This window comes from Solanum dulcamara, chromosome 8, assembly GCF_947179165.1.
Source record: "Solanum dulcamara chromosome 8, daSolDulc1.2, whole genome shotgun sequence".
NCBI lineage: Eukaryota > Viridiplantae > Streptophyta > Magnoliopsida > Solanales > Solanaceae > Solanum > Solanum dulcamara.
The window spans coordinates 76,481,553-76,594,694 of NC_077244.1; the positions used below are offsets into that span (position 1 = coordinate 76,481,553).

The window sequence follows — 113,142 nt, forward strand, 5'->3', positions numbered from 1 at the left end:
TAGATCAGTAATTGATATAAAGAGCCAATCTTTTATCCATAAATAGCTGATGTGCATTAACTATTCTATAGCTAAAGTTATGTATCAGATACATAAATTATGTATCAGCAAAAGTGAAAAAATAATTGAAATCAAATTCGGTATGAATTGATGCTCTGTTTTTTCCATTCGAGACGACGCTATGTTTTTTGGCTTGAATCTTCATGGACATAACAATTAATTTTTTTAACAATTGATGTATCAGATACATAACTTATGTATCACCAAAACTGAAAAAAAATTGAAATCGAAGTTGGTTTGAATTTATGCTCTGTTTTTTTGGCTTGAATCTTCAACTTCACAACCGTTATTTTTTAACCAAATTAATCCCATTAATTAGATTAGTAATTGATTTAAAGAACCAATCATCCCTTATATTAAGATATTATCCATAAATAGATGATCTTCATTAATTACTCATTAGATAATTGATGTATCAGATACAAAACTAATGTATCAGAAAAGTTGAAAAAAAGGGGATATCGGGTAATTTTGATACAATGAGGGATGTATAGTAATTAGACTTTTCCATTATGGGATTTAGGTAAAGTTTACTTTTAATTAATGGAAATCAAGTTAAAAGTTACTTAACACTGTTAGTGTAATATTTATTTATTTTGATATTGTTATAGATAGTCCAAATGATAACTACAAGTAAATAGGTATAAAATTAAATACCATGAGATTTGTGATATAAGAAATAAGATCGTTACAATAGGTAAATAATAATATAACCTGATGGTGATGTAAAACTTACTTGCACAGTTGTTGATATAACTTAAACTCAATGTAAATTATAATGTGCAAAAGACATACTCAACAAAGAGATCACGGCTAAAACATCACTATTTTTTTCCACTGAAAATTGGCTAGAAAAACATAAAATAATTAGTGTTTTTACATTCAAAAATTAAAAAGCTTCCTAGTATTTCATTCTCACCATGCATTTTCCAGAATAGTGGTTGCATTATATCATTATCATTAGGTGAACTAAACTCGATATACTTTAGGGACAACATAGATTAATGTTGTCAAACATGGGAAAGATATGGAATAATCATGTTAGAACATGATTAAGAGGTTAATTACATAGTAGAGTAATAAATTAAGATGTATACGTACATCACAAAAATGGTAATTGATCATGTTGTGGTGGTGATTTTGTTGATGAGATCTGCAAGTAGAGCTGGAGGAAAGAGTAATTCAACTTCATCATTGTAAACATCAAAAAACATTTTTCTCTTTCTATTTGTAATAACAGAACTAGCTGAAAATAGTACTGATGATGACTTGGCCTTCCTCGGAGTTTTCGGACATTTCATTGGAATTTTGTGTTCCTTTGATGTTGGAGTTCTCCATCCATCTTGTTGTTGTGTTTGTGTTGCTGCAATTTGGCAAGCATTTTGGGAATCCTCAACCATGACTGAATATGAGTTAAATTTTGAGAGTGAAATGAGATCTAGGAATAAATATAAAAACAAACATAACACTTGGAGAAAGGAAGAAAAAAGAAAAGAGAAAAGAAGAACCAACAACCTAGAAAGATCAAAGATATGCCGGCGCGATTACTAAAAGAAGAATAGAGAGCATAAATTGGGATCGAGAAAGAAAGAGAGACCATTATATATAATTATATAGTTTAACTTATGATTTGATATAGAAGTTTAAATTGGTACGTAGATAGGGTATACATTATTATTAGTGGTATAATTATATATGACGATGAGAGATAAACTCAGAACCTTTGCTATTGTTTCGTTACAATATTGAAAAAATGTAATCATCTTCTTTAAAAATTTAAATTATTAAGAAAATTAAATAATTTTAATTTTAACACTATCAATATTTTAATATACTAATTAATTATAATAGATAACTGTCTTATTTTTGCAGATGACTAATCTTACTTTTAGGTGATGATCTATATAATTTTATAAAGGAAGAGACATTAGAGAGTTAACTTTTAGTGTATTTAAGGCGAAATGGTATGATGGATTCTTATACTCGTAAGAATTAGTATTTTGAATCGAACCTCTGAACTTATTGAAATTTAGTATTTTAAACCTTTTTTTTGACCTATGATCCTATGTGACATTTTTGTCCAAAATGTGTGTGATACACATATTTCATGCGCTTGGGGCCTTAAAAAAAGTCAACAATGTCAATTTTTGACCTAATTAAGAATCATCTTCTTCCCCATTTAGTTGTTCACCATTGTTGAACAAAAAGAAGCTATTTTGGGGACTTTTCTACTCTTCAAATTTAATTTTGAAACACTGAAAAAACAAAATGAAGAGGAAAATGAAATAAACATCCACCGGAGTCTTTTCTTTCAGTATGAAAAATTAAAAACATAGAAATCTAATTAGATTAGGAATAGGACTCAGAAGTCACTGCTCATAATCTTGCATTTTCGATTATCTCGTAGAAATTTAATTTAACGTTGCCTTTGTTTCCTAAGTTTTAAAATTACTCATTAAATTCTTAAATAAGGTAGACTTCATTTTAAAACAAATTTACCAAAATGAGAATCAATTAAGGTACAAATATTGTTAAAACGAACACAAAACTTATTTTCAACGACAAATATTGTTAAGAACAAAACGCACAGGCAACGCTAAAGGGGATATGAACAATGACAAATATTTTCAACAACAATCAAAATATCTCATCCGGACCATTTCGCCCTCAAAAAATGCTCCCATTTATTTTCGCAATTTTTTTTCAATTTCTTCTAATAAAGTGATGTCTTCTAAACGTTCTTCAGATTTGCAGATTTAAATGTAGCCTTTTTTTTATGTGTGAAAAAAAATGAAGAAGAAAAGAATAAGAATGAGATGGTGATGGTGGGTTGGGGGAGGTGAGAGAAATAATAATTTTAATTTATTTTATTTTTTTAAAATAGAAAACTTATTATATATGCTTTTTAAAAGAACATTTTTGGTTAATAATTAAAAAATATTTGTGAAGATATTATGACATGACATTAATATATGTGACGTGAATATAACATGTCATTTATATAAGAGAAAGTAAATTATACATATTATTAAAAGAGTTTAAAAATCTCATTTTAATTGAATTTAAGAATTCAATTGACAAAATATTAAATAAAAAAATCTAAAATACAAACTCTCATATAGTACAATGGTATCATTTCTCTAAATGTATGTGAGAGAGAAGGTGAAGGTTGCTTGTTTGATAATACTAGTTCTCCTTCGGCGAAAGATCCAATGCAGAATAAAATAAGCATAGACTGACGTACACATGTGGGAGGACTTCCAAAATTTGAAATTAAGTTATTTTTCTATTCAATTTTATAACTTAAAAATGTCGTACTACAACTCTCTTTTGTGATTCCATCAACTTTGATGAATCTTTGCACGTGCTTACTTTAGGTGAAGCCATCTCATGATCATGTCAACTTATTAATTATATAACCTCCTTCCGTTATTGTCATTTTAGATCTACTTTGTTACTTTTTACATTTTAATTAACTGTTTTCTAATTGTATACCATTCTGTTATACTATTTCTAAAATTCATTTCACCTAAAAACTTGTTTAGGGTCTTTCGGATTTTCTTTTTTTATCTCTACAAGATAGTAATAAGATTTGTATACGTTTTATATTTTTCAAATTCCATTTCATGAAATTTTACTGAATATGATATTATTATTGTAGAAAATTGTGCAGCTAGAAAATTTCTCATTATTTTTGTGAATTCGGCGGAAACACCTAAAAGGATAAAAACATAGCTAGAATTGAACTCACATCATGTTGAGCTGCTTCAATAAGAACCCCTTAAATTGAATTATTTCGATTTTTGAGCTGCTTCAATAGTTATCAAAAATTTGATTTACATGGTAAAAATCTTGAAGATTTTCTCTGCCAAACATCGAGTGCACAGGTTTTTGTTTTTGGCGCGGAAGAGGAATTAGCGGAATTAATTCTGTGTTGATGGGGGAAAATGTTATCTTATAAATTAAAAAATTATTTTAAAATATGGAATTAATTATGTAAATTATGATTAGAATCTTGATTTAAAATCTTACCCATTAATTTTAAACAATGATATATATGTCCTCAATCCAAACAAGAATTTGAGGGAAATGAAGAAAACACAAATAAAGAAGAGCAGGACTTAAGAGGATGCTATGATGCAGGAGTAATAATGTTTATCATTGACTTTGATTATTACCTTTTTAATATAGAAACTATAAAAGTACAGATTTAGTAATCTTTGTTTAGTTTTCATATATGCCCCTTAATTAATTAATGGATCAGTCATCAGCGTGTGTTATACTAATGTTTCCTTTTTCTACAATATTGAAAGCTAGTATGTAAGTCAATTGGTCAAATAGTTGCTCCTTGACAGGTTTCGATGTGATTTGTTAATTAAGATGGGAATAGGTCAAATAACTTCTTCTCTTAGGCACTTCTTGTTTACGCTGAAAAAACGTTCTATGCATTTAACGAAAAATAATCGTAGATCCATAGAATTATATATATATATATATATATTAGAATTTCACGCTCACAATTCAACTCGTAATATCTAAATTCTGACAATCTCCCGCCTCATCGAGAACATGCACAAGGGGCTGGTTGATGCTGGTCGTTTTCCCATTAAGTAGAGAGGCAATTTGGGAACACAGGACTAGGAACTTTCTTTGGCACGGTCTGATAAACTCGCCTAATAATGTCCAACTTGACAAGTACATGGATAAGTCAACAAGAAATCGGAAAGCAATTTACAGAAGAAAAAAAAAAGTTGCTCCGTAGGTTCAATTTGTCTGATTTTGACTCTCACGGAGTTTTTTTAAAAAAAGTTAAAGAAGATTCTTGAATTTTGTGATCTTAAACTATAGATATGTAGGATGTATCACAATGTTCTTTAATCTTATACTATTAAACATGTCATATGGAATTAAAGTTGAAATTAAAGAATTGTCAAAACGGACGAAAAAAAAAGTAATTTTATCTTTACTCTTTTATACCTAAAAGAGAAATGGCGTTCTAATTTTGCAAGTAATTGAAGCACTCACACCGTCACTACAGTTGCAATGAGATATTGACAGAATATAGGGTCATTGAAGTGTCTCTGCTATGTGATCTGTCGTTAATTAATCTGAAAATGATTTTTCCTCAAAAGGCCTCTGTCGTTGATCCATATCTCCACATTTATCCAGCATGTCAATACATTATATAAATGACTTAGTGAACTTACCGCGCTTTGCGCAATTATAGAAAACGTTAGTGTATTTATCCAAGAGGGAGTAGTGATCACTTAAAGTTAAACCAAAAAGAGATCAGAACCATTTGGTTTTTCCTCCTCTTGGAACTCTGTTAGAAATTAGAATCTTGAAATTGAATAACATTTACCATTAAAGGATATGTACGGACAGTGTACAGTGGTTTGGACAGCACCTTCCATAACTAGAGATCTTTGGTTTCGACCATGGGTATGAAAAACTCTTGGTAGATAGCGCTGCCTCCAAATGGACCCTACCCAACGCGAATTCAAATTAGTCAAGCTCCAATACAGAATTTGAAAACCAAAAAATAAGAAAATAGGATAACGTTTCAAATTAAATTTAGCCGTTAGTTTCAGTAATTGGCAATCTTGAAACTTACTGCAGCTCTACTTCAATCAAATTTGATTCAATAAAATTACCCAACTCCAAATTAAGCTTCAAAATTCGAGCAGCATAGAGCCAATCACATGACCAGAAATTTTAATTTTATACAAATCTCCAACAGATTACAATTTGTGACATGGCCTCAGTACTCCATGCAGTAATATAAAGAACAACAAATGCATTTTATAGAAATACATAGGGTATATTAACAGTTTTAGATCTAACCACGGGTTCACTGGTTCTGTAGAAACCCGTGACTCGTGATCAAACTCCTATGTATATAATGAAAAAACAATTGTATATCAATAGAATTGCATATACATTTTAGAATTCACATTCACAACACAATGTGTATGTATACATCAAAAGTAAACAAATGTAAGGTAAGTAAAGAGAGCCATAGCTATAGATGATATGCACAAGGGGGTGGATGATGATGAGTTGTTGCTGGCGGGAGCATCAGCACGGGCTACTGGGGTCCATGTGGTGGTTGAAGTCCTTCCACTGCCGCGAATAACTCTCCCCTTAGCAACAGTAGGTGTTATGATGATAGATAGCACAAGCACAACTATCATAACGACATTCTTCATCTTTTGTCTGGCTAATTGAATTTAACTTGTACGAACAATCAATCTCTTTCTTTCTTTCTTTTCTTTTCTAAGTGGGTCTCTCTTTTAGGTGCAAGAGAATATTAGTTTGAATGTGGAGAAACAATAAGCTTATCTATTTATATTGGAATTGGGCACTTGCCACTGGTTGTTTTCTCATTAAGAAACGCAATTTGGTTAGAGTACTAGGAGCTTTCTTTGACGTGGTCTGAAAAATTCAACTTGACAACTAGGTTGAAAAGTCAACAGGAAGTTGGAAAACAAATTGGAGGAAACGAAAACAATAATAAATTAATCCTCTGTCTCTTTATCTTATTTTCTTTTTTTTAGTTGTCTCGGAGATTATTTTTTTTTATAATTCTTTAATTTTAACTTAGAACATAAGATTAAATCACATTTTGCAATATTCTATACATATTAAATTTAAAATTCCAAGATTTTAAAATCTTCTTTATAATATGGTATCAAGTTATAATCAGGAAATTGAAACGGGAGCATAGTTTGCTTCCTTTCTTTATTAGATTTCAAAAAGAAAATGAAGACGCGTAAAACTGATCCATGAACGCTTCTTCTTTTTTTATCGATAGATAATGTGTTCAGTGACTTTTTATTTAATAGTAATAAAATAAAATTTCTCAATAGGAATAAGTACAAGCAGGGGTGGAAGAGGGGAGGGGTTATGTCACCCTTACCAATCCTAATGAGATAACAAAAATAAAAACTAATTAACAAATATGAAGAAAAAAAAGGCAGGGAGCACTAGGTATTCTATTATCATAATGAGGATGCTTAAGTAATGCAAAATTATAAAAGCGAAGAAGTAAGTTGATCAGTTATCAACGTCAATTTTTTTTTTTTTACATATGTATGAACTAAAAGAAAGATAAATTATCCTTCTAAAGTTGTCTGAAGTATATTCCTCTTGTCGTATTCTTCTTCAAATTTGTCCAACAACACTTGATAGTTTATCAATTCTTCTTGGATTTATTGGATCTTGTTAAATTTATTGAAACTATCATATGATACTGCTCAACCAGTCGCATAGGTAGCTTTGAACAAAATTCCAAAATTTTAAATGATCAGGATTTGAAATTGTTAGTAAACTGTATTGTAAATATTAAAATAGTAACAATAACTACTGAAAGTAATAAAAGACAGAATCTGGACTGAAACTGAAAATAATAACAGTATCTAAAAAATTAATGTCAAAACAAAAATCGAGCCCACTGAATACACAGTGTGTCCTTATGGAAATTATTCCCCTCAACGTACCCGAGGTTTTGGAATTTTTCCTCCCAGGATAAAATGATTTACTCACCAAAATAGAGGTACTGCAAATTCTGGTGTCTGCGAACCACTCGAAGGCAGTATATCACACGAGTTTTTTTTAAGAAGTGTAGAAAAGAAGAAGAAGAAGAAGATGTCTATCAGAATTTTCGTATGGAGCATTCTGAGGATTAACAGATATATATAGCCTGTTTGCACCTTTTAAGAAAAAGCACCTGTTAGGAAAAGGCTTGTCTGTTGAGAAAAAATTTGCAACTTTTCCGACAAGGTTGCAACCTTTCAAAAAATCCATTGAAAAAATGGAGGAAAATAATTTTCAAATTAATCCGGAAAAGGAACGGGTCGGGTCACGGGTCAAGATTTTCCACTTAATTAATTAATTAAATAAATAATATTAATTAATTAATTAAAATTAAAGGAAATTTGGTTCAAAAAGATTATCAATCATATCAATTGACCGAAGCCGAGCGAGCGACGACGACGACGACGGCGCGAGGGGAGACCCTCTTCTTGACCCTTTAGCAACATGAAGGAGTGTTTCTACTTTTAAGTAGGAGACTTTTTCTTTCCACCAAGCAAGAGAGAACAAATCATTTTTCCCTCCACTTCTTTTCCCTCCATTTTCATTCAACCTATCAATTAAACCGAACAGAAATAACTTAAAAACTCGTTCAATTATATTAGAAAGAAAGTGTTGTCTTCCAAAATCCGAATAAATGTATCCTCTTTAATTCATTGTTGCTGATTATGTTTAATATGGCGTTCTAATTTTGCAAGTTGGAGCACCCGCCATCACTACATGCAGTTGTTATCACATATTGACAGAATATTAGGTCATTGAAGGGTCTCTGTTATGTGATCTGAAAATGAATTTTCCTGAAAAGGCCTCTGTTGTTGATCCACATCTCTCACTAATCCGGGATGTCAATTCAATATATAAATGACTAGTGCATTTATCGCGCTTCGGCAATTATAGAAAACGTTAGGGTATTTATCCAGAGAGGGGGCTGTGATCTTTTGAGGGCATCTTCAAGGTTTACTAGAAGACGAGAGATCAGAATTCAGCATTCAAGTCGTTATGGAAAAATATTTGGTAGAGAGCGTTATTTTTAATGGATCATACCCGACATAAATTTGAATTAGTCAGTATGGGGAAAACAATAAAATAGAATAGTTTCAAACTAAACTTAGCCGTTAATTCCACTATTCCAGTAAGTGGCAGTCTTGAAGCTACATGTTCTGATCCCATGTTGCTCTTAATAAACTGCAGCACTGCTTCAATCAAATTTGATTCAATAAATTTTCCCAACCCCAAATTAAGCTTCAAAATTCCAGCAGCATAAATAGTCAATCACATGACGAGAAATTTTAATTACAAAATCAGATTTTATACAAAACTCCAACAGATTACATTATGATAATTTGACAAGGCCTCAGTATTCCATGCAATAAATAATATAAAGAACAACAAATGCATTTTATAGAAATATATTAACAGTTTCAGATCTAACCACAAACTCGTTGGTTCTGTAGCGGTCAAACTCCTATGTATATAACGAAAAACAATTGTAAATCATAGAATTACATATACATTTTAAAATTCACACTCACACTTCAGCCCGTAAAATCTAAATTCTGAACGCCGCGGCCCAACGTGTAAACATAAATCAAAAGTAAACAAATGAAAGGTAAGCAAAAAGAGCCATAACTATAGAGGACATGCACAAGGGGGTGGATGATGATGATGATGAGTTGTTGTGGGGACGAGCACCAGCACGGACTGCTGGTGTCAATCTGGTGGTTGAAGTCCTTCCACTGCGACCACTCACACCCCCCTTAGCAATGGTAGGTGTTAAGAGAACACACATGATGATAGAAAGCACGAGTACAATCTTCATAACGTTCTTCATCTTTTTTTTTTCTTTGATATTGCTTGTTATATTAGCTAATTGAATTTAACACGGAAAACCTTTCTTCCTCTTGTAAGTGTCTCTCTTTTAGGTTTGTTTTAGGTGTAAGAGAAAAGTTTGGATATGTAGAAATTAAACAACAAGCTTGTCTATTTATATTGAAAGTTTGCACGTTTTCTCATTGAGTAGAGAGGACCCCGAACTTTCTTTGACACGGTCTGCATACGTTGAAAAGTCAACAAGAAATTGGACAACATAAAAAAACTACTTCCTCGGTTGTTTTTGGAATTTTCAGGTTCAAACAAGTGTTTTTCGATGCTAATTTCTTGAATGGGAAATAAGAATTGGAAAATGTGGGGAACCAAATAAAGAGAAAATGAATTTTTATTTGATAGAAGAAAGGAAGTGGGAGAGAAGGGATGTCACAATTGGGATTTTGAATAAAATGACCTTTTGATTTTTTATTTTTTTAATTCTTAAAGGGTTAAGTAGAGGTGTTCCTCGCGCCGTCCTCGCTTGCTCGCCTTCGATAAATGATTGATTGATAATTTTTTAGACTAAATTTATTTATTAATCTTATTAATTGATTTCTTTTTTTTGAGTATTAATTAACTAATTAATTCACCAATGAAATTAATTTAAATTTCACAGAAATATTTCGAAAAGGACTTGTTTGTTCCGAAAAGACATTTCTTTTTCAAAAGACACCATGTTTGTTCTAAACAGATAAGACTGTTCTAAACAGGTAAATTCAAACCTTTTGTTGTCTATAAATAGAAAGGCTTCTTCTCTGTTTTGGATATTTAATTTCTCCCTCGAAATTCAAAAGATGTAACATAAATTGAGACTGAGGAAATAATTACTCCATACATAGTTAGCCTCATTTTTAAAATTATAATAATTAAATTTCAAAAAAAATAATTTTGACATGTATAGAAAAGAGTTGATAGTCAAATACATACTAAATAACTAAAATATCCTGATTTTTCGATTTAAATTATCACCTCAACTAAATACCTGAAGACAGAGGAACCGATCTTTGAACAAATTTCAGTTTTGACAAGTGTGTTACGACAAAAGATTTGAAGGGATGATGTAACAGGAATTAGTATAACACAAAATATTTAAAAACTGTGGTGAGAAATTTTAAATGATATATCAGGATTTGAATAATTTGAAAACACGTTCAATTATTAGAAAAAAGAAAAGTTGTCTACCAACTACTTCAAAACTTCTGAAATTCAAATAAGTAGTTCCTCTTTATTTATTGTTACAAGGGAAAAAGGTCTCAACTTTGCAAAAATGTTTAGATATACTCTTTGTTTATAGTTTAGCTCACTTATATTCTTGCCGTCTACATTTTAGCATATATATATCTCTTTCAGCTTTAGTTACTTTGTTGGAAAATAACTAGCTTTTTTTTTATATTACATTTAGAATTGACAAATTCTCATTTAATTTACATATGACATTTATATTAAATAATAAATTCAACCATTTTAATATTTTAAAATATTTGACCCATCATCGTAAATCCGATCCAAAAAATTCCTTTTAACCCATTATCATCAAAAGTCCTAAATTGGGTATAATACTAACATTTATGCTCACCTTCTATATTGTATTGGAAAAAATGGACTAACACAAAAATATATGTAGTCAAAAATAGTAAAAATAAAGTGGAAAATAATGACACCAAGAATTTTAAGTGAAAATCCAAAAAAATTATGGGTCAAGAGGTGCAGTTGATATCACTATTTTATATTGGATAGTACCGAATATAATATTCAAAAATGACTATCATACACTCAAAAGAAATAATACTCTTTTGATTTCACACCTAACTAAAAATATCGTTCACACTCTATTTTTCTTCATAAACTATTTTCTTATAATCTATGAAATACCTTATAGCTTAAATATTTCTCTGTCTACGTGTGAATTGAATATTTATTCGTTGTTCACCGTTTTTCAACAAAATGGTGCTATTGGCCACTTGATTTTTGCAACAATTGAGCAGCAATTAGCAATTGTTGACAAAAAAAAAAAGTTGATGGATGGACCCCACATATTGAAAGTCATAGTGGGACGGTGTTAATCCACTTTTACAAATTGGAGGTACCCATCAAAATGAATTTTCTTGAAAACAGACGTTAGTATATTTAGAGAACGTTTCTTCTAAATTCAGATAGAAACAACAAACTTTTTTCACGTATATCCATAAAATAATTAATAATCTAATTACGTAGTTTGCTTCGTTTTTTTAAAGAAAATTAGATTTCTAAAAGAAATGATCTTGACATGTAACAAAAAAAATGAAGACGCATGAAACCGATCTTTATATTAGATTAATATTTAATAATTACATGTGCCATGCGTGTTACAGGAAAAGATTTGAAGGGATGATCGAAAAAGAACTAGTATCACACAAAATATATAAAAATTAAGTGGTAAGAAATTTTAAATGATCTGGATTTGTAATAGTTTGAAAACTCCTTCAGTTAATAGAAATGAAATTGTTGTCGACCTACTACTTTTAAAGGTCTGAAAGTCGAATAAATGTTTCCTCTTAATAGTGTTTCTAATAATAATGTTTTGAATAACGCTGTGTATTGAAAGTCAAAATGTAGTGAGATTTTACAAGTTGGAGGCACCTACCAATTCATTACGATAGTGATCAAAAGATCTTAATTTCTGACTCTCAGATATTGATAGGACATTGGGTCATTTAAGTATTTTGTGATCTCGTTGTTCACTAGCGTAGTCATATATAACGTTTTATATAGTTTATCTTTTATAGAAGTAATTTCATATTGTTAAAAAAATAATTACAGGTTGAGTATATACAAGTTAAATTCACCCTGTAATGTATATTTTTATTAAATTATTATAAGTTAATGAAAAAATTAATTATTATAAGTTAGCAGTTATGAATGTATGAGGCCGGATTAGTCAGAGGAAAACTAGAGGATAGGCAAGATCCTAGACAGCAAAAAATGCGGTTAATTTCAACCAATGATTTTGCAATTATAACCAATTTTTGCTTTAAAAGTTTCAGTTTTAGCTCCCTATTCTTCCTCAGTTTTTTTCCTTTTTCTTCTTCTGTTTATTGAAATTCTAGCCTACTATTCCAGGACCTCCCCCACCCAAAAAAAAAATTAAAGTAATTCTCTCTTTTCCATTCTTCATCTCATTGTCTTTATGTTTTAATTTTGTTCAGTTTCTGATTTTAGGATTTCAATTTTGTTGATAGGTATTTTATTTTTAAAAAAAATGGCAGATGGTGAGGATATTCAGCCACTTGTCTGTGATAATGGGACTGGAATGGTTAAGGTACGAAATACTTAAACACATTTCTAAATTTTCCAAACATTTATTACAATTTAATTCTACTAAGTAATTCAAATTGATATAATATCATTAAAGAGATAGCTCGGAGCACTAAACTTTCGCTATATATGAAATTGGGAGAAGTACTAAATCTTATTGACTTAACACGAATTTACGTTGGGTATCCTCTGGAACGACACCCATTTGTTTATTGGTCATTTCAACATTAACGTGTTGCTGAAATTTCTACCTGACAAATTTACGATGACTAGCCAGAATTAGTAGAATTTGGTGGCCAATTTCTGATGATCGTCATGATATATGACAAGGCAACCTAATGAATTTATGGCAATCCGCTAAAATCACCAAAGTTTGGTTGCCAATTTCTGGCATTCATCACTATTTGTGATAACACAATCTAACGAATTTTATGGCAATCCATCAAAACAATTTCTGGAGATTTTTTGCCACAAATGTAATTTTGTAATCTGAGATATTATCTCAGGCATGAAAGAACCTATTGGCGCAAATCACCTTTGATTTTATTGTATACTACCTTATTTTGTATTTCTACAAGACCCTAATACCACGACTTAAATATGTGATCACATAGTGACAATTCTTACCATTGCACCAACGTTCCCCTTCAATAGATAAAATGCCATTGATTTACCAATTATATGTTCTTCTTTTGATTGGTGTAATTGTCATTTATAGGCAGGATTTGCTGGAGATGATGCTCCAAGAGCAGTATTTCCTAGCATTGTTGGTCGCCCCCGTCATACAGGAGTAATGGTAGGAATGGGGCAAAAAGATGCATATGTAGGTGATGAAGCTCAATCCAAACGTGGTATTCTCACATTGAAATACCCAATAGAGCATGGTATTGTTAGCAACTGGGACGATATGGAGAAAATTTGGCATCATACTTTTTATAACGAGCTTCGTGTGGCACCAGAGGAACACCCTGTATTGCTCACTGAAGCACCTCTTAACCCGAAGGCTAATCGTGAGAAGATGACACAAATCATGTTCGAGACATTCAATACTCCGGCTATGTATGTTGCCATTCAAGCTGTTCTATCCCTTTATGCTAGTGGTCGTACAACAGGTGAACAATTTCTCGTATTTTCATCATTTTTAGTCCTCTGTATTTGGTGATTGAGATTGAAGTGCAGTTGTTGCATTCCATTCTAATTTTTCACTTGGCACGAAGAAAGTAAACAAGATAAGATGAAATTTCATTTTGCACAACTTAACTGTTCTAAGAAAGAATGGAGGACCGAGTTCTATGTCAAAAAATGGATTCACTTCTTATCCTTCCTCTATATGGCGATTCTGCTATAACATTGAATTTCATATGTAGGTATTGTCCTGGACTCTGGTGATGGTGTCAGTCACACTGTCCCAATCTATGAGGGATATGCTCTACCACATGCTATTTTACGTCTTGATTTGGCTGGTCGTGACCTTACTGATCACTTAATGAAAATCTTAACGGAGCGTGGTTACTCATTCACCACTTCAGCAGAAAGGGAAATTGTGAGGGATGTAAAGGAAAAACTCTCATACATTGCTCTTGATTTTGAGCAAGAGTTGGATACATCAAAGACTAGTTCTTCTGTTGAGAAGAGCTATGAGTTGCCTGATGGTCAGGTTATTACAATTGGTGCTGAGCGTTTCCGATGCCCAGAAGTACTTTTCCAGCCTTCAATGATTGGAATGGAAGCTGCTGGCATTCATGAAACGACATACAATTCGATCATGAAGTGTGATGTGGATATCAGGAAGGATCTTTATGGAAACATTGTACTTAGTGGCGGTTCGACTATGTTCACTGGAATTGCTGATAGAATGAGCAAGGAAATTACTGCGTTGGCTCCAAGCAGCATGAAAATTAAGGTTGTTGCTCCACCTGAAAGGAAGTATAGTGTTTGGATTGGAGGCTCTATTTTGGCTTCTCTAAGTACCTTCCAACAGGTTAGTAAAAACTTCGAAATTGGCATAATTCAATAATGTTTATTGTCATCAGTACATATAGTTTGCTTGTTTTTAACATCTTTTGCCATATAGTTCCTAAAGTATGTCAACTTTGGCTAAAAGAACAGGACTGCTACATGTTCTAACAGTATATTATTTTCTTGTGAAACTGTTTCTTTATGTTCATTTTCCTGATGAAGCGCTCGCTATACATTTATTTGTTTTCACTTTGAAATGCAGATGTGGATTGCAAAGGCAGAGTACGATGAATCTGGTCCTTCCATCGTCCACAGGAAATGCTTCTAATTGTATAGACATGTAACTATAAGTTACTTTGTTACTATAACCAAGGCAAAGAATTTTTCCAGAATATACAGATTTTCATGTTGTGAACCTTTGCCCTTTAATTGTAACTCTAAATGCTTCTGATGATATCTGTATATTACGTGCAGAAATATAGATATGACATCCTGTTCCATTTTACCACACCAACAATCTTGCTCAAATTTATAGGCAATTATAGTTTCCTACTTGTGATAAGTTTTTTTTTCTTTAATTGGGGATTGGGAAAGGGAAATAGGAGAGGAGACCAATAAGGAGAGCCAATCAATTGAGATACTAAGATTTTCCAAGTTATGGATTCATATCTACTATTTGTTATAATTTTTGTGAATTTTTACATATAAATTTATGATCAATATCAAAAGTAGTGAATTCAAATGAATCCGTATCGACATGCCACATCCGCCGCTGATTGAAGTCATAGCTTGTATAACTTTAGCTACTCTATTTGTTCCATGATCAATAGGAACTTTCAAAAATAGCAAAGATTTGAAACATAACTAGGTTCCTTAACTATAGTTTGCCTAATTACGTTTCATAACTATAGTTCCAGTTGCTATGTCAATTTTCATTGTATATCTGGTTGCATTATATAAATTGGTTTTTCCGTTTGTATATATCTCGCTACATTATACAAATTGGACTTTTAAAGAGATTGTATATACAAATACAAATTTTGCTTTAGAGATTGGTATATGAGTCCCTGAATTCGCTTTGTATTACAAATACAAACCTTAAGAGATTTGTGTACGAGCCCCCACAAATTTGTATATGAGCCCCGAAATATACAAATACAAAAGAAAATACAAATGTACTTTAGAGATTTTTCTATGAGCTCCTAAATTTCCTTCAATTTGTATATGAGAACCATATTTGTATAATAGCAATTTCATTAAAATGTAGTCACGATTCATAATTATGTGAAACTATTGCTATTTTAAATAATATACTAGTAATATTTGCCAATTCGCGTAATTTTTTCTATAATGTATTTGCAATGCCCAAATATTAGGCCTAATACCGAATTAGGCTTCTACACCTTTGATCCAAACTCTCTTTAAATATGATAACACACATAAACAACAACAACCACCCAGTGGAATTCCACTAAGTGGGCCTGTAGAGGGTAGAGTGTACGCTGACCTTACCACTACCTCGAGAAGGTAAAGAGGTTGTTTATGAAAGACCCTCGGCTCAAGTGACTCAAACCCAAGTAACAGAATAATAAACAATAAATACAACATTGCAATTAATAGGAAAGTCTATAATGAAGAAACAACTCACAACAAAAAAAGTGATAATAAGACGCACTACACACACAAAACGCTGATCCTCTACTAATTCCCTCCCCCTACTAACCTTCTACCCTAATACGTGTCCTTCACTCCTTCCTATATAGGGTCAAGTACTCGGTAATATGGAGTTGTGTCAAATCTTGTTTAATCACTTCTCCCCAATACTTATTCGGCGTACCTCTACCCCTCCGATTCCCCCTATAACTATCCTCCTGCACCTGCTCACTGGAGCGTCAACGCACCTCCTTCGCATATGTCCAAACCATCTCAGTCTCGCTTCCCTCATCTTGTTTACCATAGGGGTCACTCCTACCTTCTCTCGAATAACCTCATTCTTAATTCTGTCGCTCCTAATATGACCACATATCCATCTCAACTTCCTCATCTCTGTAATATTAATCTTCCGAATATGAGAGTTCTTGACTGGCCAGCATTCCGTCGATGCTACCCTAATGCGGTGTGTGATATCACTATTGAAGTCCCTACTACCCTGGATTACGGACCCAAGATACTTAAAGTTTTCTATCTTGGGAATAGGATGTGTGGCAAGCCTCACTTATGCGTCTACTTCATCTACCACACCACCGAATTTGCACTCCAAATACTCTGTTTTGGTTCTACTCGACCTAAATCCTTTGGATTCCAGAGTCTGTCTCTAAACCTCCAACCTAGCATTAACTTTGTCCCGCGTCTTATCAACCAATACTATACCGTCTGCAAATAACATACACCAAGGAATCTCCTCCTAAATAGATCGCGTCAACTCATCCATCACTGAGGCAAATAGGAAAGGACTAAGGACTGATCCCTGGTGTAGCCCCATCTCTACTGGAAAGTTTTCCAAGTCTCCTCTCACCATTCGCACCCGAGTCTTAGCTCAATCGTACATGTCCTTTATCGCCCTAATATACACCATCGGGACACCCTTAGCCTCCAAACACCTCCAGAGAACGTCCCTCGGGATTTTGTCATACGCCTTTTCAAGGTCAATGGACACCATATGAAGATCCCTCTTCTTTTCCCTATACTTCTCCATCAATATTCGTCTTAGCATTCGTGATCGCTACCTTAGCTTTTATCTTCGTCGTCTTAGATACCTCCTTAAACATCTGTTTCTCTTTCTCGTCCACGCACTCCACTAACTTAGTATAAGCAACCTTCTTTGCTTTTACTTTGCTTTAGACTTCTCCATTCCACCACCAATCTCCTTGATGACCACTGAACTTTCCCCTCGATATCACTAGCACCTCTGTAGCTGCTTTCCTAATGCACTTAGCTATCATATCCCACATGTTGCTCAGATCCCCACTACTAGTTCAGGTCCCCGTACCAATCAACTTCTCCCCATCTCGCGAGCAAGGACTGCGGTCAAACCACCCCACCTAATCCTCGATCGGTCATATAAGGTCTTCTTTCTCCTATCCCACTTATTCTCCAAGTCCATAACCAAAAGCTTGTGTTGGGTAGTAAGATTCCCACTCGGAATGACTTTGCAATCTTTACAAAGGCCTTTGTCACCCTTCCTGAGGAGTAAGTAATCTAACTGCGTCTTGGCTACCGTGCTACTAAAGGTAATCAAGTGGTTCGAAAAGCACGAGTTAGCTACCACCAACTCAAAAGCTCTAGAAAAATCCCAAAGCGAAGCTCTGCCTCCATTTTTCTCCCCAAGACTAAAGCCTTCATGTACATCATCAAAGTCACTAGGAGTTGCCCTGATATGGCCATTAAAATCCCCACCAATTAAAATCTTCTTAGAGTTCGGTATACCTTTCACTGCCTCATCCAACTCCTCCCAAAAGAGTTTTTTGACTTCCTTGTTCAGACCCACGTGGGGAGCATAAGCACTGATAATATTCACATTCAACCCGCCAATGACTAGCTTAATTGTCATCATCGTATCATTGATCCTCCTAACCTCCACCACTTGCTCTCTAAGGTCTCCGTCTACTAAAACACCCATTCCATTTCTATCTCTCGAGCCTCCTGAGTATCATAACTTAAACCCATCCACATCTCGAGCCTTGGTACATACCCATCTGGTCTCCTGGACACAAGTTATATTAATCCTCCTCTTCTTGAGAATCTTCACTAGCTGTGTAGACTTTCCTATCAGTGACCTTATATTCCATGACCCTATTTTTAGTTTCACATACTCTATGACCCGCTTACCATTACTCCCCCTCGACCCCGTTCTCAACCGAAGACAAGACCCTAGTCCACCATCATTACTCAAAGCCACTAGACAAAAGTAGATCTATACAACAAGTACGAGACAAAGATTCTACTCAAATTCTAAATCAAGCAAAGAGTCTATAACACACTAGTAAATCCAAATAAAGCAAGGACCAGTACAAGAGATGAAAGATACTATCCAATCAACAATTAGGTAAAGACAATAACTAAGAGTTGCATATAATAATGAACAAGACGAAAACAATAATATAACACACGTATTATATATAAATTTTATACGTATATAACCGCCGATTATGTTTAGATTAAGCAATTGGGTAGATGATTATTTAGATTAATTCTCAAGCTTTTAGCTAAAATCCGTTGTCAAAAATATTTTTCAAATATAAACCATTTTCTAAGAATACACTTTTTAGAAACATATCCCCACATACCAAACACACAGCATATAATTATCCTTTAATCGTCCAATTCCATTTTTTTTTTTAAAGAGACGACTAATGCAATAAATTATGCACATACTTATTATCGTCCACGTACAACGTTTTTTTTTTAATCAATTGTGCCCAGCTTCATGATTCTGTGAATTTGGAGATAGTTTTTATAATTCAATAATCATTTTGACCATTTCTTTTTTTTTAAAAGTGGTTCCTACAATTGCTAGAATTAAATTAATCGTTATCTACATATGCTTCCAGTATTTCTGAATTGTTATTTTCTTTAGACAAATGTTGACTAGAGGATTTCAAAAAAAAACATTATCTGCCATAAGTTCCCCCAAAAAAAATCAAAGGGGATTTCAGTTGAATTTATTTAATGTGAAGAACTAAATTTTGAAAATTAACTTGTGTCATAAATTTCAAGTTAGCAAATACCTGAAATGTTGGCCCCAAAATTTATGACAAAATGACAGGTTTTCTTATTTATTGTTTTACGAATTTGATATTCCTAACTTCTTCTTCTACTACTCAACTATTTGCATTTACTACCCAAATTTAAAAGATTGGTTAGCAGTTAGCAATAAGGGATGATTTCATAACCCAGCATAGCTCTGACTTAAATTTTTGCCACTCCTGCTTCATGCAGCAGGCTTGGTGGTTATACATGCTCAGGAAGTCATAAATACATACCTAACGGGTATAAACTTTGGAGATCAGGGTTTAAATTCTAATAGAGAAAAAAAATGTTAAATGATTTTTCTTATATGTAGAAGGTTAGTAGGTAGCTAAAGAAGAATCTTAGTAGCTCAGTTAATTGGCTACCTGAACTTTCACCTTGTTAGGGAGAGCTCGATTTCTCTCCAATACAATCAAATTACACCTCCTTAAAGAAGTATAAAGCGGTTGCTGTCAAATATAGAACCAACCAGGTTGGGGTCGAATCCCACGGAAAATAAGGCGAGAAATAAGTTGTATGCTGTTATTTACTGTTAGCTACTTATTTTCAAAACAAAATGAGAAATATGAGAAATTTTGGGATTTAGTTTTAAAACCAATTTGTAAAAAGTAACAATCAACAATATCGCTTAATTGAGAATTAATAGAAAGAATTAACCAGGATTGTATTCACCAAGACCGTTTGACTATTTTCGGGTTAATACATATTTTCATCTTGAGTTGTTAGTAGATCGGTTTATCAAACCAATGTTACATATAATTGTTTCTCAACCAAATTAAATGCACATCACTTTCTTCTGTCGAACTAAAAGTGTCCCAATCATTTCAACAGATAATTTACCCAAGTTGGTTAATCTTGCTACAACATTAACCATTAGACGAGTCCAAATTCTCAAATTCTTGTTATTAAGTCTTTTTCCAAGTTTTAGCCTTTTTTACTTAAACAAGTTAAACTTAAGGCGAATTCTAATGTTAGAAGTCAATGAATATGAAAGAGCTAATAAGATATACAAGCACAGCACTCTGCATTCTTTCAATAAGAAATTACATATAAAAGTAGAAGCAATCAACCACTTTGATTTCAAGAAATTAATGAAAACTCTCGTTCAAACTCGTTCAAGCATACTGTGTTCTTTCGCTAAAACGAGATAATAAAATAAACCCTTAAAAATACTATTTATAATCCCCAAAAAATTGAAATTTAAAATAAGAGAGCTGAATTTCCGATGTTCGCCTAACGTTACTTTTGATGGTCTGTCATAGGTCCGTCGCCTTAACTGTAGTCTAATTTTAAAAGAGTAGTTTAGAACTATGTAACGACACTCCTGACAGGCCGTCACCTCCATCGTCGCATGAACTTCAGAAAGTGAACATGACTCTTCAGGTGTGACGCTAGGTCTGACGGTCCGTCGTCTTCGCCGTAAGCTAAACTTTAGAGAGTCATTATATTTCTGCAAGTGTGACGGTTTGTCAGATGGCTCGTCACATGTTTGTCGGGATGGCCGTTAAAGCACTCATTTAGCAGCACTTAGCTTCATTTTGCTTTCTTTTTTGATTTTGCTTATTTCCTGTCTGAAACAATAGAAAAACTATTAGAACACATTATTGTTGCTTAAAGAACTAAAAATTATTCAAAGTTAAAACCATAAAATATGTCGTTAAATATTGGCACATAAATTTATTTTCTTCATGAATATGTGTTTGCCTCATAAATTTAGTCAATATGGACTTGATGGAGTATATTCGTAGGAACCTTAAATATGAAAGAACATATAGTTTGATACACGTAAGAATGGGGAAAAAAAATCATAAAGACGAAAACATGAGAACAAAAAAGCAGATAAGAAATTGATTGCATGACGCGTCCGTTAAGAGTAAGAAAAATTAATTGATTTGACTTACTTTAGGTGCTGACTTAATTGCACCAAATCATTTTAAATGAAAATGTAAGAAAAAATAATACTCTTGCCAAAAATATATGCTTGAACAGAATTCACTTCACATACAACACGCCTTACATTAGTCAAAAGTTGAACACCCAAGCATTAGAAAAAGACCTCGAATTCTCGCTTCTTTTCATAAACAAGCAGAATTTTCGTTAAGGGAATCAAAACATAACAAAGTAGGATTCAAGTATTCAATATGTCTATATTATGAAAAAAAAAACTCATGTAAAATCTCGATAAAATAATAATCTCGCTAAATAAATATTTTTCTCCGGTCTTGATTTGGACCAGTTATATTAAAGTAATATTCTCGCTAAATACGTTAGATGATAATTAAAAATAAAGTATTAAAGTCCTAGAAAAAAATAGAAAATAATAATTACTACAATACATCAAGAATTTATATATATTTAATAAGTTAATAATACTAGACCAATAACTATTTCTTTTTAAAATATGATTCTATAGTTGATTGTTTTTTCTTCCCACCAAAATCAAAATTAATCTCATCCTTAACTATTTTTCATCTCATTTGACAAATACTCTGCCGATCTTTTGAGAGTGTGCGATATTATTGATTGACTAATAGTCAAATCAAACTTTTGTTTCACACATGTTTGCAAATCTTTTTAACTAATAGTTGAATTTTCTTTTTTATGCTCAGATATTGTGTTTCTTATTTTATTGGTTAAGGATGATTTTTGTACGTTTTTCAAATGATGAGAAGATATTATACTTGGATTATGATTTTTAAACATCTAGCTTTTTCCTTTTATAGTTAACATAAAATCTCTTCATATTCTTTATACATGAATACAATTAGAAACAATAAACTTCACAATATTCATTTAACTTTCCTAAATTTAAATAATAAATATGCAAAGACCACACTTTTTAGTTTCCTAGATTTAAACTTTTGAAATTCTTAATTCAAATATTATTTTTTCTTTCTTACGGCACATATTGCAAAATATTCTCTAAAATAATAAATATTTATTTATCGATAAATAAATATTTTAGGCATTTATCAATAAAGTAATAATCTCGATAAATAAATAAAAAATCGATGTCAAGCATATGCATTTCCGGAATAAACCCCTTGCGCTTCCCTGCCTCTGCCCCATCATTTGATTTGAGTAAATCAAAGAAGTTTTAGAGCACATTCATGAGTTATGGAAAATGAAATAAAATTTAGAAGTTTGACACATGCTGCTGCAACTTTCCTTTTCTTGAACAGAGTTTCTTCTTAGAGATGTCATTTATTAAAGAAAATTACACTTTATATGACAGCTTATGAACTGATAAGGAGTTGATCTAACACCTTTACAATCCCATCACCACCCACAATACATTTACAACTAAGTAACAACTCTGGTTCCAGGGCTTATCTGCTATTTACAAAATGGTGACTTAGGAAAGAACAAAAATTGGATGTTTGATTTTCATTTTTTTTTTTGAATAGGTCTATTAACTCTTTTTTTTCTTCCTACTTATGCACTGGATCTCCATATTCTCCCCTCCAAAGAAATAACTATTATTGAAACATCATCATGGTATCGGCGTCGGTCCCCTTGTGGAATTTCAAGCAACTCATGAAACTCCATACCTGAAATAAAACACAATCACATATTTCAGATTAGTTCGCCTAAAAATTACATCTTTCCCCCCCTAGAAACCAATTCAAGCATTTGGCATGAGTAAAAGCAATTAATTACCTGCTTTTTTTGCAGCACGAAACAATACTTTCTCGATGAGATGTTGTGCTGGATCTCCTTCTGGTGACCATGAGATGAAATGTTCGACTTCTAATACAGCTTCTTCGTTTGTGAAGTACTGATAGAGCCCATCCGACGATAGTATCAAAAACCTGTCTCTTGGCCCTAACCTGTGATGATAGAGAGATGGAAGACAACTGATGTAGGGGGAAGTTCCTATATAATCAATTCTGAACATCTCAAGAAGTGCATTGTTCCATTTAGGCTGCAGGAGAGTGAAGAGTTGAAAGTTAATTATGGATTCGAGTATTTTTAAGTAAAGAAAAGAAAGACAAGGTATCAAAAACAGAGCATATAGTTATCGATTCAGCAATTACACGCCTCATTTAGCCATGAAAATGGTGTTTGACAAACAATAAGCCAGTTGGAAACAAGACGCTAGTCTTTCGTACATTTAGGTTCGTGAAACTGTATTAATACGAATAAGAGGTGCCATAATATTTGATAGTTAACTTCCAAAAGATCCTTGAAAGTAAAGAGCATTGAAATTTTAGATGCCAAATAAACCTTTTGCAAGAATTGTCAAATGCAATATGTTTATCACAGGAACAACACAAGTAGCATTCTGGTCGAATATGCCTTTCAACTTAGAGAGAAAGTAGCTTTTGCCATGTGTTGAAAAGGTGTATGAAAAAAAGCATAAACTTTGCTCTCAACAAGATATATAACAATCCATATGAAGTGAATAAAGCAAGAATTCTTTCACAAGCACAAAGGGAATCAAAAGGACTTGAATATTTTTCCCCTACAATATTCTCAAGGGTTGACTTGTAAACATGCTAAAAAAGCAAATATTCCAACAGTACCTGTTTGAGGAAACCAGCACCAAAAGCCCTAGTAACCTTCAATGAACCTTTAACGCGGTCATTCATCAGGGCACATGCATCATCTGGATGTTCACTTTTTATTCTTTGAACTTCCTGAAACACAACAAATCAAGTTAACAAATTAAATCAAGTTTAAAAAAAAAATACTTTATTAGCGTAAAAGACATCTAAAATCAGAAACTCAAGATTGTCATACCTCTTCCACAGAGGTGCTATGATCTGTACTAAGCTGAAAAGCAGTTAAATCAGGTACACAATTCGACTCATCACCATCGAAAAGCTCAAGATCTTTCAACGTTTCTTCATTGATCCTTTCTAAATCTTGGCTCCAGAGATTAGGCTCTTTCTTCTGAGCTAACACGGCTCGACTATCGCCCACATTCATCACATAAACATCCTCTCCTTTCATTAACATGACAAGAACACAAGAACCCATCAAAGCCAATTCAGGATTCTCCATATTCATCCTATCAGCTAGATCCAAATATGCCTCCTCTGTTTTCTTCAATGCTTGAGAAAGTGCTTTCAATACATCTGCATGATTAACTGATCCTGATCCATTTGAACCGTTTCCATTCAGCTGCTCCTTCAATCTCCTGTCAAGTTCTAATCTTTCCCTGTCCCATTCGCACCGCCATCTCCTCTGATTCTCTTCCCATTTCTTTGATACTCCTCTGTACCTGTTCTTTGAACCCTTCCCCCTCTTTTTCTTTAACCGCGAATCGAATGAAAGATCCTCCCTTGCTGAAGGATAATTCTCTTGCTCAACACATCTTGAACAACTATCTTTACTCCTATCCCTCGAGAATTCATCGTCAAGAGTCTGATTAGATTCTTCCACCACCAAACTCGTAGATGGGATTGGGACAGAGGAATTATTATCTAATTTGTCATCCCATAACAATCCTTTGAGCTCTTTGTGAACAGCTGAGTACAAATTGGATACCAAGAAATCAGGTCCATCAGGACCATTGAATCCATCGTAAATCCCGACAAAAACCCAACCATGTTCTTCAGAAACTACAACATGAACACGATCTTCACCGGCTTTCCCTTGAGCCCACTGAAGATTCTGATTATCTAAAGTGTCATCATCATCCAAACTGCACTCACTGCTGAAATTCACACTGCTTATAGTCAATTCGTTCTGTTTTTCAGAACCCACAACCCAATCACTTTCTTTTACTGAAATTGATCCTTTAATCGGCGCAACAATAGAATTTTGACCTCTTGATAAGGTCTTTGATATAGCTCTTTGAAGGACCCGAAAGAATGACCCTTTTCTTGATCTGGATCGAAGGGCAAAACCATGTGAATAGCTTCTCTGGAACTGATCAGAACAGCCCCTTTCGAGAGGGCCCGAATAAAGACCACGATCAAGCGGGCCCGATTGAAATCCCCTCTCAATCGGGCCGGACATGAAGCCGCGCTCTATCGGGCCAGAAGCCGGAACAAGGCCCGACGTGAAAATCGGGCCGGAGTGGATTGAAGAGTTTCTGGGAATAGGTTGAAGGGGTATTGAAGCAAAAGAAGTGGAACCCTCAAAAGCCGAAGATCGATCGATGATATCGTAAGAATAAAGATCGACAAACGCCGTGGAGAGCGGCGTAGAAGTGTTGGCGCTAACAGAGGCACCGGAGATTGACCGGAAAGTGGTGGTCTCCTCTGAGTGAACCTTGGAGGATGAAATCCGGGCCTGATCGGGTCGAACATAACAAAAAGAATGACCCAAATCTTCAAGCGGGTCGGAAATCATGAGAGGGAAATCTTTCCTGCGACGACCCTCCACAGAGCCGCCGCTGCTGAAACAAACACTGAGCTTTCCTACGCCGTTTCCCATGGAAACAAAACAAAAAACTCAGAAAATCGAAATAATTTAAAGGCTTTTACTTTAGAAACCTTCAAAAAGGTTAAAGATTCATTGCATAGTGGAGAGGAAAATGGGAGAAATGAGAATAAGAAGAAGAGGAGGAGGAGGAGGAGGAGGAGGTGAAGTAGAGAGAGAGAGAGATGGAGTTGACTTTTGGGTGGGGTGTGTTTGTTTGGAATATAAGTAGTATTAATAGTAATAAAAGTAGCGAGAGTATAGTAGAGTAACAACTTTTGGAGTTTGGTCATTTGTTTGGTTATTCTAAACAATAGAATGTCATTTTTTTCAAATTACTTTCGGCCTTTAGTGTGTGAGAGGCGTTGACGTCAAACTCTAGACCTTAGACCCAAACGTCACCTTATTCCATTACACCCAAATTCAGTACTTACACCCAAATTCAGTACTTCGTGTAGCACGTTACTCGCTCTGGTCGCTCTCTAGTTTATTTTAATTTACCTGTCTTACTTAATTAAGCACAAATAAAAAAAATAAAATTATAATGCTAAATTAAAAATAGGAAAAAAGGGTCAAAATGTCTTTAAATTAATTGAATTGAACAAAAATATCTTTTGTTTATAGTTTGTCAACAAAATATCCTTACTATCAATAATTTTAAAAAAAATATTTATTCGAAAAAGGATATTTTTGACTCATTTTTTAATAATAGGGGCATTTTTGACCCATTAAATAATAATAAAGGCATTTCTGAACAAAAGTATTGATGATAAGGGCATTTTTGGATCAAACTATAAACGAATGACATTTTTGTACATTTTAAATAATTTAAGGGCATTTGTGACCCTTTTCCCTTAAAAATACATAAAATATAGCAAAATATTTGTAATTTAATAATCTTAAACAAATCATGCAAAAAAATAAAATTAAAGAATCATAAAAAAAATTAAACAGATTAAAATAAAAAGTAAGAAAAATTGACATGGACGAAGTATAATGTTATTTGAACTTAGGAAGCGCTTTACTCATAAATGTGGAACTTTTTACCACAAATTTTAATTTAGTCGAAATCACCGGATGGGATTTTTAAATTAAAAAAAAAGGAGAGAAATATGTAGTAAAGTTGAAGTCCATAATTTGTATATAACATATCGAAAATATTTATTAATTTAATGATTTTAAACATGTTATTTTATTTGTATGAAGGAGTGTTGATTAAGATTAAATTAAAGATATTGAAATTATGTTATTTGAAAAAATTGAAACAAAAAATAAAACATGAAATTTAAAGGATACTAGTTTATTTAAATTAAGTATATTTAGATTTGAGTGGTGTGATCACTATGTTTAAATCTTAGATCTACTTCTGCTCACCCCATTGGCTTTCAGCTACAGGTTTGATTTTCTTTATGTAAAGTGTCGAGATTTTTGTAATACAAACACAGTTTGGCATAACAGTATTTTAAAGTCAATTAATTGATAAATCACTATATTATCAAATTAGTTAAACATGGGATTTGAACCCTCAAACTTATTACTACAAATAGTCTTCACGGCTAAGACCGAAAAATTCTAACTACTTTTTGTTACAAAGAGATCTTGAATTAAGGATATTGACTCGATAGCACTTTATTGGTTCATTTAATAATTTCTCCTTCAAAAAATAAGATCATATTAAATAACAACTTGTGTGATGATTGGATGTCATGACAAAGTCTGTCCGAATGGGCTTAAGCTAAATTAGGAGAAGAGAGTGACCTTTCTTCTGATAATTTTTCATCCACTGTAGTTTTCCTTATCGATGTTTGGGTAAAATACTTTAATTAAAGAACATGAACTCCAATAAAAGAACAAGATCAGTAATACTATTGCTTTTCATTTTTAACCGTGAATTGACCTAAAGAGTAAATTTTGACGCAAAACCAAAAAAGGAGAGAAAAAGGGGACCACGTGATATTTTTCCAAATTTTCGGTTTGGAATTGTCAAATATAAACTTTCCAAGTATAAATTTATAGTCTAAACCAATGGTTAGTATGATATTTCTTATTTTTATTTTATAAAATTAGCTGAACACATATATAAGATCTTTAACTTGATTGGTTTTTTCTATCAGACACTTTATCGATGTTATTTTCCTATTGAACTCTTGAACCATAGATAATTTGTACCTTTTAAACATTCATTGTTAATATTGTATAAAATGTTTTATCACGTTTGAAAAGTCCGTGAAAAGAATTTAAAGGGTCTGATGTGGAATCCATTTTGGGATGTAACAGTTTTCCTTTTCACGTGCACTTTAAACGTGATAACACGTTTAATGAATTTCACATCAGCCCCTTGCATCCTAAAATTGATTCCACGTTAGCCCCTTTAAATTCTTTTCACATGCTCTCCAAATGTAATAATACGTTTTATGCAATGTCAGTAATGAATGTTTAAAAGATGCCAATTATGTATAGTTCATGGGTTCAATAGAAAGATAGAATAGTTAAGGTGTCTTAGAGGAAAAATCAATCAAGTTCAAGAATTTATTTATGTGTTCGGCCTTTAAAATTAGAGTAAAATCTGCCTACACATACTTTAGATCTCACTTACAAAATTACGTCGTATATTATGAGATATTGGATGAGGGTAAGGATATGGAATGATGAAGATAAGAACTGCAAGAATCAAAATAAAATGAGACGTGTTGAAAGGTTGAAGAACGTAACTAATGTGAATGTATTTTTCTAAACGAACATGAAAAATTCTGAAAAATATTTTGCTCCCTATCTAACACATCCTAAGTTGAAAAAGTTTTATTTTGAAAAATATTTACAAGAATCGAATTTAAGCAGATTAATTTTCGGTTTATTCAAATCCCCAAGGAAAAAAAAATAGTCAAGCGGAGGGGTTCGTAGTGTTCACAGCCTAAAAGAGCGAGTGAGGTAAGGAGTGCAATGTACTCTCAAAAGTCAAAGATCACAGCCCAGTTAATGTGTCTGGGAAAATGTGCCATGATCAGCGTTAGTATTTGCGTATTCCTGTTTGATGTAAACCATTTGGTCTTGACACGTGGCAATCCGCTGAAGTTTCTCCCCATATCAAAATCCATGCAAAAATTGCTTTCACGTTTAATCATAGATCTCAAATTCGAGCCATTAATATATAAAATAAATTTTATTGGGAGCGTCAATTCTGAATGAATCATACAATACAACAATAATAATAACCCAACAAAATTTCACAACATGAAATCTAAATGAATCATACAATGCACAATTTAAATTTAATTATAATTTCAATACGAATTTCAAATACTGAATAAAAAATCAAAAAAATAAATAAATTTCTCCCTTCTTCTTTTTATTATTATTTTTTTAAGAAAAAAACTTTTTTTTCTAGAAAAAAACTTTTTTTTCTCATCTTCACAAGCCAATATATGTATATAATAATTCGTTAGACAATTGAACTATGATTTAAAGTAAAATCTTTTATGTCGAAAAAATTTATAAATGATACGCGATATAAAGCTTAATTAAATATTGATAATTGAAAATTTAGAATTTTTCAATTTTTTTTTGTGACGTTGCATCGGTTTATATAATACAAAGAGGTAAATGAATTATAAAAAGCTTTTAATATAAAATATAAAAAGACAAATGTCGGGGTTGACGGCTGGCTAACTCACTTGACCAGCTGCTTAGCATTTTTTTTTAAAAAAATGATCCAATATTTTGATATAAGACATTCTTATAGTTAAAAGAAAAATTGTCTTAATTTCAAGCAAATTAAGATTCATTATATAAACATTCACTAATTATATTTCCTAATTAAGCTCTTCGCGTCATCATCATACCTGAAGAATAAAAATGAATAATATATATAAATTATTTATAATAATAATAATAATAATAATAATAATAATTTTTATACTTTTACAGATATATAAATAAATGATACAACGACAACATATGTAGAAAAGCAATATGCTCAAAATCAATAAGCCTAAAACCTATTTTCAACTAGTGCATATCATCTATAAATAGCTTTTTCTTTTAAAATTAATATTAGGTCTTTTATAACAACAATTTATCCCATGTAATTATAGATCCATCTCGTCCTTTTTAATATTTTTACTCACTATAATTTCACATATAATTGTATATGAACGTGGGACATGATCAAACCATCTCAAGTGATCAATTTATTATCGATGTGTGCAAGTTACATCTTTTGGCAAAATATGATTAGTTTTAATCCTATATAATGATTAGTTAAATTAATTAAGTCTGTAAATAAAAATACTTCATGAATATTGGATTATCTTTTAAATAAATAAACATTCAGCTACTTCATCCTTATTCTTTATCCAAGTTCGAAAATAATTACTTGTATTGTTTACCCATGTAGGGAGAGTTGAACTTAATAAAGACGATGTCCTTATTTATTTTTGAAAGGTGGAGTAGTTGCTAATGCAAATGCAAAAGGCAAAGGCTACTAGCAGTAAAACATTTATTGTCGACTTGACTAAATATATTATTCACTTCGTTTTAAAATATTCGTCGTAATTCTCTTTGATGAGTAAAAATAACGACAAAAGTATTTTCTCTATTAATTTTTATTTATCTTTTATATTAAAAATAATTTTTTATTTTTATTTATTATTTTATATATAGAGAAATACTAAATATCAATTAAAATAGGCATTATAGTAAAATTTTTATATCAATTACTCTTTAAGAGGTGTGCCAAGTCCAAAATGGAAGAATGAAGTATTAATTAGAAGAGATTTTTAATCATTTTATTCTTTATTAATATTTGAACAATTATAATAAGAAGAGATTTTTAATCATTTTATTCTTTATTAATATTTGAACAATTATAATATTACTCATAATTAAAGTGTTTATAATTTTCAAAAATAATTACTTTTAAGAGTAAGTGATAAGGAAAAAATAATTAATTACCTTAAATTTATAAAATGATAAATTATCTAAAATAACTATAAAAATCACATCATGTAAGTATGTAAATTCGGACGAAAAGAGTATTTTTTGTAAAAATTTTTTACTGATATATACACATTAAATGGCCTCATGATTATTCTGAGTGGGTCCTAAATGAGGTTGAAGTATCTAATTTTAGCCATTCAAAAGTCAGCTGTTTTTAATGCAAGTTAATTAAATCTTTCATTAATTTCCTATCCATCGATTAGTACTCAGCAAATGGTCAAGCTTTGACTTTGTGATAAGACTTCAACAAAATGATCTTTGCACCTACTAAATGCTCTTAATCATGAATTAATGCTATTTGCTTTTTGTTGTGTTCATATTCCTTGTTTTCTTGATTTTCCTTGTCATATCAACTTCATTAATAAATAAAAAAGGTTGCATAGTATTTTTAGTCACTCTGTTAGTGTTAAATTCTAATTTTAGTTATTATGAAATCTGATTTAAAAATTTAACAGTTTATTACTTAAAATGTGTACTCTATTTTTCTATTGTAAATATTTAAAGACTTCCAGAATTATTAAAAGTATCTTCATTTAATTTCCATGTGTTATATTAATAAATTTAAACTATTACTCCATATTTGAGGGTAATGTATGTATTCATGAAAAATAATCCAAATAAAATATATTTCCTATTTAAACGGGTCAAAAGGCACACATTTTAATTATTAAAAATTAACTATTCTAATTCATATATCATAAGGACTTAAATTATAATTTATCAAATAACTGAAGGACCAAAGTGCTTTTATTCCTTAAAAAACATTAAATATTAATATGTTGGATGACTAATCATGTGTCTTTTAGAAATTTTTGGCATGACTTCGTAAGGTAATTCTCAATTATTACTTCTCTCTCGATATCATTTTTTTTTAATTTTCTTTTGATGTTCATTATTGTATTAAAGTTCAATTAAAATTAAATTTAATTGAATTTTTTTATTCTCAAGTGTTCGAACTTAGTATCTATGCTTAAAGGTACAGAAATCTCAAATATTTTATATTAATTTATGTTGATTCTCAAATATTTTATATTAATTTAGGCCGAAGAAATATTGGGGAGAGGTGATTAGACAGGACATGGCGCAGTTACAGCTAACGGAGGACATGACCTTAGATAGGAGGGTGTGGAGGACCCACATTAGGGTAGAAGGCTAGTTCATAGTCTCGTTATTCTTCTCTATTCATAGGCGTAGTAGTGCATTACGATCTCTTGCGCTTTGACTTCTGACTTCTGATTTCTGTTATTTCTGTTATTATTTATTGCTTTCTATGCTTTGATTACTCAATTTTTATTTTTTTTTATTTTTTTTTACCTGTGACGCTTTCATTATTTATTTAATCGTTATTTGTTATTTGTATTTATTTATTTGTATTTATTTGTTATCTATTCGTTATTTGTTTGTTGTTTTTCTCATAAAGCTTTTAATTTTCTATTCTTATCTAACATTTTTATGCATTTATGGTTTTACTGAGCCGAGGGTCTCCAGGAAACAGCCGTCCTATCTTGGTAGGAGTAAGGTCTGCGTACATTCTACCCTCCCCAGACCCCATATTGTGGGATTTCACTGGGTTGTTGTTGTTGTTGTTGTTGTAATTTATGTTGATTCTCGATAATTATTTGATATTATTATTATTTAAGATAAAAAAATTACGATATTCTGATTGGAAGAGATTAGTGCCAGCTATAAAAATAGGAAGTTAAAGTAAAAGCACTACATATAATTGCCATTGATTGTTCTTGATATGTGATTTCTCTAATGCTATTAGTTTAGTAATTAATAATAAAGGCTTGTACATTTCAAGTCAACTAGTGCTATATAAAATAATTTTTAAACTGCAAAGATACATTTAATTTTAACCTAAAACACTTCACATAGTTAAAAAGATGGATGTTGACAAGGTACAATATTATTATAAGGTTAGTTGATGACATAATTAATTAAAAAGATCCTATGATGAAGAAGAACCTAGGTTTATTAACGAATTAAAGAATAACAAAGCTTAATTAAGTTTCCACTTGCATTATAATACTATAAAATGAATAAGAGTTCAAAGATATAATGATTTAACATTGTAAGTGGAGAACCCCCTCCTAACGCACCTTCTCCACAATCTCTTTGATGATGACCCCACTCATCACCCCTTTTGTTTCCCTTTTCCCTTTCATTAATGGATGCTCCTCCTAATTGTCTCAAATTTCATATATAGTATTTATGTCAACTGATTCGGGAACGATTTTTTTATCTTCACACGATATCAATAAAGTTCTTTTTTTTTTCAAATTTCACTTATGAAATTTCACTAAATATGTTATTATTATTATTATTATTTTCATTTTCATTTTCTTGGTCACTTAGAATTATTTATTTGTTCATATAGGTATTCATAAAAGACTTTAATTTGTTCAACAATCTTTAATATGTGTGAAAAATATACATGTCACTAGCTCAAATTTGCTAGCAAGAGGTTTAAGTCAGGGATGGCAATGGGGCGGGGAGGGGAGGGTACGGAGCGGGTTTAGAGCTATGCGGGGCGGGACGAGTTTAAAGTTAGGCGGGGCGGGGCGGGGCGGGTTGTGGGTTTATGCAGATTTAAGGTGCTAAATAATAACCTAAAGAAAATTAAATCTTTGTAATTACTAAAAAATCAAAAATATAAACTTTTCATATTAAACTTTAACTTTAGTTTTAATTTTTTTTAAGAAAATAAAATAAACTAGACGTGTCCAGTGATGAATTGTTAGTTGTTGAAATGTTAATTAGAAATAGTTAATTAGCGATTAAGAAATAATTGTTGAAATATTAACTAGAAATAATTAATTAGTTGTTGATGTTGATTAGCGAAAAATGAAAAAAAAAATTAAGAATTTTATTTTTCATATTCAACTCAGTTGAAAAAGAAAAAAACTTAAAAATTTATGCGGAACGGATTAGAAATGAAATAAATTGTAATGCGAGGCGGGGCAAAATGATTTAAAAAATTTACGGATTGATCTCAACCCACCCCGCCCCCGCACCATTGTCATCCCTAATATAAGTCGTGTGAAAAGTAAATAGAATTGTAGAAATACTACGATTGATTCATTGAATATTTTATCTGAATTGAACTTATCCCGTCGTTAGGAAAAAGTCTTATTTTTGCACTTGACCCCTTAATAGACCTCTACTATGAAAGTAATTCTAAACCTCAGATAAAGTTGAGGGATAAAGCTGAACATTTTTTTCGAATAATTATTTGAGCGTCTAAAGTTCATTTATTTCAAACTAAAATTCTATTTACATTAAGAAAATATGAGGCGGTTTATTAAATGACAAAAATATACGAATAAGTACATATAAAATCTAATAAAGAGTAAAATTGAAAAAAAAATCGTATAGCACATGAATATTGATTTTTTTCCGTACAAGAAATAGAATCATATTTAATATTATGTTCTTGTATAAAAAAATTCGATTTGAATTATATAATAGAATGAGCACACATACTATATAGTCAAATAAATATATATTCTATTGAACTATTCTCTTCTGATAAAAAAATAAATACATATACACACTCTTAAATGTTAATGTGTAAATTATTTTAAAATAAAGTGTCATTTGAGAGTCAAACAATGATAATATTTGGCCAATGTTTTCTTACGATTTATCATAGTTTAGAAATTTCATTTTTTTTTTTACTACACAATAGTACTACTTTTCTTATCTTTATTTTATTTTGGAAAGTAAGTGAATTATCGGTCATTGGTTGAATATGACCCTTTGCTAAAAAAACATAAAGATTTGTCAAATCCTCTATTTCACGTTTTGTCCCAGACCAATTTCTTTTCTTACACGAACTGAATGAAGTCCTTCCCTCAAAATAAACTAGCAATAAATTAAAGTTCAACAATATAATAATTAAGACCAAGACTATATTATATTTTGTGAGACTTTACATTGATGCTGAGATTGAAGGCTGCTCAACACATCTATCTATACCCTGCAGAAGTTGAACTACTAATCTACTATCACAGAATTTCAGTCAACAAGATTTACCATTGAGAGACATCATGGTGGAATACATAAGATCCTTTTGGCCTTAATTAGAGATTTTGGATATGAATTTTTAGCTTGTGTGTAAAAATTACGATAGTTAGGAGTGATTTATTTTTTAATGAGTCTTATGCAGGACAAATTCAAACTGATTAAAATTTCAATATGAATATCGAGCATTGAGTAGAAAACGAGAAAAATAAAGTTCAAACAAATTTGCACTATATAAAATTAACCAAAAGATATAATATCTATTTGGCCGATAAATATATATCTGTTAGAGTTTAGTTGAGAGAATAAGTTATTATCTCTATCTCTTTTTGTGCATTAATTCCTATTTTCATGAACTAATTTTTAAAGATTGAGTTAAATTTAATTTCCATTTTTTCAAAATGATATCATAGTCATCCACACATCTATTTTTGGTTTACTCACTAGCTTCCCATCCCCATTTTATTTTGTCTTTGCTTCATGTGTCCAACTTTGTGTGTGTTAAGGTAGCGTTTGGCCCCAAGTAATTTTTGGAAAAAACTTAAAAAATATTTGAAAACTTATGTTTGTTCATACAATTTATTATTATTTGGCAAATATTTTTGGCAAAATTACCAAATTCTCAAGTTCTAAAAAAAAGTAGAACTTGACAACTTGGGAAGTTTTAAAATTTTAAAAATAACCCCAAATTTTTATATTTTATAAAAACACCAATCATTTATTAATTCCAACTAAATATTTATCTATCAATTTACTCCATTAATATGATCAATCAATACCATTAATCCCTTTTGAATAAAACTTATCTATAAAAATATCCACCGACCCTCTTAATTCTTGATCATTAAGTATATGTTAATTGAAACGATTAATGTATTGTATGTAATGTTATTTTGTTGTTGTTGATTGTTATCAATTATGTTATAAAACTTTTTTAATGGAACATGTTCATTATAATATGATAACACAAACTTGTGGATATTTTAAATAATTTTTAGAACTTACAAGTACAAAATAATATATTTTAAAATTTAACCAAAACTTTGGAAAACTTGAGGCCAAACACATGATGCAATTTTACTAAAATTTCTCTAAAGAATAACTTGCCGAGAATATTTGGAAACTTGAGACCAAACAAATTAGTGTTGAGAGTAACGCTTAATAGTTGTGAAAATAAATATTATTTTCTTAAATGAGCTTGAACAATTCTATCTTATAAAATAAATACTTAAAGTTAACCTACATGTAAAGTCTATTATCGTAACATAATTCATCGAATGAGTTTAATGATTATATGACCCATTACAATTATTCATTTAGTATGACACAATTTACAGAAAATCTTTATGTTAAGACGTAGAAAATTTAATTTAAAATAAAATACAAGAAAGAATTAATTTTTTCTTTCTTTTCAAGCTATAACTGACTAATTCCTGCCATTTACTAAAAGAACTATTTTTTTATTTAATAAATAATCAAAATATCTTAATTCCTCCCTATTATTTTTAGAAGCAGCATATAATTCGTAGTTATAAAAAAATCATCGATAAAAAATGCTTTTACCTATAATGTTGCACGAAACATAAATCTAAACTAATCAAGAAAAAAATTTAGAAATGACATGAAGCAAGCACACAAAAAATGGAGTATTAATTTGACTGATGAGAAAATGGGAATAATGGTCAGAAAACGTCGGTGTATTGATAAAATGATATCAGCAAGACCAAATCCACCTCAACCACTACTACTTGCCTGCCTTTGTCTTCAATCTCCATTTTGCCAACTACACTCATTTTGTTTTATCTCCTCTGGTTTTTTTATATATTTTTTTTTGATGTTTGATATTTATTTTTAAATTTAATTAATTTAGTTATAGTTATGAAAGATAATTTATTTTTTAACTCAAAACTTATATTTTATTTAAATATAATAATAAAAATGCACTTACCATTCACACAACGTTTTGTGTGCTCTCTAATTAAAACTAACTATTTGGCAAATTCTACTCTTATCTCAAAGTCAAATCTTCATTTTGTCAAAAAATATGATATTCACTTTTAACACCTTCACTAAAAACAATGCGTTAGTTGATCTACTTCTCCTTCGTCGTGTTCTTAAGTTCACTGTGCACATGGTGAATAAGTTGAAAAAGACATGTTTTGCTAATTTGCCTTTAAATAAACAAGAAATAAGATGTATACTATCTAAGCATTTGAATATTTGATTTCATATCGCGATATGAAATTATGAAATGAAATCAGTTTGAAATATTTTTAAATAAACAAGAAGTAAGATGTATATCTTATTATACTACGTAGGTGTTTAGACATGCGATTTCATGTCGCGATATAAAATTATGAGATGAAATCAGTGTTTCGATATGTGATTGCAGGCTGATTTCAACTCATGATTTCGTATTATGAGATGAAATCCTAAATTCTTCAAAAATTATGATTTAAGAATTGCAAATCATGATTTAGGATTTTTCAAATTGTAAATTGATCTACAAGTTTATATTTTGTAGAAAAACACCCACGTTTATATCTACTAAACTTTAATTTCAAATGTAATTTTTTTTATAATCCATATCATTACTTTTTAAACCAATTGCATTTCATATAATGATTATTCTCCCCAACATAAAATTGATTGTTGCTTGAAATCAATTCTTACTTTACCATATATATCACCAAATTCATTATTTTTTATCAAATTTATTTACCAACCAAATTTATTACTATTTCGTTCAAATCAACATTACTAAAAAATATTTTTTAGAAACAACAAATGATTTAAAGTAACAATGCTAGTTTGTCTTCTCGGTCATATGATCGAGAAATGTAAGTTCAACATGAGTAGATTATCCATACTATGCGGGAGGATTATATTAAATGCTAACATATTACAATTTATGTTCAATTTTATTTTTTATTGAATTAAAGTTTGATCAATAAATATTGTATTTTTTTAGAATAGTCTTGTGATAGTTTATTATGCAATTTTATAAACTTTTGCTTATTTGGTAAGATTGTATAAAGAATTAGGACAATTTTAATAGTTTTACAATTTATAGAATTTTTATATTTATGAGAAAACATATATCATAAAAAACCTAAATTACATGTTCAAACAAAACTCCAACTTCATCTCATGATTTCATAACACCGAGCGAATTGGACTTTTTTCTCTCTCTTATAGTGGAATTAAGTTAATTAATTTGAAGATGAGAAGTTGCAGACGTATATCAGAAATTTACCTACTCTGACATTTTAAAAATAAAAATCTGCCTTTGCAATATCGGATTTTAGCGAGAAAGTTGGAATATTTTATGTTAATTAGATTTTAAAAAATTAGAACAATAAAATTAGGACGATTAGATCAATTGAAGATAGCAATAAATTAAGTCGGTGAATTGCCATTCGTGTACCAAACATGTGATATTGCCCACTCTATCATTACATGGACTTAGTTACCCTTATGTCGAAACAATTATACTATAAAAAAAAATAAAAGAGAGAGAGAGACAAGTAAATGATAAACCATAAATATAGTGATTAGCACGTCAGTAACAGTAATTTTGATTAATTAAATGCAAATGATTCGATGTTAGGTAGATTGAAGAACTTACGAAACCTTTATTATAAAAATATTATATGGTTGAAATTTAGAACTCAAATAATATATAATTTTGATAGCAGCCAAAAATTTATTTAAAAACTGCACGTCATCGACAAAAGTCTTTTTGTCTTTAGATAAAACAATAATCTAATTTTTTCCCTTGACTATCAACTATCTCTTTCTGAAGGTTTATTTGTAAATATATTATATAGTGTACAATTCAAAGTTCAATAAATTGACAATTAACATTGAATTCTTTGCTTTTTATGCACCCAAAACACAGTTGTTTGGTTGAATATAATAAATAAAAGAAGAGAAACCATAGACAAAAAGAATTTTAAAACTCCGGTCACATATGTCATATCTTCTAGATGAGAATGTGACAAAGAATTTTTTTTCCATTCCTTGTTTCTAATAAAATATAAATATATATAATCATTATATACTACATTGTTAATATGCGTTGAACTTTTCTTCTGGTAACCAACGCGTCCGCTGCCCTTGGGATGTAATAGTCCATAAATCACATAAAAATGGACCTCACATAGGCTTGATCGAGAAACAAATTGATCTTGTATATCAATAATATTACTTTAATATAATACAATGACAACTAAGATGAATTATCAAGTAGACACTAGATGTCATGTAGTATGAATTAATTAGTACGTATACCACCAACATGATTAATCCAGAAAACTCAAATCGAACAAGAATTGTAAGTAATTTTACGTGAAACAAAATAGCCCACAAAGTCATGTAACAAATTAAATAAATAGCACGTCATTTACACATTATTCTTAATAGTTGTGGTTGTTTCTGTTATGTAATTGATATATGAGATATTATAACAGAAATCTTTATCTTGCAAATTTTGTATAGTACTCCAAATTAATTTTATTTTTCTTTGTTTGTTTGGACCAAATGATTGGCGGTATGATCATTTTTCAACTAAATTATTGATGACAAAGACATTTTAAATCAAATTATTGACTGAGGACATTTTTATTTAATTTCACATTGTTCAAAAGTATTCTAAACCCTTTTTCATTTAATCAATTTAGTGCAATAAACTAAAAGTGGAATCGGATAGGGTAAAGTTATTGAGACATGCATGTCAAACTTCAAATAATAGAGGAGCAAAAGATGTCTTTAGTAATTATAAAGTAGTTAGTAATTTTATACTAAGTACTTTATTACTTGCCGGTTCACCATGAATATATATATATTTTTTGAAATTAAACTTCAAAATTTAAAAAATATAAAAGATTATTTTTATTTTTTCATTCCAAAATATGATTAGTAAAAATAAATTGAATTTTTGTTTGTGATCAAACATAATTTTAATTTTTACTTTAAAAATAAAACAAAAATTAAATTTCATAGCATCCATGTCCGAGCTCTTAACCAAGTAAGTAGTAACTAGAGTAACAAAGATGTTTTGAGATATATATTCATAATCTTGAAAATAAAAATAAATTGTAAAGTTGATCCAACAATATAAAAAGTATTTATATTGATTATAAATATAATAAAACTTCAATTTAAATTAAAATATATCATAAAAGGAAGGGCCATTATGCACTTAGATCCACATATACACTTTGGGCCAATGATCATTCCAGGCCCAATTTGATGGCAAATACAAAACTTTCATCAGCCCAAAATGTTCTACTCTCTTTTAGCTTACAGGTTTCACCATTTTCTTCATGGCTTCGAAGCTCGTTCTGAACCGACTGAAATCTCTCTGTAGAGTTTCTCAGCTCAGCGACGTTCATTTTGATAAACTCAGAAACCCAAATTTCATCGTCTCCAATCATGTAAAATGGCGATCTTCTTCGGAAGCTTCTCAGCCAACTCCTATAACTGTAATGAGAGAAACAACCTCTTTTGATCGTGAATAATGGAAGCAAATATATTCTATGTATTTACTTTACATGACTATATCTTAAAAGAAATATGCGTTGGTGAAATTACAAGATTACAAATTACAATTGAAAAATAAAATGAAGAAAATAAATTCTCTTCTTGGCTGAGGCGCGAATATTTCGCTCTCTTTAAGGAGATTCAAACTCACTGCAACAAATTTTTTCACCGGTCCAGCAGTAGTCCTCTTGACTTGTCCCCTCCAGGATATAACAGCCTTATCACAAATTGTAACTCAACAAACTCTGGACAAGAGTTGAGTTTAAAGCTCCACAAAAAAGAACACCTCCCTTCAATTAATAAAAACTCTCTTTCTTTTTTGACAAACTTAATACACTCAATCTTTCTTCTCTTATCTTACATTTCAAATCAAAGAAAACCTCTCTATTTATAGGAGAGAAAATCATACAAAAATGAAAAAATAATGGAATGCCATCATTATCATGATTTAGTGCACCACTTATTAGTGATAATTAGATTAAAAATACATAATGGAATGCATAATCTTGCACTAACTAAAGATGATAATGAAAGACATTTTTATGCACTAATAAAAATAGAATAAAGATGACATTAAATGTCATCAATGGACAATTGCTAAAATTGCAATTTAATAAAATGTTAAAATGCCCACACTAACAATATGTTATATAATTATACTTAGAACTCTCCTTCCTCCTCCATTACTTTCCTCTCATCTCGTTCGTTCCTCTCCTACTGATCTTTATCTCACTTGTCTCTCTCTTCAAATATTCATTTGGTCACCAATTTTTGCAACCATTAAACTTCAATACTTAGAATACTAATGAAATATTGAATAGGCATATGACGAAATTTGATTCAAATTAGAAAGAGAAGAAGTGTTTAAACTATCAAGGTAAAAAGTCGAAAAAAGAAAATTTTGAGAACCAAACTTGATGTTTTGTTACAGCGTGGAATATTCGCCGGCAAACGAGGGATTGAAGTATTTGTGTACTCACGTGCCACGTCCTTCCAATTACTCTATCATCGATCCTTAAGTTTTATTGTAAGAGTGATATAATATAATTGTTAATTTGTTATATAGATAACTACGGGATACGTACAATGATAAGGGATGCAATGTTAGGATTCAGTGCCTTCACTTGTGTATATATAAAGGAGAGCCCAGAGTGCTGGGTGATTCAAGACCACGCGATTGCATATGCTTTTGAGTCTAGAGTAGATGGGATAATATAGTGTACCCGATGGGTGTTCTTGTTACTCTTTCTATCTTTGAAGTTGCCAACTTAAAAAAGATTCGACACATATTTTTGCCTTTACATAAATTAATCTCATAGTATTAAATTAGGACCAGGAATTTTTTTTTATAATTGACATATATAAGACTATGTATTACTAGTTATGACATTATTTTTTATGTTTCAAATTTTAATAGTAAAACACTTATCGGATATAACAATTAGTATCATTTTCTCCCACCTCTTTAATTACCTATCAAAATGGATTTCTTTTGTTTTCCTCAAATATTCGTTTGTCTTCTCTCTCAATTTTTTTTTTTTTTTTGGTATCCTTTTGTATACTTATAGAAGGTGGAAGTTTAATATCAATATTGATAAAATATGATAGTAGATGAGATAGTTCAGGTTAGTATTTTATAATAAATATTTTATATTGTTGTGTAATATTTTGATTTAAAATAAGCCGTATATTATTTCGAATGTATTCGTCTCTGTCTCAATAAAAAAAATTATATTAATTGTATATCAAAAAAAGGACAGTTACTTAATAGCTAAAATGGACAGGGACAACATGCAAATTTTGCTCTAAATTCCTTCATAAATATATCTGTTGTGTGTAAAAATACAATATGTAATTTGGATTTCAATGTTTAATATTTTGATGGTTATACTGTTATATACAAATATTTAATTTATGTAATTGGATTTCAATTTTTAAGATTTATGATAAACACATGTTTTGATGTCACCAATTGGTATCTTTTTGGAATGATCTGATATGAATCAGTGTTTAATTTTGGCATGAAATTAATATAGAATTTTACATAATAATGATATGAAATTGGTATAGATATTGACAAAAATCTTGTATGTAATTGGCATACTATTTATATCGCAAAAATTTTGAAGATGTATATGTAATTCTTGTTGACCTCTACTATGTGAGAGTACGTGGAATATACAAAGTTATGTGTCGGAGCCTAAATTGTTGCCGCCTGGTTCTAAGATAAAGGTAGGCAGACCACAACTTGAACGTTGGAAGGGGTTTGTTGATGTGAAATTCAAGAGGTCTAAAGTTTTGTGCAACACATGTCGTCGGAAGGGACACAACATGAAGACATGTTCAAATTGCCCTGCTGAAAATTAGTCATAATTTATTTTTATTTTAATTTAATTGTTTAATTGTGACAAACACATATTTTGATTTTTTCGATCGTTTAATTTAATGAATTCTGATTTCAGAACATTTATTGTGTGTACTACTTACTCCTTTCTGTATGCAGTGTTTTTCAAATATGGAGTCAAAAATTAAAACTGAGTGCTGCTGGCAACCATTTGGTATCCACTAGAAAAATTAAGTTCATCAGTGAATACAATTGATATCCAATTGATATCCCACTGTAAATATTAAATCTAACCATGTATGCAATTGGTATCTAATTAATTAGTATTCAGTTGAAAAATACAACATATAATTAAGATTTCAACCGAGTAAGCAATCTAAAACTAGTTAATGTTGTATCAAATTGGTATCCATTTGGAAAGCATAAGTGTAACAATGTATGCAATTGGTATCTAAATAGAATTTGAAAATGATTAATTCTTATTACTTTGTTTATGTAGTATTTTTCAAAAGTAAAATTGCAATCTAAAACTGGTTATTGCTGATATCCAATTTGTATTCAATTGGTATCCAACTTGAAAAATTAAGACTATCACTGTATGCAATTGGTATCCAACTGGAAAAAATAAGTCTAACAATGTATACTTTTATATTGAACATAAAACATACTTTTGATTTTTAAAAAACATGAACGAAATCAATAAAAATTATTTAATACTTCAGGGTAAAAATAATAAAATAATGCATAGTATATATTGTTGTCAAAAACTAAAACAAAAAATATACAATGTCCTAAAATCAAACACATGTAATTAAAGTCTAAGCTAATTATCTATCTGACAACTGATCTTCTTGATCTTAGTGTAGGATAATTGGTAATATCAGGAGCATGTTCTTTTGCTATACGTGGTCCACTAAATTTGCTAGCAATATTACCAGTTACTTCGCTCTCACTAATTGCATCATGAGGGTTCTTGCTTCTTCCATACTCCCAGAGGATTGTGGCGTACCTTTGACGATGATATTTTGCATCAATATCAATGTGACCCACATTAAAACTCCATTGCTAATATATTCAACAAAAAGATGTGTATCGATCGCAATCACTAAAATAACATTGAAAAAAATAATTTTTAGAAAGAAAGTGAATTAATTTTTATGAACAAATTACAATAAGTTATAAATACATACTTTGAAACTTGGAAGCTCTATTTCAACATTAGATACATCCTCTACAAATCTCGGACTCTTTCTAAATGTATGATGAATTTTTAGATTCTTCAGCATATTTGTTTGTGAACCGATTGATTCTGCGCAGTTTGTCCTAGATTTATGGAGATTTTCGTTTGAATGGAGAAGAAGAAAACAAGAAAGAACATGAAAGAGAAAAAGTAACTGTGTGTTGAAATTGAAACGTGGATATGTGGGAGTGGGGGTGGGGGATGGCATGTGATAAGTTTTAAAAATCCCTTAAAAATGTAAATTGATAATTATCAACTGATTCTCTCACCTATTAATTATAAATAACATTATATAATTAATTTATAAAATATAATTAATTAATTTAATAAAACTGATATGTTAATACTTGTAATTAAAACTTTATAAGTAGTAATAAGAAAAAAGTAGATATAAAAGTTGTAATATTAATCCTTAAATAGATGTGTGGTGTGATTTTTCCTATTACTATCATAAAGGACCTGTTCCCTTCTTACAACATATTACTAATAGGTTAAATCACGACTAGCTAGTAGATTGAACATGAAAGCTATAGCCTAACGTCGTAGTTGAAGATTTGTGGATGCTTTTGGTGAGAAGACTAACAAATAAACTGAACAATTCTAGTCATCCAATCCACCAAATAACTCTGTATACTAGATTTAATGGTAACTATGAAAAAACAAGTACTCTAGTAGGTAGTTTTTAGAAAAATCTTTTTTACTCGGTGTTTGAGTTGGTAAGAGATAATAGGTATGCAATGAAGTAGTCGAAAGTGCACAAACTAATCATACACTGCATCATAAACAAAAAAAGAATAATTGTCAGCTCGAAAAACAGCCACATTTTAGGCCATGCAATTAAAAAATAGCCATTATCATAAAATTTTAAGTCGCGTAGTTTCACCGAATATGCCGTGACTATTTTTCAAAGATAAGAGCAAAAAGTGGCTCTCATCTAAATTTTCTCTCCGCCTCTACTTTAAGAACCACACTGTGATGAGCCCAAGAATGAAATTAACAGAAGCCCAAATTGGATTTAGTAGCACATGGCCCAGACGGTGAATTCAAGAGTTCAAGAATTCAATAATAGCGTCTTTTCTCATTTTAGACTGTATTCATTATAAAATAAGTTTAGGTATACTATTAATCACTCCAGCTTTCTTCTTAAGTTTATTTTTTATCATTACACTAGTATCTCACTTTATAATATTCTCTAAGAGTAAATTATCTATTCAGAGGTGGACGTGAAAGTGAGAATTGATAGTATTTTCAAGAAAAGGAGTTTTAAGTATCTTGGGTTAATAATTTAAGAAAATGTGGAGGTCGATGTCACACATCATGTTCGGATAGGTGTGAATGAAACAGAAGCTCATATTTTTTTCCAATGAGATAAGAATATGCTATCAGGACCTAAATATAAGTTTTATAAAGTAGTTGTTAGATCTATTACATTGTACAAGATAGATTACTGTTAGCTAGTCAAAAACTCACATATCTAGATGATTAAAGTAAGCAAAGTCGAACACTTAGGTAGATTTTTGAATATAATAAAGGAGATAAGATTAAGAATAAGGATATATAAGGCAAGTTGACCTCTATGGTGAACAGGATGCGAAAGCGAGATTAGTATGATTTTAGACATATAAAGAGGGGGGATCTAGATGCCCTTATAAAAGTGTGCGAGAGGTTGAGAATGATAAGATTAAAGAGAGACAGAAAAATAATTGGAAGGGAGTTGATTAAATAGGACATTACACAACTTCAACTCATCAGGAACATGACCAAAAATTGAAATGCACATAAGTTGAGAACTAGGATACGATAGAAGATTAATCAGTAAATAGCTGAACGATTTCTCCCTTTTCTATGGGATAGTATGGTTCTAGGATACCTTATTTGCTCCCTCTTTCTTTTTCTTTTTTTTTTTTAAAAAAATTATTAGTATTATTATCATTATTATTATTTGATTCTTCAATTTAAGTACTATTATTGTTGTTTCTGTCACTTTGTTATCTTTACTATTTCTGTTGACAATATTTTTGGTATTTTCACCATATTTTTGTATTTTTAAAACATATTTTGAATTATTATTTGTTTGAATCGAAGATCTATTTGAAATAATTTTTCTATCCCTATAAAAATAAAGATAAAATTTTTCCACACTCAACCTCCCAAGATCACTCGTGGAATTACACTTTAATAGTATATCATTATTGTAACAGTAATAAAACTTTTAATTCCTGCATATTTTTAACTTTTTGCCTACTTGTTAATGGAGGGATCCGTCCCTCCCTCAGTTGGATTAGCAAGGTAAAATTTGGCCCTTTTAATTTGTCATTTCCAAAAAATATTATTAATAGAAGTCCGCTGGGTGATTTATATTTATAAAAAATTCCATGCCATATAAAGAAGATTGTCCAATGGTCCATTGTAGGCATGTACATATTCAGCTCTCGGGAAAAGATGAAAGAGCCAGCACACAGGGACGCTAATGTCCAGATCAAACCTAACAATGACCCTTTAAAATATGTAAGGACAAGAATCTACAAAGACATATATAACTTTCCTTTTTATTAAATTTGAATTCACGTTTAAATTACATATTGAATAAAAAACGGTCCTTAACAAAGATTATATTAAACAAAAAATTTGTTTCTAACAAAAATGACTATGTACTCAAAAGCTCGTACCAAAGAACTTTTTAGTTCAACTTTCACTTCTAATGACCTACAACTATGCCAATACAATCCAAAGTGTTACTAACTGGAATCAAAGAGTATTAGTAGATCCATTTTGTCCAAAATGAAAATGGACTAGAGTTATAAACTTATAATCTGATGATCGAGTCGATTCTATATTTATAAGTTCATTCCATAGGATTAGAAATATGCGTAATTGAACTTGCTTTTTACATATCTTTATTAAAACATATTCAGCTTTTTGAGTTAATCAAAAAATAGATTTGTTTATTCATGTTTTTGATATATATATAGGCGATGCATTCTCTGAATAATTTAAATTGAAGCGATTGGTTGTCCAACACAGGCGTATTGATTATATATCTTACTGTTAAATACTAATCTTTGAATGGTTTTTTATGTTTGACATGCTTATAATTCACACATTACACATTACATTGTCAACCAATGACAGATGTTGGCTAATTAATGGCTTCTTTTGTTACCGGAGCAGCATCTCTGTTGCGTACTACATTGCTGATATCAAGTGAAATACAGGTAAGATACATTTCTACAAAAAGCTCCTTCCAGAATCTAAGTACATTCCAACACTTCCAAAGAGATTTTCTTTTACCCTTTCTGGATTTTCTGGTTTACTAAATTATATATAATGGACAATCTAGTAATTTCCGTTAAAAGTCCAAAACATATAACATTCAGCTTTTCATACAAATCAGTATGAAAATAGAATAATATTTACCTCTGGTGCTTGATGACACATGTACACATATCTGCAAAGTGCAAAGATGTATATACTTTTTTCTGCAATCAGTGGCACTATGAATAAAATTTAATATAAAATAAATCGAAAAACCTTATCTTTACATAAAATTATAAATATACTCGTCGATTCCATGTAGAGAAAACAAAAAAAAATAAAAATTGGAGCTTTACAAATTACAACAGCAGTCTAGAAAAATAAAAAAAATTGGTACTGCCTAACCAATTCCACAGATACAGAATTGAAATATGCCGTGTAAAAAAGGGTGAAATAATGGCAGCAGAAAAAAATAAATAAATTATAATTTCAGAAGTAATTAATGGCTAGTAGGTAGAAGAACCCAATGCACCATAAAAAGATTCCTTTTTTTCTGTTCGCCGCCGATGATACTTCTTTACCTAAAATCGGCGGCGAAGATAAGTGGCTTGGAGGGCTAAAGATTTCCGGCGAGTTCACCGGCGACAGAGAAATCTCCGGCGGTGAAGCTACCCCAGATTCTCCACCACCACTACCAATTGGATTCTTCGCGAAGAACTCTAGAGGCAACAAAACTTTTGATACTCCAAATATCGCCACCGGATTCTGATCAAACACCGTTTGAGTCACCGATGCTTGAACAATTCCGGTGTTAATCCCTACAGACCCATTAACTCTAGAGATGTTCAGTGTAAAACTCCCTGCACCATTTTGCTCTGTAGCTAATGTTGGTTGAACTGGATTAACTATAGATTCTAATGAACCTAAAGGGTAATACGAATGCAAAACATGGAACCTTAATACAACAGCTTTTTTCTCCGCCGGTAACGATTGGAATTTCATCGACGATGACATATCGGAAAATGCTTCATCTGTTGGCACAAAAAGTGTTAATCCAGCACCCCCTTCATCTCTCTCGAATTCCTCTTCTACCCCAGATGCAGTAAGCATTGAAGCTGCAACATTGAAATTGTGAGCATCAATAAGTGTCTTTGTAATATTGAGACCCAAAGAGGGTCGAGTTTCAGAAGCCATAAGATCAAACCCATTTGGAACCAGAAGAGAATCGACCTTAAAAATCGAGATATTATAAGGAAGGGTTTTCAAAAGCCCCAAAATTGTAGCGTTCGAGGTGGGTGAATGAACTGTGACGGAATTGGAATTAACGTTACGGGTAATGTTAACAGAACCAAAATTGTTAGGGGCACGCCCGGTAGTTTGAAAGAGAGTGGTGACGAGTTCTCCGGTAGGTGGTATAAGTCGGAGGTCAGGCCAAGAGAAGTACTCAAGAAGAACATGGTAACGGAGGACATCACCGAGATTGGAGGAGGAGGGCGGAGAGCGGTTGTTCAACAGATCGGAGGATCGGAGGAAGGTATTTGGTACGACGAGGAGAGTAAGAGAAGAGCGTTGGGTTAGATCGGCGGCGACGGAGGTGGTGGCGAGGAGATTTGCGAAGTCGGAAATTTCAGGATAAGAAGATAAGAGATTGGTTATGTTAATGGCGAAAATGGGTAAGTGGGAAGTGGATAAAAGAAGAAAATAGAGTAATGTAGCAGGGGTAAAATGGGATAATGAAGTTACGACAGCCATTTTTGTGAAGATTGAAGCTGAGAGAGCGCTCTCTCTCTATCTCTCTCTAAGTGGTAACACAGAGAGTGATGCCCCTTTGGTGGCTTCCACACACATTTTTCCTTTGGATTCGTGGCCCCATCTTGGGTTTGATGTGATGATTATGGTCCATCATAGTGATGCAAATAATTATTACATTCATATTCTTTTATACTAATATACTATGAGAGTAAATTATGACAGGTGTATTCAATTGTGTCATTTAGAAATTCATTAGCTAGTTTTTTGTTCTATAGCTTAAAGAAAATTCCCTACATAATATTGACATAAAGTGATTAGACAGATGTTTTTAGTTTATTGAGGTTATGATTTTAGATGGATGATTTTGAAGGTCAAGGATCACAATAAAATGTTAGTGAATAGTTGAGTTGTGTCTTTGTGTATTTTAATAGCATTAACACTAATTTCCTAGTTTTTTGCTTTCTAATTTTTGATAATACATGTTGTTTTTCCCTTTGATTATATTATTATTTTAATATTGTTATTATATCTTTTTTAAAATATTATGTAATGATTTTGTTATAATTTATTAGGTTTGCTTTGTGCCGATATGTTATTTTTTATCCAACTTTGTCATAAGTTATTGGAGTCTAGAATCTCTTAGAATCAATATTTTTTTATTTTAATAAGAAAAATTTCAATTATTATTATTATTATTATTGTTGTTATTATTATTTAATGTTGATATAGTTTGTGAAATGAGAGCAACAAATTCTTCAAAGTTCCATTGGAAACTCGTGATTTTTTATAAATTTAATATTTGAATTTTGAGTTTGAGTCACGAGAATGTAAAATTTTGATCGTTCTTCCTCCGTCTCTTTTTATTTGGCATATCTATTAAAAAAATAAGTTATACTGACTAGTGAGTTTACTATTTTACTCTTATTAATTAATAGAGTTTTAAACATATTTAGTCATTATATTTTTTAAAGACATTAACTAAATATTAATAAATTGAGGGTATAATAAAAAGAAAAAAAATATTCTTTTTTTAATTTATTAAAATTAACAAATAAAAAAATCAAATTAGAAAATATTTGACTAATAAATAAGGACGGATGAGTATCAAATTTATTGCATGCGTTTCGGAAAGGTTGAAAAAATAATAGGAGTATGTAACAACAAATCTTAAGACAAATTCAAGTCTATTTTTAAAGGAGAAAGTCCTTTTTCCAAAATTTTATTTTATTTAGCTACTTTATATCCCATTAGTAAACCCATCCATCGTGAAACAAATTAGTTCGGCCAACTGAAGTTCAAAATAAATAGAGTATTGCAAGAGCACTTACATATTTGTCCACTAGTTCAGAAGGATATATCTGTTGTGAAATTATTTTTTTATTTTTCGAATTCCATTATATATGATTCTTGATCCACTACTAACCAATTAAAAAAAAAATATGGAAAATAATCGATACAATAAATAATGAGACTTGAAAAGGAAGCTATGTGGAAATTAAAGAAAGAGAAGAGCCAGCATATGAATAACTACCAAACAAAGAAGTGATAAGAAATAAAAGATGCAAAAGTGGCTAACTTTTATGTGCTTGTTTCTTAAAGAAGGTACATACAGTAGTTAAAAATCAATTATTGTTTACAAAAAGTGTCTCTTTCTTATCTATATAATACTTGATCAAATTGGGCATTTCTAAAGTTTTACGATAAAAAGAAACGGATGCAATATAAATTTTATTTTATTTTGTGATTGTTTTTCAATAGCTGTCTTGAAAGGTTGCATTTATAAGTTAAAGATGGTCGAAGTTGGGTGGCTACGACAAAATACAACTATGCACCGACCCCATTACACAGGTTGGATTAATGGATTTACATGAAGCAAAACTTTAGTTTTTTGATTTCACATAAAAATTTTAAGACATTTTGAATTTTTAAAATATAAATATTAGATATTTATATAATTATAAATTATTTTATTAACGATAAAAGAGAAATTTTAAAATTTATAAAATAATAATATTTTTTCTTGAAACAACAATATAAAATAATAAAAAAGTGTCACTTAATTAAAACAAAAAATACTTATTCCTCTTTTGTTGTACTTTCCGAAAATAAATGGAGCTTTAAGATTCCCATTGAATAAAAGTTGCAATATATGAGTAAAAATATTCACATAGTTGTATTTCCCCCCCTTTTTTTTAGTTGTTATGTTGTATTTTTTTAGAGTCAATTTAATTAATTTTCAAATTACATTAGTTCGATATTTTAAAATATATTTAAAAACTATACAAAAAGTACTATAAGTTGTAAAAAAAAATTACATTAATATGATGAAAAAATGCATCTTAAAATGTTAGTCAAAGTCTATATTGTTTAATTCTTAAAAAGAAAGTTATGACAAGTAAAAAGAAATGGAGGGAGGAAGGGAGTATATGACATGATTTTAATATGGAAATGGTTAGAAAATTGGTGCTGTCAAGTCAGGAAACAAAGTAAATCATGAGTAAAATCATTGCTATTCTTTTACTATCGGCTTATTCTACGTAGGTGCGTTATGACTCAGGGAGAGAATTATAGGTGCATTGAATAAACAAAATTCACTTCAGGCCGAATGAGTGTGTTTACGATCTCCATCTTTTAACTTTTGACCCTACTTATTAAATAAAAGTTGTGTGAAAATAGTCCAAGAGCTCAAGTTTAAATCAATTTCTAGCGGTTCTCCAGCAGATAAACATTATTAGCTTTAATAGAGGACAATCTGTGACATTCAGGAAATTACATCTAATAATCATGAAAATGAATGATCTTGAACTTTTGCCGTTTATTTGTTTTATAGGCAAATTTTTAAAATCAAAAAGTCAAAACTTGTCAAATTCAAAATTTTATTCATAAAGCAAGTGGAGCCAAAAATTTAAGACCACTCGATCATCTCCAAGGTCATTCTCATAAATCTTTGGTTTTTTTAGGCTCTAGAGGCCAGACAGTACGTAAGATTGGGCACACTACTAAAGCCCAATTTTCTTGGGCTACTCTTCTTCTCCCGTTCAGCCTCCAATTTTTTCAGCTCAAGTTACATATTTAGCAGATCAATTTAAAATAATTATATTCAGTAATTATTTATAAATACATATATATATATATATATATATATATATATATATTCATTAGTATACAAAAATATACTTAATATTTTGATGAAAAATTATTGATATCAGTTTCTCAATATTTTTAGCAAACTTCTCTCATTCCACCCATGTCATAAACGTTAAGTGCATTTCCTTTTCTTTTTATTTATGTATCCATCCATAAGTATACTTCTTTATAACTAATGGTAGTTGTTAATCTATGTTATGGTGAAACATGTTTTTTTATATCGGATGTCCCCGAAGGGACTTTTTTTAATTCTTTTAAAATGTCAATATTTGGTAGTCCTAATATCAAGCTAAATACTAAAATTGCATGGGAAAGGTACGAGAGCTAAATAAACATAATTAATACTCTCTCCGTTCCTTTTTACTTGTCAAATTTTGACTTGACACACCTATTAAAAAAAACTATGATTGGTATAGTGAGTTTACCATTTTACCCCTATTAATTAATAGAGTTTTAAATATATTTACTCACTACATTTTTCAAAAACATTAACACAATATTAATAAATTGAGGTTATCATAGGAAGAAATAAATTGTCCTTCGTTGATTTGTCAAAAATAATAAGTAAAAAGGAAAATCTAATTAGGAAATATTTGTCAAGTAAATAAAAACAAAAGGAGTAATTGGTTTGGTAATAAGAATTAATCAACAATAACCTAAGGAACAATTCTATATTCCATGAGACAACCACCATATATACGAAATAATGGTACGTAATGCGATAAGGTTCAGATAGAACTGATCAACAGCAGGACCACTCTATGAATCTCTCTTTCATTTTCTTCCTTACGTAGGTATAATAATTAAACATGAGATTTTAATTACTCCGTATATTCAAACTATATAAAAAAGTTAACAAATTAAAATCAATATAGTTTTACCTGTTGTGACAGGTCACTTATCTTTTTTTTTTTTTTCAAGTTACCATTTTATGCTTGCTATAAAAAGTTGGGACGAAGTCTCGATCGCCATCAGTGGTGAAGGCGATGGGTGCATCAGTGCATGGTTTGTTTATATGGCTTGGGTAGGGGTCGATTGATTGTATCAATTTTGATGCAAGTGAATTTATGTTTTTTTTTGCAAAACTAAATATGTTAAGTAAATATTTTTTAGAATTGATATAATATTATTTGTTGATAAACTATGCTCCAAGAAGTCTGAATGGTGCATTTGATTGAATATTGAGTTATTTGCCTAGAGGAACATGAATCAATCCTTCAATTTTTTATTCATATTTTTTGCCGTGCACCTTGTTTCAAAAATCCTAGATTCATTTTCACTTGGGCAATCCTCAACTCTTGAGCTAGTTTTTGAGTTGAATTAGGTCTAAAATCCTTTAATTAACATGGTATCAAAGTAGATATTGAATTATCAATGCTCCAGGCATCTAGGTCTAGACGTTGGGTGGGGTGGAGTGTGGAAAAGTCCCACATCAATGATGAAAGGAATGTGTTGTCTCTTTTATTATATGATTTAGACAAATCTCATGTCTTGAATTAGCTTTTCAGGTTGAGTCCCACACTATATCAAATTTCTTAACAAAAATTACCACGGTTAAGCAAGAGGACAGTGTTTATGACATGGGTGGAATGATATATATATATATATATATATATATATATATATATATATATATATATATATATATATATATATATATCATAACAATTTATCTCATAAAAGTTTATATCTAATCTAAGTAAACACTAAGAGGACAGGGTGAGATGGAATGGGGGATAGATGGTAAGCTAGGGTGGTGGGGTTATACCATTAATGAAATTTATTTTCTACTCCAATTCGAATGTTCCCCCATGCCAATCACACCCTATATGTAATTGAGTTTTAATTGTATATATATTAGTTAAACTCTATAAAAATATGTCAATTATTCTTGTGTGGCGTCTTAGATATTATTTTTCTTCCTTTTTCTTTTCCTCATTTTGTGTGTGTGGGTGTGTGATTTCTAGAAATACCAAAGTTGGACTTCAACGCGGCATCTTGTAGACTAAAAACTTGGACCCATTTTAGGTTTCATTTAGTACAAGTCAAGTGTTCTGATACTATATACTTCTATTTTCCAACTCTTTTTAGGCAGAATAGTACATGATAATCTCAATCATTTATTTGGTAGCTTACTTTTTCTGTTGTCAACAACTACTAGCTATTTTCATTTCAAAGAATAACTACTTTAACAAACACACTGCCTAGACGAAGCTTTGATTTAGTCCAATTTGTAGCCTAAACTAATTAAAGCTATATAAGCCGATAATATAGATGTCATAGTCAATAATGACGTAAAAGCAAGAGATATATCTATGTTTAGCATCGTGGATTAATTTAAGTGCAAATTGTAATTAAAGATAATCGCACTAGTCAAAAGTCCACACCGCCCACTTTTAGGACTTGAAAGTAGTTCTCAATAGTCTAATCTGGATGCTTTTTCAACAACTTTGATAAAAAAAATGAGATTTACAAGGCCTTTGAAACTGAAAAGTAAATGGTGAATCCATGTTTAGTAGAACTAGTTTAGTGTACAGCTTTGTATGTGTATATCGTATATATATTACGTGTAACTTATATTATTAAATACACAATTTTAAAGATTACGTAAAAATTACTAAACAATATATTTAAGTTCTAAATTAAATACCATAAAAAAAATTAAATTCCTAAAAATAATTAAATGTTGATCCGATTTAGTACCTTAATAAAGGGATATTTAGATGAAAATGAAATCCTTATTGAATTCATAAGCCAAAAAGAAAATGTTACATTAGTTTAATGCATAATGATAATTTGACGTTGAGTAATTAAGGGGATAAAATTTAATAACAAAAAAAGACTCCTTTAACATAAAAGGAGTGCTTCAATATTTCCTAACGTGAGTTTATCGTTTAATTAAAAAGACTCTTAAACATAAAAAGAGCGCTTCAGTGTAGGGATGTATATGACCGAGTTGGTTCGGATTTTTTAAATATCAAATCAAATCATTTTTATTGAAATTTTAAATTCATAAATCAAATCAAATAAATTAAACTCGGACTTTTCAACCTCATTTTTTTTTTGAATTTTTTTCGGATTTCTAGGGTTTTCGGGTTTTTCAGTAAAGTATTCATACCTATATATAATTAACTTGTGCTTCAAATATTTTTTTAGTCCTACCAAAATACAACTATCTAAGGCGTTTCTTAAAAAAATAACACAAAAGATGAGATGAATGGTGATACTAAAATATTCAACAAAAATAATAAGAAATCATAAAAATAAATATTGCAAATTAATATGTTATAATGAAAATGATCATAATTTAAAAGTAATAAATCATGCTAAAATAAGTCTATAAGTATTAATTACATGATTAAACATTAAAAAAAAACTAAAATTAGGTTATATATTTTAATTGTCTAAACCAATATAAACTAAAGAACAAAATATTCAACATTATTGTCATTTTTAGTGTTGAATAATTTATTTTGTTAGCATTAGTATTAACTTGATTTTGATTGGAGCTTTATTAGAGTTAGTAATATCTATTAACTATAATCTTCGTTGGATCACTCAAAATTCTAAGTTTCAAACTTGAAATAATATGTTAAAAGATAAAAATTATGAAAAAGTATAAGAAAAGTTTATAAATTATATCAAAGTAAATACTTTTAAGTATAAAATAAATTTTAAAAATTATATATATAATGTCGAGTTAGTTTGGTTTCGGATTGACTTTTCTTAGTTTAGACCAAACCAACCTAAGTATAGTGGGGGTTTTTCTTGCAATATCAAATCAATTCAAACCAAATCACTAATCAAATTTTTTTTTCCGATTTGATTCGATTTACAATTTGGTTCAATTTTCAATTCGGTTTTGTTTACCCCTACTTCAACGTAAAAGAACATAATAATGCATAAGGTAATTGACAAAATAAGATTCATTTTTTAAATGGTTCATAATAACAAAATATGATTATTTTGTTCTGGCTAAATTAAGCAAATAGATGAGCTTCGTAAAACTTAGCTTCACCTTTGGCTTCCTTATTGTTTGTTTGTGTTGGTACAAAAAGGGCTAAATCTTCTAAGAATTAATATCCACAAGTAAGAAATTGAAATGTTAGTAGTATCATAAATTTAACAGTTTGATCAGTAAAGAGAGGTTAATTATAGAATAAAAAAATAAAATCTGAAAGGAACTAAAAACATTTGTGAAAGGGATTGAAAGTTGGAATATAACACTTCCAAATCTGAATAACATTAATTGCGAAGAACTCCTAAAATCGAAAGAAAAGTGAATTTCTATCAACCATTTGCAATTTTAATATATGTAAATTTATTTGTTTTTTTAAAAAAACTATAATTGAAAGAGTATTGAAGAACCAAGTGTAGGTTGGTGTGAAATATTAATTTTGAAAAGTTTAGCTGGGGAAATATTAATCTGTGTAAAAAATCTAACGTGAATCCTAACTTAAATAAACAGAACTTTGATTTGAATTAGGACTTATATGATTTTTATTTTATTAGTTTTTTATTTTCCAAATGTAAAGCAATTTTATTTTTTTACGGCAAATTTTGTTTGTTTTTTGCTTTGCCAAAAATAAGGCGGTGATTGTTTAGACTTCTACCACAATTATTTCCAAAAATAAGAAAATTCTTAGTTTGCCAAAAATATGATAGCGGAAAATCATAACTTTTCCATATATTTTTAAATAATAATTTGAGAAAAGTAGTCAAAAATTATTTTGTCTAAAGAGAAGTCTTTTAATAAAGGGTAAAAAGTTCAAACAACTTTATTAAGGATCTTCATGCTTTTAATATAGTATAGATAGATAGATTGGTCGTGGAATACACCTAATTAATTAGAGCTATGCTTTAATTGAATCATCTTTGTTAAAATATATTGGCGTAGGAACGGTAAAAAAAAAAACTTTTAATACATTTTGAATTTCCTTAATATAAGAGATATAAGTATTCAAATTCCAGAGATGACATTTTTAATTTTATTTTGAAATCACTTGTCAACATTGATGGCTCACGATCAGGGGCGGATATACGTGGGAGGGTGAAGGTGCCATGACACTCGATCACTGGGCTAAATTTTTGGTATGCACAAGGGTTTTTTCAATTAGTAATGATATATATTAAGGTTGGCACCCACAATACTATAGTATTCGCTGGTCTGGTGGATGTTTTTTTCGGGTGCCACGGGCTGTGTCTGGGTGCAAAAACAAATAGTATCCCGTCTTTGTTATATCCTTTTTTGTCTTTTTTTTCTTCCCTTTTTCATATTTTTCATTGTTTCTCCAACGTATATTTATCAAAATTATCTCTTTGATTATTTTTTTTTTGTAATTTTTTTTCAAAATCTCCAAATATTTAATTGAATGTGATTTCAATCTTTTTCCTCTTTTATTCCTCCAAAATATATTTCATCTGTTAATTTTATTCCTTGTTTTAACCCTTTAAACTAAAGTAATGTAAGGCAAAGGCCTATATATGCTACTTTTTGATTATTTTTTTCACTTTCATTAAGATTTTTTATTTTTATTTGAATTAATTTTTTTATTACGTATAGGTACTTTGTGAATTTTCATAATGAAAATATTTTTATTTATTTGTATTATTGATAGGAAGATAAATATCCCGCATACAAGTTGTTTTGTCTTTTCATTTTTTTTAATAGAGATCGTCAATAATTGTGTATTGCTTATAAAACAAAACTCTTGTAAATTAAAATGAATCAATCCAAAATAGATTGAATTAACTAAATGTGCGTCCTAATTCGATGTTCATCACTAGTGATAAGTTTGTATTAAAGATACTGACACCCGCAATCTTCGAATTCTGAATTCGCCTTTGTTCACGAGTGACAAAATAAATACAAAGTAGTACTGCTGATATAGACCTAGCCTTGTCTAACTTCATCTCATATGATTTCACAACATGATTTCACTCCGACCCTTCTACAGACTTTGCGAGAGTTAAATTTTAGGGAGGGGGGGGGGAGGTTCCTTTCTAAACTCTAAAGGGTTGTTTGGTTTGAAGGATAACACTATATAGTGATGAGATTAAATTACAGTGACACTTAATTTGTTGTTTGGTTGACAAGTTTGGGATAACTTATCCCGATATTAATAATTAGTGATGAAATAAGTTATACCTCTTCTTGGTTGGTATACTAATCCCGGGATAAAATAGATAAATGACAAAAATATCCCTTTAAATCCTTTTTATACCTCACTTTTCAAGTTCATATATATTTACATTTTTTTAATACCATATATAACAACATTCACAACCTTCACTCCTTATTTTTATGAGAATTCTTCATAATTTTTTTCTATTAAAAAATTACACAATATAATATAAATTTTATTTATAAAATTATTTGACTAATTCTTGTGGTTATTTATATTTTGATTTCTCATAAATCATTTTTTACTTTAACAAATTTAAAATAAGAATTCTATTTTAAAATTAAATAAGAAGAAAATTTTATTTTTAAATACATACTGATATCATAGAATGCACACATAAAAATATTTAAATTAAAAAAAGATGAAAGTTTTATATTAAGAATGGATATTGAATAACCAAAACTTGTAAAAAAATATAAAAAATAAATAAAGTGAAGAGTATTTTTATAGACAAATAACTTATTCTTAAATTTTATGCCATGTAAATTATAAAAAATAATCTCAATATAATTAATTCAACATAATTTATCTCATTTTAATTTGCATTCAAATCAAACGAATCCCTAAAGGATGGTCCCGTTTGTGAAAAAAGATGAAGGAAAAACAGACAAGAAAAAGAAACGTAAGAGAAGGTAGCAGTAAGTGTAATGTGTTCCTTGGTAGCTCCATACATATATCAGTCTAATTCACACAGTCTTAAAAGATTCGTCTGACTGTTGATCTTTCCATAAATCTGATTTGACTTTAATTTTGTCGTACAAATGTACAAATCATACAACGACAATGGAGTCCACACATAAATTAATATATTAATTATTATACCTTTTTTCTTTTCCAAGAAGGTGTATGTTAATTGCTACTTGTACCCATTAATGGTCAATGATAGCCCCAGCGATACGTACAAGGTATGTCACCAAGTGAAATTTTGCTTCAAACAAAGAATATTGTGTCATCTTAAAATGAGATTTGGTGCATCTTGCCAAGTATATATATATATATATATATATATATATATATATATATATATATATATATATATATATATATAAAGCCTACTTGTCATATACTAATTAATAGGTTGATTTTGGCAACTGTACTAAGTAAGCATATTGGTTGTTTTGAAGCTTAGTAGCTAAAATGTATTTGCGTGTTTGAGGAGTAGTGAAATAAGATCATTCAACTTGCCTTTTACAATATCCTAGGTTCTACGATGATTTGCATTATAACTTCTTATTGATTAGCTTTTTTTGTTTTATCACGTGTTGATTTTATAAATGGGCACACAAATTCAACTTTATTTTATAATATCAAACATACTAAACTATTTTTGTATATCAAATTATTCAAGTTCCTCGGAAAACAATATTTTAATATAATAAAATGAAAATTAAGTAACCATTTATGAAATCAACACTTTTTATCACTTATCACAGAACTAAGAAGTAGTATGAGAGTATGAGGTACCTTACACACGATACGTACAAAATTTTCAAATGCACGGAATTAAACGCCGTATTTGGTTATATAATGAGTATTCTTTGAATTGCATCCTAGGAAAAATTAAATGATAGTACTAATTCTATTTGAAAAATCAATATGTTTCCACGACTATGATTTTCCAAACATTCTAGATATTAATAATAGAAGTTGTCATGATTATATAATAATCTTATATTATTTTAACTATAAAAAATATAGTTTTCAAGAATGGAGAGAGTACTTTATAGACAAAGAACATCCAACAACTAACCAACTAAATAATGTTCCCTTAAAATTAAGCAACTCAGCATTAAATCAGAACCAAAGTGCATACTAAAAAAACTAACAAAAGCTTAAGGGTTGTTGGTCCGACCCTTATCTTTCATTTCATTTTCTCCTAGTTATTTTAATTAATTACGTAGTTGGTTATCTAATCAAACACTCTTATCTCTTTCACTCAACTCATTGACCTTTTCTTTGCAAATCTTTGCCTTCTAATTTACCTGTCGCATTATTTTTTGAGCCATCTTAAATATATTCACATAAAATACATGATAAAATTTAATAGTTAAATTTAACTTATATATATTTAGATTTGTTTTCTTGTACAATCCAGTATAATTTAATATATTATAGCAGATTATATTATCTTATTTCTTTACTTAATAATTTTATATATTATAAATAGTTATTTATAGTTATCATTTAAGTGAATTATATTCTAAAAATTCATACATGATAATTGCTACCAACCAAGGCTGAGCGTGTATATATATATATAGTATATGCTGAATCCTTTTAAATTTTTTTGAATATTTTTGATTTTGCAAAAGTCTTGAATCTGCTATCGGATCATGTACACAAATTACATCATATTTTAAATTGTTTGTCTTATTTTTAATTTTAGTCCATTCAAAGAATTTCTTTATCCCTTTTAATTTAATTTTCAATCTAATATATTTAAGACGACACAAAATTAAAGTACATGTCCTTTAATTTAAAAGTACATAATTTTTTTTTAATTTTATGTTAAACTACAAACAGATAAATAAATTAAAATTATAGAGTAATGGAAACAGAGTAGTTTGACGGGTAAAAAGGCGCCTGAAATAGAGGGGTTGGCGTCTGCTTTTTTTGGTCCTATTTGAAACTTAAGACCTTTTCTCCTCTCCTCCTCCTCCTGCTTTTTCATTCTGTCTATTTTACGTTATAGGCTAAGCAGTTTCATTTCATAATAGTGATTGCTGTTACTTACTTTTATGCCAAAACCCCAATAAATTTCTCATTTACTTATCTCTCCAAAAACATCAGCTGATTTTAGGCCTTTCTTAGCTTTCAACCTCTGCTTCTCAGCTCAAAATTAGGTGATCCAAATTTCTCTGTTTTTTATTCTGTTAGACTTATCAATTCATTGTCACTTTACTTAATCTTCTTTTCCTTTAAGATCATGAGGTTTCTTCAATTTGATCTCTGTTTTTAACATTTTAATTGGTATTAGCAAACTTTTGTTCCTCCAAATAATGAATATTTTACTGTGAGGAAAAAGGAAAACATTGTATTTGATTACATGATATTTAGTTCTTGATTCCTTGTCAAGTTTTTATCTATGTGGAGCCTTGTTTGATATGAGTGGCGGACGAGGGTTGGTTCAACATCTGCTATATATAATATATACACATTAAAAAACATTAACCTTGTATATACAATATGATTTTCCGGCCACCCTTTAGCTCCCCCTGTTTGATATTGTATAGGAAACAAGAAACGGTTACAAGAACAGAGTAGCTCCATGAAGTCTTTATTTTCAACCTCTTTAATTTTCTGGGACATGAGTTTGATTAAGAAATTTGTACTGGGATTTCTGAATATTGGATGGTTTATTCTTATCAGGCCAGAGAAAACAGATTAAAAAAATTTATACTATGGGAAAGAACAAGTGGAGTAGGGATGTAGATCATGAAGATGAGAATATTCATCCAGGTTGTATGTGGGGATTCATACATGCCCTTGGCTACCATAGTTGGCACTCTCGTGTAAAGAGGAAATCTCTGCCGCGTATAAATGATGGAAGCAGCCATATCAGAAGTAAGTCATCCTTTAAGTATTTTTTGACGCAATCAGTGTAATTTAGCGTGTTATAATAGGTTACAGTTGCATGTTATTGTTGGTAACTTAATGGGGTTGTGTAAATATTATTGAACTTCCTATTTGAAATATGTGTATTTGTTCATTTCGATGTCTAACAAATTCTTGTATTGACCCTTCAATAGGCATTATGGTTAGCCAAGATCCCAGTGAACTTGAAATGCTTTTGGATGATAATGAAAGTCAGTTTTTGGTAAGTATTATCGAATGCTTGATGAAAAATTTTATTGTAAGTTTATCGGTGTCCAAATGTTTCAATTTTGATGAAGACTAGTGTTGTCATATCCTTTAAGGTTGATAAGGGCACCAGAAAATCAAAGGGGTCTAACAAAAGGTCTCTAAAAGCTAAAATAAAAGATTTAATTGCTGAGGAGATGCATAAGGGAAAGAAGAAGTCCAAGCAGAAGAAATCAGGCTCTTCTGATCAATCTAAGTCCCAGAGAACTTATTCCGTTGAACCTATCGAACATGATCTAAATGAAACATGCAGTGACAAGAAGCATTCTAATATTTTGGTTCCCGCGAATGTGGAGGATGGAGAATCACCAGATAAGAAACGGATGAATGCCATCAATGTATATGATACTTCCACTGATAAGAGTGCTCTAAAATCTCAGCTTAAAGATCATGCTGAGTTACTTTTGGAAATCTTAAGGGAATCAGAAGCAGGATATCAGAATTTATCCCGCGTTCAGCTGGCTTCAAAGAAAAGGGCAAGATTAACTAAGTCAGGATCATACCCTGTGTCTCATTTGTCGCGAAGAACAAACTTCAAACCAATTAAGCTTGAGGACAAGAAGAATGAAGTTTGGTCTTCTGCTAAAGGAGAAAGATTGATAGGTGTTACTCGGATGAGATCTTTGTCTAATTATGCAAAGACTCTCTTCACAAGTTTAGGCCTCCTGGATGATGATGGTAGGAACTTGAAGCTAGACAAGTCATCGAGTTTTGCCTGCCATAATACCAAGGGAGCAGTTGATAATAGAGAAAATAAAGTAGGCACATTCTATGAAAGCAAGTCAAATGGATATTGTGAGATTGATGAATTTGACATTAGTAAAAATACAATCATGCACAAGAGAAGTTCCTCTCTAAATGAGTCAATGGATCGATATACAAAATTATTTGAACATAATTTTCAAAAGGAAGTGAACTTGAATCCCTCCAAGAGTTTGAGATTGACTAGTGAGTATGAGATACCACCATCATTGCCATTTAGAAGGATCCGTTCTCTATCTTATTCCGAATCTTGTTCTCTTCTACCAAACGCAGTGGCTGGTGATGCCCAATTTTCAGAATGGCTAATTAAGACCGTAGAGGAGAGAAACTCACATATGAGAGCTGAAACTGAGAAAGAAGAGAAGTCGATGTATGCCACTGAAGAGGCCGGATGTAAAATTGAAAAAGTAGAAGGAGGTGAGGATATTAAGACAGTAGAAGCAGATAATGGAGAAGTCGAAGAACTTTCAGAGATCATCGATGAAGTAAAGATGTTCAAAGGAATCTCCTATGAAGAACAGGAGATAAAATGCAATGAATCAGTCACAAATGATGTGGTTCCAAATTCAGTATTTTGTTCTAAAGAAGATATTTCCAGCTATGCAAAGTTCCATATTTCAGAAGGTATGCCTATTTTTTCTCATTAATCATCAAATATTTTAGTTCTTATATATACAAAAGACATTCTCTTTTATAACTTCCTTCATGATGTTATTCTACATATGAGTTGTAGTTTAATTTGTTTCTTTTGGCTCAGGTTTGGTTCTTAAACAGAATGTTGATGTCGATATTCTAGCAAAAACAGATCAACATAGCAAATCTTACAGGAAGGAAAACGCGGACTTGTTTTATGTGAGGGATATTCTTGAGCATTCAGGTTTCTCAAGCAATTTCTTCAAGACAAAATGGTACTCACAAGCCCAAGTGTTAAACCCTTCAGTAGTTCGAGAACTCGAGTCCTTGTGGCATGAAGAACAAGAATGTTGTCTAGGGGAATTCGACTTCTGCTGTCATCATCAACTACTATTTGATTTGGTCAATGAGGTTTTAGTCCAAATGTATGATAAATCATTCATATACTACCCTAAGGCCTTATCCTATAGTTGTCGCGTTCCTCCATTGCTAGAAAATCGAATGAATGAAGAGGTATGCAACAATGTAGGTGCTTTGTTGAGGTTGAAACCGGAGGAAGAATCAATTGATGCCATTGTGGATCAAGATTTGAAAAAGGATGATTGTTGGATGAATCTTCAGTTAGAAAGTGAATGTTTAGCACTTGAAGTAGAGGACATGATTTTTAATGATCTTTTGGAAGAACTAAAATGTTTTTGAGTATGCAGGGTTGCTTGTTTTTGGTTTCTCTTGATTAATTTATGTATATGAATTTTGGTTTTGCTCAATGTATATATTTACACAAGTTCAGTTGAGTAGTCTGGTATACCTCAATGCAGTAAGAAGGATTGTGTCAAAACTAAGGTCAGTACTCTCTCTTTCCTTCAATTCGTGACATTCATAAAGAACCATTCTTGGGCTTTATCAAATTAAAGGTTAAACATGTAGTTGGTATTCCTCAACAGGCCTGAGGCCTAATATGGATCACTTGAGATATGGCTAAGCTCACTACACCAAAAATGATCTTTAGCGGCAATTAATGTCACGCCCTGGGAGGGTACCCTAGACGTGGGCGGCACTCGATCAAGCGAACCATTTGGTCCAATCACACTTTCATTCAGCCACATTCTATCAGCAGAAGACTTAACTCACAAGAATACTATTCATAAATAAGGCCAAAGGCCAACCATCTATCTAATCAACAACTAGTAGGAATGAAACTAGTCAAAACGAAACAAATCAACACTCTAGTCCATGAAGCCTCTATCAACAATTTAAGAGGTGCCAATAACAGGTTCATGGCTACCATAAATCAAATAATGGGAAGCTAACTCCAAGCTATAAAAACTAAAACTGCGGTATCCTCCCAAAATAGGAGGATTCACCAACTAGCTGGAAGCGAATAGATCTTCAACAGTGCGCCTGTTGATGATCTCTAGTACCTGTCTTTGCATAATTTCATGATGCAGGCCAAATGACGTCAGTACATGAAATGTACGAGTATGTAAAAGGGTAGAATGAAACATACATCAGGGTAGGATCAAATCAGCTCAGAATCTCAACTCAGAAGAAGGAACAACTAAATCAAGATGTCCTAAGTTTAAACAAGAATATGATTTAGACAAGACCAATCATATACAACCCAATCCAATCTATTACAATCCGACTCGGATTACTATCAAGACTATTATGGGAGTTTCTCTTATCCGACAACTATCGCTTATGAGCCAGCGATAGTACAACAAACACATACAATCATACTTTGCCAGGGTAGGAATGAATCAACAATCATGGATCCACAATCAATCAAGTCCTATCATGTCGGGACAGTAATTTGTAAAACATCCAAATTTAATGGTTCAATCCTCTCCTACATTTGGCGACGTAGTTATTGGGTTCGATTATCACCCACTCTTACCCAATTCGGTGCTCGATACTCCTCCCAAGATTCAATGCTCATAAAACTCTATCCAATCAGTTCAATCTAATCATATCGACATGTCTCATGTGGACCCCTATCAATTTATCAATTTTATCACAATCAAACCTTTCAACAAATCATACTATCCAATTAGTCCCAAATCATACTATATATATGGCTACACTTTATGAAATAACACATGAAAAGTAATTGTTCAAGAATTCAAGTCATGAAGATTATCAATCAATTAATAGTATGTAAAGATATTCTAGGGTTTTAGGAAAATTGAGAAAACGTTCGTGGAGGGTTCAAGTCTTTCATAATTTCTATCCAATACATCTATGGGGCATATGGAAAAACTCAATCCATATTTTAAGTTAGTCTTACATACCTTAAAAGCTCCATAAATCTTGATGAAAAATCTTAACTTGAAGAAGAACAATCAGGGTGACCCTTAAAGACTCAAAAACCTTTAATTTGATAAGGCATGATCCAACAACTCATTATAATCTAGGAGATATGATCGTTTGAAGGTGACCCTTATGCGAACTCATTCGAAAACTTAGCCGGTAGAAATTCTTTGGACTTGGCTTGGTGTTAGAGATCCCTTATAACCCTAAAACACATCTAATACACTTCAAATACTTAGGAATTGATCCTAACTCATATATACAACTCGAAGTCACCGAGTTCAATCCTACACGCACATGAAGAATCATTCGGGTCTTGGCATAGAAATTTTTGAGGTGTTACAATTAATTAACAATAATAGTTTAATTGCCACTAAAAATATCTTTTTAGAAGTAATTAACACTCTTTGTAAATATCGCTTAAGCCTAAAGCAACAATGGATCTGATGGCAATTAACTAATGTCTGTAAAGGTTTTAGAATTTTTTATAATGTATATTTATTGTCGCTAAAAATTATTTTTGTTGTAGTGGCTTGTAAGGCCTATTAGTAGAGGCCATTAAGGATATGAGCTTAGCATACACCATTGGACCAGCTACATGAGTTGATGAAATAAGTTGTTAAGGGGTCGTTTGGTAGAGTGTATTAAAATAATACTAAATAGAGTGTATTAGTAATGCTTGTATTGGTTATGCTTGCATTAATTATACATAGAATATTTCTTATGCATTGTTTGGTTTAGTGTATTAAAAAATAAAATGCATTGCATAAAAATATTTATTTACAAAAATATCCTCAACAATTATGATAGAAAAGATGTAAAAGGGATTTTGAGGGGTATTTGAGTTTTTAACCATAACAATACAAACATTAAATCCTCTTGCATTACTAATACCTAGAAATCCATGGTATTAGTAATGCAAGCCTTACTACACAATAGAGTGTATTAGTTATGCATGTCATGAAAAAGTATACCAAACAAAGTACTACTAATACACCTAACTAATGCATGCATTATTTTTGCTAATACACTCTACCAAACGACCCCTAAGTCTTTTATATCTTGGGCCTAAGGTCCTTTTTATATGATATCAGAGTCAAACTTATTTCTAATCTTGATTTAACTAATTTTGACGGTCATTTTATATTGTTAATGCTCCATATGTCCTGCATTAATTGAGGGAATGAGCTAGTTCTTGTCTCCATATGAAAAATCTTGGATAATTTTCATTCCACGAACTATCTTTTTATGTTAAGTCGGGTCCAAGGTTGCAATCATACTCGTGTTTGCCTCATGTATATATGTGTGCTAAATCTAATTAAATTTGTTTATGAAGTCCTACAGGAAACGAAATTTTTTCGTCTCACAAAATTGTGAACCCAAAAATTTGTGGATCCTATAAGTGTATGATTTGGATCCATCTGTCAAACGAACAAAAGCCTGACATAACTATTGTCAACTGTGTGAGGCAGAAAACAAGGTTTTTCGAGAGGGACTATCTACTAGAGCTGGAAGAAGGTCTAAGGAAAGTAGGATAATAACACATGACGAGTACTAAAACAAGCATATCGTATAGTTAAAATTATAAGTCATTCAACTATCAACTCAAAGCGAAATTTCATATTTAATGGCAGACGTGTCGATAGGCTTCATTTTTATGACTATCTCAAATAGGAAACAAATTGTGAAACTGCAATGGAATAATCCCACTGTTGGTAGTGTTTGAAAATAGTGATATATATGCTCTTCTTTTTTCGTAAAAGATATGTGAAGCATCTTGTTCTCAGAATTTTAAATAGCTAAAAATGGACGAGCCCTTGCTTTATAAAGTAGAACTAGATTGATGATCAATGACTACTACATTGGATGGTTAGAAATAAAAGTACAAAAAAGGAACTTTTTTATTTTTCGCTGTATTAAAGAAACAACAGGAGGAAGAGAAAATAATATTAACAATGATTTAAGAATAATACTAGATATATTATTTTTTAAATCTTCTATTCTTTACTCGACTTTTGTGACATTCAGATTTTTGGGACCATCCAAAATGCCAACAACCCACCATTCTATTGTGGGAGTAGTCAACTTCAGCACGTCAGTTTAGTTATCCTCATCAAATCACTTACTTACTATTTTATGGTTCTAATTAGTTAATAGTTCCCTCTCTTCCAAATCAATGAGGAAGAAAGATATAAGTTGACTCTTCCAAAGAACCAAAAGTGAAGCACTACGTTGTGGCCGGAGGGACGGAAAAAGAGTATGATTTGGGAAAAAAATTGGGATTTCCAATGTTTATTCATGCTTAACGGGATGCGTTAATCTTAGGATGTTTTATCTCCTAATTAACCCCATGAGTTTTGAGACGAAGCTTATTTTGAGTCTCGATTAAGAATAGGAGGGACAATTAATTAGTGGCCAAAAGAATTGGAGTGACAACTTTGAAAACTAAGTTAATTTGTATTTCTACATAGGCAAACAGAAATAAATAAATAAATTAGGCTAACAGTAGGTGAACTTTTCTTATTAATTTGTTCAAGTTTTGGCGGAGAATGTTTTCTCATTACTAGACTAGTGGAATATAATTAATATGTGCTAGATAAATTAATCAAGGTTAGCAAAATGATTCGAACATTGCTTTTATTAATATTTTTTTTAAATATAATATCATTAATGTAATAAAGGAAATTATTATCATATTACTTTTACTTGATAGAACATATAGGTAACTGGTCTTATTTTAAGATTACAAATTATACATCGAAAAACATAGCACATAAATATGGTCTTGTCAATACTGTTAGCAATATCTGTTGATCATAAGCAAATGCAAGTTGCAATCAAAAAAGAAATTCCCTTTTGACAATATCCCTACAACATGCCTCCAGCTGGATGTCTAACGTATATAATAAGCATATAATTAATTTAAGTTAAATACGTTACTTTCTCCATTTCAAATTATACGTCGTAATTATTAGCAATAGTTATTTTAAATTATTTATTGTTGTAAAAGTTCACGACAAAATTATTTCATTTTACTCTTTGTACTACTGGTCCTAAAGATTATAGAAACATCTCAAATATTAGTGATGTTTTAATTATTCAAATATCAATAAAGATAAATAGTTAAAAACTTCTTCTAACTAATATTTCTTAAAAGACATATAAAAAAGAATCACTACGTATATATAATTTGAGACGTGTAAGGAAAAATCACCACAAATAAAATATTTAGGAGAGCAAAAGTCTACGAATTTTGAGATTGATGGCGTAAACCAAAATGGATATCAATTTCAGCAAAGAAAATTTCACCTAAATTTGTGGACTTATTAGGAATGTTAAGATAATATTATTCGATCTGATCAATTCTCATTATCTTGAGACTTCAAGGGAAAAAAACAATTTTTCATTGCACTCAAAACAATTGGCTTCATGCCTCAATTCTGTTTTCAGGGTATTCTTCAACAAAATCTTAAGTTTTTTTTTTAATTAACGGGCATAATATTTTGTATGTTTTCGTTTAATTGGAGAAGTTCTAACAAGTTGCTCACCAATTTATAAGCTATTAAACAAAAATAATGTATAAAAAGTTGTATGTATTTCAATGTTATCTAGGTACAATAATTACGTCTCAATCACGAATAAACCAAATCAATTACATATGAATTTAAACCTAAAAGTTCATGCTTCTGTATTTAAATTCATCTCTATTCAATATTATTGCACCATTTTTCCCCACTGGGTTAGCACAAATTTCAAGAGATTAATTATAGGTCTTTCGGCACGATTTCTTATGTGATTTTAGGTCTAACTTTTTAGTAAGTTGACTATAATACAAATCATCAAAGGCTGTGGGAATATGATGAAAAATCTCAACATCATTATTAAAAGGATTAATAATCTTTACGAGAATAGCTAAAAGTAGGTTCGCAGACTTATGAACCACCTTAAGTTCGGAGGTAAGGTTATGTCTCCCTCCTTATATTTTTATATTTTATGTATGATAAGGCTTGGGAGTGCTACTCAACCCCTGACTGTGCACGAGAGGTGAGAGCCTCGTGTAGAGTCCCTTCCCGTTAAAAAAAAAAAAAAGAAGCTTCAAGTAGAAGTAGAATTCGAATTTTGAGTTAATTAGAATTCTAGATTCTAAAAAAATAAAAAATTATTGGATTCTTGATAAATTATTTATACATATTAAATAAATTTTTTAAAGTTTTTAGCAGATAATCCAATTTAGATTTAATAATACATCCCAAAAAAGAATAATCATACTTGTTCAATTTATCTCTTTCAACTTGAATTACATCAAATTATATGGATCCATAATCGATATACTAACTATATTCCTAATTAAAAAGTACCTCCCATATATTGGATGACTTGATACAACTAGAAGTTGATTGAGTAAATATTTTATCATGAATAAATCATAAAATTTAGTATAACTTACATAAATCTCATAGTGTAAGGAACAAATTATATCACATTTCTATCATTTTTCAATTTACAAAAATCCCTTCAAATTTATGTCATCTGGATATATAGGAGCCATCCGGATACATTAATTCTAATACATTAGATAACTTGATTCTTATGTTTAAAAAGGAAATTAAAGGTAAAATTAAGTGTTAATTCCACAAATCATGCAAAATAAATTGATATCTATCTCTTTCACATTCAAATAATTCAAATTTCAAATGGTCTTCTCCCCAATTTATCCCAAATCGTTACAAATTTTCTTGTTCATCTTCTTCGTCGTCCATTTTTTTCTTTTTAGTCATCAATTATCAATTTTTAATTTCTTTTTATATCTTTTCATCTACAATTTTTTGATAATATGAAAATATACCTTTTCTTTTTTCACATTATTGAGCAATTGATTGATTTTTTTTGTGATTTTTGTTGTTAATCTTTTTCTGATACATATGAGTTCGGGTCTATTTTCATATTTAAACTCATGTATTCATGCCTTTAATTATTTACCTAATACATAATTATTAAAAACTGTATAATCAACCATGTATCAATCGTTATTATGTATCTGTAGTCTTTAATTTTTGTTCATATTTATTCAAATTAGAAGGTTAGGTGTTTGTGCACATTACCCAAAAAATGCACTCGATACATAACCTCTAATTTTCTATAGCTAAAGCATTGTGTATCAAATTAATTGGTATGTACATGATACATAATATATATATATTAAAATTCAACAGTTTCAAACTTTATTACATTGTTTGATCTGTTTTCATCCAAATCTTCATCGTCAGATCAATCATAAACACGATCAATATTAGGTAAGTTTAACTGGGTACTCCCAATGCTAAAAGAAAAAGCACCATCCATATGTATCAAGACTTTGAATATGTAAAATAATAATAAAAAAAGAACACAGATGTATGAATTTTCAGATAGAGAAGACGAAAAACTACCTATTCAGAAAGTTGAAATCGATTGAGTGGAGAGAGAATAAGTTTGAAATTCAAAATTGTAATGAATAAAGTAACTACTGATTGAGGGAGTAAAAATAGGAGATATTGGAGGAATGAAAATAAAAGGAGAGAATAAGAAGTGATGTATCCGGATCTGTAGGGTTTAGGAGGAACCTAAAATATATTGGAAAAAATAATAATTCAAACAAACCCCATTATTCGTCCAGCAGATGATCTCACACAATCACCAATAAGGAGAAAATAGTCAAATGACCCTCAATCTATTACCGAATTCTAAACTACACACATACTTTTCAGGGGTCATATGACACTCCTGATTTTTTTTAAATTCAGAATATATATCACCCTAAAACTAGACAACCACATTCTTAACATGTAGTGATGTACACTCGCTGCCAGCTGTCATTTTAAATTTTTTATATTTATTTTTCTCTCTTTATCCAATTTTTCATCTTTATTCTTACTTTATTTCTTTTTTTTCTCTCTTTTATTTTTCATTCCCTTCTTCATTTTTATGTTTTCATCATTTTATACCATCTTTCAAGCACCTTAACGAGTTTAATTATCCGTCTCTTTTCCTCTTAATTTTTTTATTGTGTTCTTTCTTAGTGTTCATCACACCAAATTTGCAATACTTTATAGTTGCCGATGGTTAAATTCTTGGGTCTTCGCTAAACAATAATACAAATTGAAGATAAGATCTGAAGTTGATGAAAGTTATTGATCCAAAATTTATATAGAATAACTAAAAGAAAAGAGAAAAAAAATTGCGTTGAAATTTCTTTTCCGGCGAGGAGGTAGATTATTGGTGTTGATTTTTATCTAATATGAGATTGATAAAATGAAAAAAAAAATGGACGAAGACCCATATCATATACCCCATAACTCATTTTTAGCTTACTTTATGAAATTTTTTATCAAAAAAATTGTTTTACGTGGTTTTAATTGATTGAATTTCTTTGATAATTTTTTTCTTAAAAAAACTTTAGTAATTAAATGAATTTTATGATGGAAGGTGTCCAATAAATTTATTTTTTTTATTTGTTTTTCATTCTTTCTTCTTCGGATTTTTTTGTCTCTTTTCTGTGCAATTCTTTTTGGAGAAGCGAAACTAATGACGATTTGATTTTTTGGATAACATGAGTAATTATTTTAATAATTATTTGATGCTTTTAATAGTGATTTGTAGTGTTAGTTGTGGATAATGGTAAGGCAAATCATGAAAAAATTATTTCAAGATGATGAGTTAATGAGGCTGTTGTGGTGGTGGTGGTTCAAGGTGGAGGAGATGGTAGTGGGTGAGTGTTGAGTTGAGGAGAAAAAAAGGACAAAAAAAAGAAAAAAAAACCGTAACGAGAAGAAAATAAAAGAGAAAAGTAAAAAAAATTATGTTTAACAAAAAGTCAAATGTATTATAATTTTTTTTTATAAAAAATTAAAAGTAAGATGAAAAATAAGGACAAAAGAAAAAAATAAAGTTTTAAGATTTGTTTTGGTCTAGAGTGAAATACACTCACCTTGCCACATAATCATTTTCTATTTCAATTTTAAATAATTCAGAGATGTAATAGGACCCGTAAAGATGGAGTGTGTAGTTGAAAATTGATTATAGCCCGGGAGCTTTTGACTATTTTCCCCACCAATAAGTCTCTATAAAATCCCAGTCTCAGCAAATTCATCATTCATCACAATTCACAACTTTACTGAAAAGAAATTAAAACCTTTTTTTAGTTATCACTCGATTCTTTCTAAGGAAAAAAAAAAGATGTCTTGCTGTGGAGGAAACTGTGGCTGTGGATCTGGCTGCAAGTGCGGCAGTGGCTGTGGAGGGTAAGTTCTTACTAAGATATTTATCTAACATATTATTACTTCCATCGAAGAAAATCAAATGAAAGACTTAATTTCATAAAAAAAAATCGTAGAATCGAGATGATCTAGTTGAGATTTCATTTTTTTCCTTTTACTAAATTTCATTAATTTCTTGATTTTGATGAATTAATTGCAGATGTGGGATGTACCCCGACTTGGAGAGCACCACTACCTTTACCATCATTGAGGGTGTTGCACCTATGAAGAAGTTAGTCTGATTTTAAGAGTTTTCTATATTTTATTATGATCAGTTAATTTATTTTTTTTACGTAGTTTTAAAATATGTGAGTTTTATTTGAAAAAACTTAAAAATCCATCAACATTAAGAAGTATAACACATAAATTAGTCATCTAAAGAATAACTATCTTCTGTAACATGCTGAATTACACGGATAATACGAAATTTCTTTGCCCTATTAAAAAATATATATAATTTACATGAGTTAATTGCAGCTATGGAAAGGTTGAGGGATCTGCTGAGAAAGCAACAGAAGGAGGAAATGGCTGCAAATGTGGATCAAACTGCACATGTGACCCTTGCAACTGTTGAGAGACTAAAATGTTTCTTGTTATATTAATTACTATGTTGTTATTAATAAGACTACAAAGCCATTGAACTTACCATCTGCAAATCTTTTTGATAAAGGTTTGTCTGATGTTTATTTCATGGTTTTTTATGTTTGGTTTCCTAAATCTCATTAGTTATGTTTGTATGAAGGAAGTCAATTTGGTTTGTAACACAACTTTATCATTATGAAATACAAGTTGGCTCCTCCTTTTAGTATATGTACAGTCTTATCGGTTTTTAACACTATGTTCCTTTAATTTTGTTTTACTTTTATGCTACAACCAAATACATATTACATATGTAAAGTAGAAAAGATTTTGCATTGAGAGTGTAAAAAACATTTGTACAATTATGTTATTTAAGAGGTAATTACTAATTACAAGTACTATTATTTAATGAGAAGCACCTTTATTTTAAACTTAAAATAATGAGTAACATGTTATAACAAGCTAAATGATACTGATGATATAAAATTTTCTTGTCCTTATTAATGCATCTAACTTAAATTCATGTTTAGGCAGGAAAGTATAAGCTGCAATAATGAAGGTTAGAAAAACGTCACTACTCACTGCTCTTTATCTTATGTGCAAATTATTGAAGTTGAAATATTTCATTTGCGTGTGAGAAATCATAAACAAAATGATTGGAGGCCTTGAAGTCCTTATGAACTACGCAAGGGATCATTTTCACTACGGTCTTACATATTTTGAATTGGTCTTTAATTTATGCCTTTCATAACTAATACTAGTTTTTTTAATTTTTATATCATAATATTTTCGCAAGTTATAATCGTACATAACTTCAATTTCTAAAAAACTTATGTCATTAGGCATAAATTTAATTGCTAAAAAACCCATTTAAAGAATAAAGCTCCATTTCTCCATCACCATCACCATCACCATCACCTCTGAAAACAACTTAGCTTTGGTGCTTTAGCCTTTATTTACGCTAAGTAGAAAAGATCAAATTTTCTAATCAATAACTACCATGTGTCACAAAGTGGACCAATTGTGTCGTATGACGGAAAAGGTCACTTTTTTTAATAATGGAACATATCTTCCATTAATTTTCTGAGAAATGTTTTCCAGTATTTAATGAGTAGAAAGTATTATTTTTTTTGCAAATATATATTAAAGATTAGCAAAAGTAATAACAAATCGGAAATGTTTTGATGAAATTTTCATGCACTGAAGATTAATAATAATGTTTTAAGTGTTAATTTAGAGCAAATAACATAAACTTAAGATGAATAAGTTCCGTTCAAAAATGAGGACGCCCACACAAAGTCCTAGTTTAATGGGATCAGACTTTCACTATAGAAAGGTTTTCAAGAAACAGAATACTTTGTACGATAGTTTGGATACCAACTTGTGGAATTCTACACTACTACAAAATAACATTGTGTTCTCTCGGTGCAAAAATTTGTGTCCGCCACTTAACTAAGCACAGATACCCCTGTTAAGACTCACCATGCGAGTTCCGTCCAGATTATGACTTTCCCTAGAAGCTGCATTTGTCTGATATCGTGAACCACCATGAGTTCGGGGCTGACCAGTTCTGTCCCTTGATGCTTGCCCTGAGGTAAATCTACCGGCATTATACCCTGTTCGGCCCCCACTGCTTCCTTGTCTGCCTTGTGAAAAGGAGAACTCCTTCCACTTACCAGCCCCTGCAGCAGCATAATCCGGGCCATCCCTACGCCTCTGTTGAAGGCCCTCCAATGAACCCCCACCGATCCTGGACTCCATAGCTCTTTCATTAGTTTCTGATAGAATTGAAAGCTTTTCTGTCAACTGGAATGCCAAACCCTGCAATCTTGTATGCTCAACATCAGGGAAGACCACACAGCGAGTTGGATGATCCCAGTTTGCATGAAGCTGCTCACTGATAATCATTTTGCTCACAATGCTATGAACTTGTGAATCAGAAAGGTCAAACATCCCTGAAAGCTGATCCAAACTCAGAGAGTTATAAGAAGAAGAATATGTAAAAAGATAGGTCCTCAAGGCCTCTTCTTTGATTTTGGCTCTAACCATCTCAAGAACACTCTCTTTATCCTTAAGAAGCCTCCACATATCAAGGGACTTGATAACATCAAAGGTCTTCAGGAAATCTCCCTGCTTGAGGGCTCTTGTGGCTTCCATTACATGGTCCCTAACATTTTCAGGTGGGCCGGTGAATGTTTGTCTCTCACTAATTTCAAGCAATCTCCGGAAGTTCTTGTTTATGACCTTGCGCCTTGTGTCATGACTATTGGCTGCCATGTTTGGCACCTCTAGTAGCATGGCACATATCAGATGGACAGCCTCAAGAAGCTCAAGATTGACATGCATATGATATGGCATCTGACGTCTTCGTTCTATCCTTTCCTGCCAAGGATCAATGTGTCGATTTAATGCTAAGACAAGACTTACAATGAAGAACAGCATAAATAAGTCAGTAAAATAGATGATTATTTGGCTTATTTAATCTGCAGTTAAGGAGTTAGCAAGAATATAGCTTAGCCCTTTGTCTATTCGCAACCATCTTGCATCATTCAACTTATGCTTTCCTTAATATTTCATACGTACTTAAAATTATACAACAATGTTGAAAAACTATTTTCAAACCAAAGCATTCTCACAGTAAGGTTCATGTTTTCCTGATATCCATGAAACCTCCTCCATCAACAACTTAGCTTCTCTCAATTTGCATTAAGTTTTTATTTAGTTCCACTGCTTCCCTGGCAGCCTAGCTAATATCAAGTTTTGAATTATTTTATAGAGACACTGTGCCAGGTTTCACTCATCCATAAACTATAATAATGATGGAATATCAAATCCAAAAACCTCAAAGTACGAATGCAGGATTAATTTACAGGAGTACCTTCTATCTCATTGTAAAGCAAAACAAACTGACAATTGCTTCAATCCAATCGTATTCAAATATAAGGTACAGATTTTGACATTTTATCAGTTTATAATTATCACATTTGACTGCTTTATCAAGGTTAAAAGCACTCCTACTTCATTACCATCTCCACAGTAAAGGCTGGAGAATCTGTTTAAAATCTCTTCATCTGAATCCAAATTTGAAATCTCAAATTCAAAGCAAATAAACAGAGTCAAATATAAAGGCAGTAACAACCTTTTTTGCGACTTAACATAGCATTACAGGAAGAAGTCCAAAGAGAGAGATTGTAAGTGAGTAAACAGGATGGATATTCATGAAGGAAAGGCAAGTTCAAAACTGGTGGAACACATTCCCACATCCTTACCCAGCAAAAAAGAGCAAAAACACTTTGGGTCCTACTATTAGTATGACATAAGAAATGCACATAAATACCGGTATTTCAACCTTAAGCCATGATCCCCCACTCTTATTTTTATTTTTTCCATTGATACACATTATTGTACTTGACGCCACATTTTGAGAACGTGACACTTGGAGCACGTGACAGTAAAGAAGCAAGAAATTGCAATTCTGAAGCTTGAATCCATGCAACAATAAATCAATGTATGAGACACGAAATAAAGGAAATATCTCGCTTAAAGGAGCAAATACATGACATACATACTGCCAAACAGCAAAAATAAATACCTGTTCCGGGGTCTTCTCATGATATCTGCTTTGGGAGACACCTTGTGCAAGTAATTCCTTCACCCTGCCAGCAGAATACAGTTCAGAAAGGCAACCCTGTGCTTCTGTAACAAGTCCCACCCTGAATGCACAGAGACCAAGCTGAGCCATGGCTCTGTTAAAAAGAATCTGAGTTGAAATGTCCATGTGCTGGATATTATCCTGCAAGTGACTCATTAACAAGATGTCACGGGATACTGAAAACTCATCGAAGAGAGCATGATTGTATATGTCACAGAGCATTGCACGTGCCTTGATCCGCTCATCGCCATGTTTGTAAATGAGCGAAACAAGGACGTCCATCAATGACCTGCTGCTCTCTCCAAAGGCGGGTTTCCTGGGCACAAGCTCAGGAGTTGGAACAAATGCTAGTGGACCTTTACTCTCCTCAGCCACCTTGTTCTTGTCAGCAGACTCTCCCTCTCCTTCTCCTTCTGCTAGTTCAGCCAACTTCCTCATAGCATCATACACCTCTTGTGGTTTATAATAAATGAACTCAACCTGTTTAAGAGCCACTTTTGCAGCAGCCATGTAGTCCCCCACGCGCACTAAATAATCTTGGACATTTTGAGCAAGAACCAAGAACAATGGCTCATCCCTCAGCCTCTCAACATATTCACGAGTATGTGGATCAATAACCTGCAAGCTCTTAAAAAATTCAACTTCTATCCTTTCAACAAAGGCTACCAAGTTCCCCCAGATCCTTATTGTCCCTGTGTAGTCTGATCCCTTCTGGGTTTCATTCTCATCAGGCTCGACCATGTCATCAACTACAATATTAGGGTATTGGGTCAACATGTCAAGTACAACAACAACAACAACCCAGTGAAATCCCACAACGTGGGGTCTGGGAGGGTCAACATGTCAAGTATGGTAAGCATATTCTGCACACACTTTTTCCATGCGTTTACCGGCATGTGCCCTCTGAGACTTGGATTAACATCAAATTGGGAAGAGACAACACTGAAAAGAATTTCAAGCTTCTGAGCTGGGGTCTTGGCCACCTTGGTCAAGAAGGTGAGCTGCTCAACCAATTCAATCCTTCCAGTCCCCTTCCTACCCCTAGAAGCGACAATTTCCTTAAACTTCTTGTTGACTGTATCCCACGTGATTTGACTTGGGTCATTGAACTGTTTATCCATTAGTTTGTCTTTCTTACTCAGCATGGTCTCCCACCCCTTTGCCTTAGCGGGACCTTTATTAACACCATCTTCCTCTTCGGTTGCAGCTGCAATCTTTGTAGGGTCCTCCTCAAATTCCTCTTCTGACTCTTCATCATCCCCACCTTCATCCTCACTATCAGGAGGATTCTCCCTATATTTGTTGATCAGCTCTTCATACTGTTTATTATTATTTTTTAACTTCTGTTTCATTGAATTCAAGGCTTTGGCATTGCTACTACTCATCTTCTTCTTTGCCTCCTTATTGGCCAAAGCCTGAGTCAAAAAGTCCTCCAGCGTCACTAATGCTTTGATGTACAGATTTGGAGCTCTAGCTGACTCTGTGATGCGCATGACCTTCTCCAGCTGCTTATTGATCTTGTAGAAGCTCTCTTGCAGACTGACCCAGTCATTGATCTTCATGTTATTCTTCATCTGATCAACTGTAGCTGACAATTCATCAAAGCGCTTGTCCTTGGCTGACCGGACAACACGCTTCTGCCCATCTGACTCGTCACTATCACTATCATCAGCTGCAAGATACCTCGATCCAGCCTCTGTAGTGGCAGTCTCAGTTGGTCCCTCATCCTGCTGCTCATAATCACTCTCCTCCTCCTCCTCAGTCTCACTGTCACCCTGTTAAAGACCGTGAAAATTAGAGATCAGGTTTGACCAACATAAAGGGTCAGTTTAAGCAGAATGGAGCATGCATATGTCTAAGATAAAGACTTAACATTTACAAGAAATTTAAGTACTCCGATTTCAAGGCTCCTAAGACTTCCTTTCAGAACAGCATAATTATTATATACGTGGTGTTTGGTATGGAGGAAGAATTCTACAGAAAAAGTTTTTTTTTCTTAAATCATTCAGTATTAAAAATATAAAAACAAACAACATACTGCAATTATATAAGGTGATTGGAGCACTAGATATAAGAATACGAGTTTTGGTGATATTCTTGAATATTAAAGGTTGAAAAAGTTTCAGTTTGAAGCATATAATATTAAGTAAGGAGTCGTTTGGTTGAGAACACGTTATCCCAGGTTTAATTTTCCTGGGATTAGTTATTTTGGGATAAGGTGGGATAACTTATCCCACCATTTATATAGGATAACTTATCCCATCACTATGGTATAAATGGTGGGATAAGTTATCCCAAGCCTGTCAACCACACAAGACACCAAAATTTAATCCCCGAACTATTTTTTTATCGCTGAATTATTTATGTTTATCCCTTACACCAAACGACCTAAGAGTTGTGATATTTGTAAAGAAAAATGGCTTCCAGTGAGAAGTACTTCCAATCCCTTTTTAATAGTTCAAGATAATCAAACAATGTGCAAATATTTTCATCAAATAGAATGAATTTAAACATGTTCCATCAATACCAAAACACGGCCCATATTGCCATCATACAAGAATGTTTTTCATAATAATTTCTTTCAGAAAAGTTTAGCTAATTCAAAAGAAAAATTATCACTATAATCTGCGAAGAATAGTCCATAAAGTGATAAAACCTAAACCAAAAAGGGAACAAATAAAAATAAGATCTTTACTCTAACAGAGAAAAATATTCGAAAGTCTGACACCTCTTTCAACGGAATTGAATGTTATAAGCAAATTTCAAACGATAATTTAATTACCTGATTCCAAAAACGCGAAGCCATCTTCTTCAACAATAAGTTCTCGTGATAACACAAGTATAAAAAACTGCATACCACAAATCAAAATCAAAATAAGAATTATGTATGAAATAAATCTAACACAAAAAAAAGATACATTTAATTGAATCATAAACAGATGGAACCTGCAGACTAAGATGAATTTTACACAAAGATCGCTGAGAAGAGAGCCAAAAAACTGAAAGATGAATGGCGTTTTTCCGATTTGAAATCCTAAGGACCCTGTTTGGAAGGCCGTTAAATTGGGCTGGAAAGTACTTGGTCGCCTAGTGGAGATTTATAAGGCTTGGGCCATCTAGTATTAGGCCCAAATATGTTTTATCCTAGTGGTGGCAAATGGACGGATTAGGTCAAATTTAGACGAGTTAAAAATGGGTTGGATAAAAATGGACAGGTAATATGGATAAAAAATGGATTGGGTAAATATGAATAGAGTAAATTACAATTCTAACCCATTTTTATGATCTCCTAAAGTGAATTGGTGACTTATAAGGAAATGTTGCTTTAGGAAGAAGATTTAATTATGTCTCTCACTCAAAGTTGCTATAGTGTAAGAAAAAAATTCAACAATTGTGAGAATTTCAAGAAAGATTAGAGTTACCTGTGTGGTTTAATTATGTTAATTTTTTTATCCTTTTTATCTATTACTATTGCAACAACCAAAAAAGATTAGAATATTTATCATTTTACAAAATGAAGAAGTATTTATGTTCTTCAATTCCATCCTTAATGATATGACAATTTTAAATGACCAATAAGAATAGCGGGATATAAATACTATTTATTTAGCACTAGCATTATACTTTAGTTTCCACTTTATCGGTCATGCCTTTAAAGTAAGTATATATATATATATATATATATATATATATATATATATATATATATAATATTTGTTTAATTATTGAAATATAATTTATGTAAAAAGATAAATTAAATTTATTTTTTTTATGTTTGATTTCATAAGAATAATTCATAAACCTCGTAATTCAGTAAAAAAAAAAGTAGATAAAATTGTGCAATAGAAAGGCTGGCAGAGGTACAACTTTTTAAACTTATATACTTCCATTTTTTACCATAAAACACATTACATATAAAGGTAATTAATATAATAGTAAAAAATAAAAAAATAATATCTTAAGTTAAAAAGTGGGCTAACCTTTACATGGTGAAGGGGATTTAATTGTAAGAATGGTTATGTCTAGGGCTGAACACGAAAAATTTAAAAACCGAACCAAACCGATAACCAAACCAAATCGGAAAAAAAAACCGACATTTATTTGGTTTGATTTGGTTTGGTTTTTAAATTTAAAAACCGACTATATTTGGTTTGGTTTTGGTTTCAAGTCTAAAAAAAACCGAAAAAACCGAACCAAACCGACTTTATATATACATATTTTAAAAATTAAATTTGTATATATATGTGTGTGTATTTTAATTTTTTTATGAAAAAAATACAATTTATATTGAGTTTTTATATTTTTGATCTTGGGCCATTCTTTTGAATTATACTAAATAAAGTAAAAATAAATAAAATATAGACTTCATACATAGAAAAGCTACTCACAATTACAAATAGTAAAACTTTAGGTGAGTCATTCTCTATTATTAAACATGTATGCGTCAATCTTGGCTAGTAGCTACTGGCTACAATGAAATTTATAATAAGAAAATACTTTTGAAATTTATTTTCTGTTTATTCAAATAGTGACTACAAGGTATTTTAAAAACCGACAAAAACCGACAAAAACCGAAAAAACCGAAAAAACCGATAAAAACCGACAAAAACCGAATAGTAAAAACCGATATCATTTGGTTTGGTTTGATTTGACAATTTGAAAAACCGACTCAATTGGTTTGGTTATTTTTTAATTAAAAACCGATCCAAACCGAACCGTGAGCACCCCTAGTTATGTCTAATAAGTTTGGATACCCAAACTGAATAGAAGAAACTTATATTACTTATATTTTATCCTGTGATTTACCCATTTTCAGTGGGTTGAATATGGGTAGAACCCATATTTGACCATTATTAAAATTCACTCACCCAACCCATTTAAATATGGACGGGTTAGCAAAAAATGAATTAGGATTGCCAGTCCAGTATTCTCTTTTAACTCCTTTGAGGACATACCTTAAAATAGTATAATAATAAAAAAAAAAGGGCAGCCCGGTGCACTTAAGCTCCCGCTATGCGCAGGGTCCGGGGAAGGGCCCGACCACAAGGGTCTGTTGTACGCAGTCTTACCTTGCATTTTTGCCAGAGGCTGTTTCCAAGGCTTGAAACAGATTAGTATTATTTGTATACATTTTATTATTTTTAATTTAAGATTATTTCGTCTTATCATAATAAAATTAAAACAAAAAGTAATTTTATAATAATAAAAGTTCTCTAACAAGTCACAAATCTATCTTTAATTAGTAGCTAGCTATTCATTATGACCTATCTTTAACTACATCATCATTAAAACGTGCATATATGGATCTTCCAAAATAACTTTGTTTCATGTGAGTGTAGTTATATTCCGTCATCTTTTCACACCTTCATTTACCATGTTTTCACACATACTGACTAATATATATGTACGATACAAAATATGTCCAAACCATCTTGCATACTACTTGCACCTTCTGATAAATATTAGTCATTTTTTTAATCTTATTTAATTAGGAAATGGCCATACATTTTACTTATGGATAGGTTGGACTTAATTAGCAGCTCAACATTCACTCACATTGGTAGTCTTATAGTTATTTGTTAAGCTTATCTTTCACTTTGCTAGTCATCCTTCTGTCACATAACACTCTGGTAGCAATTCTTAATTTTAACCATCCAATTATAATCCTCTGAGACTATGCCTAACATCTTGATCTATCATTTCATTATCTAACGAGCCTATATATATCAATTTGGCTCTACAATCTCGTCTAGTCTCGACATATTTGAGAAATATGAATTAGAATGAGAAATTTCAAGAAAAGACGATGTAGCTGATTTAATAGTCAAAGAATCTAGCTAACTATAGCAAAAGTAAAATTTTACTTTTCTTCAAATATACACACTGTATAATTACTAAGAATATATTAAGTGCAATGATACTCCTTACTCTTCTTGATGAGTTCACACATTTATTTAAGTAAAAGTAAAAATTTAGGAACTTCAAAGTGGCAAGTGTACTAGAGATTATACTACTAGTCATAATAAGAAGCTGCTAAGCAAAGGGGAATTTTCTTGTGCATAGTAATCCCCAAAGCTTCTTCCATATCAAGATCCTTAGGTAGCATTCCTTCAGGAAGTGCCCAATTATAATGAAATAATAAATTAGCAATTGCAAGCTCAACAAGTAGTATAGAAAAATTAATTCCTGGACACCCTCTTCTCCCTGCCCCAAATGGCAAAAACTCATAATTTTGGCCTCTATAATCAATCTCCTTGTTCAAGAATCTCTCTGGTATAAATGTCAATGGATTTTCCCAGTATTTTGGATCAGTCCCAATTGTTGTCGCGTTGATGAGGACTCTTGTATTTTCTGGGATTTCGTAGTCCATTATTTTGCAACTAGAAGTTGTTACTCGAGGGACTAATAATGGGGCTGGTGGATGAAGTCTAAGTGCTTCTTTTATGACCAATTTCATGTATTCGAGTTTGTAAAGATCAGTTTCTTGCACCTTTAGTTTTCCCTTGGCAACTTGTCTCACTTCTTGTTGAATTTTTTTCATGACTCTTGGATTTAATATGAGTTCTGCCATGACCCATTCTATAGTTGTTGCTGATGTATCAGTCCCCGCTATGAATATATCCTACATACCACGCATAATGATGTTCAGTTTATCAAGAGAAACATAAAAGAAAGTCAATGTTAATATTGTTCTAGCTAGTGTGACAAAGTCACTGTTATATATACTGGCTAGTTTAGATCATTTCAAGGTAAGAAAAAACAAAATAATGAAAATTAATATGTAATGTAAAAATAATTCTTTAAAAATGTGACTGATGGCCTCACATTTATATTGTGCATACAGAGGAAAGGATGGGATCAAGATCAACCCAACTATTTTGTTTGGTTATACAACTGTTGTCGTGACTTTTTATTTATAACCACTCAATTTACCAATTTAATTATCTTGTGCGTGTAAGGTCAATTCCTCCTCCTACTAGCACACCAGGACAATTCCTAATAAAATTAGTAATACAACCTTTTAACCTTTCAACAGTTGTATAGAAAATTATCGCAAAAAAATAGAAGTAGAAAAAGCAAAGGACAAACTTACCGCAAGAAGACCCTTGATGTGACTATCGTGAAGAGGAACATCTCGGTTCGGATCCTTTTGAATTCGAAGCAATACATCAACAAGATCTTCATCATCCCTGTGTTTAATCCAATTTCTTGAATAAACATGATCCTCTATTACTTTGTCATAGTACTTATCCAATTCTCTAAAATTCTTTTCCAATCTTTCATCTAGCCCATTAAATTTGTTCATCCATGCCAATTTTGGAAAATAATCAGCAATATTAAACTCACCCAACAATTCTTGTGTGTCATAAAGAATTTCATGAAACTTTTTCTCCCCATTATTTTCTCCACTTTCATCATTCCCTTTCCCAAAAGCCACACGACAAACAACGTTATTCGACAAGGTTAGTGCCAACGCACTTATGTTAATATATGAGTTCGAAGAATTGCCAACTTCTTCAACCAAACGACTCACTTCCTCATCTCGAATTGACGAGAAACTTTCTACTCTTTTTGTGCTTAGCAACTCCAACACTAGAATTTTCCGAGCCTCTCTCCAGTAATTACCTGTTGATGACATAATTAAGCAAGCAATTAATATTAATATATATATATATATATACACACTCTACACCGACTTTTTATACAACAACAACAAACCCAGTATAGTCCCACCATGTGGGGTCTAGGGAGTGTAGAGTGTACGCAGACCTAATCCCTATCTTGAAAGGTAGGATGACTATTTCCGAAAGACTCTTGACTCAATAGAGGAAAATAAGATAAAAGGTCAGATAGGGACAAGCATATCGAAAACAAGATGAAAACAAGAAATGACAAAAGTGAGAAAGTCATGATAGAATAGTACGAAAAGAAAGAGGCATTAACTACTATAAATAAATAAGATAATTAAAGTACAATGGCTCCACACCTATAAACAGTAATACAATGCAGAAATTAAATGACAATAAACAATAAGCAGAACTACAACTACTATGGTATAAGATTAGTCACCTAACATTTTATCCTAATCTGAGTCCTCCACAAAAGAAATTATAATGCGCTGATGCGCCTATACCGACTTTTTATGTTAAAAGAAAAATCACATAATTCAATATGATATCAAAGCAATCATAAATGTTTAAGTGTTTCAAAATTTTACACCCACTCAAGGGCGTATCTACTCAGGTCTTAGGAGGAAGAGTGCCACGTGGCACGCCACCCCCAAACCTCAGTAGAAACTCATATACTCTATGTATATATTTGAAGAAAATCCATATACACAGATATACTAAATGATGATGTTTGTGCTTAACAGTTTGACATATGTAATCTCTAAATCCTATATCTGCCTCTGTTGTCGCACTCATTGTTTAAAAATATTTGTCCATATAAAAAAAAAGATGAATCTACGACCAGACGTGAAGGGTCGATTAAAGTAGGTCTAAAATCTAATTTTACATGTTATCAGAACATGATCCATCACCCTCAATGTTGGTCCTTCAAAATTAAAATTGTCCATACACTAGATGCTAAACACTAGGCGTGAACTGGGGTGTTAAAAGAATGACAAAAGTCCTATATTAGTGGTTAATGAGAACGGTGGAATTCTTATAAGATTTGGACAATCCTCATCTCTTTGAACTAGCTTTTGGGATGTGAATTAGGCCAAAAACCAATGTAATTAAATAGATAAAAATAAATATGTATTTTCTCTAACAACTTACCGTAAGGAGCAAAAGACACGTTACAACAATTATAGCTAAGTCTTTTTGCAGCATATAAGGCAGGGCGGCCAGCGAAAGCAACATCATGTGCTCTAAAGATCTCTTTTGCAACATCAGCGGAGGATACAAGCAGAGTTGGGACAGAACCTAATTGCAAGAGAATGAAATCACCATATTCATTAGAAAGTTTTTGAAGTGAACGATGAGGCAATTTTCCAAGTTGATGAAGGTTTCCTATAATAGGCAGTTTACTAGGACTTGGAGGGAGCTTTTTAGCTTTGTTTTTCTTCTTTGTGAAAAAAAATATTAGTGTGAACAAAAGGAGAAAGAAAGAAGATAACATTTTCAAGAAAAAAATGAAACTCATTTTTTCTCGAGGTTACGTTTGTAGAGAAGTAACGATCTTTCTCTATTATAGATAAGGAAACAAAAACCAATTTGGCACGTATTTACTAGTCTAGAAACTTTGAAATATTTGCTGCCCTAGTAGTCCAACTTGTAGAGAGAATACAATTTGCTATTTCCTTCGTTGACAGGAAAGAACACAAAGGCCTAATGGTGAGAAAGAATTCATCAGACACCTAACCGATCGAAACTCGTAACAGATTGAAACTGGTACAATTTAATTTGACTAGGTACGAAATTTTAAAAAATAAGAAAGGCATAAATTTTATGATATGAAATTGAAAATGTATGTAGTGTATCAAAATGTTCACTAAATCTAATTACTATCTTAAACATATCTGTAAATAACAAATTTTCGAGCCGAGAAAAATAAATAATCAAGACCGAAAAATTGGAGTAACAAATAGTAATATTTGATTTCAAAATGTAGTGTGTGTTACAATCTCTATGATAATCCTCTGATTCTTCAAATAATATGGAATATATTGAACTTGAATTTGATTTAGAGTCAATGGCTTGAATAGCTTGATCTTGAATTTTCGTCTTTAAATTTGGATTTGAATTATTCGTCACGAACACTTGTACGCTTATGACGAATAATAAGTATGAACAAGTAACTTGATCTTGAAATTCTTGATATTTTCCTTCGTTTTTGATCTTGAACTTGAACTTGAATTTGATTACTTGAACTTTGTAGCTTTGTAGAAAATTTGTGGTCTTTGATCCACGAGCTCTCTTCTTGCTTCTTGTTCTTGTTCCACCCCCTGAGAATAATGAGGACCCCTATTTATAGTTGTAGGAAGTGGTATGAGGTGTGATTTGATTGGTTGGTTTGAACTGCACCAATCAGATTTCTTTGGTGAAGACCTTTAATATGATTGGTCAGAACATGTCACATATATACACATGTCATTATTCTAGTGACTCATTTAATTTGACTTAAATTGCCACATAACTTAGACAAGTGACATGATTTTAGTAGCTTATTTAATTTGACTTGGATTGTCACATAATTTTGGCACATGACATGATTCTAACGGCTTATTTAATTTGACTTGGATTGTCATATAACTTTGACACGTGGTATGATTTTAGTGGCTCATTTAATTTGATTGCCACAAAACTTTGACACATGGTGTGCTTTTAGTGGATCATTTATTTGACTTGGATTGTCACATCATTTGGACTATTTTCTTGAATTTAATATAATCCAAATTAATTTACCAATTTAAATCCAATATAATTTTAATATTTACAGTATCATATATACTATTATATTTTAATAAATAAAATTACTATTACTTTATATTTGAAACATACATAAAGAAAAAATAAGACGGAAACAATAAATAATCAAGCCGTCTTAAAAGACAAGAAAGGTGAGTCATTAAAGATATTGTTTTTTATATTAGTAAGTCAGGTTGAACGAGTGGAATTAAAAAAAATCAAGAACTGTGTTCCCACGTTATACATCTCCTAACCATATGTTTGTTTTCTCTATCGATAATTCAATATGCTAATGAGTGTAAAAAGTATGAATTTTGTTACGCAACTTCTTTTCCTTCTTTTTTTCACCACTTAATTTATTCCTCTTTATTTATTTTGGTCGATAGATAATGAATGCAAATTGATGATGAGATTGTCGGTAGTTAACATCAATAAAAGAAAATACTTCACATAGATAATGAAGAGTATTTTGCCTAGATATGTAAATGAAGTTATGAAGACGACCAACATAACATGCTACGTAATAAAAACTACTATTTCCGTCCAAAAACTTAAGGACAATGACCGGTAGTTGTTGTAATAGCGTGCTGATCAGCTGATCTTGACACTACTTTCGTCCTAAGTATAAGTGTTATTGTAACTCATTTTACGTTCATTAAAAACTTTCTATTTCATAGTAGTTGATCATATTTTTGAAAATAATTGTCTCATGTTAAAAAAAGTATTTTTTTTTGTTCACTCTTCATTTTTACTTGTCACTTTTAAACATATCAAAAAAAGATAATTATATTTTTTTCATGCTTTACCTTTAGCAATAATTACTTATTTCTTAAATTATTTTTCAAAAACTAATATTAAATATCATTAATTAATAGGAATAATGTGGTAAAATAATTATTTCAATTACTATTCTCTTAGTTAATGAATGTGTCAAATTTAAATATGACAAATAAAAATAAAGAAAAAAAATAATTTTTATAATACAATACAAGTATGTATCCAAAATATAAACACCACTTCTTATAAAATAGAGCAATATATAACAAATTTCACGTGTAGAAAACGATTGGAATACTGAGAAATATCTCTACACCTATTATTAGTTTCCGGTTAATGTGACAGTTTGGTTCTAAAAATGTCAAAGTCTCAACCACCTATGATGACTTTGATACATCGATTTGATACATAAATCTTTTTTATGATATATCGCTAGTTAATACAATTAAAAACACAATGTATCAGTAAAACATAAGTTTTTATGTTATTTTTATTGTGTTTATGATATATTAGGTGTTATAAGTTGATTCATAAGTTTTATTGATATTACAATGTTTGGTTTGTATCAACTAGCGATGTATCATGAAAAGGACTTATGTATCAAATCGCGATGTATCAGCGTCATTCCTATGTATTAAAAATCTGGAAAAAAAAAATTCGGATAATTACCAAAAAAATTAAGATAAATTATAATTGAACTTTTTCACTATAAAATTTTGAAAAAGTTACCTTTTTATATTATTGAGATATCAATGTTTTTACCGTCTAAAATATGGAGCTTTTCTATTCTTTATATTAACAGATAGCCACGTCTACAAATCCATTCGGATTAATAAGAAATCCGTCCAAATATCTATACCCATCCATACACTAACATCCTAATAATTTAACTCAAACCAAAACACTCCTAAATTCTGAAATATAACCCAAGAATATTTGAACCAGATGCAAAATTTCTCCGCAAACATTAACACACAAATAAAAATTGAAACTTTGAAGGGAAAACCAACTTTAAATTTAAAAAAAAAAAAAAACGAGCAAAAGATCATTTTTTTAAAATCCAAATATATCAGACGCAAGGAAACAAATTCGAAACTAACAAAATACAACAGAAATCTGAAGCAAGAACAGAAGAAAATTCCAACCCAAATGCTAAATTGATTCAAAAATAACCCAAAATTCGAAAAAACTTAAAGAAAAATCAAACCCAGATGCTAAAATACTTCAAATTAATCACATTCTAGATTAAAGATTAAAACTTTGAAAGGAACAAGTGAAAAGGGTACTTTTGGGTTGTTCATAAGAAGAAGAGGACGACGACAAAGAGCCATGAATTGCAGATGAAGAAGTGAAAGCCAAAATCATCTCTACAACACAGAGAGATTTCACACACACAAAAAAAATTGCTAATTGATCCGCTACTCCATTAACTTTCTGAAAACATGTTTGATTGATTTTCTTCTTGCCTCAGTTAATTTTAAAACACTTACATCTTCTTTTTCTCTTTTTCTTTTTTGGGACTAACTAATTTCTGATATTACTATTATTTTTTTTGATACTTGCATTTGAAATCTGACTAAATCTTGATATCAACTTTCTCTTTAGATGTTATATCACCCCTCTAAATATTAATCTGCACTTGGCATTTACAATCTAATCATGTAACTTATTATTCCCTCTTCTTCATATTAAGTAAATTGCTAATATATTTTTTTGTATGGTTTAAAATAAGTTAATATATTTTTTTGTATGGTTTAAAATAAGTGAATAATTTAAAGTAAAATAAAATTATTGGATTTTTTTCTTCATATTTATGTTTTATTTAGCGATGTTTTTAACTACTTTGCATTTAATTTGAAAATAATCAAAAGGTAATAGCAGAAAATAACATTTAATTTTTGTTCTTAAATATATTTTTTTAAAAAAAAATAGGTTTGAAAAACATGAAATATGATTTTAAATGTGGATATTTTGAAAAATCTAGTAAAATTATTTGAAATTTTCCTGATCAAATATTGTTTTATTAAAAAAAATATATATTTTGGGAAAAAGTGAAAAAATTCTTATGGCCGAACGGTCCTTAAAGCACGGTGTGTGCTAATTGCTTTTGGCAAGCTGAGAATCACCAAGTTGGAAAATGAAATAACATTCATATGCAAAATTAATATTGAACTCTTCAGGCTTGAAAATAACAGAAAGTTACAGCATCACAAAGCAATATTGGACTATACCAAAATGTATTTATATCTTTAAAATTCTACGGTCCAACTGATCCAAAAGAAGAACCAGCAGCTATTTACTAAGCCCTCATTTCCCACTTTAAGCAGCATATGTACATTCTTCATAACCTGCATTCATTCATGTGCATAAATTATCGCACAAGCTAATATATATAGTCGTAACCATGAGGCATTAAGCAATTTTGGCAAGAAAAACTTACTAGGATCATAGATGGTGACAACACCGGTATTAATGAAGTTACAGTCGAAATCTTTACCACCATTTGCTTGATAATAAGCATTCATGGCGTAAGAAGCGTGCGCTCTGATCGTATTGGGCTCGTAGCAAGGGCCACCATCTTGTATAGCTTGACAATCTATTCCTGAACTACACACGAAGTCTATGTTCGACTGCAAAGCTGCATCACTAGCATCTGTCCTTGGCACACACCACTTCTTCCCCACTTCCGGTGCCATAGCAGGCGGCGAAGAAGCCTGAATTCAGAATTTTAAGTCCGTGAATATAAGGTAATAGGCAACATCCACTATATGATTTAAATGTATGAAAAATATACATATTTTTAATAATTACACTTTATGTTATAATAATGTAAAATAAATCTCAAACACAATTCATACGGCCACAACACAAATCAAGAATCGGAAAGATCAAACTATGAGAAAGCGTGGGGAGTTTCTCGGATCAATAATCATTATTGCGATGACAATTGTACCCTTAACACTAGCAGCAAAAAATATATTCAAGGAATATACTAACAGGATATATTCGTCATTTAATACAATTACTGATCTGCTTGATGAAAGAGCAATGCCATTTACTTATTTATCCTGGAGGATTATCTAAATTTTCGAAAATTACCTGTGTATTACGCAGAATGCCCACGTCGTAAACAGGGCTGAAGTCGGGTCGGAACAACCCGAAGTTACGCTCCGAGGTGCTAGGCTTAAGGTCCTCATTGAACAGGGCGAAAAGGTAAGTCTCAAAGGTCCTGTTTGGCATCAATGGCGTTCCGACGCCGGAGTTTACATGCTTCACGAGGTTCACATTGTACGAAATAGCATTCTCCAAACTCACACCTAGTTGATTTGGGTCACCGGCAGAAGGCCACCCAGTTTCCGCCACAACGATATCCACATCAGCATAACCCAACGCCTTCATTGCTGAATACACAGCATCAAGCTGTGCATCTAACATGTTGGTGTAATTCATCCCAGTAGCTTCATCGTAAACCCCATTAGTAGGTTTAAACAGGGCATAATCCAGGGTTTTATCATTGAACCCAAAGAATGGGTATGGACAAATCATGAAGGGTGATTTAGTTTCACGGTGAAATTCCAGCATAGGGGCAAAAATTATCCGATCGTATACGCTTCTGAACCGACCCGAACTGGGAGGTTCAGAGCGGGACAAGATTCCCAATGAATGTGGTGTTGAAACCTGGATATCATTGATTCCAGCTGCTAACAGAGCTCCATGAATCGCTCGCATGGCGGGAACTAGATGAGCGATTAGATTTTTGTCGCCTGTAGACATGACTTCATTTCCAATGCAAATGCGATCAATTCTGGTGTGTGGATAGTACGGAACAACATTTTGTTCGACCCACCATTGTGCACCGGTTGGTTTAGAAATTGATAGAATATCTCCGTTAGGTACAGTGACGGTAACCCAAACGCCGGTATCAGCGAATGCACGGATAATTTCTGGGTTTGCATCGAAGATCTTGATTTTGTTAAGGGTAGTTTGGTCTCTGATGAAAGCGGCGACTTGGGTCGGCGGTGGAAGGTTGTCGGCGAAAGTTCCGTAATTGATTCCGATGAGATAGTCACCGGTGGCGCCGTTACAGATAAGGAGGAAGATAAAGGTGAAGAAACAAAGGTCGGCCATGAAAACTGAATGAAAAGAGAAAATTGTAAACTGTTACTGTGTCCCTGGTGAGTAGGACAAGAGAAGGCACTGCAAAATATGTAACGCAGCCAAAGGGACGTGGTACTAAAACGGCTGAAAACGTGGCTAATTACAGCAATCCCAATACTTTGGGTAAAAACCAAAAGGCAAATTATTATTATTATTATTTTTCTTTTGGGAATTTTGAGAAAAATAAAATTTGATTTTGGATCATAAGGAAACAAACTTGAATTTCGATGATCTCTAGATTGTTATTTAAATTCAATTTAATAAAAAAAGTATTTCTTAAGTTTCATTTGTATGATTTTTTTAATTTTTTAAAATTTAAATTATATAAAAAATAATATACGTCACAATAATTGACAGTTCAATATATTTTAAAAATATATAATATTATGGTCAAAGAAAAACTTCTGTAAATGTGGAAATTCTAAATGTGAAACATAAATTGAGAAGGAGCAAGTAACATTTTAGAAAAACTTTTGGAATAAAACAATCTGTATTTGGCTAATTGTTTCGAAAAGTATTTTTGATAATTGTTTGATTAATTTTTAAAAAAAAAGTGTTTTTGAGTATCGAAGTATGAAAAAATTACAAGTGTCAATGCTTGTTTATTATTAAAATTATTTTACAAATAAAAGTTATTTTAAATATCTATTATGAAAGATTTAATATACGTCATAATAACTAACAATTCAATATATTTAAAAAATATATGATATTATGTTCAAAAAAAGACTTGTTTAAATGTCGAAATCCGAAATGTGAAACATAAATTGAGAAGGAGGAAGTAACATTTTAGAAAAACTTTTGTAATAAAACAGTTTGTGTTTGGCGAATTCTTTCGAAAAGTGTTATTGATAATTGTTTGATTAATTTTTTAAAAAAAGTGTTTTTGAGTATCAAAGTATAAAAAATGAAAAGTATCAATGCTCGTTTATTATTAAAATTATTTTACAAATAAAAGTGATTTTAAATATCTATTATGAAAGATTTAATTAAGATTTTATTTTTATTTAATTAAAATTTAAAAGTAAATAAATATTGGTATCATATTAACATGATGAATTGAATATATTAAAAAGTATAAAGCAAAATAAATTTAAAAATTCACTCCACAATGCATATCTATATTACTATATAGTAGAAGGCTACAAGCACACATATCATTTTACATTAAAGGTTATTTTGGTCATTTAAATATTAAATTATTAAATAAAATTTTCATAATTTATATATTTACAAATTAGGTAAAATATATTATAAAATCTAATAATTAACAACTTAAAATATTATATAAAAAAATTATGGTCAAATAGAAAGTTGAAATGACTCTTCATATTTTATCTGTACTACATAAATTGAGACAAAGAGAGTAAAAATATTTTCAATAATTTAAAAGACATTTTCAATAATTTGTATAATTGCAAATTGTGTTTAAAAAAAATTATAAATCATAATAATTAACGATTTATACTAATGGAAAATATAAAAAAACTATGGTCAAAGGAATTTTTTATTGACTCTCCAAATTCTATTTGTGTCACATAAATTGGGATACAGGAGAAGTAACATGTATTGAATTCGTGACATAATTTTTTTTACAGTCGACGAAAAATTTGATTAACATTTTAAATTTTATATGTGCCACATAAATTATAATAGAGGGAGTAAAGACATTTTGAATAATTTATATGTTGATAAATTACATCGAAAATATTGTAAATTATAATAATTAACAACTTAATTAGTTTTAAAAACTATGATTACAAAAAATATTTGATTAACTTTTGAAATTCTATTTGTGTTATATAAATTTAAATAAAAGAGATAAAATATATTGGACCCATGTTGACACGAGCTTTAATATCTAGTATGAATAACAAGGTTGCTTGAAGAGTAAAAGAAAAATAAGTGTCTTTTTTTTTTACGAGAAATGAATTATATCTACGGCAAAAAATTCAAAATACATAAAAATACAACTGGATAATTGTAACAAGAATATGATATAACTATAATTTTATTTTTATCATTTAAATGTATGCAAGTTCAATGGCGTGATCGTATTAGGCGGATATGAAAATGAAACCTGATACTCATGAGTGATGTCATTCAGAAGAGAGGAAGTTTTATATATTTGGGGTCTATTATTCAAGAAAATGAGGAGATTAACGAGGATGTCATTTATCGAATTAGTGCAAAGTGGATGAAATAGAGGCTCACATCTAGAGTCTTATGTGATAAGAAGGTACCACCAAACTTGAATGCAAGTTTACTGAGTGGTAGTGAGACCAACTATGTTGCATGGGGTGGAGTATTGTTCAATCAAGAACTTTCACGTTTAGAAGTTGAAAGTTGCACAAATGATGGTGTTGTGATGGATGTGTGAATATTCTATGAAAGATAAAATTAGAAATGAGGTTATTCGAGATAAGGCAAGAGTTACTTCAATGGATAAGAAGAAGAAAGCAAAACTGAATGTGAAAAGAACATTCCTGAATGCCCAATGCAGAGATATAAAAAATTGACTACCGATGATTTCAATCAAGGTAAGAGTAGATCAAAAGTCGAAAGAAGTATTGAAAAAAGGTCTTCGTTTTAAAAAGAATGACCTCATTTCCTTTTTAATCTGTTTCAAAAAGAATGACCTTTTTTTTTTGGTAAAACTTTAATTTCAATTTTCCATGTGGCATGTTTAAGGCCACAAGATTAAAGGATATTTTGGTACATTTAAAATAACTTTAATTTAAACCACAAGATGGAAAAGTCTTCTTTATTTTTTTAAACTCTTGCCAAATCAAATTAGGCCATTTTTTTTAAAACGGAGGGAGTATTAAACAAACTCTATTATAGCTAAAGAAAAGTCATATGAAAAGATATAAGTGAAAGAGGATAAATTGCATACAGTTGTTTCAAAAACCAATATAATGTCTAAAATTATACGATATCACTTTCACAAATGAAAATTGAGTTTAAGTTAAAAAGAATGGAATTAAAGTGTAAAAAGAAATCAAGCATGAGAATAACCCAAAGAAAGCCCTGGCCATACAAATATTTTTCTACTTTGTTGCAATTAAACTCAGAATCATTAAAAGATTCTCTCCTTTAAAAATTATGAACAACTCCACAAATTAAGTTTAATGTTAGCAAAAAAAATAATTTTAAATAATTAAATTGTAACAAATAGATGGCGGCCACCTGTTTAAAAAAATCGTTCAAATTATTTAATTAAAATTATGTTAAAGAAAAGGTTATTTTTTGAACTAAAAGTGGATGATTGTCATATAAAATTCTGAAAATTAATCCCCTTGTCATCCATCACTAGGTTCAAAAATGACCTTTTCTTTAACATAATTTTAATTAAATAATTTTAAAAAAAATTTAAACACGTGACGACCATCTATTCGTTACAATTTAATTATTTAAAATTAATTATAAGAATCACATAGGAAATATATGGAAGAAAAGAAACACAATGACCTTGCGCTAGTTTGGACTAGGACTCTTAGCATATTTCTATTAACTAGTTTAGTGTACGTGTTTTTATTTTGCACTTGTATATGCATGTGTATATTGCGTTGATCAAATTTAAAAAAAGTTAATTAAGATAATCATATCAAAATAAGTTAGCATATGTCATGTACATTTATATTTCTCCAATAAAAAATGGTTGAGTTAGAAGTTATGGAGTTATATCTACTTAAACGCGTAGTATCTATAATAAAAATACTAATAATATAAAACAATAACAACATACTTAATATAATTTCACAAATTAAAATTTGGAAAGGGTAGCGTGTATGCAGATTTCACCTCTATCTCAGAGGTTAAAAGTCTATTTTCGTTAGACTCTTGGCTCAAGATAAAACAATCCCAAAAAAAATAATAAAAGTACAAAAAACAACAAATAATATCAAAAACAAGAAATAGTAACATTACAGAAACAATAACAAAACAATACGACAATTTAGGTATAAGGAATCAAAAAATAGTCACAGAAATCGAAGGACAAAAAACTACAAAAGCAATACTATAACTATTTTCACCCAAATAATATTTAATATGGTTTGGTCAAGTGACCTACATATTCAAAGAGCTAATATTAAAAATATAAAAACAATTGAGAGAATAATCTCCCCTAAATGAAACTCTTAACTGCTATTTAATTTTTTGTGAGAGAACAAAAGATTCTCAATTTATAGAAATCCAAAACTTATCCTCTAAAAAAATTAATATGAAAGAATTCTTTTTAATCGGGAAATCTTTTACACCAAAATACCTAAACTTTGAAATAAGAACAAAAAAGTGAGACTCCTAAATCAAATTTTATAACAAAAAAATAAACTACATGGAATTTTTCTTTTGAATTTGATAGGAAAGAGTATGACGTACGGCTATTATTTGGAATTGTATACCATTGGATTTAGTTGTATTCTTCTCCTAGTTGACATTAAATAAATAGTAAGATTTTCTTCTTAGTTTAAATAAGAAAAACTAATAATAAGAGTTTCAATTGATCTAAAAGTCTTAAATTTAGGATAACAATTTCATAAAATAGTTCTCAAATATTAGGATATTAATTTAATAACAATTAGTTTAAAGAAAATAATAAATGATAGTTTTGTCTGTTATAACAAATATCTTAATAAACAAAATCTTCTACCAAATATTTAGGAATTGGCCAATTATTTTAGGACAAATTATTTTATAATTTGTATTGTAGTCTATATTTAATAGCATTAAAATAATATATAATAATTGAAGCAAATAGTGAAAAGACAATTTTATCTAAAACAGGGTCTTTTAATAAAGGAAAAAAAATTCAATCAACATTTAAGGATCTTCGTGCTTTTAATATAGTATAGATTATTAATTAAATTTAATGTGATAGTTATTGTGTTAAATGCCTTCAATAAAAGAAGAGAAAGAGACACATAAATAGATAGATGTTATGCTATTATAAAGAAGCAATTACGGGGAACGGTAAAGTTCATTAATCGAATTTAGAGATTTCACGTCCACAGATAGTTATTTATTGTTTATAGGAAGATAAAATTTAATTTTGTTGGACAAAAATATTATAGGAGTAACATTTAAGTGTTGGGTAAAAATGTCGTTCAATATTTGATGGTCCTTTCGACAATTCAACTTTTATCTTTTTGATTTTCACTTTTAAAATAGTATATATAGATTAAGATTTAAATACTTATTTATTTTCAGATTTAGACATTTTAATTTTAATGAAAATAAATGAGGCCTTAGAAGTTTAAAGCGACTTTTTACAATCGGTTTGGCCAAATTTTTTGGAGGTCAATAGTGTTTATTTTTAAAAGAGGAAAAAATATTTTTCAAAATCTAACAAAATATAGCTTTTTCCCAAAAGTATTTTTTTTTTTGAAAAACACTTATAAGAAAAATACACACTTAGAATTACTTTTAAAAAATTTGGCCAAATATTAATTGTTGCTCAAAAGTAGTGTTTTTCACAAAAAATACTTTTTGAAAAGCGTTCTTTCAAAAATAATTAAATTTAGAAGTTTGGTCAAACTGTTAATTTGTTACCAACATAAGTTTTAGTGGAATTGGGAGAGGTCTCAGATTTGAATCTGTCACAATTCAAATTGGGCCGTGAGTGGAACCAACACAATCCCTCCAGTGGGAGAATCAAATCTACACCCCAACTAGCAACCTAACACAACAGTAAGCAAAGTAAAGAGGCGGAGACAACTTTTAAATAAGTTTTACCTTGAGTTCCCATAAACTCATGAAGTAAGATCAAGCATAGTCATAATAAAATCAAACATACAGAAGTCAACCCCCCCTAAAATCTGAATGTCATTGTATCAAAATTACTAACAAAGGTCTAATATATGAGGATGCAATCCCGAAATCAATAAACATAAAAACATCTGGAAAATAGTCTAAAGTCCGAAAAGATGGACTAAGAACTCAAGAATGGATCCACGACAGCCTGAAAAATCTGGCTCACCCTTGAATCCGTACAATCACTGGTTTCCTAACTGAGGTCTGTCATCAGCCGCTTGAAAATTCCCTGTATTCAACAAGAAAAAAAGCAAGTGCAGTATCAGTACACATAAACAACAGTGTACTGATAGGATCACGCAGTCAATCCAGTCAGTGAAACATATGCAAGCAACTATAATATAGTAAAGACAGACATCTATGAAATACATTACCAATTAACAATTCATAATCATTATTCAGTTCACAATGTCAATTTCAAAAACAGTCAACAAAAGTCCTTTCAAACTATTAGTTTGTGTTGAAACGTGACTCCTGATCCCATATATATATATATATATATATAGGGGGAAACGTGACACCCAATCCAATATATATATATATATGGATCAGAATGTGACATTCAATCCAATACATATATGTGTCCGAACGTGACACTCAATCCCACATGCAATTCACAGTCACAAACACAACCACAGTACCAACGAAAAGTTCACATACTTGCATATTCAAGTAGCAGGTTCATTGCATGTGATCACATTAGTCATTTCACCAAGTTCATTACATCTTTTCTAGTCGCATACACGCAGGCACTACTATCAATCACAGTAATAAGCACATGTAGCACATAAAAGAATGTAAAACCATCACCTACCTCAAAACCAAGCCTTGAAAACTCTAAACAACTTAAGCTTTCCCTTTCTGAAGTCTATTGACTTGTTCTTGGTCTAAAATTAAATAATAAATACACAAATCAATGGATTATTGGCCTATAATATTCAAGTTACATCAAAATCCTAACCTTGGCCGCTTTCATGATCCTATTACCCATCTAGGGCTATTTTCCACAATTAAATTCAGGCCAAGAACCCTCCCCTAAGATATCTACCATGAATTCTAGGTTCTAAGAATCAAATTACGAATTAGAGGAATAATTAACTTACCTTTGGTGTAACAATGAGTGGAAAAATGAAAGGAATAGCCCTAGTTTTTCCTTTTGCTCTCCAAAAATGAGATTGCAGAAAATAGTGTTTTTGAGACTTTTTCCGTTTAAAACCGCTTCTGTCGCACGATGGTGCCACTTACCCCACCATAGCAGGAATAATCCCGTCGCGGTGGATTGCACGAGATAAAAACTCGAGATTTGTGTCCCAAGCTCTCATTTTGTAACATGCCTTCAAACCATGATGTTCTTAAATTAATTCTTTAGGCCAAGATCAATTACAAAAGTTCTACTCACCTGAATTCAATTTTGTAAATCCGTGCTGGCTCCTTAGTATCTTGGCTATCAATTCGAACTACCAAACTTGATAAATACTATAATACTCCCTAAAACGTTATATGTGGTATTTTAATTTTCGATGAAAATGATGTTGCTTCTGTGTTTTGGGCATATTTTTTATAAAATAGTCCAAATTAGGTGATTCAAATTTTTAAATAACCCCAATGGTATTACCTACAACTTTCATGAAAACCATATCTTAAGATTCAGAAGATACGTAGGTCAAATATATTAATTTTTGCAAGACATGTTGTTGTGACGAAATGGAGTGTTTGTAGAAGAAAAACCATATCTCACGGTAGGATGTTCCAAATTGATTGATTCTTGAATGACATAAAAGTATACTTCTACTCTTCTAGATCTACAATTCATATGACACACTAAATCATAATTAGAAAGTTATCTTGTTCAAACACAGCTTCGAAAAAGGATATTCCGTTAACAGAAGGTTCATCTCACCAATCATGGAAAGATCTAGATCCATTTGACATCACCCATGAAATCAATAGTCCTCCATTTGACATCATCCATGAGATCACAATTCTCCATTGAATTTTCAAGATCATCCTTTGTAATTATTTTTATTTATTGTTAGGTCCCTCCTCCACACCTATAAACACCCGCCTTATATCCTCATTTCATTCATCAAGCTTTCTCAAGCAATTCTTCTCTCTATACACTTATTACCCATTATCAAATATAGGTTTAGTTTTTAGTAGTGTATAAATACTATTTCGGTTATTCTTATACTCCGGGTGGTACACAAAATGCTCTGACGAGGAAAAAAGGCTAGGGGTTCAAGAGTGGTTATTGAGTTCTTCAATACGAGTAAAACTTTGAATTCCAGGTATGTAAGGCTATTCATTCCATTAGATTGTTCGTCCAAGCGCCAAATATTTAAATTCATTTTAATTGAGTTATAGTTGAGTTTTACCCAAATCTTAAATTTTAAATGAATTAATTCTTCTTCTATTGAGTTAGATATATTTATACATTGAGATTATTATTATTTTTATCTCTCATATTATTGGAATTATTGTTTATGACTACTTTCCCATGAACTCTAATTGATTTGATATTCATGAATATTTTTATACGTGTTTTGAGTAAAGATGTTGGCTTTTAATATTTATTGACAAAAAGAGTGATTTGAATTTATACTATATATGTATTTTATTGAGTTTTGAAAAAGCAAAAGAATTGAGTTTAAATGAATTCGAGTAAATGATGTTTTGATGAGATGTAAATAATGTTTTGAAGTGTAATGATTGATGAAGAGGTAATAAGATGAGTTTGATATTTTTTCAATAAGATTAGATGATGATGTTAATATGAGCACATATTTTGGGAGTAATATTGAGCACCGAGTTGGGTAAGAGTTTAATTGACTTAAATTCCAAAACTACGTAGCCAGCGTAGGATGGAGGCGATACCTCTTAAGTCCCAAAAAGAGAACTTCGATGATTGAATTCAAGATGGTGATGTCCTTTACCCTGGCAAGGTATTGGATGGATGTGGCAACGACATCGCTTTGTTGTATCATCACTAGCTCATAAGTGATAGTTGTGGATTAGAGAAACTCTCAATTGAGTAAGCATTGATTATTATTATTATTATTATTTTTAAACTTGCATTACATATTGATGTTGAGTTCTGAGCCAAGTCTTTCTGAGAGGAGTTTCTTGATATCTGCCCTTACTTTCCTTCCATTTTTCATACTCTACATTCCATGTACTGACGTAATTCGACCTGCATCATTTTATCATGCAGATACAGGTGTTAGAAATCCTCAACAGGCGCATCGTTAAAGATCATTACTTTCAACTATTTGGTGAGTCCTTCTTGTATTCGGAGGAACTCGTTATCCTTTTATTATTGTTGAGTATTATGTTTCTTTTGAAGTAGCCATGTACATGTCATTGACACCGTCTAATAGTGTTAGAGGCTTCATAGATAGAGTTTGATGATGTAATTGAAGTAGTTCTTCTTTGAAACTACTTCTTCTAACAATTATTTCTTTTATTTGATGTTGATGATGGCGATCCCACATAAATATTCTTATTTTCACTTAAGTCTTCCGTTGATGAACGAATGAGTGATGAGATCAAGTGGTTCTCTCAGAGGACAGAGATGATTTCTGAGTGCCGACCACGCCTAGGATACCCTTTCGAGGCTTGACAAATACATCATCCATCCATTATTGGATTACCCCAAACCTCATATGACTCAGATTTCGTCCAAGTCTAGCCTAGACTCAAATTTTTTAAGTTACTACTCAGAAGTTTTCTGGTCCAATTTTCTTCTCCATTGGCTTATCCATAATGATGAAAACAAGTCGTTACATAACCTCTTGAAAATAGAAAAAGATTATGTATTGACTCTTATGGTTATTTTGTAATTTTAGCTTATTTTTTCCGTTAGACCCTTCCCATAATTTTTGTTAACTATTTGTGATTTCTAGAGATGAGCGACATGATATACGCAATGATCAGACGCAATTTATCAAAGTTTTTCAGCTTTGGGAGTTTGAAACTTGAAAGTTTGACCGAAGATAATATTTGGGGTTGACAAGGCTGAATGCTACTTTTAAAAATTTTCATTAGGTTCGAAGAATGTTTATAACTTAGTCAAAGGTTTGGCATGATTTTGAGGTGTTTAGGGTGTTTTGGAACATTTAGTGGAATTATAGTATTTCTTAAGTTTGGAGTTGACTACGGTCAATATTTGTTCAAGACAATCTAAAAGTGGTGATTTGATGATTTCAACAAGTAGGAAATGTATTAAATGATCAATTTATACTATTGATTTGCATTTGAAAGGTTCTGAATAAATTATGAGGATCTATTGCGTGAGTTTTATGTTTCTAAGATTGCTGATCTGTTGTCATCTGGTGTATGCTCGTAATGTTCACAATTGTGATATCTAATATTTTATGTAATTCTCGTCATTATGAGGATTGATGATAAGGTCTTATTTCTGAGAGAAATCTCACAATTGGGATGTTTTGGTTTGCAATTGCGAGAATAAAAGGGTGATTTGAGAGCACTTCGAGAGTTCACAATTGCGAAGTCGGGTTGGATAGTTTGGAATTGCAAGGGGCAATTCGCAATTAACTGGGAGTATTTGATTTTATTTGCTAAAACTCAATCTTGGAGCTACTTCAAGATTTCATTATTCCTTATTGGTATTCCTCCACTCATTCATTGATCATTTCATCCTTTAAATTGTCCATGAGCATGAAAATTGGGGATTTGGGGACTAAAGTTATCAAATCATATTTTGATAATTTGAGGGTTGATTTTTCGATTTTGATAAAAATTCAAATTTGAGTTCTTTACCTATGGTTAAATTGATTTTCAAAGAAAGTTTCAGTTTTGACCTCGGGGACTCAGAGTTGAATTTTTGAACCCATTTTTTGGATTCAGACATTTATATATATATTGCAATTTGAATATCGATGGACTCGTGTGCTCACATAGAATGAGATTTTGATAGTTTTAGGTGCTTTCTAAGACCGTTTGAAAGGAAAAAGAGATTATGTGAAGAATTGTCGCGGGTTGCTCGACATTCTAGGTTGATTATGACTTATTCTTTTAAATTTGATTGGGATAATGACTTGTTGTATAAAGCATGTTGTTATGAATTAGATGTATCAACAGGACGAAGAATTATGGAGTTGAATTGATATCATGAAAGCTAGATTGAGACTTAACTAATAGATGCTATATGACTTGAAAAATGTATTTTTTGTGTATTGTTTTGTTTTTCTTGTATTACATCGAATCTTCATGAGTTAATGACCTATAATATTGTCCTTGAAAAGTCATGTTATTGGCCTATGGATACATGTTTGGAAGGAATCTTTTCATTTGAGAAAGTACTAGTGTAAAAGGATTGTTTTGAAAGAAATCTTGTTATTAGAAAAAGTATTAGCCTAAGAGTTCCTAGCCTAAAGGCATGATTTTGAAAATAATCTGTTGAGGATGACTTACTTGCCTAAAGGCTTCGTATTTTAAAAGCAATCTGCTTAGTCAATGAGATGTGGTAAAAGGACATTGTTTTGAAAGAAACTATTTTAGTTGAAGAGGCTTGTAGACTATGATATTGCGGTGAGAAATATATTTATATATATCCTTGTTGTATTTGAAATATTCTTATTTGCTACGATCATGTATACAAAGTTATTCTCATGAATCACAGGGTGGGCACTATGAAAGCAATAGTTGATAAACATGTATATTCATTTTGTGATATATAATGAAATCATTAAAATCCCTTAAATAAATAAACATACAAAATATTATATATATTATTTTTTTATTACAATTACCACATTTTAAAATAACGTTATTCAACAAACAACAAGTTAGCATGACGATTTAGTCAAGCTTTTATGCGACAATTAAACGACAAAAATCAACATAATCATTAACAGTATAAACGGTTAATGCGCGTACCATAACTAATTTTTCGTTCCAATTTTTCGTATTTTAAATTAGGTGACGACATAAATGATTCCAAAAACAATTAGAACTTCACTTAGTAAATATTTGTCTCTACAATTTTCATTATACGGCAAATATAATAAATAAAAGGAGCCAATGTATGGTCATTCTTCCCCATATGCAAGTAGTAATAACAATCTCTATTTTAGCTCCTGTTTTCTCATAGATTTTGAAATAAAATTTAAAATTTTGAGATTTAAAGTAGTAATTATAAAATTAAAAAGTGTATTTGAACATGCATTTTACTTGATTTTCTTTTTTGATATTTTATGAGTGAATGTGTCAAAAATTCAAATTATGATTTGAACTAGTTTTTGAAACTTGAAATATTTTGAAACAAATTTTTAAAATTTGATTCAAAATCTATGATCAACACTAACTTAATTGTTACTCCTTGATCTTCTTAATCTTTAAATAAAGTTTTCAAAAGGAAGTAAATTTTAAAAAATAAATAGTGAGGGATCACTTACACATTTAAATAGAGTCTATTAATTAATTATTTGGATAAAAGCAAAAAATAACAATTGTTGTAAATCAAGCTCATAACAATATAAGTATAAACAGAAGAAAACAAGAAATGTAAATGAAGAAGAGAATTTTTCTTCTATTCAAGTCACACTTACAATGGTGAATGATATCTCTATTTATACGTTAAGATCTCATCCCAAAGGTCATCAAATGCCCAATCTAGTAGATATATTGTTCTAAAAAGATTCATATCACCTTGAAAATATATATACATGAATTTGCTAGTTCATGAATAAATCAAATGCACAATTCACTATTCAATGGATTTATAACACTCCCCTTGGATGTCCATAGATAATGTGCCTCGTTAAAACATTACTAGGAAAAATCCAATGAAAAAAAACCTAATGAAGAAAAAAGAGTTCACACATCTCATAATATGCTTTAAGTGTTGCCTCATTAAAAATCTTATCAGAAAAACCCAATTGAGATAAAACCATGGTTAAGGAAAAGAGTACAACACTTATTTCACTCCCCCTGATGAAAGCTTCATTTGATATCTCAGAGACGGCGTATTCTAATCGTATGTCTTAACTTCTTAAATGTTGATGTAGGCAATGCCTTAGTGAATAAATCGGCAAGATTATCACTTGAACGGATCTGTTGAACTTCTATCTCACCATTTTGTTGAAGATCATGTGTGGAGAAGAACTTTGATGAAATGTACTTTGTCTAGTCTCCTTTGATGTATCCTCTTTCAATTGAGTTATATATGTTGTCTTATCTTCGTACATGGTGATTGAAATATCCCTTTTTAAAAAAAAAATCACACATTTCCTGAATATGGTTGGTCATTGATCTCAACCAAACACACTCTCGACTTGCTTTATGGATGACCATTATTTCTGCATGATTTAAAAAAATGGCTACTAACGTTTGCTTCATTGATCGCCAAGATATTATTGTTTCTCTACATGTAAACAAATATCCCATTTGAAATTGAGTTTTATGTGTATCGGATAAATACCTTGCATCTGCATAACCAATCAATTTTGACTTGAATTCATTGAAATAGAATAAACCCATGTCCATGCCCGAAGATATCTAAGTATGTGTTTAACGCCTTTCCAATATTTAAGTATGATTCACACCATTTACATGTGCTAATTAAGCAATTAGGCTTAGTGGGAACATAGCCAATAAATTTGCAGTTTAATTTACTCTATCCACGTGAGATATGATTTGGAATATTTTTATTTTTTTTAAGTAGGTGGGATGTGTAACTAGAAAAGGATGAAAACTATGACAAGAAATAAATTAAGAGTATCCATGCAAAATTCAAATTGAATTTTGTGCGAAATAATAGCAGAAAATGAAAAAAAAATAATCTAAAACCAAAGACGAACAATAACAACAATGTAAGGAGAGACTTTTTTTAAAACTCTTTATTAGCTTGAACAAGTGTTTCTATATAAGCACAGTACTAGTCTTCCTTTCCACCACCAATGAGAAGGAATCTATCAAAAAAGAACTTAGCTCGAAATTTTTTAATTTTCCTCCATTTCACTTTTATGCCAACACTCAATTCTTAACTCCAATAATATTTTAAATTATTAGATTTTAAATTAATAGTTTGTACATACTCAATGAATTTTTAAGACAAATATAAAAGTTGAACTAAAACTGTTGAATTTGATCTAACGGTAGCCATGCTACTCTAGTTCCTCCATGGCAAATACATAAAGAATTTCGCAAAAAGTGAGATATCAATTTAAGGCGCATATTCTATAACTCTTTACTATGGCACATGTTGCTTGGATTCTTCAAAATTGTTAAAGTCATTTAGTTCTGAGAATCAAAATCAAAACACAGATATAACAATATTTTGGAAGATACTGGGGACATAGACTACTAGTTATCTTTCATTTTCCCTAAATATTTTCCTCTTCCTAATTTTCCTTAATTAATACTTGCGATGCAGTGTCCAAAATTGTCTTCAATCACTTTCCCAAACGTAATTATTATTTCTACAATGTGTGATTTTTAAAATAGTTATCTCAAATTATTTGTTATTTTTAAAAAAAATTAAATTAAAATTATTTCATTTTTTCTTGAATAGTTATTATTCTTGAAGACCCTATAAATAACTCAATTATGAGCGGTGCTATCATTATTCAAATATTAATAAAGGATAAAATAGTTAAAAGCCCTTCATAATTAAGTTTTTTCTTTAAAAAAACGTATAAAAGAAAATCAAGACAAATAATCTACAATGAAGGTTTATATACAAATGTTAAATACAAAATTAATAACAACAACAATAATAATAATAGAAAGTAAATTAAAGAGATTGATGCAAGGTGTACCAAATTTTTGATTCGATTCTAAAATAAAACCCTTCATTATTATAAATAAAGATTGATGCATGCAAAATTAAGAACATATCTCCAAGATTAGCAAATTAATTGAACATTTTATTGCAAGTAGGATAAATTAAGAGAATGTTGATTATTAATTTACCATATCTTTGTGGTTAGAAGTGCTTCTATTTTTCCTAATATGGACTTCAACTGTCCAGCCATTAGGTAAGATGAAATCCTAAGCATTAATCTTCTAACTTGTGCGTAGTTTTTTCTATAATTTTCCTCTAATTGGTTCTTGTTGGGGATTAGTATCACTTCTATGAACTCCTTTAGGGTTAGTTCTTCTTTCCACCAATGAATTATTAATAGATTTGATACCATGAGATTTTCTTTTTTTCTTTATAAATCATTCTCACCTATTTATACTTTCACACTATTTTCTTGCATGGCCACTTTTTGATAATCATCATCACTATTTTTTTTTATTATCTCTTGTTCTTGATCATTAATACGAAATTGATCATTATCACCTATGATCTCATTTTGAAAATCTATCTTTAATTCCTTTTTAAGTCTAGTCCAGATTAGTTCTACTCACAAAACATCAATTATTTTTCAAGTAAAATGCATGTCTAAACGCAACTTCAAATTTCAATAATCAGTACTTCAAAACTCAAAATTTCAAATTTTACCTTCAAAAATGTACGGCGAAACAAGAATGTCACGCCCGGTGGGACGTGATTGACCAGCGTTTCAAATCTATTTAGTGTTTGCCACTTTTTAATATATTTTTTTTGACAAAAATACACCGAGTGAAAATACAAAAAAACTCCACAAACTTTTACTGGAGTTTGAACTACATAAATGGTTTCTAGAGCTTGAATTGGTAAAAATTTGAATTCCACGAATATTTTCTGAAGTTTGAAACTCCAACATGATTTTATGACACGCTTGGATTGTGAAAATTTAAAATCCGTGAATCATTCCTGGAGTATAAATTGATGTCTGATAAAGATTAAGCTCCGAGATTCATGAATGTTTCATGCAGTTTGAAACTTCTAAAAAAAATTAAATTATTTAAAAAGGTTTCATACCCATAAAGGTTTCAAGTTTCAACACATTGCTCGAGCAATTTGTTTATATATTGACGTTACTTAAAAATATTCTTTTTCAAATGAGAACTTAGAAAATTTCATACATATTTTTTGAAGTTTCAGAAAGACATATTTAAACGCTATGACAACACATTATATTGCTCGAGCAATTTTTTTGTATAGGCTTTTCTTAAAAATATTCTTTTTCAAATGCTATGACGATAAATACTTTATCTAATGAATCCAATTTGTGTAATTTTCCCAATACTTATGTGAATATCTAAAAAGTGATAAGCAAGACTCAAGATAATTAGAAGCCCTCCAAAAAGACTCATGTTTTTGGACTTAAATTAGGATGCCCAAAGTTAAGAGGGTATTTTAGTATTTTGATTAAAATATAAATCCTACTATAAATAGATCATTAGGTCTTTCTTTTGGGATACATTGCTCTTGAACCTCTCTTGAATTATTCATGTATGAGTTCATATATATCGTTTTCTCTCTTTGAATTATATCTCGTATTTGAATGTTAATCTAATTAGTTTCTTGATTCTCTTCATCATTTCTTTGTGTTAATTGATTGCATCTCAATTTTAGATGAGCCTTTTCTTTACATTTAAGATAATTGATTGCATTTTTATATGTCTTAGGTAAAAAATTACTTAGATTTGTGTTTTTCTCAATAGCTCTTTTAGTCTTTCTGTATTTTGATTGTTTTGTATAATTGTTCTTGATGCTCATATGAGATTGAAGATTCAATCTTTAATTTCTTTGAACTCCCAAAGCCCATTTCACATCACTTTTACGTTGTAATTGCTTACTTGACATAATTTAGAAACCACATGGAGTGTCACATCACCAATAAAGAATATATATATGGATGACCATTCATTTTCCATTTTATTTTCAAGGCAAATGAAAATGTTTTCCTTTATTAATTGGTTTTCAATATTATTCATTTCTTTGATTTATACTTCTCTAAATTTTAATTTTTCTTATACCGCAAAAAATATAATGACTTGATTCAAATTGATATGATTTGCAGATTGCTTGGACGTTAATTTGTCAGTGTATTGCCTCCTCAAAGGATTCGAAATAGGAGCAAATAATTCATGACTTTTATTTCTTTAAGTAAGTAGTAATACTTTTAGTTTTTTCATTAGTTAGTTCAACAATTTCAATTCAAAGGCATGTATTGATCTATTTAATTGAAGCTACATATATTTATCATATCCAATTCGATACATGAACAAAGGCAAAAAAAAAAAGAACATTTGTTATTTGTAACGTTGGTACAAATTAGTTCTCAAAAACTAATAGTTCGTATATATTTAGGTTTTCATTTTTAATGTTATGACGTGATGGTCAAAGAGAGAATCTTTCATTTAAGATATTCCAAAATAAATTTAATAGCTTGGTAGTGTTCCCTGTATGCAACTATAATTATTATCCTTTTGAATCTGATAAATAAAGCGTCTAGGCTAGATTTTTATCAATAAATAAAAGCGAAAATCTTAAAAAAGAGATTTAAAATTTAATTATATTTTTTCGACTCAACTATGTTAAACTTAACCTGTTCATTTATTCCAAACTTGAAATATGTTTTGAGAGCTCAACAAACTTTTAAATTTGACGGAATTTATGACTTTTTACCTTAAATAAGTTTTGTACATTATAAACACCTTGTTATATTCTCAGAATCAAATTAAGCGCGTATTGCCAAACGTCTCCTATATGGAAAAAATAATTAAATCCGCATGTGACATGTATTTTTTTTAAAAAAAAAATACTCACATTTGCGTCTTTTTTCTCTCCAGATTATCTAACCCCACCCCCTTTCTTCGTCTTCTTTTTATGCCCTCTTCCTCTTTCCCTGCGTTCTTCTTTTCAAACTCCACCACAAACAAGAGAAATTAGTTTACAAAGAAAATTAAGTTGAGAGAGTAAAATAAATTCTAAAAAATCAATTAATAACATTATGTTCCATTGCGATTTAATCGATATCACATTGGACCAATAGTTTCCTTTTTAGAGCTAAATAATATAAATTTTGACTAGCATTTTAAAATGTATTTTTAATCATATTAATTTGAAAGAAAATTCAATTTATATTATTTTTTTTTATAATTTTTGAATATCTAAATTTTTATTTTAAAATATCGAATTAATGGAATATAATTTAGTTTTAAAATTTCTTCAAATTAACTATCGGAAACAACAACATGACAACTAAAAAACGAAGGAATTAGATTTTTTTAAAATTTGTGCGGTGGGAGGATGGTGGAAAGTAGAGAAGATGGCAGGGAGAAAGAGTGAGGAAGAAGAAGGATGCGCTCAAAATTAGTGTAGCACATATATTATGTTGAGTCAGTAAAAAGTGTCAAAAAACAAAATAGAAGCCTACTATATGAGTTTAAAATGTGCAAGACTTGTTTGAGATGTATAAGTGGAAAGTCATGCCAATTTTAAGTGTTTGCAGATAGATTGCGCTTTTTAAAGTAGGTACAGAAATTATGAAATACACACAAAAAATAATAGTTCTAACACTCTCAAATACTTGTTACATTTGTATTTAAAAATTAATTTGATTAATCTTTAATTTAATATTTTATAATTAAAATATTTAAAAATACATAAAGAGTATTACAAATTGCAAGTCATTTTATATAAATATTAGTAATAAAATTATTTTAAAATATTAATTAAAGTCTTAGAGATTGACTCTCAAAAATCAATAGATGACAAGTATTTGACTCTCAAAAATCAATAAATGACAAGTATATAAATTATGAAATACACACACACAAAAATAGTATTAACACTCTCAAATACTTGTTACATTTGTAATTAAAAATTAATTTGATTAATCTTTAATTTAATATTTTATAATTAAAATATTTAAAAATTCATAAAGAGTATTATAAATTGCAAGTCATTTTATATAAATATTATTTAAAAAAATTATTTTAAAATATTGATTAAAGTCTTAGAGATTGACTCTCAAAAATTAATAGATGACAAGTATTACTCCTTCAATTTAATATAAATCAAGCGAATTTTATCCAATTTTTAATATTATTTTAAGTATTAAATAATGGCCAAAACTATCCTTCATCTATTTGAAATAGCAAATATATTCTTCAACTATTTTTGGGTTTAAAACTATCCCTCCCGTCTAACTATTGGATCACTTCTACGTACTCTTCCTTTTAACGAAATAAGATATGGCACCTAATGCATAATCTATAACGCTACATAAACGTCCAACTAAGCATACCCACCCACCCATTAAAAGATCCAAGCTTCTCTAATAACTCTAATTTCATTCTTACTCTATTTATTTCTCCAATTCATAGTTTCAATTTAGAATTGTGAAAATTCATATTATTTTAAAAATCTTTTTTGGTAAGAAAGTTAAATCGTGACTATATTTGGATCATCCAAAACTAATATCTCCAAAGTGGCGGTGGTAGCAACCATGTTTATATCTTCACAAACCATTGCACTTCTGTCGGAATAACGTTGTTTAGCCGTGGCTACAGCGGTCCAATTCTCCTATATTACTATCAATTCTCCCAACTTCCATCTTACGGCTAAATGGTCCGCGTTTTTCTGCCAACTAAAAGTTAGTGAAAAATTTTACTCCGGCAATTGAAAGGGGGGAATTGTATTGTGAGAAATTGCTAAATGTATGCCTTAAAATGGAAACTCAAGTTTTAACTTTTTATATACTATGATTCATAACACTTGAACTTTGAGTTATTCGAAATTCTAAATTAAAACTACTATGAATTGGAGAAGCAAATGAAGTAAGGATGAAATTAAGGTTATTGGGGGAAAGTTGAATCTTTTAATGGGTGGGATGGTGTGCTTAGGTGTACGTCTACGTGATATTATAATTTACATATTTGATGCCACATTTTATTCCGTTAAAAAAAGGATAAAAGTGATCCAATAATTAGATGAGAGGGATAGTTTTGAACCCAAAATAGTTGAAGGATATATTTGATCTATTTCAAATACTTGAAGGGTAGTTTTGACCCTTCTTCGTTACGTAAAATAATAGTAATCAAGTTTAGATTTTCAAAATATCATTACTAAGGATAGTTTAGTAAAATATATTTTTCATTAAAATTTTTATAAAGAATATGTCATGTCAATCGAGTCAAATAATATGAAGTAGAGAGAGGAAGTAATATATTTTTGAATTTTAAAAAAATTATATATTTATTTTGGATGATTAAAAAAAATTCAATTTATATAGAAAGGGAGGACTAGGGAGTACTAAAGAGTTTTCCAAAATAGGCTATAAATATTCTGTCCATTTCAGTTTTCTGAAAACAGAGTATGAGAAAGTGGTTTCTCCACAGCATTTTCTTTCTTCCACATCTCTGCCGTGACCAAAAATCTCTATATATTCCTTCACAAAAAGATCGACAGTACAAATGGCTTCTGAGTGAAACGGAGACTAAAATCTTTACATTCTATGTTTTTTCTCAATTTTTTTGATCAGTACAACTCAAAAACTTGCAAAATGCTTAAGGGATTCCTGTTTTGAAGATTCGGATTTTGTGATTTCGGGTACGTGAACTCTTTTTTTTTTCTTTTTTCACAACGTGATGACGGAATTTTTT

General features: G+C 30.7%; 9 protein-coding genes across 9 annotated transcripts; 3 read left to right on the plus strand and 6 right to left on the minus strand.

The window, feature by feature from the left end:
* Positions 1-12,743: 12,743 nt before the first annotated feature.
* LOC129901227 (actin-like) lies at positions 12,744-15,284 on the plus strand. The gene is made up of 4 exons (XM_055976350.1): positions 12,744-12,817; positions 13,532-13,925; positions 14,181-14,794; positions 15,035-15,284. The coding sequence occupies exons 1-4, from the start codon at positions 12,758-12,760 to the stop codon at positions 15,098-15,100; spliced, it is 1,134 nt and encodes a 377-aa protein (XP_055832325.1). The 5' UTR covers positions 12,744-12,757; the 3' UTR covers positions 15,101-15,284.
* Positions 15,285-17,764: 2,480 nt separating this feature from the next.
* LOC129900202 (uncharacterized) lies at positions 17,765-18,391 on the minus strand. The gene has a single exon (XM_055975128.1). The coding sequence runs from the start codon at positions 18,389-18,391 to the stop codon at positions 17,765-17,767; it is 627 nt and encodes a 208-aa protein (XP_055831103.1).
* A 4,294-nt stretch (positions 18,392-22,685) lies between these two features.
* LOC129899128 (probable protein phosphatase 2C 4) lies at positions 22,686-26,102 on the minus strand. Its single transcript, XM_055973950.1, has 4 exons — positions 24,265-26,102; positions 24,048-24,161; positions 23,182-23,446; positions 22,686-23,072 (listed from the first exon to the last, which is right to left on the minus strand). The coding sequence occupies exons 1-4, from the start codon at positions 25,906-25,908 to the stop codon at positions 22,957-22,959; spliced, it is 2,139 nt and encodes a 712-aa protein (XP_055829925.1). The 5' UTR covers positions 25,909-26,102; the 3' UTR covers positions 22,686-22,956.
* A 21,649-nt stretch (positions 26,103-47,751) lies between these two features.
* Positions 47,752-49,195, minus strand: LOC129901327 (fasciclin-like arabinogalactan protein 4). Its single transcript, XM_055976476.1, has one exon. It carries the CDS (start codon positions 49,047-49,049, stop codon positions 47,787-47,789), a length of 1,263 nt encoding a protein of 420 aa, XP_055832451.1. The 5' UTR covers positions 49,050-49,195; the 3' UTR covers positions 47,752-47,786.
* An 11,787-nt stretch (positions 49,196-60,982) lies between these two features.
* On the plus strand, positions 60,983-64,401 carry LOC129901608 (protein TRM32-like). Its single transcript, XM_055976853.1, has 5 exons — positions 60,983-61,224; positions 61,751-61,945; positions 62,131-62,198; positions 62,299-63,628; positions 63,762-64,401. Exons 2-5 carry the CDS (start codon positions 61,783-61,785, stop codon positions 64,334-64,336), a joined length of 2,136 nt encoding a protein of 711 aa, XP_055832828.1. The 5' UTR covers positions 60,983-61,224; positions 61,751-61,782; the 3' UTR covers positions 64,337-64,401.
* An 8,670-nt stretch (positions 64,402-73,071) lies between these two features.
* Positions 73,072-74,050, plus strand: LOC129898582 (metallothionein-like protein type 2). Its single transcript, XM_055973173.1, has 3 exons — positions 73,072-73,227; positions 73,403-73,474; positions 73,720-74,050. Exons 1-3 carry the CDS (start codon positions 73,163-73,165, stop codon positions 73,814-73,816), a joined length of 234 nt encoding a protein of 77 aa, XP_055829148.1. The 5' UTR covers positions 73,072-73,162; the 3' UTR covers positions 73,817-74,050.
* Positions 74,051-75,022: 972 nt separating this feature from the next.
* LOC129899520 (eukaryotic translation initiation factor 3 subunit C-like) lies at positions 75,023-80,527 on the minus strand. Its single transcript, XM_055974520.1, has 5 exons — positions 80,420-80,527; positions 80,256-80,322; positions 78,316-79,248; positions 77,414-78,250; positions 75,023-76,203 (listed from the first exon to the last, which is right to left on the minus strand). The coding sequence occupies exons 2-5, from the start codon at positions 80,277-80,279 to the stop codon at positions 75,274-75,276; spliced, it is 2,724 nt and encodes a 907-aa protein (XP_055830495.1). The 5' UTR covers positions 80,280-80,322; positions 80,420-80,527; the 3' UTR covers positions 75,023-75,273.
* A 2,825-nt stretch (positions 80,528-83,352) lies between these two features.
* Positions 83,353-86,662, minus strand: LOC129900991 (cytochrome P450 71A9-like). Its single transcript, XM_055976093.1, has 3 exons — positions 86,257-86,662; positions 84,567-85,099; positions 83,353-84,095 (listed from the first exon to the last, which is right to left on the minus strand). Exons 1-3 carry the CDS (start codon positions 86,621-86,623, stop codon positions 83,487-83,489), a joined length of 1,509 nt encoding a protein of 502 aa, XP_055832068.1. The 5' UTR covers positions 86,624-86,662; the 3' UTR covers positions 83,353-83,486.
* A 4,164-nt stretch (positions 86,663-90,826) lies between these two features.
* Positions 90,827-92,936, minus strand: LOC129900992 (glucan endo-1,3-beta-glucosidase-like). The gene is made up of 3 exons (XM_055976094.1): positions 91,765-92,936; positions 91,106-91,379; positions 90,827-91,013 (listed from the first exon to the last, which is right to left on the minus strand). Exons 1-3 carry the CDS (start codon positions 92,791-92,793, stop codon positions 90,985-90,987), a joined length of 1,332 nt encoding a protein of 443 aa, XP_055832069.1. The 5' UTR covers positions 92,794-92,936; the 3' UTR covers positions 90,827-90,984.
* Positions 92,937-113,142: the final 20,206 nt, after the last annotated feature.

What these genes read in the sequence shown, in the direction of transcription:
- LOC129901227 (XM_055976350.1), top strand. Translation starts at nt 12,758, where the DNA reads ATGGCAGATGGTGAGGATATTCAGCCACTTGTCTGTGATAATGGGACT. An exon ending in ATGGGACTGGAATGGTTAAG is followed by an intron (nt 12,818 to 13,531) that starts GTACGAAATACT and finishes TGTCATTTATAG; the next exon opens with GCAGGATTTGCTGGAGATGA. An exon ending in TGCTAGTGGTCGTACAACAG is followed by an intron (nt 13,926 to 14,180) that starts GTGAACAATTTC and finishes TTTCATATGTAG; the next exon opens with GTATTGTCCTGGACTCTGGT.
- LOC129900202 (XM_055975128.1), bottom strand. Translation starts at nt 18,391, where the DNA reads ATGGGTGTTTTAGTAGACGGAGACCTTAGAGAGCAAGTGGTGGAGGTT.
- LOC129899128 (XM_055973950.1), bottom strand. Translation starts at nt 25,908, where the DNA reads ATGGGAAACGGCGTAGGAAAGCTCAGTGTTTGTTTCAGCAGCGGCGGC. An exon ending in ATAGCACCTCTGTGGAAGAG is followed by an intron (nt 24,162 to 24,264) that starts GTATGACAATCT and finishes GTTGTGTTTCAG; the next exon opens with GAAGTTCAAAGAATAAAAAG. An exon ending in TCGTGCTGCAAAAAAAGCAG is followed by an intron (nt 23,073 to 23,181) that starts GTAATTAATTGC and finishes GTTTTATTTCAG; the next exon opens with GTATGGAGTTTCATGAGTTG.
- LOC129901327 (XM_055976476.1), bottom strand. Translation starts at nt 49,049, where the DNA reads ATGGCTGTCGTAACTTCATTATCCCATTTTACCCCTGCTACATTACTC.
- LOC129901608 (XM_055976853.1), top strand. Translation starts at nt 61,783, where the DNA reads ATGGGAAAGAACAAGTGGAGTAGGGATGTAGATCATGAAGATGAGAAT. An exon ending in TGGAAGCAGCCATATCAGAA is followed by an intron (nt 61,946 to 62,130) that starts GTAAGTCATCCT and finishes ACCCTTCAATAG; the next exon opens with GCATTATGGTTAGCCAAGAT. An exon ending in AAAGTTCCATATTTCAGAAG is followed by an intron (nt 63,629 to 63,761) that starts GTATGCCTATTT and finishes CTTTTGGCTCAG; the next exon opens with GTTTGGTTCTTAAACAGAAT.
- LOC129898582 (XM_055973173.1), top strand. Translation starts at nt 73,163, where the DNA reads ATGTCTTGCTGTGGAGGAAACTGTGGCTGTGGATCTGGCTGCAAGTGC. An exon ending in TGCGGCAGTGGCTGTGGAGG is followed by an intron (nt 73,228 to 73,402) that starts GTAAGTTCTTAC and finishes AATTAATTGCAG; the next exon opens with ATGTGGGATGTACCCCGACT. An exon ending in GGTGTTGCACCTATGAAGAA is followed by an intron (nt 73,475 to 73,719) that starts GTTAGTCTGATT and finishes AGTTAATTGCAG; the next exon opens with CTATGGAAAGGTTGAGGGAT.
- LOC129899520 (XM_055974520.1), bottom strand. Translation starts at nt 80,279, where the DNA reads ATGGCTTCGCGTTTTTGGAATCAG. An exon ending in ATATGCTTACCATACTTGAC is followed by an intron (nt 78,251 to 78,315) that starts ATGTTGACCCTC and finishes GTTGTACTTGAC; the next exon opens with ATGTTGACCCAATACCCTAA. An exon ending in ATGAGAAGACCCCGGAACAG is followed by an intron (nt 76,204 to 77,413) that starts GTATTTATTTTT and finishes GATCCTTGGCAG; the next exon opens with GAAAGGATAGAACGAAGACG.
- LOC129900991 (XM_055976093.1), bottom strand. Translation starts at nt 86,623, where the DNA reads ATGAGTTTCATTTTTTTCTTGAAAATGTTATCTTCTTTCTTTCTCCTT. An exon ending in CGTGTCTTTTGCTCCTTACG is followed by an intron (nt 85,100 to 86,256) that starts GTAAGTTGTTAG and finishes TGTCATCAACAG; the next exon opens with GTAATTACTGGAGAGAGGCT. An exon ending in ACATCAAGGGTCTTCTTGCG is followed by an intron (nt 84,096 to 84,566) that starts GTAAGTTTGTCC and finishes CGTGGTATGTAG; the next exon opens with GATATATTCATAGCGGGGAC.
- LOC129900992 (XM_055976094.1), bottom strand. Translation starts at nt 92,793, where the DNA reads ATGGCCGACCTTTGTTTCTTCACCTTTATCTTCCTCCTTATCTGTAAC. An exon ending in GCATTCTGCGTAATACACAG is followed by an intron (nt 91,380 to 91,764) that starts GTAATTTTCGAA and finishes TTCTGAATTCAG; the next exon opens with GCTTCTTCGCCGCCTGCTAT. An exon ending in TGTCACCATCTATGATCCTA is followed by an intron (nt 91,014 to 91,105) that starts GTAAGTTTTTCT and finishes GAATGAATGCAG; the next exon opens with GTTATGAAGAATGTACATAT.